At 48.4% G+C, this 130,309-nt stretch overlaps 1 protein-coding gene across 1 annotated transcript; it reads right to left on the bottom strand.

The window, feature by feature from the left end:
* Window positions 1–9,636: 9,636 nt before the first annotated feature.
* LOC141253118 (cystatin-A2-like) lies at window positions 9,637–110,375 on the bottom strand. The gene is made up of 3 exons (XM_073670873.1): window positions 110,123–110,375; window positions 106,370–106,471; window positions 9,637–9,841 (listed from the first exon to the last, which is right to left on the bottom strand). Exons 1-3 carry the CDS (start codon window positions 110,198–110,200, stop codon window positions 9,722–9,724), a joined length of 300 nt encoding a protein of 99 aa, XP_073526974.1. The 5' UTR covers window positions 110,201–110,375; the 3' UTR covers window positions 9,637–9,721.
* Window positions 110,376–130,309: the final 19,934 nt, after the last annotated feature.

The following is a 130,309-nucleotide window of genomic DNA, read 5'->3' as shown; positions in this document are numbered from 1 at the left end:
AACTCCCCATGGTCCTCCACGCAGTATAATGCTCTCCCCATGGTCCTGTATGCAGTATAATGCACTCGCCATGGTCCTCCACGCAGTATAATGCTCTCCCCATGGTCCTGTATGCAGTATAATGCACTCGCCATGGTCCTCCACACAGTATAATGCACTCGCCAAGGTCCTCCACACGGTATAAGACACTTGCCATGGTCCTCCACACGGTATAAGACACTCGTCATGGTCCTCCACTAAGTATAATGAACTCACCAAAGTCCTCCACTCAGTATAATGCACTCACCCTGGTCCTCCACTCAGTATAATGCACTCGCCATGGTCCTCCACACAGTATAATGCACTTGCCATGGTCCTCCCCACAGTATAAGACACTCGCCATGGTCCTCCACACAGTATAAGACACTTGTCATGGTCCTCAACACACTATAAGACACTCGCCATGGTCCTCCACACAGTATAATGCACTCGCCATGGTCCTCCACACAGTATAATGCACTCGTCATGGTCCTCCACACGGTATAAGACACTCGTCATGGTCCTCCACACGGTATAAGACACTTGTCATGGTCCTCCACACGGTATAAGACACTCGTCATGGTCCTCCACACGGTATAAGACACTCGTCATGGTCCTCAACACAGTATAATGCACCCCATGGTCCTGCACGCAGTATAATGCTCTCCCCATGGTCCTGTATGCAGTATAATGCACTCGCCATGGTCCTCCACACAGTATAATGCACTCGCCATGGTCCTCCACGCAGTATAATGCTCTCCCCATGGTCCTGTATGCAGTATAATGCACTCGCCATGGTCCTCCACACAGTATAATGCACTCGCCAAGGTCCTCCACACGGTATAAGACACTTGCCATGGTCCTCCACACGGTATAAGACACTCGTCATGGTCCTCCACTAAGTATAATGAACTCACCATAGTCCTCCACTCAGTATAATGCACTCACCCTGGTCCTCCACTCAGTATAATGCACTCGCCATGGTCCTCCACACAGTATAATGCACTTGCCATGGTCCTCCCCACAGTATAAGACACTCGCCATGGTCCTCCACACAGTATAAGACACTCGTCATGGTCCTCAACACACTATAAGACACTCGCCATGGTCCTCCACACAGTATAATGCACTCGCCATGGTCCTCCACACAGTATAATGCACTCGTCATGGTCCTCCACACGGTATAAGACACTCGTCATGGTCCTCCACACGGTATAAGACACTTGTCATGGTCCTCCACACGGTATAAGACACTCGTCATGGTCCTCCACACGGTATAATGCACCCCATGGTCCTGCACGCAGTATAATACAGCCCCCACTATAGGGTAAAATGCAGCCCCCAGTCCTCCAGTTTTATCAGTACTCACTGATTTATAAATAAATACATACTTACCGCTCCTCGTTCCCTGCTGCTTCAGTCTCTGCAGCGCGTCTCTGTCATCACCTCAGCAGCTGCCAGCTCCACTGTCTGACAGAGCGTGGAGCATCATCACGCCGCTGCGTCAGACGCAGAGGAGGAATGATGGGAGAGAGAGTGTCACATTGCTATCAACCAGGGCCGGCTCCAGGTTTTCGTGGGCCCCAAAAACTCAGTCTCAGTGGCCCCTTTAATACAAACCAACATTCATGATGCACAGATACAGCGGAGAAATATAGGTATACAACACAGGGCCCGGCTGCCCCCTCATACTTCACATATGCAGACATGCACACACACACAGTATGCAGACATGCACACATTACGCAGACACGCACACATTACACAGACACGCACACACACACGCACACATTACGCAGACACGCACACATTACGCAGACACGCACACACACACGCACACATTACGCAGACACGCACACATTACGCAGACACGCACACAGTACGCAGACACGCACACAGTACGCAGACACGCACACATTACAGACACGCACATACACAGTACGCAGACACGCACACATTACGCAGACACGCACACAGTACGCAGACACGCACACATTACAGACACGCACATACACAGTACGCAGACACGCACACATTACGCAGACACGCACACACACGCACATTACACAGACACACACACAGTACACAGACACAGTATACAGACACGCACACACACAGTACACAGACACAGATTACACAGACACGCACACACGGTACGCAGACACGCACGCACACGGTACGCAGACACGCACGCACACGGTACGCTGACACGCACGCACACGGTACGCAGATATGCACGTGACGCGCCCCCTGGGCCATATTCTTTAGGGGGGAATATCCGGAGCCGGATCAGATGGGAGTTGTAGTCTTCCGAGTGGCTGTGACCCGGTCCGTGCCCAGGGTGTCAAACTCAGTTGTATGTGGCAGTCCTACAGATGTTATTAAGTTCTTTATTGTCGACTACGCCACCCGTTGTATTGCGGTCACTATGGCCGCCGCTGCAGCAGGGTCCGCTGAGGCTGATGGTGTTGGTGCAGCTTTTTATGGTATAACCCCCAACGGGTGGGGTATAGCCTCAGGGGGTCAGGTGCAGAGGATGGGGGTTGTGGTGGTGCAGCATAGATGTTAATGAAGACAGAGTCGGGTTGTGCAGTTTAGGGTATTTACTCACTGCTGATGTTCCGGTCACTCCAGCTTCAAGTGACCTCCCGAGCCGTGCTGCATCCACCAGGTCCTGGATCCAGCCAACCCCCAAGCGAGTCCGGAGCGTGACCCTGAGCTCTCCTTCTGTCCTTTCTCTGGCCGTCCCCACTAGTGATCCACCCAGGTCCAGCTCCCTCGGGCCTTCTGTTGGGAGACCCTTGGCCTTGGGTTCCCTGACCCTCCACGTGGTATGCCTTCGGGGTGGATGTGGTGGGTGGCCGTGGCAGACGCTGCCCACGGCCTCCGGTCTCTGGCTGGGGTGTGTTTTTGCCCCCACCAGCTTGGGTTCCGGTACCCTGATGCCGACTCTTCACCCGTGGATTGGATTTGGGGTCTCAGAGTCCTCTCTTCTGTTTCCCCCTCTGGGTCTCTCTTGCTTTCTCCTCTCTCTCTCTCTCTGGGGCTGCTCTGCTCCTCTGCTTCTTACTCTGACAGACTGACAGATTGTGGCAGACTGACTCCTCTGCAAAGACTGACCCTGTTCTTTGATGGTGCCCACCTTATATACACCCTCTATGTGTGAGCTCAGGTGACCAGCACCCAATGAGCTCCTATCTTTACCCAGGCTGCTCCCCCTATCTGCCCCTACACTACTTGGGATGTACCACCCCCCTCCCACTCCAGCCAGGAACAGACTCGGTCGTACCTGCACATTTCTAAGTGGGAGTACCGTCGGCCTGCCCCTCGGAAATGGGATGTGTGTAGTGCATGCAGCCTACCGAGCTCAGTTCCACACTCCATCCTTACCCGGGAGTGGAATATCACACCTCTGGGTTGAGGTGCAATACCCCTGTAGCAGCCGAATCCTCAGGGTGCTACATTCCCCCCTGGTAAATCACAGCACGTCCTCGGGCTGTAAGACATAACACCAAAAACATACAAATTTTTTTGCATAAACATATAAAACATATAAAACATTAATTAGCAGCATCATAACACTCTTTATATAAAACTTTCTCGTCGCCTCTGGCTCCTCCTCCGGTCACTGTGCAACGTGTGACCGGGTAAAGTGCGACAGTCTTTCTAGAAAAATGGTTTTCCTATAAAACCGGTAGGGGGCGCTTTAGGACGCGCAACTATATACAAAAGGTAGTGGCCGCTCTCAGTCCTCGGCCAGGTATTAGGGAGGAATGACCGCTCTCAGTCCTCGGTCAGTGGGATTTTTAGGGATAAACGGGTAACAGTTCACACTTGCTGGTCCCAACGGGGACTATATTAGCAACAGCAACAGTTTCAGTTTCAGTTTCAGTTTCAGTTCACGGTTTCAGTTCACGGTGCCCCGACGGGCAACTATATACAGCTTCTGCTTCGCTGTCCTTAGCGACGGCGTCCTCCTGCTCTTGCCTTTTGGTTACCTTTGGCTCTAGTTTCAGACCCGTCCGGGTCCTCTTGTTCTTCCTCCTCACACCGCAGCTCTTCCTCCGTCAGGCGATGCACATGGAGGGCGTAGGGACCTTTGGCACACTTGTGCCGGGTGAAGGTGACCTCGTCCCCGATGTAAAGGTCACGACCTCTGTGTCCCTCCGGTAGGTGGGACTCAACGTCTCTCCTGGTTACGAAGACGTCGCCTAGGGTGTGGTGGTCTCGGATGAAGCCCCACCCATGCTGCAGGTTAAACTTTATCACAGTCCCGGTGGTACGGGGACTATGCGCTGCACGGGGGTCTCTCCTGGCCCGGCTCTTCTGCTCCGCGCTCCTTACTTGAGCTTGCTGTTCCCGGACCCGCCTCTCTCTCCGCTCCCTCTCGAAGTCCTCGAGCTGTTGGCGGCAGCACTCAGCACGCTCCGCTGCAGCTGCCCGAGTCTCTTGAGTGAACCCCATAAGATCTTCTCCGGTGGGGTCCCACTCAAACTGCGCTTCCGCTAGCGGGGGCGAGATCCTCTTCACGGGCTTTGGAGCCGGGATCAGGGGTTCATCCAGGGGTCTCTCTCTCCGGAGTCGGGGATGGTGGAACTCCGGTGGCCATATAAATGGCTGCCCATCCGGGCACGTTTGCTGGGCGTACAGGTCCTCTCCCAGATGCGGCACTCTTGGTCTTATGGGCGCGGTGGTGTTAGCGCCCGGGTTGCCCGGGCCTTGCGGCCAGGCCTGGGGTATCTGGAAGGTAAAGGGCACCGTAAGGACGGCGGCGCCCTGGGCTACTTGGCCCTGCGACCAGGCCGGGGGCTCCGCGGAGGTAGGGGGCGCTGTTGGTATTGCGGCGCCCGGGGGTACTAGGCCTTGCGACCAGGCTGGTGGTACTTCCTGCTTGGTCACGCTCGGGGTCGAGGCGTGTGACGTCACAGGGGTCGCGGCTCCCGTTTGAGGCCTAGTCTGCGGCGGTGACGTTGCAGCGACGGGCACAGCAGGATAGACTTCGGGCTCTGCGACGGGGAGCTGGGGCAGGTACGCGGTTTCCCGGTTTGGGGTATAGGCGTCCCCTTTACCTGCCTCCACTCGTTCGGCTCCCTTCTCGGTGCCGTCTCCGGCCTTCAGTCCTCCCGCGCCATCCTCAGAGGCGGTTTGTTTCCTCGTCTCGGGTGGCGTGCTCCGCTGACAGGTCTCGGTCTGCTGGGCCATCTCACGGCTCCACTCCGCCAACGTCTCTCGCTGCACCCGGGCCATCCTTCTTGCGAGGCCCTCCAGAGCGGTCTGTGCACACTCCCGGTCTCGGGGGAGCTGTGCTAGGACCTCCACTAGGCCTAGTGGGGTCGTTGTTTCCAGCAGGCTCCTGACCAACGGGTCGGTGCTGCTCTGCTCTCCTGCAGTCGTCTCCAGCAGGCTCCTGGCCAGCGGGCCGGTGCTGCTCTGCTCTCCCTCCTCTGTTTCTAGCAGGCTCCTGGTCAACGGGCCGGTGCTGCTCTGCTTTCTCGCCATCTCCGGGTAAGCTCCTCCGATACTCTTCTCCAGGCTTCTTGCCTCCGGGTGCGCTCGCTCTAGACTGCTCCAGGCGGCACCCATCTTTGTTCTCTCCTTTCGTCTCCTCCCACCTCGAGGGCGGTCCCGGGGCCACTTGGTGACTGTCAGCTCCAGGGGCAGTTCTTTCACGCTGACAGACACCTCTAGCATCACAGTCTCTGTTGGTGGGGGCGGTTTCCACTTTTGGCGCCATTTTCGGTCCTGGCCCATGATGGGAGGCGGCCTCTTGCCATCCTCTGGCACGCCCATAATGGCGTCCGCTCTTCCAAGGCGGGAAACCTTTGGAAATGGCGGGAATCGCTTCCCAGTGGCGGGAAACTCTGCAGATGGCGGGAAAACGCTGTTAATGGCGGACAACCGGCTGGAATCGACCTGTGATGGGGTCCGATGGCGGGGACCCTCCGGAACCGGCAGGAGACTTCTTTTTGAGGTAAACTCATTCTTTTCTTTAGGCACGCAGTACCCGGGTGTTGCGGGCACGTAATCCTGCCGACTACGCCAAAGTTGACGCGCCCCCTGGGCCATATTCTTTAGGGGGAATATCCGGAGCCGGATCAGATGGGAGTTGTAGTCTTCCGAGTGGCTGTGACCCGGTCCGTGCCCAGGGTGTCAAACTCAGTTGTATGTGGCAGTCCTACAGATGTTATTAAGTTCTTTATTGTCGACTACGCCACCCGTTGTATTGCGGTCACTATGGCCGCCGCTGCAGCAGGGTCCGCTGAGGCTGATGGTGTTGGTGCAGCTTTTTATGGTATAACCCCCAACGGGTGGGGTATAGCCTCAGGGGGTCAGGTGCAGAGGATGGGGGTTGTGGTGGTGCAGCATAGATGTTAATGAAGACAGAGTCGGGTTGTGCAGTTTAGGGTATTTACTCACTGCTGATGTTCCGGTCACTCCAGCTTCAAGTGACCTCCCGAGCCGTGCTGCATCCACCAGGTCCTGGATCCAGCCAACCCCCAAGCGAGTCCGGAGCGTGACCCTGAGCTCTCCTTCTGTCCTTTCTCTGGCCGTCCCCACTAGTGATCCACCCAGGTCCAGCTCCCTCGGGCCTTCTGTTGGGAGACCCTTGGCCTTGGGTTCCCTGACCCTCCACGTGGTATGCCTTCGGGGTGGATGTGGTGGGTGGCCGTGGCAGACGCTGCCCACGGCCTCCGGTCTCTGGCTGGGGTGTGTTTTTGCCCCCACCAGCTTGGGTTCCGGTACCCTGATGCCGACTCTTCACCCGTGGATTGGATTTGGGGTCTCAGAGTCCTCTCTTCTGTTTCCCCCTCTGGGTCTCTCTTGCTTTCTCCTCTCTCTCTCTCTCTGGGGCTGCTCTGCTCCTCTGCTTCTTACTCTGACAGACTGACAGATTGTGGCAGACTGACTCCTCTGCAAAGACTGACCCTGTTCTTTGATGGTGCCCACCTTATATACACCCTCTATGTGTGAGCTCAGGTGACCAGCACCCAATGAGCTCCTATCTTTACCCAGGCTGCTCCCCCTATCTGCCCCTACACTACTTGGGATGTTCCACCCCCCTCCCACTCCAGCCAGGAACAGACTCGGTCGTACCTGCACATTTCTAAGTGGGAGTACCGTCGGCCTGCCCCTCGGAAATGGGATGTGTGTAGTGTATGCAGCCTACCGAGCTCAGTTCCACACTCCATCCTTACCCGGGAGTGGAATATCACACCTCTGGGTTGAGGTGCAATACCCCTGTAGCAGCCGAATCCTCAGGGTGCTACACACGCACACTGTAAGCTGACATGCACGCACACGGTAAGCTGACATGCACGCACACGGTAAGCTGACATGCACGCACATGGTAAGCTGACATGCACGCACATGGTAAGCTGACATGCACGCACATGGTAAGCTGACATGCACGCACACGGTAAGCTGACATGCACGCACATGGTAAGCAGACATGCACGCACATGGTAAGCTGACATGCACGCACACGGTAAGCTGACATGCACGCACATGGTAAGCAGACATGCACGCACATGGTAAGCTGACATGCACGCACACGGTAAGCTGACATGCACGCACATGGTAAGCAGATATGCACATACACAAACAGATACACAGATAAGTACACATGCAGACATACGTACATATTTGAAAACATTCTTAAAAACACATAAAATAGACATAAATATATATATATACACAGTCATGCACACTGACATACACACAAGACACATTAGAAATATATTGGGGAATTGGGCGACAAGCCTCACTCACCTGCCCCTTGGCCTGTGTCCGGTCCAGCTGTGCAGGGCCGCCGGCTTGTCTGATGGCCATCTCAGGCCCTGGACCATCAGAGGCGCCCACTCGCTAGTGGGGCCCACACCGCTTCCCCAGCATCTCCGCAGGGAGGACCTCCGGCGGTGTTTGATTGCCGGCACTTCATCAGGGCCCCCCTCCTGCTCCACCGGCGCTGCTTAATTGACTGCACTTCATCAGTGCCCCCCTCGGGGCCTCCCTTCATCAGGACCCCTTCTTCATCGGGGCCCTCCTCCGCTGCTTGATTGCCGCCGCTGCCCCCCGACACTGTTTTCAGGCATGGCCGCGCGCAGTGTGCTGTGTGGCTGTGTCTGCTAGTAATGACGGCAGGGGCGACACAAGCACAATTAAAGGCGCAGTGTCGTCCCTGCCGTGTCATTACTACAATACACAGCCGCACAGCGCACTGCACGCGGCCATGCCTGAAGACAGTGCCGGTGGGTGGCAGCGGCAATCAAGCAGCTGAGCGGGGAGTGCAGGAGGGGAGTGACTGCTATGGGGTCCCCCCAGCTCACGGGCCCCATAGCAGTCGCGTGGCCTGCCGCCATTGGCGGTACGCCACTTTCACTGAATATATAGCCGGATTAGTCCTCAGAAGGACTGTTAGTTCAGATGGATATATATATATATATATATATATATATATACATACACACACACATATATATATATATATAAATAAAGCACCGAAACAACAGAACCTCCCCCCACAAGTGACCCCATTTTGAAAACTAAATCCTTCAAAGAATTAATCTTCGAGTGTATGCAAATTGAGAAAAAAAGGACTTGAACTCTATAGCGCCACCTATTGGAAGCAGCAATCTTGAGAGTGTAGTGACATTAGGATGAGAAAAGGAAAAACATTTTTAAAATGATCCTGATGTAAAGCAGAGATTTGGTAAATATGATTTCATTATTTTGTGAGGTATGACTATGACTATGGCTATGACTATGACTATGGCTATGACTATGGCTATGGCTATGACTATGACTATGACTATGACTATGACTATGGCTATGGCTATGGCTATGGCTATGGCTATGACTATGACTATGGCTATGGCTATGGCTATGGCTATGAGTATGGCTATGAGTATGGCCATGGGTATGGCTATGGCTATGGCTATGGCTATGACTATGACTATGGCTATGACTATGGCTATGGCTATGGCTATGACTATGGCTATGGCTATGACTATGGCTATGGCTATGGCTATGGCTATGGCTATGACTATGGCTATGGCTATGACTATGATGACTATGACTATGACTATGTTTTAAGGTCATAAAAATTCAAAGTTGAATTTCTTAATTTTTCAGCAACTTTCAGATATTTTGAAAATTTAAATGCAAATCACATCGACCTAAATTTCTTGCTTTCATAAAGTGCAATGTGTCACTAAAATCAGTCTCAGAACCACTGAGATACGTCGCAGCATTTCAGAGTTATGAATCATTAAAATTTGTTATCTTTTTGCTTTTTTTCTCTAAACATGTTTTTAATTAAAGAGTAAAAGATACGTTTTATCCTCTTCTCAGTAATGCTGGAGCCCAGTCCTTATGGACATTCCTTCTCATTTTTAAGTCGAGAGTTTTGTACGGCCCCCGAATGATGGTATAAAAATCCATATGGCCCTTAGTGGAAAAAGATTCCTCACCCGTGACATGAAGCGACGCGTCAGATTAGAAAATTAGGGCTCCGTCATTAACATCAAAATAGTCTGTGGTAGGAAGGGGTTAATGCAGCCTTATTTCCAGGCTGCTTCCATCTTTATCATTAGTTCACTAATCACAGACTCAGCCGAGAAAGGAGAAGATTTATTTATTATTCTGCACATCGGAGCAGGATCTATGGCCGATCTCCACATATATTCAGCATCACACACAGCTTCTAAAAAGAAGTGATGGCGTCGTTCTTAGTTTTCCCGCATTGCCAGCCCAGTAGCTCTGGATCTTTTCCACTATGAGGCGCAGATATTTTCAAATGACAGAAATCATCTCCAATATCGACCTGCGGAAAGACAGACGGACACGTTACACAGGGGGATCTCCACTCAGTATACTGACTTTTATATAAACTATCCTGACATCCCATAATGTGATCAGTAGTGTATGACTCCACGTGTCTGCATGTATCCTGACATCCCATAATGTGATCAGTGTATGACCCCACGTGTCTGTATGTATCCTGACATCCCATAATGTGATCAGTGTGACCCCACGTGTCGGTATATATCCTGACATCCCATAATGTGATCAGTGTATGACCCCACGTGTCTGTATGTATCCTGACATCCCATAATGTGATCAGTGTGACCCCACGTGTCTGTATGTGTCCTGACATCCCATAATGTGATCAGTGTGACCCCACGTGTCTGTATGTGTCCTGACATCCCATAATGTGATCAGTGTGACCCCACGTGTCTGTATGTATCCTGACATCCCATAATGTGATCATTAGTGTATGACCCACATGTCTGTATGTATCCTGACATCCCATAATGTGATCAGTAGTGTATGACCCCACGTGTCTGTATGTATCCTGACATCCCATAATGTGATCAGTGTGACCCGACGTGTCTGTATGTATCCTGACATCCCATAATGTGATCAGTAGTGTATGACCACACGTGTCTGTATGTATCCTGACATCCCATAATGTGATCAGTGTATGACCCCACGTGTCTGTATGTTTCCTGACATCCCATAATGTGATCAGTGTGACCCCACGTGTCGGTATGTATCCTGACATCCCATAATGTGATCAGTGTGTGATCCCACGTGTCTCTATGTATCCTGACATCCCATAATGTGATCAGTGTATGACCCCACGTGTCTGTATGTATCCTGACATCCCATAATGTGATCAGTGTATGACCCCACGTGTCTGTATGTATCCTGACATCCCATAATGTGATCAGTGTGACCCCACGTGTCTGTATGTATCCTGACATCCCATAATATGATCAGTGTGACCCCACGTGTCTGTATGTATCCTGACATCCGATCATGTGATCAGTGTATGACCCCACGTATCTGTATGTGTCCTGACATCCCATAATGTGATCAGTGTGACCCCACGTGTCTGTATGTGTCCTGACATCCCATAATGTGATCAGTGTGACCCCACGTGTCTGTATGTATCCTGACATCCGATTATGTGATCAGTGTATGACCCCACGTGTCTGTATGTGTCCTGACATCCCATAATGTGATCAGTGTGACCCCACGTGTCTGTATGTGTCCTGACATCCCATAATGTGATCAGTGTGACCCCACGTGTCTGTATGTATCCTGACATCCCATAATGTGATCAGTGTGACCCCACGTGTCGGTATGTATCCTGACATCCCATAATGTGATCAGTGTGACCCCACATGTCTGTATGTATCCTGACATCACATAATTTGATCTGTGTGACCCCACGTGACTGTGTGTGTCCTGACATCCCATAATGTGATCAGTGTATGACCCCACGTGTCTGTATGTATCCTGACATCCCATAATATGATCAGTGTGACCCCACGTGTCTGTATGTATCCTGACATCCCATAATGTGATCAGTGTGACCCCACGTGTCTGTAAGTATCCTGACATCCCATAATGTGATCAGTGTGACCCCACGTCTCTGTATGTATCCTGACATCCCATAATCTGATCAGTGTGTGACCCCAAGTGTCTGTATGTATCCTGACATCCCATAATGTGATCAATGTGACCCCACGTGTCTGTATGTATCCTGACATCCCATAATGTGATCAGTGTGACCCCACATGTCTGTATGTATCCTGACATCCCATAATGTGATCAGTGTGACCCCACGTGTCTGTATGTATCCTGACATCCCATAATGTGATCAGTGTGACCCCACGTGTCTGTATGTATCCTGACATCCCAGAATGTGATCAGTGTATGACCCCACGTGTCTGTATGTATCCTGACATCCCATAATGTGATCAGTGTGACCCCACGTGTCTGTATGTGTCCTGACATCCCATAATGTGATCAGTGTGACCCCACGTGTCTGTATGTGTCCTGACATCCCATAATGTGATCAGTGTGACCCCACGTGTCTGTATGTATCCTGACATCCCATAATGTGATCATTAGTGTATGACCCACGTGTCTGTATGTATCCTGACATCCCATAATGTGATCAGTGTGACCCCAAGTGTCTGTATGTATCCTGACATCCCATAATGTGATCAGTGTGACCCCACGTGTCTGTATGTATCCTGACATCCCATAATGTGATCAGTGTGACCCCACGTGTCTGTATCTATCCTGACATCCCATAATGTGATCAGTGTGACCCCACGTGTCTGTATGTATCCTGACATCCCATAATATGATCAGTGTGACCACACGTGTCTGTATGTATCCTGACATCCCATAATGTGATCAGTGTGACCCCACGTGTCTGTATGTATCCTGACATCCCATAATGTGATCAGTGTGACCCCACGTGTCTGTATGTGTCCTGACATCCCATAATGTGATCAGTGTGACCCCACGTGTCTGTATGTATCCTAACATCCCATAATGTGATCAATGTATGACCCCACGTGTCTGTATGTATCCTGACATCCCATAATATGATCAGTGTGATCCCACGTGTCTGTATGTATCCTGACATCCCATAATGTGATCAGTGTGACCCCACGTGTCTGTATGTGTCCTGACATCCCATAATGTGATCAGTGTGACCCCACGTGTCTGTATGTATCCTGACATCCCATAATGTGATCAGTGTGACCCCACGTGTCTGTATGTATCCTGACATCCCATAATGTGATCAGTGTGACCCCACGTGTCTGTATGTATCCTGACATCCCATAATGTGATCAGTGTGACCCCACGTGTCTGTATGTATCCTGACATCCCATAATGTGATCAGTGTGACCCCACGTGTCTGTATGTATCCTGACATCCCATAATGTGATCAGTGTGACCCCACGTGTCTGTATGTATCCTGACATCCCATAATGTGATCAGTGTGACCCCACGTGTCTGTATGTATCCTGACATCCCATAATGTGATCAATGTATGACCCCACGTGTCTGTATGTGTCCTGGCATCCCATAATGTGATCAGTGTGACCACACGTGTCTGTATGTATCCTGACATCCCATAATGTGATCAGTGTGACCCCACGTGTCTGTATGTATCCTGACATCCCATAATGTGATCAGTGTGACCCCACGTGTCTGTATGTATCCTGACATCCCATAATGTGATCAGTGTGACCCCACGTGTCTGTATGTATCCTGACATCCCATAATGTGATCAGTAGTGTATGCCCCCACGTGTCTGTATGTATCCTGACATCCCATAATGTGATCAGTGTATGACCCCACGTGTCTGTATGTATCCTGACATCCCATAATGTGATCAGTGTATGACCCCACGTGTCTGTATGTGTCCTGACATCCATTAATGTGATCAGTAGTGTATGACCCCACATGTCTGTATGTATCCTGACATCCCATAATGTGATCAGTGTATGACCCTATGTGTCTGTATGTATCCTGACATCCCATAATGTGATCAGTGTATGACCCCACGTGTCTGTATGTGTCCTGACATCCCATAATGTGATCAGTGTATGACCCCACGTGTCTGTATGTGTCCTGACATCCCATAATGTGATCAGTGTATGACCCCACGTGTCTGTATGTGTCCTGACATCCCATAATGTGATCAGTAGTGTATGACCCCACATGTCTGTATGTATCCTGACATCCCATAATGTGATCAGTAGTGTATGACCCCACATGTCTGTATGTATCCTGACATCCCATAATATGATCAGTGTATGACCCACGTGTCTGTATGTGTCCTGACATCCCATAATGTGATCAGTAGTGTATGACCCCACGTGTCTGTATGTATCCTGACATCCCATAATATGATCAGTGTATGACCCCACGTGTCTGTATGTATCCTGACATCCCATAATGTGATCAGTGTGACCCGACGTGTCTGTATGTATCCTGACATCCCATAATGTGATCAGTAGTGTATGACCACACGTGTCTGTATGTATCCTGACATCCCATAATGTGATCAGTGTATGACCCCACGTGTCTGTATGTATCCTGACATCCCATAATGTGATCAGTGTATGACCCCACGTGTCTGTATGTTTCCTGACATCCCATAATGTGATCAGTGTGACCCCACGTGTCGGTATGTATCCTGACATCCCATAATGTGATCAGTGTGTGATCCCACGTGTCTCTATGTATCCTGACATCCCATAATGTGATCAGTGTATTACCCCACGTGTCTGTATGTATCCTGACATCCCATAATGTGATCAGTGTATGACCCCACGTGTCTGTATGTATCCTGACATCCCATAATGTGATCAGTGTGACCCCACGTGTCTGTATGTATCCTGACATCCCATAATATGATCAGTGTGACCCCACGTGTCTGTATGTATCCTGACATCCCATAATGTGATCAGTGTATGACCTCACGTGTCTGTATGTATCCTGACATCCCATAATGTGATCAGTGTGACCCCACGTGTCTGTATGTATCCTGACATCCCATAATATGATCAGTGTGACCCCACGTGTCTGTATGTATCCTGACATCCGATCATGTGATCAGTGTATGACCCCACGTGTCTGTATGTGTCCTGACATCCCATAATGTGATCAGTGTGACCCCACGTGTCTGTATGTATCCTGACATCCGATCATGTGATCAGTGTATGACCCCACGTGTCTGTATGTGTCCTGACATCCCATAATGTGATCAGTGTGACCCCACGTGTCTGTATGTGTCCTGACATCCCATAATGTGATCAGTGTGACCCCACGTGTCTGTATGTATCCTGACATCCCATAATGTGATCAGTGTGACACCACGTGTCGGTATGTATCCTGACATCCCATAATGTGATCAGTGTGACCCCACATGTCTGTATGTATCCTGACATCCCATAATCTGATCTGTGTGACCCCACGTGTCTGTGTGTGTCCTGACATCCCATAATGTGATCAGTGTATGACCCCACGTGTCTGTATGTATCCTGACATCCCATAATATGATCAGTGTGACCCCACGTGTCTGTATGTATCCTGACATCCCATAATGTGATCAGTGTGACCCCACGTGTCTGTATGTATCCTGACATCCCATAATGTGATCAGTGTGACCCCACGTGTCTGTAAGTATCCTGACATCCCATAATGTGATCAGTGTGACCCCACGTCTCTGTATGTATCCTGACATCCCATAATCTGATCAGTGTATGACCCCACGTGTCTGTATGTATCCTGACATCCCATAATGTGATCAGTGTGTGACCCCACGTGTCTGTATGTATCCTGACATCCCATAATGTGATCAGTAGTGTATGACCCCACGTGTCTGTATGTATCCTGACATCCCATAATGTGATCAATGTGACCCCACGTGTCTGTATGTATCCTGACATCCCATAATGTGATCAGTGTATGACCCCACGTGTCGGTATGTATCCTGACATCCCATAATGTGATCAGTGTGACCCCACATGTCTGTATGTATCCTGACATCCCATAATGTGATCAGTGTGACCCCACATGTCTGTATGTATCCTGACATCCCATAATGTGATCAGTGTGACCCCACGTGTCTGTATGTATTCTGACATCCCATAATGTGATCACTGTATGACCCCACGTGTCTGTATGTATCCTGACATCCCATAATCTGATCAGTGTGACCCCACGTGTCTGTATGTATCCTGACATCCCATAATGTGATCAGTGTATGACCCCACGTGTCTGTATGTGTCCTGACATCCCATAATGTGATCAGTGTATGACCCCACGTGTCTGTATGTATCCTGACATCCCATAATCTGATCAGTGTGACCCCACGTGTCTGTATGTATCCTGACATCCCATAATGTGATCAGTGTGACCCCACGTGTCTGTATGTATCCTGACATCCCATAATGTGATCAGTAGTGTATGACCCCACGTGTCTGTATGTATCCTGACATCCCATAATGTGATCAGTGTGACCCCACGTGTCTGTATGTATCCTGACATCCCATAATGTGATCAGTGTGACCCCACGTGTCTGTATGTATCCTGACATCCCATAATGTGATCAGTGTGACCCCACGTGTCTGTATGTGTCCTGACATCCCATAATGTGATCAGTCTATAACCCCACGTGTCTGTATGAGTCCTGACATCCCATAATGTGATCAGTGTATGACCCCACGTGTCTGTATGTATCCTGACATCCCATAATGTGATCAGTAGTGTATGACCCCACGTGTCTGTTTGTGTACTGACATCCCATAATGTGATCAGTGTATGACCCCACGTGTCTGTATGTATCCTGACATCCCATAATGTGATCAGTGTGACCCCACGTGTCTGTATGTATCCTGACATCCCATAATGTGATCAGTGTGACCCCACGTGTCTATATGTATCCTGACATCCCATAATGTGATCAGTGTATGACCCCACGTGTCTGTATGTATCCTGACATCCCATAATGTGATCAGTGTATGACCCCACGTGTCTGTATGTATCCTGACATCCCATAATGTGATCAGTGTGACCCCACGTGTCTGTATGTATCCTGACATCCCATAATGTGATCAGTGTGACCCCACGTGTCTGTATGTGTGCTGACATCCCATAATGTGATCAGTGTGACCCCACGTGTCTGTATGTGTGCTGACATCCCATAATGTGATCAGTGTGACCCCACGTGTCTGTATGTATCCTGACATCCCATAATGTGATCAGTGTGTGACCCCACGTGTCTGTATGTATCCTGACATCCCATAATGTGATCAGTGTGACCCCACGTGTCTGTATGTGTCCTGACATCCCATAATGTGATCAGTGTGACCCCACGTGTCTGTATGTATCCCGACATCCCATAATGTGATCAGTGTGACCCCATGTGTCTGTATGTATCCTGACATCCCATAATGTGATCAGTGTGACCCCACGTGTCTGTATGTATCCTGACATCCCATAATATGATCAGTGTGACCCCACGTGTCTGTATGTATCCTGACATCCCATAATGTGATCAGTAGTGTATGACCCCACGTGTCTGTATGTATCCTGACATCCCATAATATGATCAGTGTGACCCCACGTGTCTGTATGTATCCTGACATCCCATAATGTGATCAGTAGTGTATGACCCCACGTGTCTGTATGTATCCTGACATCCCATAATGTGATCAGTGTGACCCCACGTGTCTGTTTGTGTCCTGACATCCCATAATGTGATCAGTGTATGACCCCACGTGTCTGTATGTATCCTGACATCCCATAATGTGATCAGTAGTGTATGACCCCACGTGTCTGTTTGTGTACTGACATCCCATAATGTGATCAGTGTATGACCCCACGTGTCTGTATGTATCCTGACATCCCATAATGTGATCAGTGTGACCCCACGTGTCTGTATGTATCCTGACATCCCATAATGTGATCAGTGTGACCCCACGTGTCTATATGTATCCTGACATCCCATAATGTGATCAGTGTATGACCCCACGTGTCTGTATGTATCCTGACATCCCATAATGTGATCAGTGTGACCCCACGTGTCTGTGTGTATCCTGACATCCCATAATGTCATCAGTGTGACCCCACGTGTCTGTATGTATCCTGACATCCCATAATGTGATCAGTGTATGACCCCACGTGTCTGTATGTATCATGACATCCCATAATGTGATCAGTGTATGACCCACGTGTCTGTATGTCTCCTGACATCCCATAATGTGATCAGTGTATGACCCCACGTGTCTGTATGTATCCCGACATCCCATAATGTGATCAGTGTATGTGTAGCACCCTGAGGATTCGGCTGCTACAGGGGTATTGCACCTCAACCCAGAGGTGTGATATTCCACTCCCGGGTAAGGAAGGAGTGTGGAACTGAGCTCAGATAGACTGCATGCACTACATACATCCCATTCCAGAGGAGCAGGCCGACGGTACTCCCACTTAGAAATGTGCAGGTACAACCGAGCCTGTTCCTGGCTGGAGTGGGAGGGGGGTGGTACATCCCATGTAGTGTAGGGGCAGATAGGGGGAGCAGTCTGGGTAGTGATAGGAGCTCATTGGGTGCTGGTCACCTGAGCTCACACATAGAGGGATATATAAGGAGGGCACCAACTTAGATCAGGGTCAGACGCTGAGAACAAGTCAGTTGGAGAGGAGAGAGGAGGAAACAGCAGCCCTGGAGAGAGAGAGAGTGGAGCAGAGAAAGACCCAGAGGGGGAAGACTGAAGGGGCCCAAGAACCCAAATTAGAGCACCGGGTGAGGAGTCAGCAAGAGGGTACCGGAACCCAAGCTGGTGGGGGCAAAGACATTCCCCAGCCAGAGACCGGAGACCGTGGGCAGTGTCTGTCACGGTCACCCACCACATTCACCCCGAAGGCACACCACATGAAGGGTCAGGGAACCCAGGGCCAAGGGTGTCCCAAAAGAAGGCCCGAGGGAGCTGGACCTAGGTGAATCACTGGTGGGGACGGCTGAAGAAAGGACAGAGGGAGAGCTCAGGGCCACGCTCCGGACTTGTTTGGGGGTTGGCTGGATCCAGGACCTGGTGGACGCAGCACGGCTCGGGTGGTCACTAGCAGCTGGAGTGACCAGTACAACATCAGCAGTAAGTAAACTCCCTTAACTGCACAACCCGAGTCTGTCTTCATTGCCGGCTGCACCGCACCACCACAACCCCCATCCTCTGCGCCTGTCCCCTCTGAGGCTATACCCCTCCCGTTGGGGGTTATCCCACCAAGCTGCGCATCCACCATCAGCCTCAGCGGACCCTGCTGCAGCGGCGGCCACAGTGACCGCATTACAACGGGTGGCGTAGTCGACACAAAAGAACTTTAGTAACATCTGTAAAGCTGCCACATAACACTGAGCTTGACGCCCTGGGCACGGGACCGGGTCACAGCCGCTCGGAGACTACAACCCCCCCATCTGATCCGGTGCCGGGTATTCCCCTCAAAAAGGAATATGTCCCAGGGGGCGCGTCAACTTTGGCGTAGTCGGCAGGATTACGTGCCCGCAACACCCGGGTACTGCGTGCCTGAAGAAAAGTGCAAGTTTACCTCAGAAAGAAGTCTCCCGCCGGTTCCGGAGGGTCCACGCCATCGGACTCCATCACCAGTCGTTTCCCGCCGATTGTCCGCCATTTCCAACTTGTTCCCGCCATCTGCAGAGTTTCCCGCCACTGGGCGACGCTTCCCGCCAAAACCGCAGATTTCCCGCCTTGGAAGAGCAGCGGACGCCATTATGGGCGTGCCAAAGGAGGGCAAGAGGCCACCTCCCATCGTGGGCCAGGACAGAAAATGGCGCCAAAAGTGGAAACCGCCCCCACCAACAGAGACTGTGATGCTGGAGGTGTCTGTCAGCGTGAAAGAACTCCCCCTGGAGCTGACAGTCACCGAGTTGCCCCGGGACCGCCCTCGAGGTGGGAGGAGACGAAAGAGAAGAGAAAAGATGGGTGTCGCTTGGAGCAGTCTAGAGCGAGCGCACCCGGAGACAAGAGGTCTAATGAGGAGTAGCGGAGGAACTCACCCGGAGATGGAGAGAAAGCAGAACAGCACCGGCCCGCTGGCCAGGAGTCTGCTAGAGACCGAGGAAGGAGGGCAGAGCAGCACCGGCCCGCTGGCCAGGAGCCTGCCGGAAGAAGAGCAGAGCAGCACCGACCCGATGGTCAGGAGCCTGCTAGAGTCCACAACCCCGCTAGGTCTAGCGGAGATCTTAGCGCAGCTCCCCCGAGACCGGGAGTGTGCACAGACTGCCCTGGAGGGCCTCGCACGGAGGATGGCCCGGGTACAGCGTGAGATACTGGCGGAGTGGAGCCGGGAGATGACCCAGCAAGCAGAGACCAGTCAACGGAGCACGCTACCCTGGAAGAGGAAGCAGACCGCCTCTGAGGATGGCGCGGGAGGACCCAAGGCCGGAGACGGCGCCGAGAAGGGAGCCGAACGCATGGAGGCAGGTAAAGGGGACGCCTATACCCCAAGCCGTGACACCGCTTACCTGCCCCAGCTCCCCGTCGCAGAGCCCGAAAGTCCCCCTGCTGTGCCCGTAGCCGCCATGTCACCGCCATGGACTAGGCCCCGACCGGAAGCCGCCGCAGCGACCCCTGTGACGTCACGCGCCTCGACCCGGAGCGTGACAAAGCAGGAAACACCACCAGCCTGGTCGCAAGGCCTAGTACCCCCGGGCGCCGCATCACCAACAGCGCCCCCTACCTCCGCGGAGCCTCCGGCCTGGCCGCAAGGCCAGGTAGCCCAGGGCGCCGCCGTCCTAACGGTGCCCTTCACCTTCCAGGTGCCCCAGGCCTGGCCGCAAGGCCTGGGCAACCCGGGCGCCACCACCACCGCGCCCGCGCCCGTAAAACCAAGGGTGCCACACCTGGGGGAGGACTTGTTCAGCCAGCTCACATGGCCGGACGGGTCTGAAGCAACACCATATCAAGAAAAAGCAGGAGGGAGCCGTCGTTGAGGACGGGAATAGAGACTGTATATAGTTGCCCGTCGGGGCACAGTGAACCGTTGCTGCTAAAATAGTCCCCGTTGGGACCAGTGAACTGTTTACCCGTTACCCCTTAATCCTACAGGCTGAGGACTGTGAGCAGCCATTCCCTTCCCTCTACCTGGCCGAGGACTGAGAGCGGCCAACTTCCCCTGTATATAGTTGCGCGTCCTAAAGCGCCCCCTACCGGTTTTATAGAAAACCAGTTTTTCTAAGAGACTGTCGCACTTTTTCCCGGACACACGTTGCACAGTGGCCGGAGGAGGAACCTGAAACAAGAGACGACGAGAATGTTTACATGAAAAGTTTTATATATATAATGTTTTATATGTTTTATTATGTTTATATGAAAAATTTTGTATGTTTTGGTGTTTTTGTCTTTACAGCCCGAGGACGTGCTGTGATTTACCAGGGGGGAATGTAGCACCCTGAGGATTCGGCTGCTACAGGGGTATTGCACCTCAACCCAGAGGTGTGATATTCCACTCCCGGGTAAGGAAGGAGTGTGGAACTGAGCTCAGATAGACTGCATGCACTACATACATCCCATTCCAGAGGAGCAGGCCGACGGTACTCCCACTTAGAAATGTGCAGGTACAACCGAGCCTGTTCCTGGCTGGAGTGGGAGGGGGGTGGTACATCCCATGTAGTGTAGGGGCAGATAGGGGGAGCAGTCTGGGTAGTGATAGGAGCTCATTGGGTGCTGGTCACCTGAGCTCACACATAGAGGGATATATAAGGAGGGCACCAACTTAGATCAGGGTCAGACGCTGAGAACAAGTCAGTTGGAGAGGAGAGAGGAGGAAACAGCAGCCCTGGAGAGAGAGAGAGTGGAGCAGAGAAAGACCCAGAGGGGGAAGACTGAAGGGGCCCAAGAACCCAAATTAGAGCACCGGGTGAGGAGTCAGCAAGAGGGTACCGGAACCCAAGCTGGTGGGGGCAAAGACATTCCCCAGCCAGAGACCGGAGACCGTGGGCAGTGTCTGTCACGGTCACCCACCACATTCACCCCGAAGGCACACCACATGAAGGGTCAGGGAACCCAGGGCCAAGGGTGTCCCAAAAGAAGGCCCGAGGGAGCTGGACCTAGGTGAATCACTGGTGGGGACGGCTGAAGAAAGGACAGAGGGAGAGCTCAGGGCCACGCTCCGGACTTGTTTGGGGGTTGGCTGGATCCAGGACCTGGTGGACGCAGCACGGCTCGGGTGGTCACTAGCAGCTGGAGTGACCAGTACAACATCAGCAGTAAGTAAACTCCCTTAACTGCACAACCCGAGTCTGTCTTCATTGCCGGCTGCACCGCACCACCACAACCCCCATCCTCTGCGCCTGTCCCCTCTGAGGCTATACCCCTCCCGTTGGGGGTTATCCCACCAAGCTGCGCATCCACCATCAGCCTCAGCGGACCCTGCTGCAGCGGCGGCCACAGTGACCGCATTACAACGGGTGGCGTAGTCGACACAAAAGAACTTTAGTAACATCTGTAAAGCTGCCACATAACACTGAGCTTGACGCCCTGGGCACGGGACCGGGTCACAGCCGCTCGGAGACTACAACCCCCCCATCTGATCCGGTGCCGGGTATTCCCCTCAAAAAGGAATATGTCCCAGGGGGCGCGTCATATGACCCACGTGTCTGTATGTGTCCTGACATCCCATAATGTGATCAGTGTATGACCCCACGTGTCTGTATGTATCCTGACATCCCATAATGTGATCAGTGTGACCCCACGTGTCTGTATGTATCCTGACATCCCATAATGTGATCAGTGTATGACCCCACGTGTCTGTATGTATCCTGACATCCCATAATGTGATCAGTGTATGACCCCACGTGTCTGTATGTATCGTGACATCCCATAATGTGATCAGTGTGACCCCACGTGTCTGTATGTATCCTGACATCCCATAATGTGATCAGTTGTGTATGACCCCACGTGTCTGTATGTATCCTGACATCCCATAATGTGATCAGTGTATGACCCCACGTGTCTGTATGTGTCCTGACATCCCATAATGTGATCAGTGTATGACCCCACGTGTCTGTATGTGTCCTGACATCCCATAATGTGATCAGTGTATGACCCCACGTGTCTGTATGTGTCCTGACATCCCATAATGTGATCAGTAGTGTATGACCCCACATGTCTGTATGTATCCTGACATCCCATAATATGATCAGTGTATGACCCACGTGTCAGTATGTGTCCTGACATCCCATAATGTGATCATTAGTGTATCACCCACGTGTCTGTATGTGTCCTGACATCCCATAATGTGATCAGTAGTGTATGACCCCACGTGTCTGTATGTATCCTGACATCCCATAATGTGATCAGTAGTGTATGACCCCACGTGTCTGTATGTATCCTGACATCCCATAATGTGATCAGTGTATGACCCCACGTGTCTGTATGTATCCTGACATCCCATAATGTGATCAGTGTGACCCGACGTGTCTGTATGTATCCTGATATCCCATAATGTGATCAGTAGTGTATGACCACACGTGTCTGTATGTATCCTGACATCCCATAATGTGATCAGTGTATGACCCACGTGTCTGTATGTATCCTGACATCCCATAATGTGATCAGTGTATGACCCCACGTGTCGGTATGTATCCTGACATCCCATAATGTGATCAGTGTGACCCCACGTGTCGGTATGTATCCTGACATCCCATAATGTGATCAGTGTGTGATCCCACGTGTCTCTATGTATCCTGACATCCCATAATGTGATCAGTGTATGACCCCACGTGTTTGTATGTATCCTGACATCCCATAATGTGATCAGTGTGACCCCACGTGTCTGTATGTATCCTGACATCCCATAATGTGATCAGTGTGACCCCACGTGTCTGTATGTATCCTGACATCCCATAATGTGATCAGTGTATGACCCCACGTGTCTGTATGTATCCTGACATCCGATCATGTGATCAGTGTATGACCCCACGTGTCTGTATGTGTCCTGACATCCCATAATGTGATCAGTGTGACCCCACGTGTCTGTATGTGTCCTGACATCCCATAATGTGATCAGTGTGACCCCACGTGTCTGTATGTATCCTGACATCCCATAATGTGATCAGTGTGACCCCACGTGTCGGTATGTATCCTGACATCGCATAATGTGATCAGTGTGACCACACGTGTCTGTATGTATCCTGACATCCCATAATGTGATCAGTGTGACCCCACATGTCTGTATGTATCCTGACATCCCATAATCTGATCTGTGTGACCCCACGTGTCTGTGTGTGTCCTGACATCCCATAATGTGATCAGTGTATGACCCCACGTGTCTGTATGTATCCTGACATCCCATAATATGATCAGTGTGACCCCACGTGTCTGTATGTATCCTGACATCCCATAATGTGATCAGTGTGACCCCACGTGTCTGTATGTATCCTGACATCCCATAATGTGATTAGTGTATGACCCCACGTGTCTGTATGTATCCTGACATCCCATAATGTGATCAGTGTGACCCCACGTGTCTGTATGTATCCTGACATCCCATAATGTGATCAGTGTGACCCCACGTGTCTGTAAGTATCCTGACATCCCATAATGTGATCAGTGTGACCCCACGTGTCTGTATGTATCCTGACATCCCATAATGTGATCAGTGTGACCCCACGTGTCTGTATGTGTCCTGACATCCCATAATGTGATCAGTCTATGACCCCACGTGTCTGTATGAGTCCTGACATCCCATAATGTGATCAGTGTATGACCCCACGTGTCTGTATGAATCCTGACATCCCATAATGTGATCAGTGTGACCCCACGTGTCTGTATGTATCCTGACATCCCATAATGTGATCAGTGTGACCCCACGTGTCTGTATGTGTCCTGACATCCCATAATGTGATCAGTCTATGACCCCACGTGTCTGTATGAGTCCTGACATCCCATAATGTTATCAGTGTATGACCCCACGTGTCTGTATGTATCCTGACATCCCATAATGTGATCAGTGTGACCCCACGTGTCTGTATGTGTCCTGACATCCCATAATGTGATCAGTGTATGACCCCACGTGTCTGTATGTATCCCGACATCCCATAATGTGATCAGTGTGACCCCATGTGTCTGTATGTGTCCTGACATCCCATAATGTGATCAGTGTGACCCCACGTGTCTGTATGTATCCTGACATCCCATAATATGATCAGTGTGACCCCACGTGTCTGTATGTATCCTGACATCCCATAATGTGATCAGTAGTGTATGACCCCACGTGTCTGTTTGTGTCCTGACATCCCATAATGTGATCAGTGTGACCCCATGTGTCTGTATGTGTCCTGACATCCCATAATGTGATCAGTGTGACCCCACGTGTCTGTATGTATCCTGACATCCCATAATGTGATCAGTGTGACCCCACGTGTCTGTTTGTGTCCTGACATCCCATAATGTGATCAGTGTATGACCCCACGTGTCTGTATGTATCCTGACATCCCATAATGTGATCAGTGTGTGACTCCACATGTCTGTATGTATCCTGACATCCCATAATGTGATCAGTGTGACCCCACGTGTCTGTATGTATCCTGACATCCCATAATATGATCAGTGTGTGACTCCACATGTCTGTATGTATCCTGACATCCCATAATGTGATCAGTGTGTGACTCCACATGTCTGTATGTATCCTGACATCCCATAATGTGATCAGTGTGACCCCACGTGTCTGTATGTATCCTGACATCCCATAATGTGATCAGTGTGTGACTCCACATGTCTGTATGTATCCTGACATCCCATAATGTGATCAGTGTGTGACTCCACATGTCTGTATGTATCCTGACATCCCATAATGTGATCAGTGTGACCCCACGTGTCTGTATGTATCCTGACATCCCATAATGTGATCAGTGTGTGACTCCACATGTCTGTATGTATCCTGACATCCCATAATGTGATCAGTGTGACCCCACGTGTCTGTATGTATCCTGACATCCCATAATGTGATCAGTGTGACCCCACGTGTCTGTATGTATCCTGACATCCCATAATGTGATCAGTGTGACCCCACGTGTCTGTATGTATCCTGACATCCCATAATGTGATCAGTGTATGACCCCTCGTGTCTGTATGTATCATGACATCCCATAATGTGATCAGTGTATGACCCACGTGTCTGTATGTCTCCTGACATCCCATAATGTGATCAGTGTATGACCCCACGTGTCTGTATGTATCCTGACATCCCATAATGTGATCAGTGTATGACCCACGTGTCTGTATGTGTCCTGACATCCCATAATGTGATCAGTGTATGACCCCACGTGTCTGTATGTATCCTGACATCCCATAATGTGATCAGTGTGACCCCACGTGTCTGTATGTATCCTGACATCCCATAATGTGATCAGTGTATGACCCCACGTGTCTGTATGTATCCTGACATCCCATAATGTGATCAGTGTATGACCCCACGTGTCTGTATGTATCCTGACATCCCATAATGTGATCAGTGTATGACCCCACGTGTCTGTATGTGTCCTGACATCCCATAATATGATCAGTGTGACCCCACGTGTCTGTATGTATCCTGACATCCCATAATGTGATCAGTGTATGACCCCACGTGTCTGTATGTGTCCTGACATCCCATAATATGATCAGTGTGACCCCACGTGTCTGTATGTATCCTGACATCCCATAATGTGATCAGTGTGACCCCACGTGTCTGTATGTATCCTGACATCCCATAATGTGATCAGTGTGACCTCACGTGTCTGTATGTGTCCTGACATACCATAATGTGACCAGTCTATGACCCCACGTGTCTGTATGTATCCTGACATCCCATAATGTGATCAGTGTATGACCCCACGTGTCTGTATGTATCCTGACATCCCATAATGTGATCAGTGTATGACCCCACGTGTCTGTATGTATCGTGACATCCCATAATGTGATCAGTGTGACCCCACGTGTCTGTATGTATCCTGACATCCCATAATGTGATCAGTTTGACCCCACGTGTCTGTATGTATCCTGACATCCCATAATGTGATCAGTGTGACCTCACCTGTCTGTATGTATCCTGACATCCCATAATGTGATCAGTGTGACCCCATGTGTCTGTATGTGTCCTGACATCCCATAATGTGATCAGTGTGACCCCACGTGTCTGTATGTATCCTGACATCCCATAATGTGATCAGTGTATGAACCCACGTGTCTGTATGTATCCCGACATCCCATAATGTGATCAGTGTGACCCCATGTGTCTGTATGTATCCTGACATCCCATAATGTGATCAGTGTGACCCCACGTGTCTGTATGTATCCTGACATCCCATAATATGATCAGTGTGACCCCACGTGTCTGTATGTATCCTGACATCCCATAATGTGATCAGTAGTGTATGACCCCACGTGTCTGTATGTATCCTGACATCCCATAATATGATCAGTGTGACCCCACGTGTCTGTATGTATCCTGACATCCCATAATGTGATCAGTGTGACCCCACGTGTCTGTTTGTGTCCTGACATCCCATAATGTGATCAGTGTATGACCCCACGTGTCTGTATGTATCCTGACATCCCATAATGTGATCAGTGTGTGACTCCACATGTCTGTATGTATCCTGACATCCCATAATGTGATCAGTGTGACCCCACATGTCTGTATGTATCCTGACATCCCATAATGTGATCAGTGTGACCACACGTGTCTGTATGTATCCTGACATCCCATAATGTGATCAGTGTGTGACTCCACATGTCTGTATGTATCCTGACATCCCATAATGTGATCAGTGTGTGACTCCACATGTCTGTATGTATCCTGACATCCCATAATGTGATCAGTGTGACACGTGTCTGTATGTATCCTGACATCCCATAATGTGATCAGTGTGTGACTCCACATGTCTGTATGTATCCTGACATCCCATAATGTGATCAGGGTGACCCCACCTGTCTGTATGTATCCTGACATCCCATAATGTGATCAGTGTGTGACTCCACATGTCTGTATGTATCCTGACATCCCATAATGTGATCAGTGTGACCCCACGTGTCTGTGTGTATCCTGACATCCCATAATGTCATCAGTGTGACCCCACGTGTCTGTATGTATCCTGACATCCCATAATGTGATCAGTGTGACCCCACGTGTCTGTATGTATCCTGACATCCCATAATGTGATCAGTGTGACCCCACGTGTCTGTATGTATCCTGACATCCCATAATGTGATCAGTGTATGACCCCACGTGTCTGTATGTATCATGACATCCCATAATGTGATCAGTGTATGACCCACGTGTCTGTATGTCTCCTGACATCCCATAATGTGATCAGTGTATGACCCCACGTGTCTGTATGTATCCTGACATCCCATAATGTGATCAGTGTGACCCCACGTGTCTGTATGTATCCTGACATCCCATAATGTGATCAGTGTATGACCCCACGTGTCTGTATGTATCCTGACATCCCATAATGTGATCAGTGTATGACCCCACGTGTCTGTATGTATCCTGACATCCCATAATGTGATCAGTGTATGACCCCACGTGTCTGTATGTGTCCTGACATCCCATAATATGATCAGTGTGACACCACGTGTCTGTATGTATCCTGACATCCCATAATGTGATCAGTGTATGACCCCACGTGTCTGTATGTATCCTGACATCCCATAATGTGATCAGTGTGACCTCACGTGTCTGTATGTGTCCTGACATCCCATAATGTGATCAGTCTATGACCCCACGTGTCTGTATGTATCCTGACATCCCATAATGTGATCAGTGTATGACCCCACGTGTCTGTATGTATCCTGACATCCCATAATGTGATCAGTGTATGACCCCACGTGTCTGTATGTATCGTGACATCCCATAATGTGATCAGTGTGACCCCACGTGTCTGTATGTATCCTGACATCCCATAATGTGATCAGTTTGACCCCACGTGTCTGTATGTATCCTGACATCCCATAATGTGATCAGTGTGACCTCACCTGTCTGTATGTATCCTGACATCCCATAATGTGATCAGTGTGACCCCACGTGTCTGTATGTATCCTGACATCCCATAATGTGATCAGTGTGACCCCACGTGTCTGTATGTATCCTGACATCCCATAATGTGATCAGTGTATGACCCCACATGTCTGTATGTATCATGACATCCCATAATGTGATCAGTGTATGACCCACGTGTCTGTATGTGTCCTGACATCCCATAATGTGATTAGTGTATGACCCCACGTGTCTGTATGTATCCTGACATCCCATAATGTGATCAGTGTGACCCCACGTGTCTGTATGTATCCTGACATCCCATAATGTGATCAGTGTATGACCCCACGTGTCTGTATGTATCCTGACATCCCATAATGTGATCAGTGTATGACCCCACGTGTCTGTATGTGTCCTGACATCCCATAATATGATCAGTGTGACCCCACGTGTATGTATCCTGACATCCCATAATGTGATCAGTGTGACCTCACGTGTCTGTATGTGTCCTGACATCCCATAATGTGATCAGTCTATGACCCCACGTGTCTGTATGTATCCTGACATCCCATAATGTGATCAGTGTATGACCCCACGTGTCTGTATGTATCCTGACATCCCATAATGTGATCAGTGTATGACCCCACGTGTCTGTATGTATCGTGACATCCCATAATGTGATCAGTGTGACCCCACGTGTCTGTATGTATCCTGACATCCCATAATGTGATCAGTTTGACCCCACGTGTCTGTATGTATCCTGACATCCCATAATGTGATCAGTTTGACCCCACGTGTCTGTATGTATCCTGACATCCCATAATGTGATCAGTGTGACCCCACCTGTCTGTATGTATCCTGACATCCCATAATGTGATCAGTGTGACCCCACGTGTCTGTATGTATCCTGACATCCCATAATGTGATCAGTGTGACCCCACGTGTCTGTATGTATCCTGACATCCCATAATGTGATCAGTTTGACCCCACGTGTCTGTATGTATCCTGACATCCCATAATGTGATCAGTGTATGATCCCACGTGTCTGTATGTATCCTGACATCCCATAATGTGATCAGTGTGACCCCACGTGTCTGTATGTATCCTGACATCCCATAATGTGATCAGTTTGACCCCACGTGTCTGTATGTATCCTGACATCCCATAATGTGATCAGTGTATGATCCCACGTGTCTGTATGTATCCTGACATCCCATAATGTGATCAGTGTGACCCCACCTGTCTGTATGTATCCTGACATCCCATAATGTGATCAGTAGTGTATGACCCCACGTGTCTGTATGTATCCTGACATCCCATAATGTGATCAGTGTGACCCCACGTGTCTGTATGTGTCCTGACATCCCATAATGTGATCAGTAGTGTATGACTCCACGTGTCTGTATGTGTCCTGACATCCCATAATAAGATCAGTGTGACCCCACGTGTCTGTATGTATCCTGACATCCCATAATGTCATCAGTGTGATCCCACGTGTCTGTATGTATCCTGACATCCCATAATATGATCAGTAGTGTATGACCCCACGTGTCTGTATGTATCCTGACATCCCATAATGTGATCAGTGTATGACCCCACGTGTCTGTATGTGTCCTGACATCCCATAATGTGATCAGTGTATGACCCCACGTGTCTGTATGTGTCCTGACATCCCATAATGTGATCAGTGTATGACCCCACGTGTCTGTATGTGTCCTGACATCCCATAATGTGATCAGTAGTGTATGACCCCACATGTCTGTATGTATCCTGACATCCCATAATATGATCAGTGTATGACCCACGTGTCTGTATGTGTCCTGACATCCCATAATGTGATCATTAGTGTATCACCCACGTGTCTGTATGTGTCCTGACATCCCATAATGTGATCAGTGTGACCCCACGTGTCTGTATGTATCCTGACATCCCATAATGTGATCAGTGTGACCTCACCTGTCTGTATGTATCCTGACATCCCATAATGTGATCAGTGTGACCCCACGTGTCTGTATGTGTCCTGACATCCCATAATGTGATCAGTGTGACCCCACGTGTCTGTATGTATCCTGACATCCCATAATGTGATCAGTGTATGAACCCACGTGTCTGTATGTATCCCGACATCCCATAATGTGATCAGTGTGACCCCATGTGTCTGTATGTATCCTGACATCCCATAATGTGATCAGTGTGACCCCACGTGTCTGTATGTATCCTGACATCCCATAATATGATCAGTGTGACCCCACGTGTCTGTATGTATCCTGACATCCCATAATGTGATCAGTAGTGTATGACCCCACGTGTCTGTATGTATCCTGACATCCCATAATATGATCAGTGTGACCCCACGTGTCTGTATGTATCCTGACATCCCATAATGTGATCAGTGTGACCCCACGTGTCTGTATGTATCCTGACATCCCATAATGTGATCAGTGTATGACCCCACGTGTCTGTATGTATCCTGACATCCCATAATGTGATCAGTGTGTGACTCCACATGTCTGTATGTATCCTGACATCCCATAATGTGATCAGTGTGACCCCACGTGTCTGTTTGTGTCCTGACATCCCATAATGTGATCAGTGTATGACCCCACGTGTCTGTATGTATCCTGACATCCCATAATGTGATCAGTGTGTGACTCCACATGTCTGTATGTATCCTGACATCCCATAATGTGATCAGTGTGACCCCACATGTCTGTATGTATCCTGACATCCCATAATGTGATCAGTGTGACCACACGTGTCTGTATGTATCCTGACATCCCATAATGTGATCAGTGTGACCCGTGTCTGTATGTATCCTGACATCCCATAATGTGATCAGTGTGTGACTCCACATGTCTGTATGTATCCTGACATCCCATAATGTGATCAGTGTGACCCGTGTCTGTATGTATCCTGACATCCCATAATGTGATCAGTGTGTGACTCCACATGTCTGTATGTATCCTGACATCCCATAATGTGATCAGGGTGACCCCACCTGTCTGTATGTATCCTGACATCCCATAATGTGATCAGTGTGTGACTCCACATGTCTGTATGTATCCTGACATCCCATAATGTGATCAGTGTGACCCCACGTGTCTGTGTGTATCCTGACATCCCATAATGTCATCAGTGTGACCCCACGTGTCTGTATGTATCCTGACATCCCATAATGTGATCAGTGTGACCCCACGTGTCTGTATGTATCCTGACATCCCATAATGTGATCAGTGTGACCCCACGTGTCTGTATGTATCCTGACATCCCATAATGTGATCAGTGTATGACCCCACGTGTCTGTATGTATCATGACATCCCATAATGTGATCAGTGTATGACCCACGTGTCTGTATGTCTCCTGACATCCCATAATGTGATCAGTGTATGACCCCACGTGTCTGTATGTATCCTGACATCCCATAATGTGATCAGTGTATGACCCACGTGTCTGTATGTGTCCTGACATCCCATAATGTGATCAGTGTATGACCCCACGTGTCTGTATGTATCCTGACATCCCATAATGTGATCAGTGTGACCCCACGTGTCTGTATGTATCCTGACATCCCATAATGTGATCAGTGTATGACCCCACGTGTCTGTATGTATCCTGACATCCCATAATGTGATCAGTGTATGACCCCACGTGTCTGTATGTATCCTGACATCCCATAATGTGATCAGTGTATGACCCCACGTGTCTGTATGTATCCTGACATCCCATAATGTGATCAGTGTGACCTCACGTGTGTGTATGTGTCCTGACATCCCATAATGTGATCAGTCTATGACCCCACGTGTCTGTATGTATCCTGACATCCCATAATGTGATCAGTTTATGACCCCACGTGTCTGTATGTATCCTGACATCCCATAATGTGATCAGTGTGACCCCACGTGTCTGTATGTATCCTGACATCCCATAATGTGATCAGTGTGACCTCACCTGTCTGTATGTATCCTGACATCCCATAATGTGATCAGTCTATGACCCCACGTGTCTGTATGTATCCTGACATCCCATAATGTGATCAGTGTATGACCCCACGTGTCTGTATGTATCCTGACATCCCATAATGTGATCAGTGTGACCCCACGTGTCTGTATGTATCCTGACATCCCATAATGTGATCAGTGTGACCTCACCTGTCTGTATGTATCCTGACATCCCATAATGTGATCAGTGTGACCCCACGTGTCTGTATGTATCGTGACATCCCATAATGTGATCAGTGTGACCCCACGTGTCTGTATGTATCCTGACATCCCATAATGTGATCAGTGTGACCTCACCTGTCTGTATGTATCCTGACATCCCATAATGTGATCAGTGTGACCCCACGTGTCTGTATGTATCCTGACATCCCATAATGTGATCAGTGTGACCCCACGTGTCTGTATGTATCCTGACATCCCATAATGTGATCAGTGTATGACCCCACGTGTCTGTATGTATCATGACATCCCATAATGTGATCAGTGTATGACCCACGTGTCTGTATGTGTCCTGATATCCCATAATGTGATCAGTGTATGACCCCACGTGTCTGTATGTATCCTGACATCCCATAATGTGATCAGTGTGACCCCACGTGTCTGTATGTATCCTGACATCCCATAATGTGATCAGTGTATGACCCCACGTGTCTGTATGTATCCTGACATCCCATAATGTGATCAGTGTATGACCCCACGTGTCTGTATGTGTCCTGACATCCCATAATATGATCAGTGTGACCCCACGTGTCTGTATGTGTCCTGACATCCCATAATGTGATCAGTAGTGTATGACCCCACGTGTCTGTATGTATCCTGACATCCCATAATGTGATCAGTAGTGTATGACCCCACGTGTCTGTATGTATCCTGACATCCCATAATGTGATCAGTGTATGACCCCACGTGTCTGTATGTATCCTGACATCCCATAATGTGATCAGTGTGACCCGACGTGTCTGTATGTATCCTGATATCCCATAATGTGATCAGTAGTGTATGACCCCACGTGTCTGTATGTATCCTGATATCCCATAATGTGATCAGTAGTGTATGACCACACGTGTCTGTATGTATCCTGACATCCCATAATGTGATCAGTGTATGACCCACGTGTCTGTATGTATCCTGACATCCCATAATGTGATCAGTGTATGACCCCACGTGTCGGTATGTATCCTGACATCCCATAATGTGATCAGTGTGACCCCACGTGTCGGTATGTATCCTGACATCCCATAATGTGATCAGTGTGTGATCCCACGTGTCTCTATGTATCCTGACATCCCATAATGTGATCAGTGTATGACCCCACGTGTCTGTATGTATCCTGACATCCCATAATGTGATCAGTGTATGACCCCACGTGTTTGTATGTATCCTGACATCCCATAATGTGATCAGTGTGACCCCACGTGTCTGTATGTATCCTGACATCCCATAATGTGATCAGTGTGACCCCACGTGTCTGTATGTATCCTGACATCCCATAATGTGATCAGTGTGACCCCACGTGTCTGTATGTATCCTGACATCCCATAATGTGATCAGTGTATGACCCCACGTGTCTGTATGTATCCTGACATCCCATAATGTGATCAGTGTGACCACACGTGTCTGTATGTATCCTGACATCCCATAATGTGATCAGTGTGACCACACGTGTCTGTATGTATCCTGACATCCGATCATGTGATCAGTGTATGACCCCACGTGTCTGTATGTATCCTGACATCCCATAATGTGATCAGTGTGACCACACGTGTCTGTATGTATCCTGACATCCCATAATGTGATCAGTGTGACCACACGTGTCTGTATGTATCCTGACATCCCATAATGTGATCAGTGTGACCACACGTGTCTGTATGTATCCTGACATCCCATAATGTGATCAGTGTGACCCCACGTGTCTGTATGTATCCTGACATCCGATCATGTGATCAGTGTATGACCCCACGTGTCTGTATGTGTCCTGACATCCCATAATGTGATCAGTGTGACCCCACGTGTCTGTATGTGTCCTGACATCCCATAATGTGATCAGTGTGACCCCACGTGTCTGTATGTATCCTGACATCCCATAATGTGATCAGTGTGACCCCACGTGTCGGTATGTATCCTGACATCGCATAATGTGATCAGTGTGACCCCACGTGTCTGTATGTATCCTGACATCCCATAAACTGATCTGTGTGACCCCACGTGTCTGTGTGTGTCCTGACATCCCATAATGTGATCAGTGTATGACCCCACGTGTCTGTATGTATCCTGACATCCCATAATATGATCAGTGTGACCCCACGTGTCTGTATGTATCCTGACATCCCATAATGTGATCAGTGTGACCCCACGTGTCTGTATGTATCCTGACATCCCATAATGTGATCAGTGTATGACCCCACGTGTCTGTATGTATCCTGACATCCCATAATGTGATCAGTGTGACCCCACGTGTCTGTATGTATCCTGACATCCCATAATGTGATCAGTGTGACCCCACGTGTCTGTATGTATCCTGACATCCCATAATGTGATCAGTGTATGACCCCACGTGTCTGTATGTATCCTGACATCCCATAATGTGATCAGTGTGACCCCACGTGTCTGTATGTATCCTGACATCCCATAATGTGATCAGTGTGACCCCACGTGTCTGTAAGTATCCTGACATCCCATAATGTGATCAGTGTGACCCCACGTGTCTGTATGTGTCCTGACATTCCATAATGTGATCAGTCTATGACCCCACGTGTCTGTATGAGTCCTGACATCCCATAATGTGATCAGTGTATGACCCCACGTGTCTGTATGTATCCTGACATCCCATAATGTGATCAGTGTGACCCCACGTGTCTGTATGTATCCTGACATCCCATAATGTGATCAGTGTGACCCCACGTGTCTGTATGTGTCCTGACATCCCATAATGTGATCAGTCTATGACCCCACGTGTCTGTATGAGTCCTGACATCCCATAATGTTATCAGTGTATGACCCCACGTGTCTGTATGTATCCTGACATCCCATAATGTGATCAGTGTGACCCCACGTGTCTGTATGTGTCCTGACATCCCATAATGTGATCAGTGTATGACCCCACGTGTCTGTATGTATCCCGACATCCCATAATGTGATCAATGTGACCCCATGTGTCTGTATGTGTCCTGACATCCCATAATGTGATCAGTGTGACCCCACGTGTCTGTATGTATCCTGACATCCCATAATATGATCAGTGTGACCCCACGTGTCTGTATGTATCCTGACATCCCATAATGTGATCAGTAGTGTATGACCCCACGTGTCTGTTTGTGTCCTGACATCCCATAATGTGATCAGTGTGACCCCATGTGTCTGTATGTGTCCTGACATCCCATAATGTGATCAATGTGACCCCACGTGTCTGTATGTATCCTGACATCCCATAATGTGATCAGTGTGACCCCACGTGTCTGTTTGTGTCCTGACATCCCATAATGTGATCAGTGTATGACCCCACGTGTCTGTATGTATCCTGACATCCCATAATGTGATCAGTGTGTGACTCCACATGTCTGTATGTATCCTGACATCCCATAATGTGATCAGTGTGACCCCACGTCTGTATGTATCCTGACATCCCATAATGTGATCAGTGTGACCCCACGTGTCTGTATGTATCCTGACATCCCATAATGTGATCAGTGTGTGACTCCACATGTCTGTATGTATCCTGACATCCCATAATGTGATCAGTGTGTGACTCCACATGTCTGTATGTATCCTGACATCCCATAATGTGATCAGTGTGACCCCACGTGTCTGTATGTATCCTGACATCCCATAATGTGATCAGTGTGTGACTCCACATGTCTGTATGTATCCTGACATCCCATAATGTGATCAGTGTGACCCCACGTGTCTGTATGTATCCTGACATCCCATAATGTGATCAGTGTGACCCCACGTGTCTGTATGTATCCTGACATCCCATAATGTGATCAGTGTATGACCCCACGTGTCTGTATGTATCATGACATCCCATAATGTGATCAGTGTATGACCCACGTGTCTGTATGTCTCCTGACATCCCATAATGTGATCAGTGTATGACCCCACGTGTCTGTATGTATCCTGACATCCCATAATGTGATCAGTGTATGACCCACTTGTCTGTATGTGTCCTGACATCCCATAATGTGATCAGTGTATGACCCCACGTGTCTGTATGTATCCTGACATCCCATAATGTGATCAGTGTGACCCCACGTGTCTGTATGTATCCTGACATCCCATAATGTGATCAGTGTGACCCCACGTGTCTGTATGTATCCTGACATCCCATAATGTGATCAGTGTATGACCCCACGTGTCTGTATGTATCATGACATCCCATAATGTGATCAGTGTATGACCCACGTGTCTGTATGTGTCCTGACATCCCATAATGTGATCAGTGTATGACCCCACGTGTCTGTATGTATCCTGACATCCCATAATGTGATCAGTGTGACCCCACGTGTCTGTATGTATCCTGACATCCCATAATGTGATCAGTGTGACCCCACGTGTCTGTATGTATCATGACATCCCATAATGTGATCAGTGTATGACCCACGTGTCTGTATGTATCCTGACATCCCATAATGTGATCAGTGTATGACCCCACGTGTCTGTATGTGTCCTGACATCCCATAATATGATCAGTGTGACCCCACGTGTATGTATCCTGACATCCCATAATGTGATCAGTGTGACCTCACGTGTCTGTATGTGTCCTGACATCCCATAATGTGATCAGTCTATGACCCCACGTGTCTGTATGTATCCTGACATCCCATAATGTGATCAATGTATGACCCCACGTGTCTGTATGTATCCTGACATCCCATAATGTGATCAGTGTATGACCCCACGTGTCTGTATGTATCGTGACATCCCATAATGTGATCATTGTGACCCCACGTGTCTGTATGTATCCTGACATCCCATAATGTGATCAGTTTGACCCCACGTGTCTGTATGTATCCTGACATCCCATATTGTGATCAGTGTGACCCCACCTGTCTGTATGTATCCTGACATCCCATAATGTGATCAGTGTGACCCCACGTGTCTGTATGTATCCTGACATCCCATAATGTGATCAGTGTGACCCCACGTGTCTGTATGTATCCTGACATCCCATAATGTGATCAGTTTGACCCCACGTGTCTGTATGTATCCTGACATCCCATAATGTGATCAGTGTATGATCCCACGTGTCTGTATGTATCCTGACATCCCATAATGTGATCAGTGTGACCCCACGTGTCTGTATGTATCCTGACATCCCATAATGTGATCAGTTTGACCCCACATATCTGTATGTATCCTGACATCCCATAATGTGATCAGTGTATGACCCCACGTGTCTGTATGTATCCTGACATCCCATAATGTGATCAGTAGTGTATGACCCCACGTGTCTGTATGTATCCTGACATCCCATAATGTGATCAGTGTGACCCCACGTGTCTGTATGTGTCCTGACATCCCATAATGTGATCAGTAGTGTATGACTCCACGTGTCTGTATGTGTCCTGACATCCCATAATAAGATCAGTGTGACCCCACGTGTCTGTATGTATCCTGACATCCCATAATGTCATCAGTGTGATCCCACGTGTCTGTATGTATCCTGACATCCCATAATATGATCAGTAGGGTATGACCCCACGTGTCTGTATGTATCCTGACATCCCATAATGTGATCAGTGTATGACCCCACGTGTCTGTATGTATCCTGACATCCCATAATGTGATCAGTGTGACCCCACGTGTCTGTATGTATCATGACATCCCATAATGTGATCAGTGTATGACCCACGTGTCTGTATGTATCCTGACATCCCATAATGTGATCAGTGTATGACCCCACGTGTCTGTATGTGTCCTGACATCCCATAATATGATCAGTGTGACCCCACGTGTATGTATCCTGACATCCCATAATGTGATCAGTGTGACCTCACGTGTCTGTATGTGTCCTGACATCCCATAATGTGATCAGTCTATGACCCCACGTGTCTGTATGTATCCTGACATCCCATAATGTGATCAATGTATGACCCCACGTGTCTGTATGTATCCTGACATCCCATAATGTGATCAGTGTATGACCCCACGTGTCTGTATGTATCGTGACATCCCATAATGTGATCATTGTGACCCCACGTGTCTGTATGTATCCTGACATCCCATAATGTGATCAGTTTGACCCCACGTGTCTGTATGTATCCTGACATCCCATATTGTGATCAGTGTGACCCCACCTGTCTGTATGTATCCTGACATCCCATAATGTGATCAGTGTGACCCCACGTGTCTGTATGTATCCTGACATCCCATAATGTGATCAGTGTGACCCCACGTGTCTGTATGTATCCTGACATCCCATAATGTGATCAGTTTGACCCCACGTGTCTGTATGTATCCTGACATCCCATAATGTGATCAGTGTATGATCCCACGTGTCTGTATGTATCCTGACATCCCATAATGTGATCAGTGTGACCCCACGTGTCTGTATGTATCCTGACATCCCATAATGTGATCAGTTTGACCCCACATATCTGTATGTATCCTGACATCCCATAATGTGATCAGTGTATGACCCCACGTGTCTGTATGTATCCTGACATCCCATAATGTGATCAGTAGTGTATGACCCCACGTGTCTGTATGTATCCTGACATCCCATAATGTGATCAGTGTGACCCCACGTGTCTGTATGTGTCCTGACATCCCATAATGTGATCAGTAGTGTATGACTCCACGTGTCTGTATGTGTCCTGACATCCCATAATAAGATCAGTGTGACCCCACGTGTCTGTATGTATCCTGACATCCCATAATGTCATCAGTGTGATCCCACGTGTCTGTATGTATCCTGACATCCCATAATATGATCAGTAGGGTATGACCCCACGTGTCTGTATGTATCCTGACATCCCATAATGTGATCAGTGTATGACCCCACGTGTCTGTATGTGTCCTGACATCCCATAATGTGATCAGTGTATGACCCCACGTGTCTGTATGTGTCCTGACATCCCATAATGTGATCAGTAGTGTATGACCCCACATGTCTGTATGTATCCTGACATCCCATAATATGATCAGTGTATGACCCCACGTGTCTGTATGTGTCCTGACATCCCATAATGTGATCATTAGTGTATCACCCACGTGTCTGTATGTGTCCTGACATCCCATAATGTGATCAGTAGTGTATGACCCCACGTGTCTGTATGTATCCTGACATCCCATAATGTGATCAGTGTATGACCCCACGTGTCTGTATGTATCCTGACATCCCATAATGTGATCAGTGTGACCCGACGTGTCTGTATGTATCCTGACATCCCATAATGTGATCAGTGTATGACCCCACGTGTCTGTATGTATCCTGACATCCCATAATGTGATCAGTGTGACCCACGTGTCTGTATGTATCCTGACATCCCATAATGTGATCAGTGTGACCTCACGTGTCGGTATGTAACCTGACATCCCATAATGTGATCAGTGTGTGATCCCACGTGTCTGTACGTATCCTGACATCCCATAATGTGATCAGTGTATGACCCCACGTGTTTGTATGTATCCTGACATCCCATAATGTGATCAGTGTGACCCCACGTGTCTGTATGTATCCTGACATCCCATAATGTGATCAGTGTGACCCCACGTGTCTGTATGTATCCTGACATCCCATAATGTGATCAGTGTATGACCCCACGTGTCTGTATGTATCCTGACATCCCATAATGTGATCAGTGTGACCCCACGTGTCTGTATGTGTCCTGACATCCCATAATGTGATCAGTGTGACCCCACGTGTCTGTATGTATCCTGACATCCCATAATGTGATCAGTGTGACCCCACGTGTCGGTATGTATCCTGACATCCCATAATGTGATCAGTGTGACCCCACGTGTCTGTATGTATCCTGACATCCCATAATGTGATCAGTGTGACCCCACGTGTCGGTATGTATCCTGACATCCCATAATGTGATCAGTGTGACCCCACGTGTCTGTATGTATCCTGACATCCCATAATCTGATCTGTGTGACCCCACGTGTCTGTGTGTGTCATGACATCCCATAATGTGATCAGTGTATGACCCCACGTGTCTGTATGTATCCTGACATCCCATAATATGATCAGTGTGACCCCACGTGTCTGTATGTATCCTGACATCCCATAATGTGATCAGTGTGACCCCACGTGTCTGTATATATCCTGACATCCCATAATGTGATCAGTGTATGACCCCACGTGTCTGTATGTATCCTGACATCCCATAATGTGATCAGTGTGACCCCACGTGTCTGTATGTATCCTGACATCCCATAATGTGATCAGTGTGACCCCACGTGTCTGTAAGTATCCTGACATCCCATAATGTGATCAGTGTGACCCCACGTGTCTGTATGTATCCTGACATCCCATAATGTGATCAGTGTGACCCCACGTGTCTGTATGTATCCTGACATCCCATAATGTGATCAGTGTGACCCCACGTGTCTGTATGAGTCCTGACATCCCATAATGTGATCAGTGTATGACCCCACGTGTCTGTATGTATCCTGACATCCCATAATGTGATCAGTGTGACCCCACGTGTCTGTATGTATCCTGACATCCCATAATGTGATCAGTGTGACCCCACGTGTCTGTATGTGTCCTGACATCCCATAATGTGATCAGTCTATGACCCCACGTGTCTGTATGAGTCCTGACATCCCATAATGTGATCAGTGTATGACCCCACGTGTCTGTATGTATCCCGACATCCCATAATGTGATCAGTGTGACCCCATGTGTCTGTATGTGTCCTGACATCCCATAATGTGATCAGTGTGACCCCACGTGTCTGTATGTATCCTGACATCCCATAATATGATCAGTGTGACCCCACGTGTCTGTATGTATCCTGACATCCCATAATGTGATCAGTAGTATATGACCCCACGTGTCTGTTTGTGTCCTGACATCCCATAATGTGATCAGTGTGACCCCATGTGTCTGTATGTGTCCTGACATCCCATAATGTGATCAGTGTGACCCCACGTGTCTGTATGTATCCTGACATCCCATAATGTGATCAGTGTGACCCCACGTGTCTGTATGTATCCTGACATCCCATAATGTGATCAGTGTGACACCACGTGTCTGTATGTATCCTGACATCCCATAATGTGATCAGTGTATGACCCCACGTGTCTGTATGTATCATGACATCCCATAATGTGATCAGTGTATGACCCCACGTGTCTGTATGTATCATGACATCCCATAATGTGATCAGTGTATGACCCACGTGTCTGTATGTATCCTGACATCCCATAATGTGATCAGTGTGACCCCACGTGTCTGTATGTATCCTGACATCCCATAATGTGATCAGTGTGACCCCACGTGTCTGTATGTATCCTGACATCCCATAATATGATCAGTGTGACCCCACGTGTCTGTATGTATCCTGACATCCCATAATGTGATCAGTGTGACCCCACGTGTCTGTATGTATCCTGACATCCCATAATGTGATCAGTGTATGACCCCACGTGTCTGTATGTATCCTGACATCCGATCATGTGATCAGTGTATGACCCCACGTGTCTGTATGTGTCCTGACATCCCATAATGTGATCAGTGTGACCCCACGTGTCTGTATGTGTCCTGACATCCCATAATGTGATCAGTGTGACCCCACGTGTCTGTATGTATCCTGACATCCCATAATGTGATCAGTGTGACCCCACGTGTCGGTATGTATCCTGACATCCCATAATGTGATCAGTGTGACCCCACGTGTCTGTATGTATCCTGACATCCCATAATGTGATCAGTGTGACCCCACGTGTCGGTATGTATCCTGACATCCCATAATGTGATCAGTGTGACCCCACGTGTCTGTATGTGTCCTGACATCGCATAATGTGATCAGTGTGACCCCACATGTCTGTATGTATCCTGACATCCCATAAACTGATCTGTGTGACCCCACGTGTCTGTGTGTGTCCTGACATCCCATAATGTGATCAGTGTATGACCCCACGTGTCTGTATGAGTCCTGACATCCCATAATGTGATCAGTGTATGACCCCACGTGTCTGTATGTATCCCGACATCCCATAATGTGATCAGTGTGACCCCATGTGTCTGTATGTGTCCTGACATCCCATAATGTGATCAGTGTGACCCCACGTGTCTGTATGTATCCTGACATCCCATAATATGATCAGTGTGACCCCACGTGTCTGTATGTATCCTGACATCCCATAATGTGATCAGTGTGACCCCACGTGTCTGTATGTATCCTGACATCCCATAATGTGATCAGTGTGACCCCACGTGTCTGTATGTATCCTGACATCCCATAATGTGATCAGTAGTATATGACCCCACGTGTCTGTTTGTGTCCTGACATCCCATAATGTGATCAGTGTGACCCCATGTGTCTGTATGTGTCCTGACATCCCATAATGTGATCAGTGTGACCCCACGTGTCTGTATGTATCCTGACATCCCATAATGTGATCAGTGTGACCCCATGTGTCTGTATGTGTCCTGACATCCCATAATGTGATCAGTGTGACCCCACGTGTCTGTATGTATCCTGACATCCCATAATGTGATCAGTGTGACCCCACGTGTCTGTATGTATCCTGACATCCCATAATGTGATCAGTGTGACCCCACGTGTCTGTATGTATCCTGACATCCCATAATGTGATCAGTTTATGACCCCACATGTCTGTATGTATCATGACATCCCATAATGTGATCAGTGTGACCCCATGTGTCTGTATGTATCCTGACATCCCATAATGTGATCAGTGTGACCCCACGTGTCTGTATGTATCCTGACATCCCATAAACTGATCTGTGTGACCCCACGTGTCTGTGTGTGTCCTGACATCCCATAATGTGATCAGTGTATGACCCCACGTGTCTGTATGTATCCTGACATCCCATAATATGATCAGTGTGACCCCACGTGTCTGTATGTATCCTGACATCCCATAATGTGATCAGTGTGACCCCACGTGTCTGTATGTATCCTGACATCCCATAATGTGATCAGTGTATGACCCCACGTGTCTGTATGTATCCTGACATCCCATAATGTGATCAGTGTGACCCCACGTGTCTGTATGTATCCTGACATCCCATAATGTGATCAGTGTGACCCAACGTGTCTGTAAGTATCCTGACATCCCATAATGTGATCAGTGTGACCCCACGTGTCTGTATGTATCCTGACATCCCATAATGTGATCAGTGTATGACCCCACGTGTCTGTATGTATCCTGACATCCCATAATGTGATCAGTGTGACCCCACGTGTCTGTATGTATCCTGACATCCCATAATGTGATCAGTGTGACCCCACGTGTCTGTAAGTATCCTGACATCCCATAATGTGATCAGTGTGACCCCACGTGTCTGTATGTATCCTGACATCCCATAATGTAATCAGTGTGACCCCACGTGTCTGTATGTGTCCTGACATCCCATAATGTGATCAGTCTATGACCCCACGTGTCTGTATGAGTCCTGACATCCCATAATGTGATCAGTGTATGACCCCACGTGTCTGTATGTATCCTGACATCCCATAATGTGATCAGTGTGACCCCACGTGTCTGTATGTATCCTGACATCCCATAATGTGATCAGTGTGACCCCACGTGTCTGTATGTGTCCTGACATCCCATAATGTGATCAGTCTATGACCCCACGTGTCTGTATGAGTCCTGACATCCCATAATGTTATCAGTGTATGACCCCACGTGTCTGTATGTATCCTGACATCCCATAATGTGATCAGTGTGACCCCACGTGTCTGTATGTGTCCTGACATCCCATAATGTGATCAGTGTATGACCCCACGTGTCTGTATGTATCCCGACATCCCATAATGTGATCAGTGTGACCCCATGTGTCTGTATGTGTCCTGACATCCCATAATGTGATCAGTGTGACCCCACGTGTCTGTATGTATCCTGACATCCCATAATATGATCAGTGTGACCCCACGTGTCTGTATGTATCCTGACATCCCATAATGTGATCAGTAGTGTATGACCCCACGTGTCTGTTTGTGTCCTGACATCCCATAATGTGATCAGTGTGACCCCATGTGTCTGTATGTGTCCTGACATCCCATAATGTGATCAGTGTGACCCCACGTGTCTGTATGTATCCTGACATCCCATAATGTGATCAGTGTGACCCCACGTGTCTGTTTGTGTCCTGACATCCCATAATGTGATCAGTGTATGACCCCACGTGTCTGTATGTATCCTGACATCCCATAATGTGATCAGTGTGACCCCACGTCTGTATGTATCCTGACATCCCATAATGTGATCAGTGTATGACTCCACATGTCTGTATGTATCCTGACATCCCATAATGTGATCAGTGTATGACCCCACGTGTCTGTATGTATCCCGACATCCCATAATGTGATCAGTGTGACCCCATGTGTCTGTATGTGTCCTGACATCCCATAATGTGATCAGTGTGACCCCACGTGTCTGTATGTATCCTGACATCCCATAATATGATCAGTGTGACCCCACGTGTCTGTATGTATCCTGACATCCCATAATGTGATCAGTAGTGTATGACCCCACGTGTCTGTTTGTGTCCTGACATCCCATAATGTGATCAGTGTGACCCAATGTGTCTGTATGTGTCCTGACATCCCATAATGTGATCAGTGTGACCCCACGTGTCTGTATGTATCCTGACATCCCATAATGTGATCAGTGTGACCCCACGTGTCTGTTTGTGTCCTGACATCCCATAATGTGATCAGTGTATGACCCCACGTGTCTGTATGTATCCTGACATCCCATAATGTGATCAGTGTGACTCCACATGTCTGTATGTATCCTGACATCCCATAATGTGATCAGTGTGTGACTCCACATGTCTGTATGTATCCTGACATCCCATAATGTGATCAGTGTGACCCCACGTGTCTGTATGTATCCTGACATCCCATAATGTGATCAGTGTGTGACTCCACATGTCTGTATGTATCCTGACATCCCATAATGTGATCAGTGTGTGACTCCACATGTCTGTATGTATCCTGACATCCCATAATGTGATCAGTGTGACCCCACGTGTCTGTATGTATCCTGACATCCCATAATGTGATCAGTGTGTGACTCCACATGTCTGTATGTATCCTGACATCCCATAATGTGATCAGTGTGTGACTCCACATGTCTGTATGTATCCTGACATCCCATAATGTGATCAGTGTGACCCCACGTGTCTGTATGTGTCCTGACATCCCATAATGTGATCAGTCTATGACCCCACGTGTCTGTATGAGTCCTGACATCCCATAATGTTATCAGTGTATGACCCCACGTGTCTGTATGTATCCTGACATCCCATAATGTGATCAGTGTGACCCCACGTGTCTGTATGTGTCCTGACATCCCATAATGTGATCAGTGTATGACCCCACGTGTCTGTATGTATCCCGACATCCCATAATGTGATCAGTGGGACCCCATGTGTCTGTATGTGTCCTGACATCCCATAATGTGATCAGTGTGACCCCACGTGTCTGTATGTATCCTGACATCCCATAATATGATCAGTGTGACCCCACGTGTCTGTATGTATCCTGACATCCCATAATGTGATCAGTAGTGTATGACCCCACGTGTCTGTTTGTGTCCTGACATCCCATAATGTGATCAGTGTGACCCCATGTGTCTGTATGTGTCCTGACATCCCATAATGTGATCAGTGTGACCCCACGTGTCTGTATGTATCCTGACATCCCATAATGTGATCAGTGTGACCCCACGTGTCTGTTTGTGTCCTGACATCCCATAATGTGATCAGTGTATGACCCCACGTGTCTGTATGTATCCTGACATCCCATAATGTGATCAGTGTGACCCCACGTGTCTGTATGTATCCTGACATCCCATAATGTGATCAGTGTATGACCCCACGTGTCTGTATGTATCCTGACATCCCATAATGTGATCAGTGGATGACCCCACGTGTCTGTATGTATCCTGACATCCCATAATGTGATCAGTGTATGACCCCACGTGTCTGTATGTATCCTGACATCCCATAATGTGATCAGTGTATGACCCCACGTGTCTGTATGTATCCTGACATCCCATAATGTGATCAGTGTATGACCCCACGTGTCTGTATGTGTCCTGACATCCCATAATATGATCAGTGTGACCCCACGTTTCTGTATGTATCCTGACATCCCATAATGTGATCAGTGTGACCCCACGTGTCTGTATGTATCCTGACATCCCATAATATGATCAGTGTGACCCCACGTGTCTGTATGTATCCTGACATACCATAATGTGACCAGTCTATGACGCCACGTGTCTGTATGTATCCTGACATCCCATAATGTGATCAGTGTGACCCCACGTGTCTGTATGTATCCTGACATCCCATAATGTGATCAGTGTATGACCCCACGTGTCTGTATGTATCCTGACATCCCATAATGTGATCAGTGTATGACCCCACGTGTCTGTATGTATCCTGACATCCCATAATGTGATCAGTGTGTGACTCCACATGTCTGTATGTATCCTGACATCCCATAATGTGATCAGTGTGTGACTCCACATGTCTGTTTGTGTCCTGACATCCCATAATGTGATCAGTGTATGACCCCACGTGTCTGTATGTATCCTGACATCCCATAATGTGATCAGTGTATGACCCACGTGTCTGTATGTGTCCTGACATCCCATAATGTGATCAGTGTATGACCCCACGTGTCTGTATGTATCCTGACATCCCATAATGTGATCAGTGTGACCCCACGTGTCTGTATGTATCCTGACATCCCATAATGTGATCAGTGTATGACCCCACGTGTCTGTATGTATCCTGACATCCCATAATGTGATCAGTGTATGACCCCACGTGTCTGTATGTATCCTGACATCCCATAATGTGATCAGTGTATGACCCCACGTGTCTGTATGTGTCCTGACATCCCATAATATGATCAGTGTGACCCCACGTTTCTGTATGTATCCTGACATCCCATAATGTGATCAGTGTGACCCCACGTGTCTGTATGTATCCTGACATCCCATAATATGATCAGTGTGACCCCACGTGTCTGTATGTATCCTGACATACCATAATGTGACCAGTCTATGACGCCACGTGTCTGTATGTATCCTGACATCCCATAATGTGATCAGTGTATGACCCCACGTGTCTGTATGTATCCTGACATCCCATAATGTGATCAGTGTATGACCCCACGTGTCTGTATGTATCGTGACATCCCATAATGTGATCAGTGTGACCCCACGTGTCTGTATGTATCCTGACATCCCATAATGTGATCAGTTTGACCCCACGTGTCTGTATGTATCCCGACATCCCATAATGTGATCAGTGTGACCCCATGTGTCTGTATGTATCCTGACATCCCATAATGTGATCAGTGTGACCCCACGTGTCTGTATGTATCCTGACATCCCATAATATGATCAGTGTGACCCCACGTGTCTGTATGTATCCTGACATCCCATAATGTGATCAGTAGTGTATGACCCCACATGTCTGTATGTATCCTGACATCCCATAATATGATCAGTGTGACCCCAAGTGTCTGTATGTATCCTGACATCCCATAATGTGATCAGTAGTGTATGACCCCATGTGTCTGTATGTATCCTGACATCCCATAATGTGATCAGTGTGACCCCACGTGTCTGTTTGTGTCCTGACATCCCATAATGTGATCAGTGTATGACCCCACGTGTCTGTATGTATCCTGACATCCCATAATGTGATCAGTGTATGACCCCACGTGTCTGTATGTATCATGACATCCCATAATGTGATCAGTCTATGACCCACGTGTCTGTATGTGTCCTGACATCCCATAATGTGATCAGTGTATGACCCCACGTGTCTGTATGTATCCTGACATCCCATAATGTGATCAGTGTGACCCCACGTGTCTGTATGTCTCCTGACATCCCATAATGTGATCAGTGTATGACCCCACGTGTCTGTATGTATCCTGACATCCCATAATGTGATCAGTGTATGACCCACGTGTCTGTATGTGTCCTGACATCCCATAATGTGATCAGTGTATGACCCCACGTGTCTGTATGTGTCCTGACATCCCATAATATGATCAGTGTGACCCCACGTGTCTGTATGTATCCTGACATCCCATAATGTGATCAGTGTATGACCCCACGTGTCTGTATGTATCCTGACATCCCATAATATGATCAGTGTGACCCCACGTGTCTGTATGTGTCCTGACATCCCATAATGTGATCAGTGTATGACCCCACGTGTCTGTATGTATCCTGACATCCCATAATGTGATCAGTGTGACCCCACGTGTCTGTATGTCTCCTGACATCCCATAATGTGATCAGTGTATGACCCCACGTGTCTGTATGTATCCTGACATCCCATAATGTGATCAGTGTATGACCCACGTGTCTGTATGTATCCTGACATCCCATAATGTGATCAGTGTATGACCCCACGTGTCTGTATGTGTCCTGACATCCCATAATATGATCAGTGTGACCCCACGTGTCTGTATGTATCCTGACATCCCATAATGTGATCAGTGTATGACCCCACGTGTCTGTATGTGTCCTGACATCCCATAATGTGATCAGTGTGACCCCACGTGTCTGTATGTGTCCTGACATCCCATAATGTGATCAGTGTATGACCCACGTGTCTGTATGTATCCTGACATCCCATAATGTGATCAGTGTATGACCCCACGTGTCTGTATGTATCCCGACATCCCATAATGTGATCAGTGTGACCCCATGTGTCTGTATGTGTCCTGACATCCCATAATGTGATCAGTGTGACCCCACGTGTCTGTATGTATCCTGACATCCCATAATATGATCAGTGTGACCCCACGTGTCTGTATGTATCCTGACATCCCATAATGTGATCAGTAGTGTATGACCCCACGTGTCTGTTTGTGTCCTGACATCCCATAATGTGATCAGTGTGACCCCACGTGTCTGTATGTATCCTGACATCCCATAATGTGATCAGTTTGACCCCACGTGTCTGTATGTATCCTGACATCCCATAATGTGATCAGTGTGACCTCACCTGTCTGTATGTATCCTGACATCCCATAATGTGATCAGTGTGACCCCACGTGTCTGTATGTGTCCTGACATCCCATAATGTGATCAATGTGACCCCACGTGTCTGTATGTATCCTGACATCCCATAATGTGATCAGTGTGACCCCACGTGTCTGTATGTATCCTGACATCCCATAATGTGATCAGTGTATGAACCCACGTGTCTGTATGTATCCCGACATCCCATAATGTGATCAGTGTGACCCCATGTGTCTGTATGTATCCTGACATCCCATAATGTGATCAGTGTGACCCCACGTGTCTGTATGTATCCTGACATCCCATAATATGATCAGTGTGACCCCACGTGTCTGTATGTATCCTGACATCCCATAATGTGATCAGTAGTGTATGACCCCACGTGTCTGTATGTATCCTGACATCCCATAATATGATCAGTGTGACCCCACGTGTCTGTATGTATCCTGACATCCCATAATGTGATCAGTAGTGTATGACCCCATGTGTCTGTATGTATCCTGACATCCCATAATGTGATCAGTGTGACCCCACGTGTCTGTTTGTGTCCTGACATCCCATAATGTGATCAGTGTATGACCCCACGTGTCTGTATGTATCCTGACATCCCATAATGTGATCAGTGTGACCCCACGTGTCTGTTTGTGTCCTGACATCCCATAATGTGATCAGTGTATGACCCCACGTGTCTGTATGTATCATGACATCCCATAATGTGATCAGTCTATGACCCACGTGTCTGTATGTCTCCTGACATCCCATAATGTGATCAGTGTATGACCCACGTGTCTGTATGTGTCCTGACATCCCATAATGTGATCAGTGTATGACCCCACGTGTCTGTATGTATCCTGACATCCCATAATGTGATCAGTGTATGACCCCACGTGTCTGTATGTGTCCTGACATCCCATAATATGATCAGTGTGACCCCACGTGTCTGTATGTATCCTGACATCCCATAATGTGATCAGTGTATGACCCCACGTGTCTGTATGTGTCCTGACATCCCATAATGTGATCAGTGTGACCCCACGTGTCTGTATGTATCCTGACATCCCATAATGTGATCAGTGTATGACCCCACGTGTCTGTATGTGTCCTGACATCCCATAATGTGATCAGTGTGACCCCACGTGTCTGTATGTATCCTGACATCCCATAATGTGATCAGTGTGACCCCACGTGTCTGTATGTGTCCTGACATCCCATAATGTGATCAGTGTGACCCCACGTGTCTGTATGTATCCCGACATCCCATAATGTGATCAGTGTGACCCCATGTGTCTGTATGTGTCCTGACATCCCATAATGTGATCAGTGTGACCCCACGTGTCTGTATGTATCCTGACATCCCATAATATGATCAGTGTGACCCCACGTGTCTGTATGTATCCTGACATCCCATAATGTGATCAGTAGTGTATGACCCCACGTGTCTGTTTGTGTCCTGACATCCCATAATGTGATCAGTGTGACCCCATGTGTCTGTATGTGTCCTGACATCCCATAATGTGATCAGTGTGACCCCACGTGTCTGTTTGTGTCCTGACATCCCATAATGTGATCAGTGTATGACCCCACGTGTCTGTATGTATCCTGACATCCCATAATGTGATCAGTGTGTGACTCCACATGTCTGTATGTATCCTGACATCCCATAATGTGATCAGTGTGACCCCACGTGTCTGTATGTATCCTGACATCCCATAATGTGATCAGTGTGACCCCACGTGTCTGTATGTGTCCTGACATCCCATAATGTGATCAGTGTGACCCCACGTGTCTGTATGTATCCTGACATCCCATAATGTGATCAGTGTGTGACTCCACATGTCTGTATGTATCCTGACATCCCATAATGTGATCAGTGTGTGACTCCACATGTCTGTATGTATCCTGACATCCCATAATGTGATCAGTGTGTGACTCCACATGTCTGTATGTATCCTGACATCCCATAATATGATCAGTGTGACCCCACGTGTCTGTATGTATCCTGACATCCCATAATGTGATCAGTGTGACCCCACGTGTCTGTATGTATCCTGACATCCCATAATGTCATCAGTGTGACCCCATGTGTCTGTATGTATCCTGACATCCCATAATGTGATCAGTGTATGACCCCACGTGTCTGTAAGTATCCTGACATCCCATAATGTGATCAGTGTATGACCCCACGTGTCTGTAAGTATCCTGACATCCCATAATGTGATCAGTGTATGACCCCACGTGTCTGTAAGTATCCTGACATCCCATAATATGATCAGTGTGACCCCACGTGTCTGTATGTATCCTGACATCCCATAATGTCATCAGTGTGACCCCATGTGTCTGTATGTATCCTGACATCCCATAATGTGATCAGTGTATGACCCCACGTGTCTGTAAGTATCCTGACATCCCATAATGTGATCAGTGTGACCCCACGTGTCTGTATGTATCCTGACATCCCATAATGTGATCAGTGTGTGACTCCACATGTCTGTATGTATCCTGACATCCCATAATGTGATCAGTGTGACCCCACGTGTCTGTATGTATCCTGACATCCCATAATGTGATCAGTGTGACCCCACGTGTCTGTATGTATCCTGACATCCCATAATGTGATCAGTGTGACCCCACGTGTCTGTATGTATCCTGACATCCCATAATGTGATCAGTGTATGACCCCACGTGTCTGTATGTATCATGACATCCCATAATGTGATCAGTGTATGACCCCACGTGTCTGTATGTCTCCTGACATCCCATAATGTGATCAGTGTATGACCCCACGTGTCTGTATGTATCCTGACATCCCATAATGTGATCAGTGTATGACCCACGTGTCTGTATGTGTCCTGACATCCCATAATGTGATCAGTGTATGACCCCACGTGTCTGTATGTATCCTGACATCCCATAATGTGATCAGTGTGACCCCACGTGTCTGTATGTATCCTGACATCCCATAATGTGATCAGTGTATGACCCCACGTGTCTGTATGTATCCTGACATCCCATAATGTGATCAGTGTATGACCCCACGTGTCTGTAAGTATCCTGACATCCCATAATGTGATCAGTGTATGACCCCACGTGTCTGTATGTGTCCTGACATCCCATAATATGATCAGTGTGACCCCACGTGTCTGTATGTATCCTGACATCCCATAATGTGATCAGTGTATGACCCCACGTGTCTGTATGTATCGTGACATCCCATAATGTGATCAGTGTGACCCCACGTGTCTGTATGTATCCTGACATCCCATAATGTGATCAGTTTGACCCCACGTGTCTGTATGTATCCTGACATCCCATAATGTGATCAGTGTGACCTCACCTGTCTGTATGTATCCTGACATCCCATAATGTGATCAGTGTGACCCCACGTGTCTGTATGTGTCCTGACATCCCATAATGTGATCAGTGTGACCCCACGTGTCTGTATGTATCCTGACATCCCATAATGTGATCAGTGTATGAACCCACGTGTCTGTATGTATCCCGACATCCCATAATGTGATCAGTGTGACCCCATGTGTCTGTATGTATCCTGACATCCCATAATGTGATCAGTGTGACCCCACGTGTCTGTATGTATCCTGACATCCCATAATGTGATCAGTGTGACCCCATGTGTCTGTATGTATCCTGACATCCCATAATGTGATCAGTGTATGACCCCACGTGTCTGTATGTATCGTGACATCCCATAATGTGATCAGTGTGACCCCACGTGTCTGTATGTATCCTGACATCCCATAATGTGATCAGTGTGACCCCACGTGTCTGTATGTATCCTGACATCCCATAATGTGATCAGTGTGACCCCACGTGTCTGTATGTGTCCTGACATCCCATAATGTGATCAGTCTATGACCCCACGTGTCTGTATGAGTCCTGACATCCCATAATGTTATCAGTGTATGACCCCACGTGTCTGTATGTATCCTGACATCCCATAATGTGATCAGTGTGACCCCACGTGTCTGTATGTGTCCTGACATCCCATAATGTGATCAGTGTATGACCCCACGTGTCTGTATGTATCCCGACATCCCATAATGTGATCAGTGTGACCCCATGTGTCTGTATGTGTCCTGACATCCCATAATGTGATCAGTGTGACCCCACGTGTCTGTATGTATCCTGACATCCCATAATATGATCAGTGTGACCCCACGTGTCTGTATGTATCCTGACATCCCATAATGTGATCAGTAGTGTATGACCCCACGTGTCTGTTTGTGTCCTGACATCCCATAATGTGATCAGTGTGACCCCATGTGTCTGTATGTGTCCTGACATCCCATAATGTGATCAGTGTGACCCCACGTGTCTGTATGTATCCTGACATCCCATAATGTGATCAGTGTGACCCCACGTGTCTGTTTGTGTCCTGACATCCCATAATGTGATCAGTGTATGACCCCACGTGTCTGTATGTATCCTGACATCCCATAATGTGATCAGTGTGACCCCACGTCTGTATGTATCCTGACATCCCATAATGTGATCAGTGTATGACTCCACATGTCTGTATGTATCCTGACATCCCATAATGTGATCAGTGTATGACCCCACGTGTCTGTATGTATCCCGACATCCCATAATGTGATCAGTGTGACCCCATGTGTCTGTATGTGTCCTGACATCCCATAATGTGATCAGTGTGACCCCACGTGTCTGTATGTATCCTGACATCCCATAATATGATCAGTGTGACCCCACGTGTCTGTATGTATCCTGACATCCCATAATGTGATCAGTAGTGTATGACCCCACGTGTCTGTTTGTGTCCTGACATCCCATAATGTGATCAGTGTGACCCAATGTGTCTGTATGTGTCCTGACATCCCATAATGTGATCAGTGTGACCCCACGTGTCTGTATGTATCCTGACATCCCATAATGTGATCAGTGTGACCCCACGTGTCTGTTTGTGTCCTGACATCCCATAATGTGATCAGTGTATGACCCCACGTGTCTGTATGTATCCTGACATCCCATAATGTGATCAGTGTGACTCCACATGTCTGTATGTATCCTGACATCCCATAATGTGATCAGTGTGTGACTCCACATGTCTGTATGTATCCTGACATCCCATAATGTGATCAGTGTGACCCCACGTGTCTGTATGTATCCTGACATCCCATAATGTGATCAGTGTGTGACTCCACATGTCTGTATGTATCCTGACATCCCATAATGTGATCAGTGTGTGACTCCACATGTCTGTATGTATCCTGACATCCCATAATGTGATCAGTGTGACCCCACGTGTCTGTATGTATCCTGACATCCCATAATGTGATCAGTGTGTGACTCCACATGTCTGTATGTATCCTGACATCCCATAATGTGATCAGTGTGTGACTCCACATGTCTGTATGTATCCTGACATCCCATAATGTGATCAGTGTGACCCCACGTGTCTGTATGTGTCCTGACATCCCATAATGTGATCAGTCTATGACCCCACGTGTCTGTATGAGTCCTGACATCCCATAATGTTATCAGTGTATGACCCCACGTGTCTGTATGTATCCTGACATCCCATAATGTGATCAGTGTGACCCCACGTGTCTGTATGTGTCCTGACATCCCATAATGTGATCAGTGTATGACCCCACGTGTCTGTATGTATCCCGACATCCCATAATGTGATCAGTGGGACCCCATGTGTCTGTATGTGTCCTGACATCCCATAATGTGATCAGTGTGACCCCACGTGTCTGTATGTATCCTGACATCCCATAATATGATCAGTGTGACCCCACGTGTCTGTATGTATCCTGACATCCCATAATGTGATCAGTAGTGTATGACCCCACGTGTCTGTTTGTGTCCTGACATCCCATAATGTGATCAGTGTGACCCCATGTGTCTGTATGTGTCCTGACATCCCATAATGTGATCAGTGTGACCCCACGTGTCTGTATGTATCCTGACATCCCATAATGTGATCAGTGTGACCCCACGTGTCTGTTTGTGTCCTGACATCCCATAATGTGATCAGTGTATGACCCCACGTGTCTGTATGTATCCTGACATCCCATAATGTGATCAGTGTGACCCCACGTGTCTGTATGTATCCTGACATCCCATAATGTGATCAGTGTATGACCCCACGTGTCTGTATGTATCCTGACATCCCATAATGTGATCAGTGGATGACCCCACGTGTCTGTATGTATCCTGACATCCCATAATGTGATCAGTGTATGACCCCACGTGTCTGTATGTATCCTGACATCCCATAATGTGATCAGTGTATGACCCCACGTGTCTGTATGTATCCTGACATCCCATAATGTGATCAGTGTATGACCCCACGTGTCTGTATGTGTCCTGACATCCCATAATATGATCAGTGTGACCCCACGTTTCTGTATGTATCCTGACATCCCATAATGTGATCAGTGTGACCCCACGTGTCTGTATGTATCCTGACATCCCATAATATGATCAGTGTGACCCCACGTGTCTGTATGTATCCTGACATACCATAATGTGACCAGTCTATGACGCCACGTGTCTGTATGTATCCTGACATCCCATAATGTGATCAGTGTGACCCCACGTGTCTGTATGTATCCTGACATCCCATAATGTGATCAGTGTATGACCCCACGTGTCTGTATGTATCCTGACATCCCATAATGTGATCAGTGTATGACCCCACGTGTCTGTATGTATCCTGACATCCCATAATGTGATCAGTGTGTGACTCCACATGTCTGTATGTATCCTGACATCCCATAATGTGATCAGTGTGTGACTCCACATGTCTGTTTGTGTCCTGACATCCCATAATGTGATCAGTGTATGACCCCACGTGTCTGTATGTATCCTGACATCCCATAATGTGATCAGTGTATGACCCACGTGTCTGTATGTGTCCTGACATCCCATAATGTGATCAGTGTATGACCCCACGTGTCTGTATGTATCCTGACATCCCATAATGTGATCAGTGTGACCCCACGTGTCTGTATGTATCCTGACATCCCATAATGTGATCAGTGTATGACCCCACGTGTCTGTATGTATCCTGACATCCCATAATGTGATCAGTGTATGACCCCACGTGTCTGTATGTATCCTGACATCCCATAATGTGATCAGTGTATGACCCCACGTGTCTGTATGTGTCCTGACATCCCATAATATGATCAGTGTGACCCCACGTTTCTGTATGTATCCTGACATCCCATAATGTGATCAGTGTGACCCCACGTGTCTGTATGTATCCTGACATCCCATAATATGATCAGTGTGACCCCACGTGTCTGTATGTATCCTGACATACCATAATGTGACCAGTCTATGACGCCACGTGTCTGTATGTATCCTGACATCCCATAATGTGATCAGTGTATGACCCCACGTGTCTGTATGTATCCTGACATCCCATAATGTGATCAGTGTATGACCCCACGTGTCTGTATGTATCGTGACATCCCATAATGTGATCAGTGTGACCCCACGTGTCTGTATGTATCCTGACATCCCATAATGTGATCAGTTTGACCCCACGTGTCTGTATGTATCCCGACATCCCATAATGTGATCAGTGTGACCCCATGTGTCTGTATGTATCCTGACATCCCATAATGTGATCAGTGTGACCCCACGTGTCTGTATGTATCCTGACATCCCATAATATGATCAGTGTGACCCCACGTGTCTGTATGTATCCTGACATCCCATAATGTGATCAGTAGTGTATGACCCCACATGTCTGTATGTATCCTGACATCCCATAATATGATCAGTGTGACCCCACGTGTCTGTATGTATCCTGACATCCCATAATGTGATCAGTAGTGTATGACCCCATGTGTCTGTATGTATCCTGACATCCCATAATGTGATCAGTGTGACCCCACGTGTCTGTTTGTGTCCTGACATCCCATAATGTGATCAGTGTATGACCCCACGTGTCTGTATGTATCCTGACATCCCATAATGTGATCAGTGTATGACCCCACGTGTCTGTATGTATCATGACATCCCATAATGTGATCAGTCTATGACCCACGTGTCTGTATGTGTCCTGACATCCCATAATGTGATCAGTGTATGACCCCACGTGTCTGTATGTATCCTGACATCCCATAATGTGATCAGTGTGACCCCACGTGTCTGTATGTCTCCTGACATCCCATAATGTGATCAGTGTATGACCCCACGTGTCTGTATGTATCCTGACATCCCATAATGTGATCAGTGTATGACCCACGTGTCTGTATGTGTCCTGACATCCCATAATGTGATCAGTGTATGACCCCACGTGTCTGTATGTGTCCTGACATCCCATAATATGATCAGTGTGACCCCACGTGTCTGTATGTATCCTGACATCCCATAATGTGATCAGTGTATGACCCCACGTGTCTGTATGTATCCTGACATCCCATAATATGATCAGTGTGACCCCACGTGTCTGTATGTGTCCTGACATCCCATAATGTGATCAGTGTATGACCCCACGTGTCTGTATGTATCCTGACATCCCATAATGTGATCAGTGTGACCCCACGTGTCTGTATGTCTCCTGACATCCCATAATGTGATCAGTGTATGACCCCACGTGTCTGTATGTATCCTGACATCCCATAATGTGATCAGTGTATGACCCACGTGTCTGTATGTATCCTGACATCCCATAATGTGATCAGTGTATGACCCCACGTGTCTGTATGTGTCCTGACATCCCATAATATGATCAGTGTGACCCCACGTGTCTGTATGTATCCTGACATCCCATAATGTGATCAGTGTATGACCCCACGTGTCTGTATGTGTCCTGACATCCCATAATGTGATCAGTGTGACCCCACGTGTCTGTATGTGTCCTGACATCCCATAATGTGATCAGTGTATGACCCACGTGTCTGTATGTATCCTGACATCCCATAATGTGATCAGTGTATGACCCCACGTGTCTGTATGTATCCCGACATCCCATAATGTGATCAGTGTGACCCCATGTGTCTGTATGTGTCCTGACATCCCATAATGTGATCAGTGTGACCCCACGTGTCTGTATGTATCCTGACATCCCATAATATGATCAGTGTGACCCCACGTGTCTGTATGTATCCTGACATCCCATAATGTGATCAGTAGTGTATGACCCCACGTGTCTGTTTGTGTCCTGACATCCCATAATGTGATCAGTGTGACCCCACGTGTCTGTATGTATCCTGACATCCCATAATGTGATCAGTTTGACCCCACGTGTCTGTATGTATCCTGACATCCCATAATGTGATCAGTGTGACCTCACCTGTCTGTATGTATCCTGACATCCCATAATGTGATCAGTGTGACCCCACGTGTCTGTATGTGTCCTGACATCCCATAATGTGATCAATGTGACCCCACGTGTCTGTATGTATCCTGACATCCCATAATGTGATCAGTGTGACCCCACGTGTCTGTATGTATCCTGACATCCCATAATGTGATCAGTGTATGAACCCACGTGTCTGTATGTATCCCGACATCCCATAATGTGATCAGTGTGACCCCATGTGTCTGTATGTATCCTGACATCCCATAATGTGATCAGTGTGACCCCACGTGTCTGTATGTATCCTGACATCCCATAATATGATCAGTGTGACCCCACGTGTCTGTATGTATCCTGACATCCCATAATGTGATCAGTAGTGTATGACCCCACGTGTCTGTATGTATCCTGACATCCCATAATATGATCAGTGTGACCCCACGTGTCTGTATGTATCCTGACATCCCATAATGTGATCAGTAGTGTATGACCCCATGTGTCTGTATGTATCCTGACATCCCATAATGTGATCAGTGTGACCCCACGTGTCTGTTTGTGTCCTGACATCCCATAATGTGATCAGTGTATGACCCCACGTGTCTGTATGTATCCTGACATCCCATAATGTGATCAGTGTGACCCCACGTGTCTGTTTGTGTCCTGACATCCCATAATGTGATCAGTGTATGACCCCACGTGTCTGTATGTATCATGACATCCCATAATGTGATCAGTCTATGACCCACGTGTCTGTATGTCTCCTGACATCCCATAATGTGATCAGTGTATGACCCACGTGTCTGTATGTGTCCTGACATCCCATAATGTGATCAGTGTATGACCCCACGTGTCTGTATGTATCCTGACATCCCATAATGTGATCAGTGTATGACCCCACGTGTCTGTATGTGTCCTGACATCCCATAATATGATCAGTGTGACCCCACGTGTCTGTATGTATCCTGACATCCCATAATGTGATCAGTGTATGACCCCACGTGTCTGTATGTGTCCTGACATCCCATAATGTGATCAGTGTGACCCCACGTGTCTGTATGTATCCTGACATCCCATAATGTGATCAGTGTATGACCCCACGTGTCTGTATGTGTCCTGACATCCCATAATGTGATCAGTGTGACCCCACGTGTCTGTATGTATCCTGACATCCCATAATGTGATCAGTGTGACCCCACGTGTCTGTATGTGTCCTGACATCCCATAATGTGATCAGTGTGACCCCACGTGTCTGTATGTATCCCGACATCCCATAATGTGATCAGTGTGACCCCATGTGTCTGTATGTGTCCTGACATCCCATAATGTGATCAGTGTGACCCCACGTGTCTGTATGTATCCTGACATCCCATAATATGATCAGTGTGACCCCACGTGTCTGTATGTATCCTGACATCCCATAATGTGATCAGTAGTGTATGACCCCACGTGTCTGTTTGTGTCCTGACATCCCATAATGTGATCAGTGTGACCCCATGTGTCTGTATGTGTCCTGACATCCCATAATGTGATCAGTGTGACCCCACGTGTCTGTTTGTGTCCTGACATCCCATAATGTGATCAGTGTATGACCCCACGTGTCTGTATGTATCCTGACATCCCATAATGTGATCAGTGTGTGACTCCACATGTCTGTATGTATCCTGACATCCCATAATGTGATCAGTGTGACCCCACGTGTCTGTATGTATCCTGACATCCCATAATGTGATCAGTGTGACCCCACGTGTCTGTATGTGTCCTGACATCCCATAATGTGATCAGTGTGACCCCACGTGTCTGTATGTATCCTGACATCCCATAATGTGATCAGTGTGTGACTCCACATGTCTGTATGTATCCTGACATCCCATAATGTGATCAGTGTGTGACTCCACATGTCTGTATGTATCCTGACATCCCATAATGTGATCAGTGTGTGACTCCACATGTCTGTATGTATCCTGACATCCCATAATATGATCAGTGTGACCCCACGTGTCTGTATGTATCCTGACATCCCATAATGTGATCAGTGTGACCCCACGTGTCTGTATGTATCCTGACATCCCATAATGTCATCAGTGTGACCCCATGTGTCTGTATGTATCCTGACATCCCATAATGTGATCAGTGTATGACCCCACGTGTCTGTAAGTATCCTGACATCCCATAATGTGATCAGTGTATGACCCCACGTGTCTGTAAGTATCCTGACATCCCATAATGTGATCAGTGTATGACCCCACGTGTCTGTAAGTATCCTGACATCCCATAATATGATCAGTGTGACCCCACGTGTCTGTATGTATCCTGACATCCCATAATGTCATCAGTGTGACCCCATGTGTCTGTATGTATCCTGACATCCCATAATGTGATCAGTGTATGACCCCACGTGTCTGTAAGTATCCTGACATCCCATAATGTGATCAGTGTGACCCCACGTGTCTGTATGTATCCTGACATCCCATAATGTGATCAGTGTGTGACTCCACATGTCTGTATGTATCCTGACATCCCATAATGTGATCAGTGTGACCCCACGTGTCTGTATGTATCCTGACATCCCATAATGTGATCAGTGTGACCCCACGTGTCTGTATGTATCCTGACATCCCATAATGTGATCAGTGTGACCCCACGTGTCTGTATGTATCCTGACATCCCATAATGTGATCAGTGTATGACCCCACGTGTCTGTATGTATCATGACATCCCATAATGTGATCAGTGTATGACCCCACGTGTCTGTATGTCTCCTGACATCCCATAATGTGATCAGTGTATGACCCCACGTGTCTGTATGTATCCTGACATCCCATAATGTGATCAGTGTATGACCCACGTGTCTGTATGTGTCCTGACATCCCATAATGTGATCAGTGTATGACCCCACGTGTCTGTATGTATCCTGACATCCCATAATGTGATCAGTGTGACCCCACGTGTCTGTATGTATCCTGACATCCCATAATGTGATCAGTGTATGACCCCACGTGTCTGTATGTATCCTGACATCCCATAATGTGATCAGTGTATGACCCCACGTGTCTGTAAGTATCCTGACATCCCATAATGTGATCAGTGTATGACCCCACGTGTCTGTATGTGTCCTGACATCCCATAATATGATCAGTGTGACCCCACGTGTCTGTATGTATCCTGACATCCCATAATGTGATCAGTGTATGACCCCACGTGTCTGTATGTATCGTGACATCCCATAATGTGATCAGTGTGACCCCACGTGTCTGTATGTATCCTGACATCCCATAATGTGATCAGTTTGACCCCACGTGTCTGTATGTATCCTGACATCCCATAATGTGATCAGTGTGACCTCACCTGTCTGTATGTATCCTGACATCCCATAATGTGATCAGTGTGACCCCACGTGTCTGTATGTGTCCTGACATCCCATAATGTGATCAGTGTGACCCCACGTGTCTGTATGTATCCTGACATCCCATAATGTGATCAGTGTATGAACCCACGTGTCTGTATGTATCCCGACATCCCATAATGTGATCAGTGTGACCCCATGTGTCTGTATGTATCCTGACATCCCATAATGTGATCAGTGTGACCCCACGTGTCTGTATGTATCCTGACATCCCATAATGTGATCAGTGTGACCCCATGTGTCTGTATGTATCCTGACATCCCATAATGTGATCAGTGTATGACCCCACGTGTCTGTATGTATCGTGACATCCCATAATGTGATCAGTGTGACCCCACGTGTCTGTATGTATCCTGACATCCCATAATGTGATCAGTGTGACCCCACGTGTCTATATGTATCCTGACATCCCATAATGTGATCAGTGTATGACCCCACGTGTCTGTATGTATCGTGACATCCCATAATGTGATCAGTGTGACCCCACGTGTCTGTATGTATCCTGACATCCCATAATGTGATCAGTGTGACCCCACGTGTCTGTATGTATCCTGACATCCCATAATGTGATCAGTGTGACCCCATGTGTCTGTATGTATCCTGACATCCCATAATGTGATCAGTGTGACCCCACGTGTCTGTATGTATCCTGACATCCCATAATGTGATCAGTGTGACCCCACGTGTCTGTATGTATCCTGACATCCCATAATGTGATCAGTGTGACCCCATGTGTCTGTATGTATCCTGACATCCCATAATATGATCAGTGTGACCCCACGTGTCTGTATGTATCCTGACATCCCATAATGTGATCAGTGTGACCCCACGTGTCTGTATGTATCCTGACATCCCATAATGTGATCAGTGTGACCCCATGTGTCTGTATGTATCCCGACATCCCATAATGTGATCAGTGTGACCCCATGTGTCTGTATGTATCCTGACATCCCATAATGTGATCAGTGTGACCCCACGTGTCTGTATGTATCCTGACATCCCATAATATGATCAGTGTGACCCCACGTGTCTGTATGTATCCTGACATCCCATAATGTGATCAGTAGTGTATGACCCCATGTGTCTGTATGTATCCTGACATCCCATAATGTGATCAGTAGTGTATGACCCCATGTGTCTGTATGTATCCTGACATCACATAATGTGATCAGTAGTATATGACCCCACGTGTCTGTATGTGTCCTGACATCCCATAATGTGATCAGTGTATGACCCCACGTGTCTGTATGTATCATGACATCCCATAATGTGATCAGTGTATGACCCACGTGTCTGTATGTCTCCTGACATCCCATAATGTGATCAGTGTATGACCCCACGTGTCTGTATGTATCCTGACATCCCATAATGTGATCAGTGTATGACCCACGTGTCTGTATGTGTCCTGACATCCCATAATGTGATCAGTGTATGACCCCACGTGTCTGTATGTGTCCTGACATCCCATAATGTGATCAGTGTGACCCCACGTGTCTGTATGTATCCTGACATCCCATAATGTGATCAGTGTGACCCCACGTGTCTGTATGTATCCTGACATCCCATAATGTGATCAGTGTGACCCCACGTGTCTGTATGTATCCTGACATCCCATAATGTGATCAGTGTGACCTCACGTGTCTGTATGTATCCTGACATCCCATAATGTGATCAGTGTGACCCCACGTGTCTGTATGTATCCTGACATCCCATAATGTGATCAGTGTGACCCCACGTGTCTGTATGTATCCTGACATCCCATAATGTGATCAGTTTGACCCCACGTGTCTGTATGTATCCTGACATCCCATAATGTGATCAGTGTGACCTCACGTGTCTGTATGTGTCCTGACATCCCATAATGTGATCAGTCTATGACCCCACGTGTCTGTATGTATCCTGACATCCCATAATGTGATCAGTGTATGACCCCACGTGTCTGTATGTATCCTGACATCCCATAATGTGATCAGTGTATGACCCCACGTGTCTGTATGTGTCCTGACATCCCATAATATGATCAGTGTGACCCCACGTGTCTGTATGTATCCTGACATCCCATAATGTGATCAGTGTATGACCCCACGTGTCTGTATGTGTCCTGACATCCCATAATGTGATCAGTGTGACCCCACGTGTCTGTATGTATCCTGACATCCCATAATGTGATCAGTGTATGACCCCACGTGTCTGTATGTATCCTGACATCCCATAATGTGATCAGTGTGACCTCACGTGTCTGTATGTGTCCTGACATCCCATAATGTGATCAGTCTATGACCCCACGTGTCTGTATGTATCCTGACATCCCATAATGTGATCAGTGTATGACCCCACGTGTCTGTATGTATCCTGACATCCCATAATGTGATCAGTGTATGACCCCACGTGTCTGTATGTATCGTGACATCCCATAATGTGATCAGTGTGACCCCACGTGTCTGTATGTATCCTGACATCCCATAATGTGATCAGTTTGACCCCACGTGTCTGTATGTATCTTGACATCCCATAATGTGATCAGTGTGACCCCACGTGTCTGTATGTATCCTGACATCCCATAATGTGATCAGTGTGACCCCACGTGTCTGTATGTATCCTGACATCCCATAATGTGATCAGTGTATGACCCCACGTGTCTGTATGTATCATGACATCCCATAATGTGATCAGTGTATGACCCACGTGTCTGTATGTGTCCTGACATCCCATAATGTGATCAGTGTATGACCCCACGTGTCTGTATGTATCCTGACATCCCATAATGTGATCAGTGTGACCCCACGTGTCTGTATGTATCCTGACATCCCATAATGTGATCAGTGTATGACCCCACGTGTCTGTATGTATCCTGACATCCCATAATGTGATCAGTGTATGACCCCACGTGTGTGTATGTATCGTGACATCCCATAATGTGATCAGTGTGACCCCACGTGTCTGTATGTATCCTGACATCCCATAATGTGATCAGTGTGACCCCACGTGTCTGTATGTATCCTGACATCCCATAATGTGATCAGTTTGACCCCACATGTCTGTATGTATCCTGACATCCCATAATGTGATCAGTGTGACCCCACCTGTCTGTATGTATCCTGACATCCCATAATGTGATCAGTGTGACCCCACGTGTCGGTATGTATCCTGACATCCCATAATGTGATCAGTGTGACCCCACGTGTCTGTATGTATCCTGACATCCCATAATGTGATCAGTGTGACCCCACGTGTCTGTATGTATCCTGACATCCCATAATGTGATCAGTTTGACCCCACGTGTCTGTATGTATCCTGACATCCCATAATGTGATCAGTGTGACCCCACGTGTCTGTATGTATCCTGACATCCCATAATGTGATCAGTGTATCACCCCACGTGTCTGTATGTATCCTGACATCCCATAATGTGATCAGTGTATGATCCCACGTGTCTGTATGTATCCTGACATCCCATAATGTGATCAGTGTGACCCCACGTGTCTGTATGTATCCTGACATCCCATAATGTGATCAGTTTGACCCCACATATCTGTATGTATCCTGACATCCCATAATGTGATCAGTGTATGACCCCACGTGTCTGTATGTGTCCTGACATCCCATAATGTGATCAGTAGTTTATGACTCCACGTGTCTGTATGTATCCTGACATCCCATAATAAGATCAGTGTGACCCCACGTGTCTGTATGTATCCTGACATCCCATAATGTCATCAGTGTGATCCCACGTGTCTGTATGTATCCTGACATCCCATAATGTGATCAGTGTATGACCCCACGTGTCTGTATGTGTCCTGACATCCCATAATGTGATCAGTAGTTTATGACTCCACGTGTCTGTATGTATCCTGACATCCCATAATAAGATCAGTGTGACCCCACGTGTCTGTATGTATCCTGACATCCCATAATATGATCAGTAGTGTATGACCCCACGTGTCTGTATGTATCCTGACATCCCATAATGTGATCAGTGTATGACCCCACGTGTCTGTATGTGTCCTGACATCCCATAATGTGATCAGTGTATGACCCCACGTGTCTGTATGTGTCCTGACATCCCATAATGTGATCAGTAGTGTATGACCCCACGTGTCTGTATGTATCCTGACATCCCATAATGTGATCAGTGTATGACCCCACGTGTCTGTATGTATCCTGACATCCCATAATGTGATCAGTGTATGACCCCACGTGTCGGTATGTATCCTGACATCCCATAATGTGATCAGTGTGTGATCCCACGTGTCTGTATGTATCCTGACATCCCATAATGTGATCAGTGTGACCCCACGTGTTTGTATGTATCCTGACATCCCATAATGTGATCAGTGTGACCCCACGTGTCTGTATGTATCCTGACATCCCATAATGTGATCAGTGTGACCCCACGTGTCTGTATGTATCCTGACATCCCATAATGTGATCAGTGTATGACCCCACGTGTCTGTATGTATCCTGACATCCCATAATGTGATCAGTGTGACCCCACGTGTCTGTATGTGTCCTGACATCCCATAATGTGATCAGTGTATGACCCCACGTGTCTGTATGTGTCCTGACATCCCATAATGTGATCAGTGTGACCCCACGTGTCTGTATGTGTCCTGACATCCCATAATGTGATCAGTGTATGACCCCACGTGTCTGTATGTATCCTGACATCCCATAATATGATCAGTGTGACCCCACGTGTCTGTATGTATCCTGACATCCCATAATGTGATCAGTGTGACCCCACGTGTCTGTATGTATCCTGACATCCCATAATGTGATCAGTGTGACCCCACGTGTCTGTATGTATCCTGACATCCCATAATGTGATCAGTGTGACCCCACGTGTCTGTATGTATCCTGACATCCCATAATGTGATCAGTGTGACCCCACGTGTCTGTATGTGTCCTGACATCCCATAATGTGATCAGTCTATGACCCCACGTGTCTGTATGAGTCCTGACATCCCATAATGTGATCAGTGTATGACCCCACGTGTCTGTATGTATCCTGACATCCCATAATGTGATCAGTGTGACCCCACGTGTCTGTATGTATCCTGACATCCCATAATGTGATCAGTGTGACCCCACGTGTCTGTATGTGTCCTGACATCCCATAATGTGATCAGTGTGACCCCACGTGTCTGTATGTATCCTGACATCCCATAATGTGATCAGTATGATCCCACGTGTCTGTATGTATCCTGACATCCCATAATGTGATCAGTGTGACCCCACGTGTCTGTATGTGTCCTGACATCCCATAATGTGATCAGTGTATGACCCCACGTGTCTGTATGTATCCTGACATCCCATAATGTGATCAGTGTATGACCCCACGTGTCTGTATGTATCCTGACATCCCATAATGTGATCAGTGTATGACCCCACGTGTCTGTATGTGTCCTGACATCCCATAATGTGATCAGTGTATGACCCCACGTGTCTGTATGTATCCTGACATCCCATAATGTGATCAGTGTATGACCCCACGTGTCTGTATGTATCCTGACATCCCATAATGTGATCAGTAGTGTATGACCCCACGTGTCTGTTTGTGTCCTGACATCCCATAATGTGATCAGTGTGACCCCACGTGTCTGTATGTATCCTGACATGCCATAATGTGATCAGTGTGACCCCACGTGTCTGTATGTATCCTGACATCCCATAATGTGATCAGTGTGACCCCACGTGTCTGTATGTGTCCTGACATGCCATAATGTGATCAGTGTGACCCCACGTGTCTGTATGTATCCTGACATCCCATAATGTGATCAGTGTGACCCCACGTGTCTGTATGTATCCTGACATCCCATAATGTGATCAGTGTGACCCCACGTGTCTGTATGTATCCTGACATCCCATAATGTGACCAGTGTATGACCCCACGTGTCTGTATGTATCATGACATCCCATAATGTGATCAGTGTATGACCCCACGTGTCTGTATGTATCCTGACATCCCATAATGTGATCAGTGTATGACCCACGTGTCTGTATGTGTCCTGACATCCCATAATGTGATCAGTGTATGACCCCACGTGTCTGTATGTATCCTGACATCCCATAATGTGATCAGTGTATGACCCCACGTGTCTGTATGTGTCCTGACATCCCATAATATGATCAGTGTGACCCCACGTGTCTGTATGTATCCTGACATCCCATAATGTGATCAGTGTGACCTCACGTGTCTGTATGTGTCCTGACATCCCATAATGTGATCAGTGTATGACCCCACGTGTCTGTATGTATCGTGACATCCCATAATGTGATCAGTGTGACCCCACGTGTCTGTATGTATCCTGACATCCCATAATGTGATCAGTTTGACCTCACGTGTCTGTATGTATCCTGACATCCCATAATGTGATCAGTGTGACCTCACCTGTCTGTATGTATCCTGACATCCCATAATGTGATCAGTGTGACCCCACGTGTCTGTATGTATCCTGACATCCCATAATGTGATCAGTGTGACCCCACGTGTCTGTATGTATCCTGACATCCCATAATGTGATCAGTGTGACCCCACGTGTCTGTATGTATCCTGACATCCCATAATGTGATCAGTGTATGACCCCACGTGTCTGTATGTATCCTGACATCCCATAATGTGATCAGTGTGACCCCACGTGTCTGTATGTATCCTGACATCCCATAATGTGATCAGTGTGAACCCACGTGTCTGTATGTATCCTGACATCCCATAATGTGATCAGTTTGACCCCACGTGTCTGTATGTATCCTGACATCCCATAATGTGATCAGTGTGACCCCACCTGTCTGTATGTATCCTGACATCCCATAATGTGATCAGTGTGACCCCACGTGTCTGTATGTATCCTGACATCCCATAATGTGATCAGTGTGACCCCACGTGTCTGTATGTATCCTGACATCCCATAATGTGATCAGTTTGACCCCACGTGTCTGTATGTATCCTGACATCCCATAATGTGATCAGTGTGACCCCACGTGTCTGTATGTATCCTGACATCCCATAATGTGATCAGTTTGACCCCACATATCTGTATGTATCCTGACATCCCATAATGTGATCAGTGTATGACCCCACGTGTCTGTATGTATCCTGACATCCCATAATGTGATCAGTGTATGACCTCACGTGTCTGTATGTATCCTGACATCCCATAATGTGATCAGTGTGACCCCACGTGTCTGTATGTATCCTGACATCCCATAATGTGATCAGTTTGACCCCACATATCTGTATGTATCCTGACATCCCATAATGTGATCAGTGTATGACCTCACGTGTCTGTATGTGTCCTGACATCCCATAATGTGATCAGTGTATGACCCCACGTGTCTGTATGTATCCTGACATCCCATAATGTGATCAGTGTGACCCCACGTGTCTGTATGTATCCTGACATCCCATAATGTGATCAGTTTGACCCCACATATCTGTATGTATCCTGACATCCCATAATGTGATCAGTGTATGACCTCACGTGTCTGTATGTGTCCTGACATCCCATAATGTGATCAGTGTATGACCCCACGTGTCTGTATGTATCCTGACATCCCATAATGTGATCAGTGTGACCCCACGTGTCTGTATGTATCCTGACATCCCATAATGTGATCAGTGTGACCCCACGTGTCTGTATGTATCCTGACATCCCATAATGTGATCAGTGTATGACCTCACATGTCTGTATGTATCCTGACATCCCATAATGTGATCAGTGTGACCCCACGTGTCTGTATGTATCCTGACATCCCATAATGTGATCAGGGTGACCCCACCTGTCTGTATGTATCCTGACATCCCATAATGTGATCAGTGTATGAACCCACGTGTCTGTATGTATCCTGACATCCCATAATGTGATCAGTGTATGACCCCACGTGTCTGTATGTATCCTGACATCCGATTATGTGATCAGTGTGACCCCACGTGTCTGTATGTATCCTGACATCCCATAATGTGATCAGTGTATGACCCCATGTGTCTGTATGTATCCTGATATCCCATAATGTGATCAGTGTATGACCCCACGTGTCTGTATGTGTCCTGACATCCCATAATGTGATCAGTGTGACCCCACGTGTCTGTATGTGTCCTGACATCCCATAATGTGATCAGTAGTGTATGACTCCACATGTCTGTATGTATCCTGACATCCCATAATGTGATCAGGGTGACCCCACCTGTCTGTATGTATCCTGACATCCCATAATGTGATCAGTGTATGAACCCACGTGTCTGTATGTATCCTGACATCCCATAATGTGATCAGTGTGACCCCACGTGTCTGTATGTGTCCTGACATCCCATAATGTGATCAGTGTATGACCCCACATGTCTGTATGTGTCCTGACATCCCATAATGTGATCAGTGTGACCCCACGTGTCTGTATGTGTCCTGACATCCCATAATGTGATCAGTGTGACCCCACGTGTCTGTATGTATCCTGACATCCCATAATGTGATCAGTGTGACCCCACGTGTCTGTATGTATCCTGACATCCCATAATGTGATCAGTGTGACCCCACGTGTCTGTATGTATCCTGACATCCCATAATGTGATCAGTGTGACCCCATGTGTATGTATGTGTCCTGACATCCCATAATGTGATCAGTGTGACCCCACGTGTCTGTATGTATCCTGACATCCCATAATGTGATCAGTGTGACCCCACGTGTCTGTATGTATCCTGACATCCCATAATGTGATCAGTATGATCCCACGTGTCTATATGTATCCTGACATCCCATAATGTGATCAGTGTATGACCCCACGTGTCTGTATGTATCCTGACATCCCATAATGTCATTAGTGTATGACCCCACGTGTCTGTATGTATCCTGACATCCCATAATGTGATCAGTGTGACCCCACATGTCTGTATGTATCCTGACATCCCATAATGTGATCAGGGTGACCCCACCTGTCTGTATGTTTCCTGACATCCCATAATGTGATCAGTGTATGAACCCACGTGTCTGTATGTATCCTGACATCCCATAATGTGATCAGTAGTGTATGACCCCACGTGTCTGTATGTATCCTGACATCCCATAATGTGATCAGTAGTGTATGACTCCACGTGTCTGTATGTATCCTGACATCCCATAATGTGATCAGTGTATGACCCCACGTGTCTGTATGTATCCTGATATCCCATAATGTGATCAGTGTATGACCCCATGTGTCTGTATGTATCCTGACATCCCATAATGTGATCAGTAGTGTATGACTCCACATGTCTGTATGTATCCTGACATCCCATAATGTGATCAGTGTGACCCCACGTGTCTGTATGTGTCCTGACATCCCATAATGTGATCAGTGTGACCCCACGTGTCTGTATGTGTCCTGACATCCCATAATGTGATCAGTGTGACCACACGTGTCTGTATGTATCCTGACATCCCATAATGTGATCAGTGTGACCCCACGTGTATGTATGTGTCCTGACATCCCATAATGTGATCAGTGTGACCCCACGTGTCTGTATGTATCCTGACATCCCATAATGTGATCAGTGTGACCCCACGTGTCTGTATGTGTCCTGACATCCCATAATGTGATCAGTGTGACCCCACGTGTCTGTATGTGTCCTGACATCCCATAATGTGATCAGTGTGACCCCACGTGTCTATATGTATCCTGACATCCCATAATGTGATCAGTGTGACCCCACGTGTCTGTATGTATCCTGACATCCCATAATGTGATCAGTGTGTGACCCCACGTGTCTGTATGTATCCTGACATCCCATAATGTGATCAGTGTGACCCCACGTGTCTGTATGTATCCTGACATCCCATAATGTGATCAGTGTGACCCCACGTGTCTGTATGTATCCTGACATCCCATAATGTGATCAGTGTGACCCCACATGTCTGTATGTATCCTGACATCCCATAATGTGATCAGTGTGACCCCACGTGTCTGTATGTGTCCTGACATCCCATAATGTGATCAGTGTGACCCCACGTGTCTGTATGTATCCTGACATCCCATAATGTGATCAGTGTGACCCCACATGTCTGTATGTATCCTGACATCCCATAATGTGATCAGTGTGACCCCACGTGTCTGTATGTGTCCTGACATCCCATAATGTGATCAGTGTGACCCCACGTGTCTGTATGTATCCTGACATCCCATAATGTGATCAGTGTGACCCCACATGTCTGTATGTATCCTGACATCCCATAATGTGATCAGTGTATGACCCCACGTGTCTGTATGTATCCTGACATCCCATAATGTGATCAGTGTGACCCCACCTGTCTGTTTGTATCCTGACATCCCATAATGTGATCAGTGTATGACTCCACGTGTCTGTATGTATCCTGACATCCCATAATGTGATCAGTAGTGTATGACCCACGTGTCTGTATGTATCCTGACATCCCATAATGTGATCAGTGTATGACCTCACGTGTCTGTATGTATCCTGACATCCCATAATGTGATCAGTGTGACCCCACGTGTCTGTATGTGTCCTGACATCCCATAATGTGATCAGTGTGACCCCACGTGTCTGTATGTGTCCTGACATCCCATAATGTGATCAGTCTATGACCCCACGTGTCTGTATGTATCCTGACATCCCATAATGTGATCAGTCTATGACTCCACGTGTCTGTATGTATCCTGACATCCCATAATGTGATCAGTGTGACCTCACGTGTCTGTATGTATCCTGACATCCCATAATGTGATCAGTCTATGACCCCATGTGTCTGTATGTATCCTGACATCCCATAATGTGATCAGTGTGACCCCACATGTCTGTATGTATCCTGACATCCCATAATGTGATCAGTGTGACCCCACGTGTCTGTATGTGTCCTGACATCCCATAATGTGATCAGTGTGACCCCACGTGTTTGTATGTATCCTGACATCCCATAATGTGATCAGTGTGACCCCACGTGTCTGTATGTATCCTGACATCCCATAATGTGATCAGTGTGACCCCACGTGTCTGTATGTGTCCTGACATCCCATAATGTGATCAGTGTGACCCCACGTGTCTGTATGTATCCTGACATCCCATAATGTGATCAGTCTATGACCCCACGTGTCTGTATGTATCCTGACATCCCATAATGTGATCATTAGTGTATGACCCCACGTGTCTGTATGTGTCCTGACATCCCATAATGTGATCAGTGTGACCCCACGTGTCTGTATGTATCCTGACATCCCATAATGTGATCAGTGTGACCCCACGTGTCTGTATGTGTCCTGACATCCCATAATGTGATCAGTGTGACCCCACGTGTCTGTATGTATCCTGACATCCCATAATGTGATCAGTGTGACCCCACGTGTCTGTATGTATCCTGACATCCCATAATGTGATCAGTGTGACCCCACGTGTCTGTATGTATCCTGACATCCCATAATGTGATCAGTGTGACCCCACGTGTCTGTATGTATCCTGACATCCCATAATGTGATCAGTGTGACCCCACGTGTCTGTATGTGTCCTGACATCCCATAATGTGATCAGTGTGACCCCACGTGTCTGTATGTATCCTGACATCCCATAATGTGATCAGTGTGACCCCACGTGTTTGTATGTATCCTGACATCCCATAATGTGATCAGTGTGACCCCACGTGTTTGTATGTATCCTGACATCCCATAATGTGATCAGTGTGACCCCACGTGTTTGTATGTATCCTGACTAGTGTTGAGCCATCCCCGTAGTGTTCGAGTTCGGTTCGGTTCGTCGAACACCTTCGAACACCGTTAAAACCAATGGCAGGCAAACAAAAACACATAGAAACACATAGAAAACACCTTCAAAGGTGTCCAAAAGCTGACAAACTGCTCAGAAGACACAACTAACACATGGAAAAGTGACAAGTACATATAGTCATGCGAAAAGAAAAGAGGTGGAGGAGTAAAAGGAGGGGGAGACACAGATATAGGCATGTCATGCCCTTCTAAAATCCAAAAAGTGAGAAGCCGACACGTTCAGTCCGCTCCTGCCCGTGCCACCTCTGCGTCGCCGGGTTTGTGCCAGAGCCGCGGTGAACCCTGACGGCCAGCCCCCCTCTCCCAATACTGGTGCCTGTCCGCTGGTGGGTCGAGAGAGCCCCCCTGTGGTGGAGGCAGCTCTAAGCTTTTTAATTTGAATTGTCTCTCTAATTTGAATGAATACACTTTAAATCCATTTACAAGGATCTATCGGAGGGCAAGTCTCATGCCAGTAGCCGCGTAATTCCAGCTCCAGTAGCGTCCACTAAAGCTGCTGCAGTTAAAAAGCTTTTATAAGGATCGAGCTCGGCTGTCCACCGCAAGGCATCCTACTGCCAGTCCCAGCCCCTATGCCTTGGGGTGCCTCCTGATGCTCTTCACTGAGTATCCCGTGGTCCCGAAGCATTTCCTTTGAAAAAATTAAGTGTCTAAACTACAGGTGGTGTAGCTTGCTTAACAGCCGGGATAATCCGCTGACTAGCAGACACTGCTACTAGGCACAAAGTATTTCCTGGGCTAGATGCAGTTAAAAATTTGTAATTAGATACTCTCGTTGGATGCTGAGAAAGCATTCCATAGAGTCTCCTGGCACGCCATATATGATTCTCTTAAAAAGCTTGGGGTAGGGGTCTAGGGGACCCTTTTATAGCCAAAATCACGGCCCTGTATCACAATACGTCACCTAGGCTGAAGATAAATGGAACTGTAGCACCCTGAGGGCTCAGTTGCTACAGACGTATTGCACCTCACCCAGAGGTGTGATATCTCACTCTCAGGTAAGGATGGAGTGTGGATCAGGACCCGACACCTGCATGCATTACACCACATTGCCGTGGGGCAGGGCGACCAATATGCCTCTGAGATGGGCACGACAGTCCCTGTCCCTGGCTGGAGTGGGGGGAGGGAACACTGAGGAAGGGGAACCCTGTAGTGCAGGAGCAGGGAGGAAGCAGTTCCTGGGTGCATTGAGAAGGGAGTATAAAAGGTGGGCACCATCTTAGTTCAGTGCAGAGAAGTCTGAGCAGAAGTGGCAGGGAGCAGGGGCTCTGCATGAGCTCTGCTCCGGAGGCGGGCCTAGTAACAGAGGCCCAGGCCTGCAAGAGGGAGAAGGAAGGAAGAGGAGCGGAGAAGGCTCCAGGAACGAGGAATGAAGGGATCCCAGGGGTGCGGACGGGCGAGTCGCCACCGCACGCCCGAATCCACCTGCGTGGAGGGGTCAGGCCAAAGGGGGAGACCGGTCCCCGAACTAGTGGAGGCAGGAAACGACCCTCAGCTAGAAACCGGAGGCTGTGACATTTTATGTGGCGCAGCCCCTCGCTACACCCGCTAGGAAGGCACCACATAGGGTCAGGGAAACTGGCGCCAAGTTTACCAAGAGGAGGCCCGAGGCAGCCGGACAGAAGGGTTGGTAAGAAAGGCCAGACAAAGGACACACAAAGGGGGTCCTGTGAAGCGCTCCAAAGTTATCTGGGAGTTGTGTGAGCCCCTCACCTGGTGAGCACAGTACGACGTGGGCAGCCGTTACCTGCAGACGTGGTCTGGATAATAAGAACTGTGAGTAAAGGCCCTGAACTGCATCACTGACTCCGTGTCGTTACTGCTGCTGCCCTGCACCATCACCCCCATCCTCCGCATACACTGCCCTGAGGCTATACTCCTCCCGTGGGGAGTTATGCTACGCTCTGCTGCACCCACAACACCAGCCTCAGCGGTCTGCCCTGTAGCGGCGGTTCACTCTGACCGCAATCCACGGGTGGCGTAGTCAGACATTTAAACATCAAAACCACATAAATAGTTCCGCCACTGGTTTGACCACCCTGAGCCACGGAACCGGGTCGCCGCCACGAAGACTACAACCACCAGCATCCACCAAAAAGGGTCCGGCTCCAGGTGTCCCAAGGCCCAGGGGGTGCGTCAGAACATTTTCATCACCTTTCACAATCACCAATGGGACAAGGCAGGGATGTCCTCTGTCCCCTCTCTTATACATCCTAGTGACGGAGCACCTGCTCTCATCAATTCGCCATAACCCCAATATTAGGTGGATTGAGGTGGGAGGCACCGAGTACAAGTGCTCTCTATTTGCTGATGATGTCCTAGTATATATCACTCAATCACATATATCCATCCCTGCTGTTATGGCTGAAATAGATCACTTTGTTACATGGTCAAATTTTAAAATCAATGCAGCGAAGTCTGAGGCCCTCGATGTCTCCCTCCCCAAATCCATATAGGATTCCATCCAGTCCAACTTTCCCTTTGCCTGGCCCTCACAGGGTATCAAATACTTAGGAATTCCTATTCATAGAGACCTCTCCCATCTATGTTATCTTAATTTTGGGCCCTTTATTGAACAACTCCATACAGACCACGGTTGGCAAGTTAGAACTGTAAGATTCATTACGTGAACCACTGGTGTTTTGTGGAAAAGCACATGTACACTGCGTTCCAAATTATTATGCAAAAAGTGTTTAGGAGTGATAAGGGAAGAATTTGTTTGTTTGTCAGTTAAACTCATTGATGGTGATGTGTGTCAGGGCTCTTTATATCACTGTAAGCAATTGCAGACACCTGTGCTAATTAGTTTGGCAGGTGTGTCCAATGAAAGGCAAGACTACTTAAGAAGGTTGTCTCACATTATTAAGCAGCCTACATTTTCTGCCAAAATGGGAAAGAAAAAGGATGTGTCGGCTGCTGAGAAGCAACAAATTGTGGAGTGTTTAGGTCAAGGCATGACTACAATCAACATTGTGCGATGATCAGGATGAAGTGTCTTGGCAATCAAGAAGTATGTAGCTGATTCACAGTACACACGTGTGCGTGCTGATAAGGGCAAATTGAGGACTCTTTCCTACAGGCAATTACGTCAGGTTGAAAGAGCAGCGGCAAAAAAGCCTTGTCATAGCAGCAGACAAGTTTTTGAAGCTGCTTGTGCCTCCAACGTCCCCCGAACAACAAGATGCAGGGTCCTTCAGAGGTTTGCAGCTGTGCATACGCCATCCTGTCGACCTCCTCTATCCACTGCACACAAGCAGAAACGGCTCCAGTGGGCCAAACATTACATGAAGACTGATTTCAAAACTGTTTTGTTCACGGATGAGTGCCGTGCAGCGCTCGATGGTCCAGATGGATGGAGTGGAGGATGGCTGGTTGATGGACACCCCACGCAAACACGGCTACAGCGCCAACAAGGAGGAGGTGGAGTAATGTTTTGGGCTGGAATCATGGGGAGAGAGATTGTCGGCCCCTTTAGGATCCCTGAAGGCGCTAAAGATGAACTCCATAATGTATGTGGATTTTCTCAAACAGCACTTCCTGTCATGGTTCAAGAAGAAGAACCGTGTATTTCACAGCAAGATCATTTTTCTGCATGATAATGCACCATCTCATGCTGCACATAAAACATCTGCATCTCTGGCTGATATGGGCATAAAAGGGGACAAACTTATGGTGTGACCCCCATGCTCCCCTGACCTGTACCCCATTCAGAACCTTTGGAGCATCATTAAAAGGAGTGTCTATGATGGCGGGAGGCAGTTCACATCTAAGCAACAGCTCTGGGAGAGTATTCTGTCCTCATGCAAAACAATTGAAGCAGAAACCATCCAAAATCTGACAAATTCAATGGACGAGAGAGTTCAGAAGCTCCTTTCGAACAAGGGGTCCTATGTGAAAATGTAACATCACCTAGAATAAAGTTTTGAGTTGAAAACTGTTTGATTTCAGTTTCTAACAACCTGCTAATGCTTATAATTTCAAATATGACCATTTTTTTGGTCTTTATTAAAATTAAAAGGTTGATCGAAAAGTTTGGGGGATCTAAGAGTGTGGCAACCCAGTAGTCATGATTACTTCGAATTCTGACAATATGAGGGTCATGCTGCAGGTAGTGCAGCAAGAAGGCACTTATGTGTCTTGCGCATCTCGGAGCCCCAAAATTATTTTCCGGGCTAGATGCAGCTAAAAATTATTATTAATTTTAAATCTGGTGAAGCTTTAGTATAGATGGCCTAATAGGATCAGTGCTGCACACTGCTACAAAGCCCAAATTATTTTCCAGTCAAGATACAGATAAACATGATTAGTAATTTTAAATCTGGTGGAGCTTATTATAGATGGCCTAATAGAATCAGTGCTGCACACTGCTACAAAGCCCAAATTATTTTCCAGCCAAGATACAGATAAACATGATTAGTAATTTGAAAGCTTAAAACGGTTGGTAGGGTGATTTTAACCAATCATCAAGCTTTTACTCTCCCCAGGATGACACAGGGGTAGAAAAGTCGTTTCGGATCCATGATTTGTTCATCTTTATGAACGTGAGTCTGTCTACATTATCAGTGGAGAGCCGTGTGCGCTTATCTGTCAGCACACCACCAGCAGCGCTGAACACACATTCAGACAGAACGCTGGCTGCGGGGCATGACAAGATCTCCAAGGCGTAAGTGGCTAGCTCCGGCCATTTATCCAGATTGGAAGCCCAAAAAGAGCAAGGGTCCAGTGACACAGTCGTGGCTTCAATGTTTACTTGGAGATACTCCTGTACCATCGTCTCTAGGCGTTGACTATGTGTCAGACTTCTTGTCTCCTGTGGCCTTGCAAAGGATGGACTAAAAAAGTGGTGAAATGATTCCGCAAAATTGATGTTACCAGCAGATACTGTGGTTCTGTTACGGTTTGAGTGCTGAACACTTGACGGTCCCACGGTTGGCAAGTTGGAACTGTGAGATTCACTACGTGCACCACTGGTATTTTGTGGAAAAGCACATGTAAGATTCTGCAACAGTCTCTGCTGATACTCCTGCATGCGTGCATCCCTTTCTATGGCAGGAATAATTTCTGCAAATTTACTTTTGTACCGGGGATCTAACAGTGTGGCAACCCAGTAGTCAGGATTATTTCTAATTCTCACAATTCGAGGGTCATGTTGCAGGTAGTGCAGCAAGAAGGCACTCATGTGTGTTGCGCATCCAGGAGCACCAAGTCCCTGTTGTGTTGGTGGCGAGGTAACAATCATGCTTCCTTCCTCTGTCCTCTCCCCCCAACCTCGCACAACAGAAATGTGATCAAGGTCTCCCTCATCTGATGAGTCTTCCATCAGTTCGTCCTCCACTTCTTCCTGGGCTCCTGCACCTTCCTCACTAGTTTGGCTGCTACCATGCGCCCTGGTAAAACCATCTCCCCCACCCTCACATGCCTGCCGCCTTGGTGCTGCCGACCGTCTGGACCTTGCAGATGTTAGCCCTTCCGCATACAACTCCTCCTCCTCTACTTCCTCCACCTCCTCTTGTGCCACCACCTGACTCCGAATTCTGTTTAACATGTGCTCCAGCATGTAAATCACCGGAATAGTCATGCTGATAATGGCATCGTTAGCACTAAACATCTTCGTCGCCATTTCAAAACTGTGCAGAAGGGTGCATAGGTCCCTGATCTGAGACCACTCCTCCAGCGTGATTTGCCCCACCTCTGAATCTCGTTGGCCCAGGCTATACGTCAGAACGTATTGCACCAGGGCTTGTCGGTGCTGCCACAGTCGCTGCAACATGTGCAGAGTTGAATTCCACCTGGTAGGCACATCGCATTTTAGCCGGTGAAGTGGCAGGCCCAACGACTTCTGTAGAGATGTAAGTCGCTGAGCTGCGGGATGCGAACGGCGGAAGTGAGCACACAGCGACCGTGCCCTCTGCAGAAGGCCATCTAGTCTGGGATAGTGGGCTAAAAATTGCTGGACAACCAGGTTCAACACGTGAGCCATACAAGGCACGTGTGTGACATTGCCCCGGCGAAGGGCCGCACCCAGGTTTGCAGCATTGTCGCACACGGCCTTCCCTGGTTTCAGGTCCAGTGGAGACAACCATTCATGAAATTGGTTCTCCAGAGCTGACCACAACTCCTCAGCTGTGTGACTCACATTTCCCAGACATTTCAATGTAAAAACCGCCTGATGACGTTGAGCCCTACTGCCAGCATAGTAAGGAGGTGTGCAGCATCCCTTCTGCGCAGTTAGAAAGCTTGTGGCATGACCAGACAGGCTTTGGGTGCAGGTGGAAGACCGAGAGGAGGTTGAGGAGGCAGAAGCAGTGGAGGAACTTTGACATAAAGAGGATTGACGCACAACTCGTGGGGACGGCAAGACTTGGACAGCAGCCCCTTGTCCTGCTGTCACCATAGTTACCCAGTGCCCAGTCAGCGACATGTAACGCCCCTGTCCATGCCTACTCGTCCAAGTGTCTGTGGTGAAATGCACCCTGTCACACACAGAGTTTCTCAAAGAAGCGGTGATGTTGTGTGCGACATGCTGGTGGAGCGCAGGCACACCTTTCTTTGAGAAGTAGTGCCGACTGGGCATCTGGTACTGGGGCACTGCGACGGACATAAGGTCTCGAAAATCCTCTGTGTCCACCAGGCGGAAAGGCAGCATTTCTGTAGCCAAGAGCTTGCAGATGGTGAAATTCAACCTCTTAGCTTTCTCATGGCTAGGAGGAAATGGTCTTTTACTTGTCCACATCTGAGGGACCGAGGGCTGGCTATTGTGCTTAGACGGGGTTGATAAGGGTGTCCCCGGCAAACTGCCGGTCTGTGAGGAAGATGCAGGCGGACATGTTAGGTTGCCTTGATCCAAAGGTGGTGCTATCGATGTCGGACAGCGCTCAACACCAGCTGGTGTTACCACCTCCAAAGAAAATGATGACCTGCTAATCACGCTGGCTGTTGCGGGTAAAGAGGTGGCAGGTCTGCGCCCCAAAACAGGTGTGACTGCTGTCCCCCCAGTCACAGAGGATGAAGAGGCCGCGGATGCACAAGATATGGCAGACGGTGGTTGGCCCGGCCGGCTAGGCCGCATTGTAGCACACTGAGCTTCCCACTGCAACTTATGCTTCATGTCCATGTGCCGGTTCATGCATGAAGTACTCAAACTATGTATTTTTGGGCCTCTACTTAGCTTTTGCTGACAAATGTTACAGATAACACGAGTTGGGTCATCTTTATCGATCTGAAAAAATGCCCAGGCTATGCAAGGCTTAGCACCCATGCGACCTGAAGAGCCACCACGACTTGTGGTGAGAGGCAGAGTTGTGTTTGAGGATGCAGTTGTTGACGTGCTTCCAGTATTACGTCTCTGTCCAGGAAGGCGCAACCTGACCTCGTCGTCACTAGCATCTTCCTCCACCTCCTCTGCTGACCTCATCGACTGGCTGACTGTGGGTTGACAGTAAGTGGGATCTCCAACCTCATCATCATCACCCTGTGCGTTATCACACCCGTCGTCCTCAGAGCCAACCTGTTCCTGCCCTGACAAAAAACTAAAGTTGTCGCTCCAATCAGGTATTTGAGTCTTATCATCGTCTTCCTCATTGTCTCCACCAACAGGAGTTACAGTTTGGGAATGAGGGTCTACATTATGGTCAGAACCTTCTGCGTCTGGTCCTGGATCCGACTCATAAAGATTCTGGGCATCAGTGCAGATCATTTCCTCGTCTGGATTCACAGAAGCGCTGGAGTCGACCTCTGATTCTCAGGCTATAGTATGAGTAAACAGCTCTGCAGACTCAACCATCTGTTCTACCTCATACTCAGACGGGCAGCTGGAGATTTGGGAGCTGTGAGGAAGCAAGTGCGATTTGGGTGACACCTTTGAGGACTGGAGTATTTGTGATGTTGAAGTTGATGTGGAGGAGAGCCCACTTAAAGGAGCACTTGATATCCGTTGAAGCACCTGCTGTTTTTGTGCCTCATCTGGAATTTGTAGCGATTGGCGTGGCCGTAAGAAAGGGATCTTATCACATTGTCCGCTAAAAGAAGTAGACATTTTAGTTTGGCTGGAAGATGGTCTTTCTTCTGCAGATGTTACTGTTGCTTTAACACCTACCCCACGGACACAACCTTTTTTCCCCTTCCCAACACGCCTATTCCCCTTTCCACCAGCAGCAGGCCTTTTTCCACTCATTTTGGTGGTTAACTAATTCACAACTCTGGAGTTGTTTGCACAAAAAAACAATGGATGGGAACCGAGCAGAGCTGAGTGGCCAAACTGTGGTATTAGGCCAAAACTATTGGCTGGGCTAGATGCAGAAAAAAATTATATTCAATTTGCAACCTGATGGAGGTCTGTATAGATGGATTAATAGAACAAGTCCCACACACAGCTAGAAGCCCAATATTTTTTCAGAGCTAGATGCAGATAAAAATATATTCAATTTGCAACCTGATGGAGGTCAGTATAGATGGACTAATAGAATGATGCTATGCCCAAAAGATTTTACTTCACTAGGTGCAGCAAAAAAATTGGTATTCTATACACAGGTGGTATATCTTGCAACACAGATAGGCTACTCCACTGACTAACACACTCTGCAATAGGCCAAAAAGGATTAGCTTTGCTAGATTCAGCCAAATGCTGTGAAAAAAACTTGCACAGCACTGGCACAGACCTGCCTGGCAAAAACTGATAGGAACTGATGTAACCTAGTCCTGAAAAGGACTGCAATTACAATTAGTCTTTACTCCCACAATCTATCTATTTAAGAGCACAGACCTGCCTGATAAAAGTCGTAGGAAATGCTGTAACCTAGTCCTTAAAAGGACTGCAATCACAACTATTCCCTACTTCCAAGCTATCTGTAGATTTGTGCGAAAATTGGCTTGAAATTAACAAGGTATAGCGCACACAGCAACAGCGGTGCCGTCTAACACGCAGCTGCAGCAGTGAGAAAATGGTGGCGACGGGGAAAATGGCTTGGTCTTATAGGGCAAGGACATGTGACATACACTGCCAATGACACATGCCCTTGCTTGTGTGAAAAAAAGCACTTCGCTCCGTGTGTGCGCTGCTGATAGGCTGACAGATTGCACCTCCCCACTGCAAATGCGGGAAAGAGAAAAAAAAATGGAGATCTTCATTGTTCCTGCAGAGATCCATCCCCTGCCCCTCCCCCCACCCCGCTGTGCACTCAAACTGCGGATTAACATTAATTTTCATCATTACTGAGAAAAAATCCAGTTATGATTTTGGTGCACGAACAGTTATCGAACATAACCTCGAACAGCCGAATTTTTCTCAAATTGTTCGTGTTCGCCGAACGGCTCGAACACCGCCCAAAACAGCTCGAATTTGAGATTGGCGAACAGTTCGAGTAGAACAACGCTCATCTCTAATCCTGACATCCCATAATGTGATCAGTGTGACCCCACGTGTCTGTATGTATCCTGACATCCCATAATGTGATCAGTGTGACCCCACGTGTCTGTATGTATCCTGACATCCCATAATGTGATCAGTGTGACCCCACGTGTCTGTATGTATCCTGACATCCCATAATGTGATCAGTATGATCCCACGTGTCTATATTTATCCTGACATCCCATAATGTGATCAGTGTGACCCCACGTGTCTGTATGTATCCTGACATCCCATAATGTGATCAGTGTGACCCCACGTGTCTGTATGTATCCTGACATCCCATAATGTCATCAGTGTGACCCCACGTGTCTGTATGTATCCTGACATCCCATAATGTGATCAGTGTGACCCCACGTGTCTGTATGTGACGCGCCCCCTGGGCCAGTGTTGTTTGGGGGATACCCGGAGCCGGATCAGATGGGGGTTGTAGTCTCCGAGTGGCGGTGACCCGGTCCGTGCCCAGGGTGTCAAACTCAGTGTGTGGCAGTCCTACAGATGTTATTAGAGTTCTTTGTGTCGACTACGCCACCCGTTGATTTGCGGTCAATACGGCCGCCGCTGCAGCAGCGTCCACTGAGGCTGGTGATGTGTGTGCAGCTTAGGTAGTATAACCCCCAACGGGAGGGGTATAGCCTCAGGGGGTCAGCCGTGGAGGATGGTGGTTGTGAAGGTGCAGCAAGGAGACTCAGAGGCATAAAATGCAGTTCCAGGGTTTTACTTACTGGTGTTGCTCAGGTCACTGTGTACAGCAGTGACCACCCAAGCCGTGCTGCGTCCACCAGGTCCTGGACTTGGTCAACTCCCAGGCAACTCCGGAGTGTGGTCCTGAGCTCCCTTTCTGACTTGTCCTCCTCTCCGGCCTTCCCCACCAGGGATCCACCTAAGTCCGGCTCCCTCGGGCCTCCTGTTGGTAAACCCTTGTCTCTGGGTTCCCTGACCCTATTCTTGGTCTGCCTTCCGGGTGGATTTAGTGGGTGGTCGTGGCAGATCCTGCCCACGACCTCCGGTTCCTGGCTAAGGTGTGCTGTAGCCTCTGCCAGCTTGGGATCCGGTACCCTTTTGCCGACCCTTCACCCTTTTGTCCTTATTTTGGGATCTTGGGGTCCCCTCTGCGCCTCTGGGTCTCTCTTCCTTCTCCTCTGCTCTGCTTCTCAGGCTCTCAGACAGACTGACTGACCGACAACTGACTGACGTCTCACAGACTGACCCTGATCTAAGATGGTGCCCACCTTATATACTCCCTCTATGTGTGAGCTCAGGTGACCAGCACCCAATGAGCTCCTAGCTTTACCCAGGCTGCTCCCCCTATCTGCCCCTACACTACTGGGATGTTCCACCCCCCTCCCACTCCAGCCAGGAACAGACTCTGTTGTACCTGCACATTTCTCTAGTGGGAGTACCATCGGTCTGTTCCCCGGAAATGGGATGTGTGTAGTGCATGCAGCTAACTGAGCTCAGTTCCACACTCCATCCTTACCCGGGAGTGGAATATCACACCTCTGGGTTGAGGTGCAATACCCCTGTAGCAGCCGAATCCTCAGGGTGCTACATTCCCCCCTGGTAAATCACAGCACGTCCTCGGGCTGTAAAATATAAACATCCAAAACATACAATTTTTTTCATAAACATAAACATAGAAAACATCATATATATATATCAGCAATAAACTTTTCATATAAAACTCCTCATTAGAAACATTCTTGTTCCTGGTTCCTCCGGTCACGGTGCAACTTGTGACCGGGTAAAGTGCGACAGTCTCTCTTGGAATAAAACAGTTCCCTATAAAACCGGTAGGGGGCGCTTTAGGAAGCGCAACTATATACAAAGGGGATATGGCCGCTCTCAGTCCTCGGCCAGGTAATGGGAATAGGGACACACGGGTTAACAGTTCACACTTTGTCCCAACGGGGAACATATTTTAAATAAGTAACAGTTCTTGGTACCCCGACGGGCAACTATGTACAGTCTCTCTCTACCGTACTTCAACGACGGCGTCCTCCTGCTCTTTCTTGTTGGTTGGTTTCAGTTTCAGACCCGTCCGGGTCCTCTTGCTCCTCCTCACATCGCAGCTCCTCCTCAGTCAGGCGATGCACATGGAGGGCGTAGGGTCCTTTGGCACACTTGTGCCGGGTGAAGGTGACCTCGTCCCCTACATACAGGTCACGACCTCTGTGTCCCTCCGGCAGATGGCTTTCTACGTTTCTGCGAGTTACAAAGACGTCGCCGGGGGTCTGATGGTCTCTGATAAAGCCCCATCCGTGCTGCATATTGAATTTTATCACAGTCCCGGTGGCACGGGGACCATGAGCTGCACGGGGTTTCCTCCTGGTCCGGCTCTTCTGCTCCGCGCTTCTTATCTGCATCTGCTGTTCCCGGACCCGCCTCTCTCTCCGCTCCCTCTCAAAGACTTCGAGCTGCTGGCGGCAGCACTCTGCACGCTCCGCTGCGGCTGCCCGAGTCTCCTGAGTGAACCCCATGAGGTCTTCTCCAGTGGGGTCCCACTCGAACTGTGCCTCATCCAGCGGGGGCGAGGTCCTCTTTACGGGCTTCGGAGCCGGAATCAGGGGCTCGCACATGGGCCTTGCTCTCTGGAGTTCCAGCTGAATGTACTCCTGGGGCCATATGAAGGGCTGCCCATCCGGGCACGTATGCTGGGCAAATAGATTTTCACCCAGGTGCGGCACTCTAGATGTTGAGGGCGCGTTGATGGTAGCGGCGCCCGGGTTAACCAGGCCTTGCGACCAGGCCTGGGGCACCTTAAAGGCAAAGGGCACCGTAAGAACGGCGGCGCCCTGGGTTATTCGGCCCTGCGACCAGGCCGGTGGCTCCGCGGAGGTAGGGGGCGCTGTTGAAATTGCGGCGCCCGGGGGTACTAGGCCTTGCGACCAGGCTGATGGTATTTCCGGCTTGGCCACGCTCGAGGTCGAGGCGTGTGACGTCACAGGGGTCGCGGCCGCGGTTTCCGGTTGAGGCCTAGTCGGCGGCGGTGACGATGCAGCGACGGGCACGGCAGGGGGAACTTCGGGCTCTGCGACGGGGAGCTGGGGCAGGCACGCGGTTTCCCGGCTCGGGGTAGAGACGTCCCCTTTACCTGCCTCCGTCCGTTCAGCTCCCTTCTCGGCGTCGTCTCCTGCCTTCATTCCTCCTGCGCCATCCTCAGAGGCGGTCTGTCTCCTCGTCTCGGGTGGCGTGCTCCGCTGACGGGTGCCGGTCTGCTGGGCCATCTCTCGGCTCCACTCCGCCAACGTCTCCCGCTGCACCCGGGCCATCCTCCGTGCGAGGCCCTCCAGCGCGGTCTGTGCACACTCCCGGTCTCGGGGGAGCTGTGCTAGGATCTCCAGCAGGCCTTCTGGAGTGGCGACCTGCAACAGGCTCCTGACCACTGGGTCGGTGCTGCCTGACTCTCCCTCCATCTCCGGGTAGGCTCTCTCTGGACTCTCTTCCAGACGTCTTGTCTCCGGGTGCGCTCTCTCCAGACTGCTCCAGGCGACACCCATCTTTGCTCTCTTGTTCTGTCTCCGCCCACATTTAGGGTGGTCCCGGGGCAACTTTGTGATTGTCAGTTCCAGGGGCAGTTCTCTTACGCTGATGGACACTTCCAGCATCACAGTCTCTGTTGGTGGGCGCGGTTTCCGCTTTTGGCGCCATTCTTCGACCTGGCCCACGATGGGAGGTGGCCTCTTGCCACCCTCTGGCACGCCCATAATGGCGTCCGCTCTTCCAAGGCGGGAAATCTTCGGAAATGGCGGGAATCGTCTCCCAGTGGCGGGAAACTCCATGGATGGCGGGAAAAAGCTGCAAATGGCGGACAACCGGCGGGAAACGACCTGTGATGGGGTCCGTTGGCGGGGACCCTCCGGAACCGGCGGGAGACTTCTTTTTGAGGTAACGGTGAACTTTTCTTCAGGCACGCAGTACCCGGATGTTGCGGGCACGTAATCCTGCCGACTACGCCAAAGTTGACGCGCCCCCTGGGCCAGTGTTGTTTGGGGGATACCCGGAGCCGGATCAGATGGGGGTTGTAGTCTCCGAGTGGCGGTGACCCGGTCCGTGCCCAGGGTGTCAAACTCAGTGTGTGGCAGTCCTACAGATGTTATTAGAGTTCTTTGTGTCGACTACGCCACCCGTTGATTTGCGGTCAATACGGCCGCCGCTGCAGCAGGGTCCACTGAGGCTGGTGATGTGTGTGCAGCTTAGGTAGTATAACCCCCAACGGGAGGGGTATAGCCTCAGGGGGTCAGCCGTGGAGGATGGTGGTTGTGAAGGTGCAGCAAGGAGACTCAGAGGCATAAAATGCAGTTCCAGGGTTTTACTTACTGGTGTTGCTCGGGTCACTGTGTACAGCAGTGACCACCCAAGCCGTGCTGCGTCCACCAGGTCCTGGACTCGGTCAACTCCCAGGCAACTCCGGAGTGTGGTCCTGAGCTCCCTTTCTGACTTGTCCTCCTCTCCGGCCTTCCCCACCAGGGATCCACCTAAGTCCGGCTCCCTCGGGCCTCCTGTTGGTAAACCCTTGTCTCTGGGTTCCCTGACCCTATTCTTGGTCTGCCTTCCGGGTGGATTTAGTGGGTGGTCGTGGCAGATCCTGCCCACGACCTCCGGTTCCTGGCTAAGGTGTGCTGTAGCCTCTGCCAGCTTGGGATCCGGTACCCTTTTGCCGACCCTTCACCCTTTTGTCCTTATTTTGGGATCTTGGGGTCCCCTCTGCGCCTCTGGGTCTCTCTTCCTTCTCCTCTGCTCTGCTTCTCAGGCTCTCAGACAGACTGACTGACCGACAACTGACTGACGTCTCACAGACTGACCCTGATCTAAGATGGTGCCCACCTTATATACTCCCTCTATGTGTGAGCTCAGGTGACCAGCACCCAATGAGCTCCTAGCTTTACCCAGGCTGCTCCCCCTATCTGCCCCTACACTACTGGGATGTTCCACCCCCCTCCCACTCCAGCCAGGAACAGACTCTGTTGTACCTGCACATTTCTCTAGTGGGAGTACCATCGGTCTGTTCCCCGGAAATGGGATGTGTGTAGTGCATGCAGCTATCTGAGCTCAGTTCCACACTCCATCCTTACCCGGGAGTGGAATATCACACCTCTGGGTTGAGGTGCAATACCCCTGTAGCAGCCGAATCCTCAGGGTGCTACATATGTATCCTGACATCCCATAATGTGATCAGTGTGACCCCACGTGTCTGTATGTATCCTGACATCCCATAATGTGATCAGTGTATGATCCCACGTGTCTGTATGTATCCTGACATCCCATAATGTGATCAGTGTGTGACCCCACGTGTCTGTATGTATCCTGACATCCCATAATGTGATCAGTGTGACCCCACGTGTCTGTATGTGTCTTGACATCCCATAATGTGATCAGTGTGACTCCACGTGTCTGTATGTATCCTGACATCCCATAATGTGATTAGTGTGACCCCACGTGTCTGTATGTGTCCTGACATCCCATAATGTGATCAGTGTGACCCCACGTGTCTGTATGTGTCCTGACATCCCATAATGTGATCAGTGCGACCCCACGTGTCTGTATGTATCCTGACATCCCATAATGTGATCAGTGTATGAGCCCACGTGTCTGTATGTATCCTGACATCCCATAATGTGATCAGTGTATGACCCGACGTGTCTGTATGTATCCTGACATCCCATAATGTGATCAGTGTATGACCGGACGTGTCTGTATGTATCCTGACATCCCATAATGTGATCAGTGTATGACCCCACGTGTCTGTATGTGTCCTGACATCCCATAATGTGATCAGTGTATGAGCCCACGTGTCTGTATGTATCCTGACATCCCATAATGTCATCAGTGTGACCCCACGTGTCTGTATGTATCCTGACATCCCATAATGTGATCAGTGTGACCCCACGTGTCTGTATGTATCCTGACATCCCATAATGTGATCAGTGTGACCCCACGTGTCTGTATGTATCCTGACATCCCATAATGTGATCAGTGTGACCCCACGTGTCTGTATGTATCCTGACATCCCATAATGTGATCAGTGTGTGACCCCACGTGTCTGTATGTATCCTGACATCCCATAATGTGATCAGTGTGTGACCCCACGTGTCTGTATGTATCCTGACATCCCATAATGTGATCAGTGTGACCCCACGTGTCTGTATGTATCCTGACATCCCATAATGTGATCAGTGTGACCCCACGTGTCTGTATGTATCCTGACATCCCATAATGTGATCAGTGTGACCCCACGTGTCTGTATGTGTCCTGACATCCAATAATGTGATCAGTGTGACCCCACGTGTCTGTATGTATCCTGACATCCCATAATGTGATCAGTGTGACCCCACGTGTCTGTATGCATCCTGACATCCCATAATGTGATCAGTGTATGACCCCACGTGTCTGTATGTAGCCTGACATCCCATAATGTGATCAGTGTATGACCCCACGTGTCTGTATGTATCCTGACATCCCATAATGTGATCAGTGTATGACCCCACGTGTCTGTATGTAGCCTGACATCCCATAATGTGATCAGTGTATGACCCCACATGTCTGTATGTATCCTGACATCCCATAATGTGATCAGTGTGACCCCACGTGTCTGTATGTATTCTGACATCCCATAATGTGATCAGTGTGCCCCACATGTCTGTATGTGTCCTGACATCCCATAATGTGATCAGTGTGACCCCACGTGTCTGTATGTATCCTGACATCCCATAATGCGATCAGTGTATGACCCCACGTGTCTGTATGTATCCTGACATCCCATAATGTGATCAGTGTGACCCCCACATGTCTGTATGTGTCCTGACATCCCATAATGTGATCAGTGTGATCCCACGTGTCTATATGTATCCTGACATCCCATAATGTGATCAGTGTGACCCAACGTGTCTGTATGTGTCCTGACATCCCATAATGTGATCAGTGTGACCCCATGTGTCTGTATGTATCCTGACATCCCATAATGTGATCAGTGTATGACCCCACGTGTCTGTATGTATCCTGACATCCCATAATGTGATCAGTGTGACCCCACATGTCTGTATGTGTCCTGACATCCCATAATGTGATCAGTGTATGACCCCACGTGTCTGTATGTGTCCTGACATCCCATAATGTGATCAGTGTGACCCCACATGTCTGTATGTATCCTGACATCCCATAATGTGATCAGTGTGACCCCACATGTCTGTATGTGTCCTGACATCCCATAATGTGATCAGTGTATGACCCCACGTGTCTGTATGTGTCCTGACATCCCATAATGTGATCAGTGTGACCCCACATGTCTGTATGTATCCTGACATCCCATGTGATCAGTGTGACCCCACATGTCTGTATGTATCCTGACATCCCATAATGTGATCAGTAGTGTGTGACCTCACGTGTCTGTATGTATCCTGACATCCCATAATGTGATCAGTGTGACCCCACGTGTCTGTATGTATCCTGACATCCCATAATGTGATCAGTGTATGACCCCACGTGTCTGTATGTAGCCTGACATCCCATAATGTGATCAGTGTGACCCCACGTGTCTGTATGTATCCTGACATCCCATAATGTGATCAGTGTATGACCCCACGTGTCTGTATGTAGCCTGACATCCCATAATGTGATCAGTGTATGACCCCACATGTCTGTATGTATCCTGACATCCCATAATGTGATCAGTGTGACCCCACGTGTCTGTATGTATTCTGACATCCCATAATGTGATCAGTGTGACCCCAAATGTCTGTATGTGTCCTGACATCCCATAATGTGATCAGTGTGACCCCACGTGTCTGTATGTATCCTGACATCCCATAATGTGATCAGTGTATGACCCCACGTGTCTGTATGTATCCTGACATCCCATAATGTGATCAGTGTGACCCCACGTGTCTGTATGTGTCCTGACATCCCATAATGTGATCAGTGTGACCCCACGTGTCTGTATGTATCCTGACATCCCATAATGTGATCAGTCTATGACCCCACGTGTCTGTATGTGTCCTGACATCCCATAATGTGATCAGTGTATGACCCCACGTGTCTGTATGTATCCTGACATCCCATAATGTGATCAGTGTGACCCCACGTCTGTATGTGTCCTGACATCCCATAATGTGATCAGTGTGATCCCACGTGCCTATATGTATCCTGACATCCCATAATGTGATCAGTGTGACCCCACATGTCTGTATGTGTCCTGACATCCCATAATGTGATCAGTGTGACCCCACGTGTCTGTATGTATCCTGACATCCCATGATGTGATCAGTGTGACCCCACGTGTCTATATGTATCCTGACATCCCATAATGTGATCAGTGTGACCCCACGTGTCTGTATGTATCCTCACATCCCATAATGTGATCAGTGTATGACCCCACGTGTCTGTATGTATCCTGACATCCCATAATGTGATCAGTGTGACCCCACATGTCTGTATGTGTCCTGACATCCCATAATGTGATCAGTGTGACCCCACGTGTCTATATGTATCCTGACATCCCATAATGTGATCAGTGTGACCCCACGTGTCTGTATGTATCCTCACATCCCATAATGTGATCAGTGTGACCCCACGTGTCTGTATGTGTCCTGACATCCCATAATGTGATCAGTGTGACCCCACATGTCTGTATGTATCCTGACATCCCATAATGTGATCAGTGTGACCCCACGTGTCTGTATGTGTCCTGACATCCCATAATGTGATCAGTGTGATCCCACGTGTCTGTATGTGTCCTGACATCCCATAATGTGATCAGTATGATCCCACGTCTCTGTATGTATCCTGACATCCCATAATGTGATCAGTTTGACCCCACGTGTCTGTTTGTGTCCTGACATCCCATAATGTGATCAGTGTGACCCCACGTGTCTGTATGTGTCCTGACATCCCATAATGTGATCAGTGTGACCCCACATGTCTGTATGTATCCTGACATCCCATAATGTGATCAGTGTGACCCCACGTGTCTGTATGTGTCCTGACATCCCATAATGTGATCAGTGTGACCCCACGTGTCTGTTTGTATCCTGACATCCCATAATGTGATCAGTGTGACCCCACGTGTCTGTATGTGTCCTGACATCCCATAATGTGATCAGTGTGACCCCACATGTCTGTATGTATCCTGACATCCCATAATGTGATCAGTGTGACCCCACGTGTCTGTATGTGTCCTGACATCCCATAATGTGATCAGTGTGACCCCACGTGCCTGTATGTGTCCTGACATCCCATAATGTGATCAGTGTGACCCCACGTGTCTGTATGTGTCCTGACATCCCATAATGTGATCAGTGTGACCCCACATGTCTGTATGTATCCTGACATCCCATAATGTGATCAGTGTATGACCCCACGTGTCTGTATGTATCCTGACATCCCATAATGTGATCAGTGTGACCCCACGTGTCTGTATGTGTCCTGACATCCCATAATGTGATCAGTGAGACCCCACGTGTCTGTATGTGTCCTGATATCCCATAATGTGATCAGTGTGACCCCACGTGTCTGTATGTGTCCTGACATCCCATAATGTGATCAGTGTGACCCCACGTGTCTGTATGTATCCTGACATCCCATAATGTGATCAGTGTGACCCCACGTGTCTGTATGTATCCTGACATCCCATAATGTGATCAGTGTATGATCCCACGTGTCTGTATGTGTCCTGACATCCCATAATGTGATCAGTAGTGTATGACCCCACGTGTCTGTATGTATCCTGACATCCCATAATGTGATCAGTGTGACCCCACGTGTCTGTATGTATCCTGACATCCCATAATGTGATCAGTGTGACCCCACGTGTCTGTATGTATCCTGACATCCCATAATGTGATCAGTGTATGACCCCACGTGTCTGTATGTATCCTGACATCCCATAATGTGATCAGTGCGACCCCACGTGTCTGTATGTGTCCTGACATCCCATAATGTGATCAGTGTGATCCCACGTGTCTGTATGTGTCCTGACATCCCATAATGTGATCAGTGCGACCCCACGTGTCTGTATGTGTCCTGACATCCCATAATGTGATCAGTGTGACCCCACGTGTCTATATGTATCCTGACATCCCATAATGTGATCATTAGTGTATGACCCACGTGTCTGTATGTATCCTGACATCCCATAATGTGATCAGTGTGACCACACGTGTCTGTATGTATCCTGACATCCCATAATGTGATCAGTGTGACCACACGTGTCTGTATGTATCCTGACATCCCATAATATGATCAGTGTATGACCCCACGTGTCTGTATGTATCCTGACATCCCATAATATGATTAGTGTGATCCCACGTGTCTATATGTATCCTGACATCTCATAATGTGATCAGTGTGACCCCACGTGTCTGTATGTATCCTGACATCCCATAATGTGATCAGTGTATGACCCCACTTGTCTGTATGTGTCCTGACATCCCATAATGTGATCAGTGTTACCCCACTTGTCTGTATGTGTCCTGACATCCCATAATGTGATCAGTGTGACCCCACGTGTCTGTATGTATCCTGACATCCCATAATGTGATCAGTGTATGACCCCACGTGTCTGTATGTATCCTGACATCCCATAATGTGATCAGTGTGACCCCACGTGTCTGTATGTATCCTGACATCCCATAATGTCATCAGTGTGACCCCACGTGTCTGTATGTATCCTGACATCCCATAATGTGATCAGTGTTACCCCACGTGTCTGTATGTGTCCTGACATCCCATAATGTGATCAGTGTTACCCCACTTGTCTGTATGTATCCTGACATCCCATAATGTGATCAGTGTGACCTCACGTGTCTGTATGTATCCTGACATCCCATAATGTGATCAGTGTTACCCCACTTGTCTGTATGTATCCTGACATCCCATAATGTGATCAGTGTATGACCCCACGTGTCTGTATGTATCCTGACATCCCATAATGTGATCAGTATGACCCCACGTGTCTGTATGTATCCTGACATCCCATAATGTGATCAGTGTATGACCCCACTTGTCTGTATGTATCCTGACATCCCATAATGTGATCAGTGTGACCCCACATGTCTGTATGTATCCTGACATCCCATAATGTGATCAGTGTGACCCCATGTGTCTGTATGTGTCCTGACATCCCATAATGTGATCAGTGTGACCCCACGTGTCTGTATGTATCCTGACATCCCATAATGTGATCAGTGTGACCTCACGTGTCTGTATGTATCCTGACATCCCATAATGTGATCAGTTTGACCCCACGTGTCTGTATGTATCCTGACATCCCATAATGTGATCAGTGTGACCCCACGTGTCTGTATGTATCCTGACATCCCATAATATGATCAGTGTGACCCCACGTGTCTGTATGTATCCTGACATCCCATAATGTGATCAGTGTGACCCCACGTGTCTGTATGTATCCTCACATCCCATAATGTGATCAGTGTATGACCCCACGTGTCTGTATGTATCCTGACATCCCATAATGTGATCAGTGTGACCCCACATGTCTGTATGTGTCCTGACATCCCATAATGTGATCAGTGTGACCCCACGTGTCTATATGTATCCTGACATCCCATAATGTGATCAGTGTATGACCCCACGTGTCTGTATGTATCCTGACATCCCATAATGTGATCAGTGTATGACCCCACGTGTCTGTATGTATCCTGACATCCCATAATGTGATCAGTGTGACCCCACGTGTCTGTATGTATCCTCACATCCCATAATGTGATCAGTGTGACCCCACGTGTCTGTATGTGTCCTGACATCCCATAATGTGATCAGTGTGACCCCACATGTCTGTATGTATCCTGACATCCCATAATGTGATCAGTGTGACCCCACGTGTCTGTATGTGTCCTGACATCCCATAATGTGATCAGTGTGACCCACGTGTCTGTATGTGTCCTGACATCCCATAATGTGATCAGTGTGATCCCACGTGTCTGTATGTGTCCTGACATCCCATAATGTGATCAGTGTGACCCCACGTCTCTGTATGTATCCTAACATCCCATAATGTGATCAGTGTGACCCCACGTGTCTGTATGTGTCCTGACATCCCATAATGTGATCAGTGTGACCCCACATGTCTGTATGTATCCTGACATCCCATAATGTGATCAGTGTGACCCCACGTGTCTGTATGTGTCCTGACATCCCATAATGTGATCAGTGTGACCCCACGTGTCTGTATGTGTCCTGACATCCCATAATGTGATCAGTGTGACCCCACGTGTCTGTATGTGTCCTGACATCCCATAATGTGATCAGTGTGACCCCACGTGTCTGTATGTGTCCTGACATCCCATAATGTGATCAGTGTGACCCCACGTGTCTGTATGTGTCCTGACATCCCATAATGTGATCAGTGTGACCCCACGTGTCTGTATGTATCCTGATATCCCATAATGTGATCAGTCTATGACCCCACGTGTCTGTATGTATCCTGACATCCCATAATGTGATCAGTGTGACCCCACGTGTCTGTATGTATCCTGACATCCCATAATGTGATCAGTGTATGATCCCACGTGTCTGTATGTATCCTGACATCCCATAATGTGATCAGTGTGTGACCCCACTTGTCTGTATGTATCCTGACATCCCATAATGTGATCAGTGTGACCCCACGTGTCTGTATGTATCCTGACATCCCATAATGTGATCAGTGTGACCCCACGTGTCTGTATGTATCCTGACATCCCATAATGTGATCAGTGTATGACCCCACGTGTCTGTATGTGTCCTGACATCCCATAATGTGATCAGTGTGACCCCACGTGTCTATATGTATCCTGACATCCCATAATGTGATCATTAGTGTATGACCCACGTGTCTGTATGTATCCTGACATCCCATAATGTGATCAGTGTGACCCCACGTGTCTGTATGTATCCTGACATCCCATAATGTGATCAGTGTGACCACACGTGTCTGTATGTATCCTGACATCCCATAATGTGATCAGTGTGACCCCACGTGTCTGTATGTATCCTGACATCCCATAATGTGATCAGTGTGACCACACATGTCTGTGTGTATCCTGACATCCCATAATGTGATCAGTGTGACCACACGTGTCTGTATGTATCCTGACATCCCATAATGTGATCAGTGTGACCACACGTGTCTGTATGTATCCTGACATCCCATAATGTGATCAGTGTGACCCCACGTGTCTGTATGTGTCCTGACATCCCATAATGTGATCAGTGTATGGCCCCACGTGTCTGTATGTGTCCTGACATCCCATAATGTGATCAGTGTGACCACACATGTCTGTATGTGTCCTGACATCCCATAATGTGATCAGTGTGACCCCACGTGTCTGTATGTATCCTGACATCCCATAATGTGATCAGTGTGACCCCACATGTCTGTGTGTATCCTGACATCCCATAATGTGATCAGTGTATGACCCCACGTGTCTGTATGTATCCTGACATCCCATAATGTGATCAGTGTGATCCCACGTGTCTGTATGTGTCCTGACATCCCATAATGTGATCAGTGTGACCCCACGTCTCTGTATGTATCCTGACATCCCATAATGTGATCAGTGTGACCCCACGTGTCTGTATGTGTCCTGACATCCCATAATGTGATCAGTGTGACCCCACATGTCTGTATGTATCCTGACATCCCATAATGTGATCAGTGTGACCCCACGTGTCTGTATGTGTCCTGACATCCCATAATGTGATCAGTGTGACCCCACGTGTCTGTATGTGTCCTGACATCCCATAATGTGATCAGTGTGACCCCACGTGTCTGTATGTATCCTGACATCCCATAATGTGATCAGTCTATGACCCCACGTGTCTGTATGTATCCTGACATCCCATAATGTGATCAGTGTGACCCCACGTGTCTGTATGTATCCTGACATCCCATAATGTGATCAGTGTATGACCCCACGTGTCTGTATGTGTCCTGACATCCCATAATGTGATCAGTGTGACCCCACGTGTCTGTATGTGTCCTGACATCCCATAATGTGATCAGTGTGACCCCACGTGTCTGTATGTGTCCTGACATCCCATAATGTGATCAGTGTGACCCCACGTTTCTGTATGTATCCTGACATCCCATAATGTGATCAGTCTATGAATCCACGTGTCTGTATGTATCCTGACATCCCATAATGTGATCAGTGTGACCCCTCGTGTCTGTATGTATCCTGACATCCCATAATGTGATCAGTAGTGTATGACCCCACGTGTCTGTATGTATCCTGACATCCCATAATGTGATCAGTAGTGTATGACCCCACGTGTCTGTATGTATCCTGACATCCCATAATGTGATCAGTGCGACCCCACGTGTCTGTATGTGTCCTGACATCCCATAATGTGATCAGTGTGACCCGACGTGTCTGTATGTGTCCTGACATCCCATAATGTGATCATTAGTGTATGACCCACGTGTCTGTATGTATCCTGACATCCCATAATGTGATCAGTGTGACCACACGTTTCTGTATGTATCCTGACATCCCATAATGTGATCAGTGTGACCCGACGTGTCTGTATGTGTCCTGACATCCCATAATGTGATCAATGTGACCCCACGTGTCTGTATGTGTCCTGACATCCCATAATGTGATCATTAGTGTATGACCCACGTGTCTGTATGTATCCTGACATCCCATAATGTGATCAGTGTGACCCCACGTGTCTGTATGTATCCTGACATCCCATAATGTGATCAGTGTGACCACACGTGTCTGTATGTATCCTGACATCCCATAATGTGATCAGTGTGACCACACATGTCTGTGTGTATCCTGACATCCCATAATATGATCAGTGTATGACCCCACGTGTCTGTATGTATCCTGACATCCCATAATGTGATCACTGCGACCCCACGTGTCTATATGTGTCCTGACATCCCATAATGTGATCAGTGTGACCCCACATGTCTGTGTGTATCCTGACATCCCATAATGTGATCAGTGTATGACCCCACGTGTCTGTATGTATCCTGACATCCCATAATGTGATCACTGTGACCCCACGTGTCTGTATGTATCCTGACATCCCATAATGTGATCAGTGTGACCCCACATGTCTGTGTGTATCCTGACATCCCATAATGTGATCAGTGTATGACCCCACGTGTCTGTATGTATCCTGACATCCCATAATGTGATCAGTGTGACCCCACGTGTCTGTATGTATCCTGACATCCCATAATGTGATCAGTGTGTGACCTCACGTGTCTGTATGTGTCCTGACATCCCATAATATGATTAGTGTGATCCCACGTGTCTATATGTATCCTGACATCCCATAATGTGATCAGTGTATGACCTCACGTGTCTGTATGTGTCCTGACATCCCATAATGTGATCAGTGTGACCCCACGTGTCTGTATGTATCCTGACATTCCATAATGTGATCAGTGTGACCTCACGTGTCTGTATGTATCCTGACATTCCATAATGTGATCAGTGTGACCCCACGTGTCTGTATGTATCCTGACATCCCATAATGTGATCATTGTGACCCCAAGTGTCTGTATGTGTCCTGACATCCCATAATGTGATCAGTGTGACCCCACGTGTCTGTATGTATCCTGACATCCCATAATGTGATCAGTGTGACCCCACGTGTCTGTATGTATCCTGACATCCCATAATGTGATCAGTGTGACCCCACATGTCTGTATGTGTCCTGACATCCCATAATGTGATCAGTGTGACCCCACGTGTCTGTATGTAGCCTGACATCCCATAATGTGATCAGTGTGACCCCACGTGTCTGTATGTGTCCTGACATCCCATAATGTGATCAGTGTGACCCCACGTGTCTGTATGTATCCTGACATCCCATAATGTGATCAGTGTGACCCCACGTGTCTGTATGTATCCTGACATCCCATAATGTCATCAGGATGACCCCACGTGTCTGTATGTATCCTGACATCCCATAATGTGATCAGTGTATGACCCCACGTGTCTGTATGTATCCTGACATCCCATAATGTGATCAGTGTGACCCCACGTGTCTGTATGTATCCTGACATCCCATAATGTGATCAGTGTGACCCCACGTGTCTGTATGTGTCCTGACATCCCATAATGTGATCAGTGTGACCCCACGTGTCTGTATGTATCCTGACATCCCATAATATGATCAGTGTGACCCCACGTGTCTGTATGTGTCCTGACATCCCATAATGTGATCAGTGTGACCCCACGTGTCTGTATGTATCCTGACATCCCATAATGTGATCAGTGTGACCCCACGTGTCTGTATGTGTCCTGACATCCCATAATGTGATCAGTGTGACCCCACGTGTCTGTATGTATCCTGACATCCCATAATATGATCAGTGTGACCCCACGTGTCTGTATGTGTCCTGACATCCCATAATGTGATCAGTGTGACCCCACGTGTCTGTATGTATCCTGACATCCCATAATGTGATCAGTGTGACCCCACGTGTCTGTGTGTGTCCTGACATCCCATAATGTGATCAGTGTGACCCCACGTGTCTGTATGTATCCTGACATCCCATAATGTGATCAGTGTGACCCCACGTGTCTGTATGTATCCTGACATCCCATAATATGATCAGTGTGACCCCACGTGTCTGTATGTGTCCTGACATCCCATAATGTGATCAGTGTGACCCCACGTGTCTGTATGTATCCTGACATCCCATAATATGATCAGTGTGACCCCACGTGTCTGTATGTATCCTGACATCCCATAATGTGATCAGTGTGACCCCACGTGTCTGTATGTGTCCTGACATCCCATAATGTGATCAGTGTGACCCCACGTGTCTGTGTGTGTCCTGACATCCCATAATGTGATCAGTGTGACCCCACGTGTCTGTGTGTGTCCTGACATCCCATAATGTGATCAGTGTATGACCCCACGTGTCTGTATGTGTCCTGACATCCCATAATGTGATCAGTGTGACCCCACGTGTCTGTATGTATCCTGACATCCCATAATGTGATCAGTGTGACCCCACGTGTCTGTATGTATCCTGACATCCCATAATGTGATCAGTGTGACCCCACGTGTCTGTATGTGTCCTGACATCCCATAATGTGATCAGTGTGACCCCACGTGTCTGTATGTGTCCTGACATCCCATAATGTGATCAGTGTGACCCCACGTGTCTGTATGTGTCCTGACATCCCATAATGTGATCAGTGTGACCCCACGTGTCTGTATGTGTCCTGACATCCCATAATGTGATCAGTGTGACCCCACGTGTCTGTATGTGTCCTGACATCCCATAATGTGATCAGTGTGACCCCACGTGTCTGTATGTGTCCTGACATCCCATAATGTGATCAGTGTATGACCCCACGTGTCTGTATGTATCCTGACATCCCATAATGTGATCAGTGTGACCCCACGTGTCTGTATGTAGCCTGACATCCCATAATGTGATCAGTGTGACCCCACGTGTCTGTATGTATCCTGACATCCCATAATGTGATCAGTGTGACCCCACGTGTCTGTATGTATCCTGACATCCCATAATGTGATCAGTGTGACCCCACGTGTCTGTATGTATCCTGACATCCCATAATATGATCAGTGTGACCCCACGTGTCTGTATGTGTCCTGACATCCCATAATGTGATCAGTGTGACCCCACGTGTCTGTATGTATCCTGACATCCCATAATATGATCAGTGTGACCCCACGTGTCTGTATGTATCCTGACATCCCATAATGTGATCAGTGTGACCCCACGTGTCTGTATGTGTCCTGACATCCCATAATGTGATCAGTGTGACCCCACGTGTCTGTATGTATCCTGACATCCCATAATGTGATCAGTGTGACCCCACGTGTCTGTATGTATCCTGGCATCCCATAATGTCATCAGGATGACCCCACGTGTCTGTATGTATCCTGACATCCCATAATGTGATCAGTGTATGACCCCACGTGTCTTTGTGTCCTGACATCCCATAATGTGATCAGTGTGACCCCACGTGTCTGTATGTATCCTGACATCCCATAATGTGATCAGTGTGACCCCACGTGTCTGTATGTGTCCTGACATCCCATAATGTGATCAGTGTATGACCCTATGTGTCTGTATGTATCCTGACATCCCATAATGTGATCAGTGTATGACCCCACGTGTCTGTATGTGTCCTGACATCCCATAATGTGATCAGTGTATGACCCCACGTGTCTGTGTGTGTCCTGACATCCCATAATGTGATCAGTGTGACCCCACGTGTCTGTATGTGTCCTGACATCCCATAATGTGATCAGTGTGACCCCACGTGTCTGTATGTATCCTGACATCCCATAATGTGATCAGTGTGACCCCACGTGTCTGTATGTATCCTGGCATCCCATAATGTCATCAGGATGACCCCACGTGTCTGTATGTATCCTGACATCCCATAATGTGATCAGTGTATGACCCCACGTGTCTTTGTGTCCTGACATCCCATAATGTGATCAGTGTGACCCCACGTGTCTGTATGTGTCCTGACATCCCATAATGTGATCAGTGTATGACCCTATGTGTCTGTATGTATCCTGACATCCCATAATGTGATCAGTGTATGACCCCACGTGTCTGTATGTGTCCTGACATCCCATAATGTGATCAGTGTGACCCCACGTGTCTGTATGTGTCCTGACATCCCATAATGTGATCAGTGTGACCCCACGTGTCTGTATGTGTCCTGACATCCCATAATGTGATCAGTGTGACCGCACGTGTCTGTATGTGTCCTGACATCCCATAATGTGATCAGTGTGACCCCACGTGTCTGTATGTGTCCTGACATCCCATAATGTGATCAGTGTATGACCCCACGTGTCTGTATGTATCCTGACATCCCATAATGTGATCAGTGTGACCCCACGTGTCTGTATGTAGCCTGACATCCCATAATGTGATCAGTGTGACCCCACGTGTCTGTATGTATCCTGACATCCCATAATGTGATCAGTGTGACCCCACGTGTCTGTATGTATCCTGACATCCCATAATGTGATCAGTGTGACCCCACGTGTCTGTATGTATCCTGACATCCCATAATATGATCAGTGTGACCCCACGTGTCTGTATGTGTCCTGACATCCCATAATGTGATCAGTGTGACCCCACGTGTCTGTATGTATCCTGACATCCCATAATGTGATCAGTGTGACCCCACGTGTCTGTATGTATCCTGACATCCCATAATGTGATCAGTGTGACCCCACGTGTCTGTATGTGTCCTGACATCCCATAATGTGATCAGTGTGACCCCACGTGTCTGTGTGTGTCCTGACATCCCATAATGTGATCAGTGTGACCCCACGTGTCTGTATGTGTCCTGACATCCCATAATGTGATCAGTGTGACCCCACGTGTCTGTATGTATCCTGACATCCCATAATGTGATCAGTGTGACCCCACGTGTCTGTATGTATCCTGACATCCCATAATGTGATCAGTGTGACCCCACGTGTCTGTATGTATCCTGACATCCCATAATGTGATCAGTGTGACCCCACGTGTCTGTATGTATCCTGACATCCCATAATGTGATCAGTGTGACCCCACGTGTCTGTATGTATCCTGGCATCCCATAATGTCATCAGGATGACCCCACGTGTCTGTATGTATCCTGACATCCCATAATGTGATCAGTGTATGACCCCACGTGTCTTTGTGTCCTGACATCCCATAATGTGATCAGTGTGACCCCACATGTCTGTATGTATCCCGACATCCCATAATGTGATCAGTGTGACCCCAGGTGTCTGTATGAGTCCTGACATCCCATAATGTGATCAGTGTATGACCCAACGTGTCTGTATGTGTCCTGACATCCCATAATGTGATCAGTGTGACCCCACGTGTCTGTATGTATCCTGACATCCCATAATATGATCAGTGTGACCCCACGTGTCTGTATGTATCCTGACATCCCATAATGTGATCAGTGTGACCCCACGTGTCTGTATGTGTCCTGACATCCCATAATGTGATCAGTGTGACCCCACGTGTCTGTATGTATCCTGACATCCCATAATGTGATCAGTGTGACCCCACGTGTCTGTATGTATCCTGGCATCCCATAATGTCATCAGGATGACCCCACGTGTCTGTATGTATCCTGACATCCCATAATGTGATCAGTGTATGACCCCACGTGTCTTTGTGTCCTGACATCCCATAATGTGATCAGTGTGACCCCACGTGTCTGTATGTATCCTGACATCCCATAATGTGATCAGTGTGACCCCACGTGTCTGTATGTGTCCTGACATCCCATAATGTGATCAGTGTATGACCCTATGTGTCTGTATGTATCCTGACATCCCATAATGTGATCAGTGTATGACCCCACGTGTCTGTATGTGTCCTGACATCCCATAATGTGATCAGTGTATGACCCCACGTGTCTGTGTGTGTCCTGACATCCCATAATGTGATCAGTGTGACCCCACGTGTCTGTATGTGTCCTGACATCCCATAATGTGATCAGTGTGACCCCACGTGTCTGTATGTATCCTGACATCCCATAATGTGATCAGTGTGACCCCACGTGTCTGTATGTATCCTGGCATCCCATAATGTCATCAGGATGACCCCACGTGTCTGTATGTATCCTGACATCCCATAATGTGATCAGTGTATGACCCCACGTGTCTTTGTGTCCTGACATCCCATAATGTGATCAGTGTGACCCCACGTGTCTGTATGTGTCCTGACATCCCATAATGTGATCAGTGTATGACCCTATGTGTCTGTATGTATCCTGACATCCCATAATGTGATCAGTGTATGACCCCACGTGTCTGTATGTGTCCTGACATCCCATAATGTGATCAGTGTGACCCCACGTGTCTGTATGTGTCCTGACATCCCATAATGTGATCAGTGTGACCCCACGTGTCTGTATGTGTCCTGACATCCCATAATGTGATCAGTGTGACCGCACGTGTCTGTATGTGTCCTGACATCCCATAATGTGATCAGTGTGACCCCACGTGTCTGTATGTGTCCTGACATCCCATAATGTGATCAGTGTATGACCCCACGTGTCTGTATGTATCCTGACATCCCATAATGTGATCAGTGTGACCCCACGTGTCTGTATGTAGCCTGACATCCCATAATGTGATCAGTGTGACCCCACGTGTCTGTATGTATCCTGACATCCCATAATGTGATCAGTGTGACCCCACGTGTCTGTATGTATCCTGACATCCCATAATGTGATCAGTGTGACCCCACGTGTCTGTATGTATCCTGACATCCCATAATATGATCAGTGTGACCCCACGTGTCTGTATGTGTCCTGACATCCCATAATGTGATCAGTGTGACCCCACGTGTCTGTATGTATCCTGACATCCCATAATGTGATCAGTGTGACCCCACGTGTCTGTATGTATCCTGACATCCCATAATGTGATCAGTGTGACCCCACGTGTCTGTATGTGTCCTGACATCCCATAATGTGATCAGTGTGACCCCACGTGTCTGTGTGTGTCCTGACATCCCATAATGTGATCAGTGTGACCCCACGTGTCTGTATGTGTCCTGACATCCCATAATGTGATCAGTGTGACCCCACGTGTCTGTATGTATCCTGACATCCCATAATGTGATCAGTGTGACCCCACGTGTCTGTATGTATCCTGACATCCCATAATGTGATCAGTGTGACCCCACGTGTCTGTATGTATCCTGACATCCCATAATGTGATCAGTGTGACCCCACGTGTCTGTATGTATCCTGACATCCCATAATGTGATCAGTGTGACCCCACGTGTCTGTATGTATCCTGGCATCCCATAATGTCATCAGGATGACCCCACGTGTCTGTATGTATCCTGACATCCCATAATGTGATCAGTGTATGACCCCACGTGTCTTTGTGTCCTGACATCCCATAATGTGATCAGTGTGACCCCACATGTCTGTATGTATCCCGACATCCCATAATGTGATCAGTGTGACCCCAGGTGTCTGTATGAGTCCTGACATCCCATAATGTGATCAGTGTATGACCCAACGTGTCTGTATGTGTCCTGACATCCCATAATGTGATCAGTGTGACCCCACGTGTCTGTATGTATCCTGACATCCCATAATATGATCAGTGTGACCCCACGTGTCTGTATGTATCCTGACATCCCATAATGTGATCAGTGTGACCCCATGTGTCTGTATGTATCCTGACATCCCATAATGTGATCAGTGTGACCCCATGTGTCTGTATGTATCCTGACATCCCATAATGTGATCAGTGTGACCCCACGTGTCTGTATGTATCCTGACATCCCATAATGTGATCAGTGTATGACCCAACGTGTCTGTATGTGTCCTGACATCCCATAATGTGATCAGTGTATGACCCAACGTGTCTGTATGTATCCTGACATCCCATAATGTGATCAGTGTATGACCCCACGTGTCTGTATGTGTCCTTACATCCCATAATGTGATGAGTGTGACCCCACGTGTCTTTATGTATCCTGACATCCCATAATGTGATCAGTGTGACCCCACGTGTCTTTATGTATCCTGACATCCCATAATGTGATCAGTGTATGACCCCACGTGTCTGTATGTATCCTGACATCCCATAATGTGATCAGTAGTGTATGACCCCACGTCTGTCCTGACATCCCATAATGTGATCAATGTGACCCCATGTGTCTGAATGCTGAGACATTATCTAATCTGATCTTTGATTTACCAGATTTCTCTATTATCACACAGCGCCCTCTGCTGGACACTTATTCCCCCCCCCCGGCCCCCCAGGATCACGCGGACTCTCTGGTTGTGGCCCCCCAGGATCACGCGGACTCTCTGGTTGTGGCCCCCCAGGATCACGCGGACTCTCTGGTTGTGGCCCCCAGGATCACGCGGACTCTCTGGTTGTGGCCCCCAGGACCCGGATTTTTAGGTCACTTACTTTCACAAAGTAGTTTTTTCCGGACACAACTTGAGTTTTATAAGACAAAAGTTGAAACGTGTCGGCATTTTTCCCGGATTGTTTTATAAACTGAGGTTTTACCTGAAAGAAAATTAACAGAAATTCTTGTTAGTGTCTATGTAACCACATCAGCAGTGTGAACGACGCCCGACACACGGATCCAGTACATGCAGTGTGAACGACGCCCGACACACGGATCCAGAGCATGCAGTGTGAACGACGCCCGACACACGGATCCAGAGCATGCAGTGTGAACGACGCCCGACACACGGATCCAGAGCATGCAGTGTGAACGACGCCCGACACACGGATCCAGTGCATGCAGTGTGAACGACGCCCGACACACGGATCCAGAGCATGCAGTGTGAACGATGCCCGACACACGGATCCAGAGCATGCAGTGTGAACGACGCCCGACACACGGATCCAGAGCATGCAGTGTGAACGACGCCCGACACACAGATCCAGAGCATGCAGTGTGAACGACGCCCGACACACGGATCCAGAGCATGCAGTGTGAACGACGCTTGACAAACAGATCCAGTGCATGCAGTGTGAACGACACCCGACACACGGATCCAGAACATGCAGTGTGAACGACGCCCGACACACGGATCCGTTGCATGCAGTGTGAACGACGCCCGACACACGGATCCAGTGCATGCAGTGTGAACGACGCCCGACACACGGATCCAGAGCATGCAGTGTGAACGACGCCCGACACACGGATCCAGTGCATGCAGTGTGAACGACGCCCAACACACGGATCCAGTGCATGCAGTGTGAACGACGCCCGACACACGGATCCAGAGCATGCAGTGTGAACGACGCCCGACACACGGATCCAGTGCATGCAGTGTGAACGACGCCCAACACACGGATCCAGTGCATGCAGTGTGAACGACGCCCGACACACGGATCCAGTGCATGCAGTGTGAACGACGCCCGACACACGGATCCAGAGCATGCAGTGTGAACGACGCCCGACACACGGATCCAGAGCATGCAGTGTGAACGACGCCCGACACACGGATTCAGAGCATGCAGTGTGAACGACGCTTGACAAACAGATCCAGTGCATGCAGTGTGAACGACACCCGACACACGGATCCAGAACATGCAGTGTGAACGACGCCCGACACACGGATCCGTTGCATGCAGTGTGAACGACGCCCGACACACGGATCCAGTGCATGCAGTGTGAACGACGCCCGACACACGGATCCAGAGCATGCAGTGTGAACGACGCCCGACACACGGATCCAGTGCATGCAGTGTGAACGACGCCCAACACACGGATCCAGTGCATGCAGTGTGAACGACGCCCGACACACGGATCCAGAGCATGCAGTGTGAACGACGCCCGACACACGGATCCAGTGCATGCAGTGTGAACGACGCCCAACACACGGATCCAGTGCATGCAGTGTGAACGACGCCCGACACACGGATCCAGTGCATGCAGTGTGAACGACGCCCGACACACGGATCCAGAGCATGCAGTGTGAACGACGCCCGACACACGGATCCAGTGCATGCAGTGTGAACGACGCCCGACACACGGATCCAGTGCATGCAGTGTGAACGACTCCCGACACATGGATCCAGAGCATGCAGTGTGAACGACGCCCGACACACGGATCCAGAGCATGCAGTGTGAACGACGCCCAACACACGGATCCAGAACATACAGTGTGAACGACGCCCGACGCACGGATCCAGAGCATGCAGTGTGAACGACGCCCGACACATGGATCCAGAACATGCAGTGTGAACGACGCCCGACACACGGATCCAGAACATGCAATGTGAACGACGCCCGACGCACGGATCCAGAGCATTCAGTGTGAACGACACCCAACACACAGATCCAGAGCATTCAGTGTGAACGACACCCGACACACGGATCCAGAACATGCAGTGTGAACGACGCCCGACACACGGATCCAGAGCATGCAGTGTGAACGACGCCCGACACACGGATCCAGTGCATGCAGTGTGAACGACGCCCGACACATGGATCCAGAGCATGCAGTGTGAACGACGCCCGACACACGGATCCGGTGCATGCAGTGTGAACGACGCCCGACACACGGACTGGACTGGTGTGAACTATTCACAGGTCGCCGGATGTCTGATAGTAGACAGGAGCGGATCTGATAAATCTACAAGTCGGTAGATTTGCTCCAATTCACTTTATTTGTCACTAAACTTATTAGTTGCAAATCAAATATGATCTGATTGTGGAGAAACCAAAGACTGTTGGCGGAATGCGGGACAGCGGGACTAGAGATGAGCGGATGGATTCCCGGGTCTCTGGTCAGTGCTACCTGGCAGCTTGATGGGAGACCGTGAATCTCTCACCTTCCGGTGTCCCCGGCGGCTTTAGATTAGTCAGAGCTGGAGGGACGTCATCTGTGCGTCCGGCTCATCTCTAGTTGTGGATTATTTTTTGTTCCTCACTCATGGTCAGAGCCGCCAGAACTTTCTCATCATTATGTAACTTCACTATATGACATCTGACTTTTCAGTGTCTGTAAGGCCGTGTTCACACAGTGCAAAAATACTGTGTTTCTGTTTTCTGCAGGGTCCACACCAGGGTCCTGCACAATAACAATCTTCTCTGATTATTGCAATTTTGCTGCACAGTGTGACGACTGTGGAGCATCAGTACAAGACTCCATAGTCTGCACAGAGGATTCAGAAGACCTCGCTGGATTGGCTTGGACTACGTCAGATGCGGTACACTACGTTGGACCTGCGTGAAAACTTTTTTTTTTTAATAAAGTGGTTGGGAGTGTTTATTTAAATTAAGTATTTTTTTGAGTGTTTTTGTATTACTGGACTAGTAATGGGGGTGTCGGATAGTCACAGCTGACATCAACCCCAACTACCATTACCCCGTTTGCCACCGCACCAGGGCAGTTGGGAAGAGTGAACCACAAACTCCAGAATTGGTACATCTAATGTCATGCACCAATTCTTGGACGGCTGCAGGCCGGTATTTTTAGGCAGGGAAGGGCTCAATAACCAGGGACCTTCCCAGCCTGATAATATCAGCCCCCAGCTGTCTGCTTTACCTGGGCTGGTTATCAAAAATAGGGGGGACCCCACATAGTTTCTCATTTATTAGCTTAATACATATACAGTAAAATACAGATGCCACATGCAAGACACTAATTATATATCTCAAGGATATCTATCTATCTACCCCATATCTCTATCTTTACGCAGCTTAAATCTGTAATATCCATCCTGCATTTTATTCCAGTACGTGTCACACGGACAGCACATGTATGTATGTATGTATGTATGCATGTATTGTCATCTCTGCTGACGGCCGTGCGCGTGTAAGTGTCTCCGGTACGTATGAAGACGGACGCCACATGTGCCGGAAACACGGACGTGTGAATGGGGCCTAAGTCTGAGGTGCATTAACGGCTCCACAATCCTCCATCTCAACTTCAGTGATGGCTGGAGGGTCCGACCCGGAGCCGGATACAGGAGTCACTTAAGAGGGAGAAGATGTGGAGCCGAGAGAACTTTAGGGAGAGGAGACCACAAGAATAAAACATCATTAATGCAGCTGCTAAAATAGTATAGAAACCTTTATAGGTCTCCAATCCAGGGATGTCAGAAGTTGTGCAGGAGCCAACCTACTGACAGTCTCCCTTTATGGAGCTTCTACCCCAAATTTAGAAGAAGCTGATAATATGCCATGATGTTCCTCACCTTTTTACAGACATCTTGTACTTCTGCATCGGCCGGCTTTTCTGCTCCAATTCCACCAACCACATCTTCTGGATTCATCTTGAGTGCAAGCTCTGAAGACTGAACCTAAAAAGTGCAGGTACTTGCTTATATATCCTTGGGGAGGACCACTTATCCCCCACCCATTACTATATGAACACAGATCCCAGTGTAGTGATTTATGAAGCCGCCCCCCTCTCAGGACAATGGTTAGAGCCGGTTATACCTGTCAGGGGTGAGGGAGGTGGCTCCTACATGACTGACAGGAGGGGAGGAGATATCCGCAGTATTCATGTATCTTACAATTAATATTAACCTCTCGTTATCCGAGTCAGAGAAGGAAATGAGGATACCTGTACAGATGATACAGACATAATGAGCCCAGGTCCAAAAATGCAAATATAGAGGAACAAATTTGAAAAAGTTTCACTATATGTAGAAAAGCATCTGAAGGAGAGAAAGACGGGAGGGAGACAAAGTGCAAATAGGGTCTTATCTGGGTAACAATGGTGAAAGAATTGCACAAGTGTGCTCACCTGGTCCTGTGCACACAACCACTGACAATGCTGAAGGCTTCTGCAGACCCAGGAAGAGATGAAAGTCCAGATAATGGAGGAACAAATGGGTTAATTCTGCGCTGTTGTGTGAGAGGATAAGGATGCCAATCCGAGTAGAAGTGGTTTATTCGTCAACGCGTTTCGAAGTATATAAATTTCTTCTTCAGGACGACCACGATAGAAATACAATCAGCAGAAGCCGGTGATAATAGACACAACATTAGGAAAAAAATAGAAAAAAGGCGCGTAACAAAAAGGGGTGAGGAAGATAATATGAGCATGGAGTGACATCTCACCCGAGGTCAGAGGTTACAAATCACACGTCGCCACAAAAACATTTCAGAAATGATAACGGTGTAACACATGTTGTCTGGACCGTTTGTATCGATTGTTGTAACATAATATTAAATTTAAAAAAAAATGTCAGAATTGAAAGTGATGAAAATAAACTAAATAAAATGCAGAGATTCGAACTCTGTGTGTGGTGGGGAGAGTGCGCATTCATGAAAGATCAGATTTACATTAATTAATAAGACAAGTACGGAAAAATGAGAGACAGTCTAGAGAGACAATCTAGAGAGACAATCTAGAGAGACAGACTAGAGAGACAGACTAGAGAGACAATCTAGAGAGACAGACTAGAGAGACAATCTAGAGAGACAGACTAGAGAGACAATCTAGAGAGACAGACTAGAGAGACAGTCTAGAGAGACAGTCTAGAGAGACATGCCCAGTTAATGAATATAGAACACGAATTACATTGGAATGCGACAAAAACATGGAGACCCATGAGAGAAATTGACAGAAACCATATGGTGGTACGGAAGTGATCATACATCCCAGATACCTGTGTTTAATAAAAACATAAATGTTGCAAAATGATATAATGCGCCCATATTGAATATTGAATGAAGAAGTTATGAAAAAAGGGAGTTCAGAGCACTAAGTGCTGGTGAAAGCCGACGGACACTGCAGCGGGCGTTATACCTATGCGAAGAGAAAGATTAAAATTTGAGTGTCCTCCTTGGTTGATATGACGTGCCCCCTGGGCCGTGGGGCACCCGGGACAGTAGATGCTGGGAGTTGTAGTCACCGTGGCAGTGACCCGGTCCGTGACCCAGGGCGGTCAAACCAGGGTAGTCTATGTGTATAGATTATATAATGTCCGACTACGCCACCTGTGGGATGCGGTTATTGGTAACCGCCGCTGCGGAGCAGACAGCTGAAGCTGGTGGTGTGTGCAGCAAGGTGATGTAACTCCTCACAGGAGGAGCGTAGCTTCAGGGCAGCGTGAAAGGATGATGGTGGTGATAGTGCAGGGAATCAGTAATGACAACGCGGAGTCTTTGCAATGCAGTCTCAGGGTCTTTACTCACAGTTCTTTCACTCCAAGTTATTACTGCAGGTTTATAACTTCCAGCGTCGTCCTGTGTTTACTGAGTGAGGGGCTCAGTCGACTCCCAGGTAGCTCCAGAGTACTTATCTGGACCCCCTTCTGTGTGTCCTCTCTGGCCTCTCTCCTTGTACCTCACACCTAGTATCACCTCTATCCGGTACCCTCGAGCCTTGGCGGGCGACGTGTGTTCCGTCTCCTGGCTCTATGTGGCTATCTTCCTGGTGGCTGGTGTGGGCGGTCTGCTGTACGTGAAGTGCTGCAGCCTCCGGTTCCCAGTTGAGCCCTGTAGTCTCTGCTGGTTGGGGGACCCGGTTCCCCTTCTCTGGCCTGACCCCCCTACCTCCTAGTAGCGGCGGGCATACGGGTGGCTTGCTGCACGGCTCGTACCCCTGGGGTCCCTTCTCTCCTCGGTCCTGGAGCCTTTCTGCTCCCTCTCCTCTTCTCTCTTCTCTCCTTTCAGGCTCCGGCCTCTGTACTAGGCGTGCCTGTGGAGCAGAGCTCATTCAGAGCCTCTGCCCCCTGCCTGCACCTCAGTCTGAAGCCCCCGTCTCACATAGCGAGATCGCTAGCGAAATCGCTGCTGAGTCACAAGTTTTGTGACGCAATAGTGACCTCAGTAGCGATCTCGTTAAGTGTGACACGTAGCAGCGACCAGGCCCCTGCTGGGAGATCGCTGCTCGTGTCGGAAAGGTCTGGACCTTTTTTTGATCGTTGAAATCCCGCTGGTTAGCACACATCACTGTGTGTGACCAGCAGGACCAGCGATCAGGCTGGTAACCATGATAAACAGCGGGTTACTAGGGTACTAGGGGCACACGCGCACTTAGTAACCCGCTGTTTATCATCGTTACCACTCTGCTACAGTGAGCGGGAGGTTACTTCTCATCGTAGCAGAGTGGTAACCATGGTAAACAGCGGTTTACTAAGTGCGCGTGTGTCCCTAGTAATCCGCTGTTTATCATGGTTACCAGCCTGCTACGATGAGCGGAGACTCACCATAGCAGAGTGGTAACCATGGTAAACAGCGGGTTACTAAGCGCGCGTGTGCCCCTAGTAACCCGCTGTTTATCATGGTTACGAGCCTGCTACGATGAGCGGTAACCTCCCGCTCGCCGTAGCAGAGTGGTAACCATGATAAACAGCGGGTTACTAAGCGCGCGTGTGCCCCTAGTAACCCGCTGTTTATCATGGTTACCAGCCTGCTCCTGCTTCAGCAGGCTGCTAACCAGGAGCAGGACATCGTGGAACGATTCTTTCCACGATGTCGCTGCTCCCCTGATCGCTGGTGAGCCTGCCTCTTTGACAGCTCACCAGCGACCACATAGCGACGCAGCAACGATCCCTGACAGGTCGTATCATTGTCGGGATCGCTGTAGCGTCGCTAAGTGTGACGGGGCCTTGACTGACTGGAACTCCTCTCACTGTCTAAGATGGCTACTCTATTTTATATCTACCACTATGTGCTCCCCTTAACTACTTCCTCCTCCCACACCCACTACATGGTTCCCCCTCTCTAGGTGGTTCCTCCCATTCCAGCCAGGGATCAGGGAGAGTTGTGCTTCCACTCAGGAGCATTGTCGCCCTGTCCCCTGGAAATATAGTGTAGTGGATGTAGTGTCAGGGTCCTGAGCCATACTCCTTCCTTACCTGAGAGTGAGATACCACTCCTCTGGGTGAGATGCAATACCTCTGTGGTGACTGAACCCTCAGGGGCGCCACAGATACCTTTTAATGGCTAACTGAAAAGATGGTTACAAATTTCAACCTTTCGAAATTATCCAAGCATAGAATCCTATTCAGGCCTCTTCATCAGGCATAGAATCCTATCAGGCCTCTTCATCAGGCATAGAATCCTATCCAGACCTGTTCATCAGGCATAGAATCCTATCCAGGCCTGTTCATCAGGCATAGAATCCTATCCAGGTCTTTTCATCAGGCATAGAATCCTATCCAGGCCTCTTCATCAGGCATAGAATCCTATTCAGGTCTCTTCATCAGGCATAGAATCATATCCAGGTCTCTTCATCAGGCATAGAATCCTATGCAGGCCTTTTCATCAGGCATAGAATCCTATCCAGGCCTCTTCATCGGGCATAGAATCCTATGCAGGTCTTTTCATCAGGCACAGAATCCTATCCAGGCTTCTTCATCAGGCATAGAATCCTATCCAGGCCTCTTCATCAGGCATAGAATCCTATCCAGGCCTCTTCATCAGGCGTAGAATCCTATGCAGGCCTTTTCATCAGGCATAGAATCCTATCCAGGCCTTTTCATCAGGCATAGAATCCTATCCAGGTCTCTTCGTCAGGCATAGAATCATATCCAGGCCTCTTCATCAGGCATAGAATCCTATCCAGGTCTCTTCATCAGACATAGAATCTAGTGTTGAGCGAGCATGCTCGACACTGCTCGGTACTCGCCCGAGCATCACGCTACTTGGAATGTTCGGCGGGCACCGAGCATTTCAGGGTTACTCGGGCGGGAGCTCGGGTCTCCGCCCTGCACATTTGGCGCTCTTTACAGAGCCAATGAACATGCAGGGATTGCCAGCCAGTCACTGTAATGCCGCAGCCATGTTATTTGTGGGCATTACAGTGACTGGCTGCCAGATCAAACAAACAGTCCTTCTCAGGACTAATATCCATCCCAGATATCAGGCAGGCTGGCAGGCTGTATAGGAGACGCAGTGGTTATACCAGCAAACGCTGCATTATAGTCCTGTGTGCTCCTGTTGCTGAAATTGCTAGACTTAGCTGCAGGTCTCAGGGGCCAGTAAAAATCCCTTTTTTAATCTAAATCCTCTTTTTTTTTCCTCCTACACACTGTACAAATACCCGTCTTATTAGCCTATTGGTGTCCCCCCCCCCCCCCAAAAAAAAAAGTCTGTCTCTGATTTTTCAGACACAAATATATCTGTTGAAAAGAGTCTGGTATAGGCCACAGAAACAGAAGTGTGGTTTTGCAGTTCCACAGGTAAAATCTCTGTAGTACCCAGTTTCGGGCCTTTGGTATCTAAAAAAAACCAGTTTGGTTTGAGTGTGTCGCTCACTGTTCAGCCGCAAACCTATATTTTTTAAAAAAAAGTCTGGTATACACCAGTAAATTAAAACTGTGATTTTGCTGTTCCACGGTAAAAAATCTCTATTATCCTGCTTTTCGCATTTTTTGCAGTAAAATAAACCAGTAGTGTCTCCTGACTGTTCAGACACAAAAATATATCTGTTGAAAATAGTCTGGTGTACGCCTGACAAATCCCAGTGTGGTTTTGCAGTTCTATGGGTCAAATCTCTGTAGTATCCGGTTTCGGGCCTTTGGTATCTAAAAAAAAAAACAGTTTGAGTGTGTCGCTCACTGTTCAGCCGCAAATCTATATATTTTAAAAAGTCTGGTATACACCAGTAAACAATAACTGTGGTTTTGCCATTCCATGGTAAAAAATCTCTATTATTCAGGTTTTGGTATTTTTTCCGTAAGGAAAAACAGTAATAGTTTCTCCCTGATTGTTCTGATTGTTTAAAAGAGTCGGGTGTAGGCCAGAGAAATAGAACTGTGGTTTTCCTCTTCCACGGTTCTAATCTCCTTATTCTTACCCTTTTTCCATTGATAGTGCGAGTGTAAGCTATTTTACTTCCTTTACAATGGGCAAGGCACGTGGCAAGGGACGTGGAACTGGACGTTCTGGTGATGGTGCGTGCAGAGGACGGGGCCGTGGCCAAGGTGAAAATGTGCCACAACCAACAGCCACATCTTCTCGCTCCCACTTCTTGACCGAATTACTAGGGAAGCACAGATCAACACCAGTATTGCGAACTGATCAGTGTGAACAGGTTATTAATTGGATAGCAGATAATACTTCCAGTTACCTGGGCACCACCTCCTCCGGTCTGTCTTCCACACGGTCAACTCTTAGTAGCCGTGAGTCTCGACCGCATACTCCTCCTCACCCTGATGCTCCTTCCTCCCACCATGCCGAGTGTCGTCAGACAGCAACTGATCCCACACTTGGACACTCTGAAGAGCTGTTCACTGGTCCATTTCCATATTTGTGCCCCTCGCCTGCTCAGCTTGAAGTGGTGGAAGAGGAGATCCCATGTAGCGATGCCCAAATATTTGAACAGCCACGGCCACAGGAAGTCGACGCTGGCAATTTGTCACAAGAGGTGGACGATGACGAGACACAATTGCCAGGAAGTGAGGAGGAGCATCGTGGTGCGCAAGTGGAAGAGGAGGAGGTGGTGGATGATCTAGTAACTGACCCAACATGGCAGGAGGACATGCAGAGTGAGGCCAGCAGCACACAGGGTAAGGGAGGCAGAGTACCCCAACAGGCAGGAAGAAGCAGTGTGGTGGCCGCACACAGAAGGCGGGCAACAGTTCCCCGTAACACCAACACGAGGGACGTTGCCAGTACAACCGGTAGGTCTTCCAGAGTCTGGAATTTTTTTAAAGACTCTGCTGATAACCCCAAAAAGGCCATTTGTACCACCTGCCATGCCAGCATCAGCAGGGGTGACAACAAAACTACCAGCCTGACCACCATCAGCATTATCAGGCACATGGCAGCAAAGCACCCGACTTTGTGGGGCGAACCCCAGGGTCCACGACCAGTGTCAGCGGGTGTCACCACTGCTTCTTCCGCTGTTGTGCGTGTAAGAGAACCCCCTGTTGTGTGTGCAAGGCAATCCCCTGTCCATACTGCATGCAAAGATGCCCCCTCCTCTCAGTCTTCACTTGTTATGGCAGTTTCTCAAGAAACAGCATCAACGTCCACATCCACGTCCCACCGCAGCGTTCAATTGTCCATATCCCAGACCTTTCAACGAAAGCGGAAATTCGCAGCTAACGCCCCACAGGCCACAGTCCTAAATTCGCACATTTCATGACTGCTTGCGTTGGAAATGCTGCCTTTTAGGCTGGTGGAGACGGAATCCTTCCGCAACCTTATGGCGGAGGCCGTCCCTCGGTACTCCGTCCCCAGCCGACACTATTTTGCCCGATGTGCCATCCCCGCACTACACAAGCACGTGTCCCAAAACATCTGCCGTGCCCTCAGCAACGCAGTTACTGGTAGAGTCCACCTGACAACGGACACGTGGACAAGTGCTTGTGGCCAGGGACGGTACATCTCCCTGACGGCACACTGGGTAAACATAGTGGAAGCCGGGACCCAGTCGAACCTTGGGACGGAACACATCCTCCCCACACTGAGGATTGCGGGCCCTATGTCAGTCAGAGTTGCCTCCACAGTGTACAGCTCCTGCGCATCATCCTCCTCCTCCTCCTCATGTTCAGCATCCATCTCAGATATCACCATATCAGTCACAAGCTGGAAGCACTGCAGTACTGCCTCCGCCAAGCGGCAACAGGCTGTGCTGAAACTAATAAGCTTAGGTGATAAACCTCACACTGCTTGTGAGTTGTGGACAGCTGTGAAAGAGCAGACAGATCTGTGTCTGAGACCGCTGAACCTACATCCAGGCATGGTCGTGTGTGACATTGGCCGTAACCTGGTGGCGGCTCTGAGGTGAGGCGAGATCACACACGTACCATGCCTCGCTCATGTGCTTAACCTCGTGGTTCAGCGGTTTCTTAAATCGTACCCCGAGTTGCCAGATCTGCTCGTGAAAGTACGCCGCCTGTAAGTTCATTTTCGCAAGTCGGCTACAGCTTCCGCCGCCCTTGCTGTGTTGCAGCAGCGTTTGCAGCTTCCGTCACACCGACTGGTGTGTGATGTCCCCACACGTTGGAACTCTACCCTCCACATGTTGCAAAGGATTTGTAAGCAGAAAAGAGAAGTTGTGGAGTACCAGCTGCAACAAGGCCGTCGATATTCAGGTCAGACTCCACAAATAAGACCTCAGGAGTGGACCTGGATGTCTGACATATGTACCATCCTGACAAACTTTGAGGAGTCCACCAAGATGGTGAGTGGCGATGACGCCATCATTAGCGTCAGCATCCCACTTGTCTGTCTTTTGCAACGCTCTCTGCAGAGAATTAAAGAGGAGGTATTGCAGCCAGAGTATGATGAGATGGATCAAGAAGCCATAGCGAGCGATTACACACAGCCCAGCCTCATCTCATCCCAACGTGCATTGGGGGACAATGAGGGAGAGGAGGAGGAGGAAGAACAGGAGCTGGTATTATGCGCTGTAGACGGTAGTACCTGTACAAGTTTCATACCGTCGGTTCAGCGTGGGTAGCCTGAGGACACAGGGGAGGAGGAGGAGGAGAGCATGGTCAGTCGTCATCTTGGTGAGGACACGGAAATCTTGCCCGTTACCAGTATGTCACGCATGGCTGACTTTATGTTACGCTGCCTTAACCGTGACCCTCGCGTTGTCAAAATGTTGGGTGACAGTCATTACTGGTTGGTGACACTTGCAGACTCCCGCTACAAGGAGAACTTTCAATCTCTTATTCCTGAGGTGGAGAGGTCTACAAAAATGGGCCAGTACTAGAAGGCCCTTGCTACAGAACTGTTAAAAAAAATTCCCATATGAACACGCTAGCAGCAGAGGTCACAGTTCGTTGACCAACCAAAGCGTACAAGCGAGAGAGAGGCAACTCCAATCCAGCAGAGGCAGGGGAACACTGTAAACGTTCTGGGACAGTTTTCTGAAACCCGCCCAGCTTACAGGCCCTGAGGCGCGGGGTACTCTCACAATGAGTGGAAAGTTTCAAAAGATGGTGAGGGAGTACCTTGCCGACCGTACCAGCGTCCTCCGTGATTCCTCTGTGCCTTTTAATTATTGGGTATCCAAGCTGGACACTTGGAATGAACTCGCTCTGTACGCCTTGGAGGTCCTGGCCTGCCCTGCCTCTAGCGTGTTATCGGAGCGTGATTTTAGTGCCGCTGGGGGAATTATAACTGATAAGCGCACTCGCCTGTCAACTGACAATGCTGACAAGCTGACCCTTATCAAAATGAACAAGGGCTGGATTGGGCCAGACTTCGCATCACCACCAAATGACAGCAGAGTAACATAAAGTCAAATCCACTGTGTTATTTCGGGAGGTGTATTCACATGCACCGCTTCACACCCACACATGGGTATACGCTTCCTCATTTCGGCTGTTTTATGTTCTTCTCCTTATCCTCAACCTCCACCACCACTATACCACCAGGGTGACCGTGGTCCGTGTTGCCATTATTGAAAGTTCCTCCGTCCTTATTTTTGTCAGCTTTTGCTTGGAAGGCATAAGCAAAGACTGTGGGAGACGCACTTCCCAATAATGGGAATAATATTTTTAAGATGCTGTACTGTATGGCTCTTGTAAGGGGCATTAAAAGCATCTTGTTATACCACTCTGACCTCCACGTCTCTTCTGAGGGGCATTAAAACCGTCTTGTTATACCACTCTGACATCCACGTCTCTTGTAAGGGGCATTAAAACCGTCTTGTTATACCACTCTGACCTCCACGTCTCTTCTGAGGGGCATTAAAACCGTCTTGTTATACCACTCTGACATCCATGTCTCTTGTAAGGGGCATTAAAACCGTCTTGTTATACCACTCTGACCTCCACGAATCTTGTAATGGGCATTAAAAGCATCTTGTTATACCACTCTGACCTCCACGTCTCTGGTAAGGGGCATTAAAAGCATCTTATTATACCACTCTGACCTCCATGTCTCTTCTGAGGGGCATTAAATGCGTCTTGTTATACCACTCTGACCTCCATGTCCCTTCTGAGGGGCATTAAAACCGTCTTGTTATACCACTCTGACCTCCACGTCTCTTCTGAGGGGCATTAAAACCATCTTGTTATACCACTCTGACCTCCACGTCTCTTGTAAGGGGTATTAAAACCGTCTTGTTATACCACTCTGACCACTTGTTAAGCTACTGGGACCTCCACGAGTCTTCGAACCGGCATTGTGTGGCGCCTCTGAGGGTTCGGTCGCCACAGAGGTATTGCATCTCACCCAGAGGTGTGTATCTCACTCTCAGGTAAGGAAGGAGTATGGCTCAGGACCCTAGCACCGCATTCACTACACCACATTTCCGGGGTACAGGGCGACAATGCTCCTGTGAGGAAGCACAACTGTCCTTGATCCCTGGCTGGAGTGGGGGGAAACACCTAGTTAGGGGGAACCATGTCGTGGGTGTGGGTGGAGAACGTAGTTAAGGGGAGCACATAGTCAGAGGTATAAAAGAGAGTAACCATCTTAGATCAGGGCTTGTTCAGTTCCAGTCAGACAGACTGAGGTGCAGACAGGGAGCAGAGGCTCTGTATGGGCTCTGCTCCACAGGCAGGCATATCCAGGAGGCCTGAGCCTGGGAGAAGGAGAAGCAAGAGAGGAGAAGGAGCAGGAAGGCTCCCAGGAACGCAGAAGGGACCCCAGGGGTACGGGCCATGCAGAAGGCCACCCGTACGCCCGCCGCTACCAGGAGGTAGGGGGGTCAGGCCAAGATAGGGAACCGGATCCCTTAACTAGCGGAGGCAGAAACCACGCTCAGCTAGACACTGGAGGCTATGGCAATACATGTGCCATCGGCCACTCACATCCCATGTTAGGAAGGCCGCCACATAGGGCCCAGGGGACGGAACACACGTCGCCCGCCAAGGCCCGAGGAAGCCGGACACAAGCGTTGTAAGGTGTGAGGCACGAGAAGGCCAGAGAAAGGACACACGAAAGGGGTCCTGATAAGTACTCCAACGCAACCTGGGAGTCGACTGGGCCCCTCGCTTGGTGAACGCAGCGCGGTGTGGGAAGTTATGATCAGCTGAAGTAACGTGGATTAACAACTGTGAGTAAAGACCCTGGGACTGCAACACCGTGTCTCCGTGTTTCTTACCGCGCCAGCACTAACTGCATTGGGACACTCCTGCACCACCATCATCCATTTGCGCTGCCCTGAAGCTATACTTCTCCTGTGGGGAGTTACATCATCTAGCTGCACACACCATCAGCTTCAGCGGTCTGACTCGCAGCGGCGGTTCCTCATAACCGCAATCCACAGGTGGCGTAGTCGGACATTAACATTACAAACAACCTCACACAAATAGACTGTCACTGGTTTGACCACCCTGGGCACGGACCGGGTCATCGCCATGGTGACTACAACCCCCAGCCATACACAGGCCCGGCTCTGGGTATCCCCACGCCGCCCAGGGGGCGAGTCAATTGCATTTCCTCCTAATGTTTTGAAGCTTTTGCTTGGAAGGCATAAGCAAATACTATGGGAGACCCACTCCCCAATAATGGGAATAATGTTTGTAATATGCTGTACTGCATGGCTCTTGTAAGGGGCATTGCAAGTTCCTCCGTCCTAATTTTTGGCAGCTTTTGCTTGGAAGGCATAAGCAAATGCTATGGGAGACCCACTCCCCAATAATGGGAATAATGTTTGTAATATGCTGTACTGCATGGCTCTTGTAAGGGGCATTGCAAGTTCCTCCGTCCTAATTTTTGGTAGCTTTTGCTTGGAAGGCATAAGCAAATACTATGGGAGACCCACTCCCCAATAATGGGAATAATATTTTTAAGATGCTGTACTGTATGGCTCTTGTAAGGGGCATTAAAAGCATCTTGTTAAGCTACTAGGACCTCCACGTCTTTTCCGAGGGGCATTAAAACCGTCTTGTTAAGCTACTGCGACCTCCACCACTTTTCCGAGGAGCATTAAAACCATCTTGTTAAGCTACTGTGACCTCCACGTCTCTTCCAAGGGGCATTCAAACCGTCTTGTTAAGCTACTGGGACCTCCACGTCTCTTCAAAGGGGCATTAAAAGCGTCTTCTTAAGCCACTCTGAACTCCACAGCTCTTCCAAGGGGCAGTGAAATGTTGTTTTTAATTACCTCAAACCTCCACGACTCTTCCAATGGGCATTGCATTTCCTCCTAATTTTAGTCAGCTTTTGCTTTGCAATGCAAAGGCGAAAACTAAGGGAGACCCACTCACCAATAATGGGTAGAAGGTTTTTAGTATGCTGTAATCCACGTCTGTTTCAAGGGGCATTGCAGTTCCTCATAATTTTTGGAAAGCCTTCCATTCACTGCTTAGGCCAACAGTGTACAGGAGACCCAGTTGCTATAAATGGAAAAAACGGTTTAGTTAAGGCCCTCTGACCTCCATGTCACTTCCAAGGGGCATTGGAGTGCCTCAAAATTTTTGGTAGGCATTGCACTCACTGTATGCCCTATATCTGTGTAGCCGAACCGCTCCTTTTGTTACAGAAACATATCCTACAAGACATGTGTGGTTGACTGGCCTGATATTGATGTGAATGGCCCCTGTTCCTTCTGCTCTTTCTCCTTTGCCACCACCTCATCCATCATTTATCACCTGAAGCTTTGTTTTAACGGGAGTCATAGAACTGGAATAGTAGCAGGAAAACATCCATCAATCCTCAGAGGAGGTAGGATATGAGCCAAAACGCTGACCACCTCAGGCCTAGTCGCTACTACATACATGCGCTTGCATTCCAAGAAAACAAAGCAGATGCTAACTTGTATCATCATCATCATGGTCCTCAACTTGGCACTCTCAACTCCCCTGATGGAGAAGCCAGGGCCCACCGGAGGAGTCTGGTTCTCTGGTGGGCTCGTCCAATGTTGCCCTAAAGCAGGCCGGACTAAGAAAAGTGTGTGGGGGGATGTTCCAAGGAGAAATAGGGGCGGCTGGGGACCGTTTCTGGACACCCGGCTGCCCCCAGGTGGCTGGGGATCGTGTGTGGACACCCAGCCGCAGGGCGGCTGGGGACCGAGTGTGGACACCCGGCCGCCGGGCTGCTGGGGACTGAGTATGGATTCCAGGCCGCCAACACAGCCATGACGTGGTGGCCAGATTCCGCCTCCACATGCCTAAAAGGCCCAATTTCAAATGCAAGCAAGCAAGCAGTATGGTATTGCAGCCTGGGGGTGGGTGGGTGGCAGGCTGCACACTTACGCTTGCATTCCAAGAAAACAAAGCAGATGCTAACTTGTATCATCATCATCATGGTCCTCACCTTGGCACTCTCAACTCCCCTGATGGAGAAGCCAGGGCCCACCGGAGGAGTCTGGTTCTCTGGTGGGCTCGTCCAATGCTGCCCTAAAGCAGGCCGGACTAAGAAAAGTGTGTGGGGGGATGTTCCAAGGAGAAATAGGGGCGGCTGGGGACCGTTTATGGACACCCGGCTGCCCCCAGGCGGCTGGGAACGTGTGTGGACACCCGGCCGCGGGGCGCCTGGGGACCGAGTATGGACACCCGGCCACTCGCTGGCGGCTGGGGACCGAGTGTGGGCGGTTGGGGACTGAGTATGGATTCCAGGCCGCCAACGCAGCCATGACTTGGTGGCCAGATTCCGCCTCCACATGCCTAAAAGGCCCAATTTCAAGTGCAAGCAAGCAGTATGGTATTGCAGCCTGGGGGTGGGTGGGTGGCAGGCTGCATACTTGCGCTTTCATTCCAAGGAATGGGAGAGGTACAATTGAACACTGCCCTGGGACAAGGACTTGAACGGGGATAGTTGCAAATCTGCAACGACAGGTGCAGGGTGGGAGGCATCTTCGCATGTACCATGAACAGGGGTTTGGCATGCACACACTACAGCGTAATAGGCTGTCCTTCCCACTAAATGCACTGGGGAGGGCACAGGTAATGTTTTGGTATACGCGCATAATCTTATGTATAAGGCACACCGGGACAAATAGGGGCGGCTGGGGACTGAGTATGGATACCTCACTGCCGAAGCAGCCATGAGGTAGTGGCCAGCTTCGGCCTCCTCCAAACTAAAAGGCCCCATTTCAAGTGCAAGCTAGCAGTATGGCATTGCAGCCTGGGGGTGGGTGGGTGGCAGGCTGCACACTTATGCTTGCATTAAAGGAAAACAAAGCAGATGCTAACTTCTATCATCATCATCACGCTCCTCACGCTGCCATAAAGCAGGCCGTCCTAAGAAAAGTGTGTGGGGGGAAGTTGACAGGAGAAATAGGGGCGGCTGGGGACCGTTTATGGACACCCGGCTGCCCCCAGGCGGCTGGAGACCGTGTGTGGACACACGGCCGCGGGGCGGCTGGGGACCGAGTATGGACACCCAGCCGCCCCTGGCGGCTGGGGACCAAGTGTGGACACCCGGCCGCCGGGCGGCTGGGGACTGAGTATGGATTCCAGGCCGCCAACGCAGCCATGACGTGGTGGCCAGATTCCGCCTCCACATGCCTAAAAGGCCCAATTTCAAGTGCAAGCAAGCAGTATGGTATTGCAGCCTGGGGGTGGGTGGGTGGGTGGTTGGCTGCATATTTGCGCTTGCATTGCAAGGAATGGGGGAGGTACAATTGAACACTGCCCTGGGACAAGAACTTGCACGGGGATAGTTGCAAGTCTGCATCTTCTGATGCGGCAAGGGTGACTTCTGATGGGCACACTTTTAGGCAGTGACCTGGGTGTCAGAGATGCTTCCAGGGGTCTTCCCCATGCTGTTCCCATGTCTTTTCAGCACTGTATGCATATGTCACACAGCACATGGCCAGATAAGGTTGTAAAATGTTAAAATGACATTTCCCGGTGAATGCATTTGTCATGGTTGAAAGCAATACAAAAGTGCATAAAAAATGCTACTTTTGAACATAGCCCAAGGTGTGGAGGAGTATTTTTGTTTTTGGTTATTTATTTTACCTTATACACAAGTCTTTACCCTGGAAAGGAACTTCCTTAACATATTTAACAGGTAAGCAGTTTCAGTTTCTTTTTTGAACGTTTTATTGTGAGCCCTTAAAAGTGGCTTAATAACTCTGACCACGTTGTTGACAGCAGTGACCTGGGCGTCAGAAATGCTTCCTGGGGCGATCCCCATGCTGTCCCCATGTCATTTGAGCACTGTCACTATCGTTTGGGCACTTGTCGAGCACCCGAGTATCACGGCGAGCTCGGCCCGAGCTTCGAGCACCTGAGCATTTTAGTGCTCGATCAACACTAGCACCACAACAGGCAGGAAGAAGAAGCGCGATGGCCGCAGACACTAGGCGGGAAAGCGTTCCTCGTAACGCCAACACGACGGAAGTTGCCAGTACAACTGTTAGGTCTTCCCGAGTCTGGTTATTTTTTTAAGACTCTACAGATAACCCCAAAAAGGCCATTTGCACCACCTGCCAGGCCAGCATCAGCAGGGGTAGCAAAATTAGCAGCCTGACCACCACCAGCATGATCAGGCACATAGCAACAAAGCATCCGACTAAGTGGGCCGAAACCCAGGGTCCAGCAACAGTGTCTACAGATGACACCACTGCATGTTTCGCTGTTGTGCGTGCACGCTAATTCCCTGTCCATGGTGCATGCCAAGAAGCCTCCAGCCCTGCACCTGTCGTTGCACACTCTCAACTAGCACCATCAGCAAGCACATCCACGTCCTTGTCCCAGCGCAGCGTTCAGTTGTCCCTACCTCAGTCCTTGGAACACAAGTGCAAATATGCATCCAACGCCCCACAGGCCACACTACTAAATTCACACATTTCGTGAATGCTTGCGCTCGAAATGTTGCCTTTTAGGCTCGTGGAGACGGAAGCTTTCCGCAACCTGATGGCGGCGGCCGTTCTTTGGTACTCTTTCCCCAGCCGCCACTATTTCTTCCGGTGTGCTGTCCCCACATTACACGAGCACGTGTCCCACAACATTAGACATGCCCTCAACAACGCAGTTACAGGGAAAGTCCACCTAACCACTGACACGTGGACAAGTGCTTGTGGGCAGGGACGGTACATCTGGCTGACGGCACACTGGGTTAACATAGTGGAAGCCGGGACCCAGTCGGACCTTGGGACGGAACACGTCCTCCCGACGCCGAGGATTGCGGGGCCTGGGTAAATCAGGGTTGCCCCCACATTCTACAGATCCTGCACCTCCTCCTCTTCAGCCTCCATCTCCGAAATGACCACATCAGTCGCAAGCTGGAATCACTGCAGCACTGCCTCGGCCAAGTGGCAACAGGCTGTACTAAAGCTAATATGCTTAGGTGACAAACTGCACAACACTGAAGAGTTGTGGACAGCTCTGAAACAGCAGGCAGATCTGTGGCTGACACCGCTGAACCTACAGCCAAGCATGGTCTTTTGTGACAATGGCCAGAACCTGGTGGTGGCTCTGAGGCGAGGCGAGCTCACACACGTACCATGCCTAGCCCATGTGCTTAATCTCGTGGTCCAGCGGTTTCTCAAAACCTACCCGGATCTGTAGGATCTGCTTGTCAAAGTACGCCGCCTGTGTGCCCATTTTAGAAAGTCAGCTACAGCTTCCGCCGCCCTTGCTGTGTTTCAGCAGCATTTGCAGCTTCCAGCTCACCGACTGATCTGCGATATCCCCGGGCATTGGAAGTCTACATTGCTGATGTTGGGAAGGATTTGTGAGCAGAAGAGGGCAGTTGTTGACTACCAGCATCAACAAGGCAATCGGTATTCAGGTCAGACCTCAGGAGTGGACATGGATGTCAGACATATGTATCAAAGTTCTGGGACAGTTTTCTCAGACCCTCCAATCGCACAAGCCCTGATGCGCAGGGTACTCTCTAAAGGAGGGAAAAGTTGCGGAAGATGCTCAGGGAGTACCTTGCCGACCGTACCAACATCCTCCGTGATTCCTCTGTGCCTTATAATTATTGGGTATCCAAGCTGGACAAGTGGCATGAATTGACTCTCTATGCCTTGGAGGTCCTGGCCTGCCCTGCCACTAGTGTTTTGTCAGAGCGGGTTTTTAGTGCTGCCGGTGGAATTATAACCAATAGGCGCATCGGCCTGTCAACTGAAAATGCTGACATGCTGACTCTTATAAGAATGAACAAGGGCTGGATTGGGCCAGACTTCTCAACACCACCGAATGATAGCAGCGTAACATAAACTCAAATTCAGTGTCTTTTTTTTTGGGAGGTCTAACTCTATTCTCATGCACCTCTGTCTTCACACCCAGACATGGGTATACGCTTCCTGATTTTGTCTATTTGCTCTTGTCCTCCTCCTTCTCCGCATCCTCATCTTCCACCACCATATCACCACCATATGTACTATATCAACATATCTACGTCTCTTGCAAGGGGCATTGGAGTTCCTCCAAATTTTTGGCAGCCATTGCTTCACTGCATAGGGAAACAGTATGGGAGACACACTTCCTAATAATGGGAACATTGTTTTCAATAGGCTCTCCGACCTGTACGTCTCTTGCAAGGGGCATTGGAGTTCGTCCAAATTTTTGACAGCCGTTGCTTCACTGCATAGGCAAACAGTATGGGAAACACACTTCCTAATAATGGGAGTATTTTTTGCAGGAGGCCCTCTGACCTCAACGTCTCTTGCAAGGTGCATTGGAGTTCCTCCAAATTTTTGGCAGCCGTTGCTTCACTGCATAGGCAAACAGTATGGGAGACACACTTCCTAATAATGGGAGCATTTTTTGCAAGAGGGCCTCCAACCTCTATGTCTCTTGCAAGGGGCATTGGAGTTCCTACAAATTTTTGGCAGCTGTTGCTTCACTGCATAGGCAAACAGTATGGGAGACACACTTCCTAATAAACGGAACATTGTTTTCAGTAGGCCCTCCGAACTCTACGTCTCTTGCAAGGGGCATTGAAGTTCCTCCAAATTTTTGGGAGCCGTTGCTTCACTGCATAGGCAAACAGTATGGGAGACACAATTCCTAATAATGGTAACATTTTTTTCAGGAGTCCCTCCAACCTCTACATCTCTTGCAAGGGGCATTGGAGTTCCTCCAAATTTTTGGCAGCTGTTGCTTAACTGCTTCACTGCATAGGCAAACAGTATGGGAGACACACTTCCTAATAATGGGAACATTTTTTGCAGGAGGCCCTCCAACCTCTACATCTCTTGCAAGGGGCATTGAAGTTCTTACAAATTTTTGGCAGCTGTTGCAGTCACTGCATACGCAATAACAGTATAGGAGACCCACTCGTTAATAATGGGAACAACAAAGCATAGCCGACTGCTGGCCCTTTAAGAATAGTAAGGACCGCCTGATGGCCCTATAAAAATAGTCTTTGTGACTTTCAGAATCCCTCCATCATAAATGAAACAGGATGTGTCTGATGATGTGTCACACACACATGGCCAGATAAGGTAGTAAAATGTTAAAATGACATTTACCGGTGAATGCATTTGTCTTGGTTGAAAGCAATGCAAAAGTGCAAAAACACATCAAAAACGCTACGTGTGAACATAGCCCAAGGTGTGGAGGAGCATTTTTGTTTTTGGTTATTTATTTTGCCTTATATACAAGTCATTACCCTGGAAAGGATGTTCCTTAATATATTTCCCAGGAAAATCCATTTTGGTTTGGTTTTTGCATGTTTTATTGTGAGTCTGTAAAAGTGGTGTAATACCTCTCACAACATTGTTCGCAGCAGTGACCTTGGAGTCAGAAATGCTTCCAGGGGTCTTTCCCATGCTGTTCCCATGACATCTGAGCACTCGAGCATTCCAATTTGCTCGCCTCGAACAACGAGCACCCGAGCATTTTAGTGCTCGCTCATCACTACTGGCGTCCTATATTTTAAATGTAGAACCCAAGAATTGCAATGGAAACTAATAAAGCGTAACTATAATCAGGGCCTTTTGGTTTAAATTAAGGTGTCCAGCATTTGGCAGGTACCCTAATTAAAAATAAACAGATTCCATTATATATAAAGGGATACTTCTGATGATTTTGCGCCCATCATTCGACAAATACAGCTTCCACAAAACTGATGGTGGTTCTGGTGATGTATTCTGGTTCTCATGACATATTCATGTAATGATGATTGTTCAGCTGCTGTATTCTTGTAGTGATGATTATTCTGGTGATATAATCATCAACAAAACCCTCATCAGTACATGAATACAAAGCCAAAATTATCATCAGTGCATAATTCGAGTTCCACAGCTATCAATAGTACATGAATATGGCACCAGAAACATCATCCATCAATAAATACGTCATCAGAATCACCATCATCAGTACATGAATACATCACCAGAACCACCATTAGTACGTGAATATCTCACCAGAACTACCATTAGTACATGAATGCATCACTAGATTCACCATCAGTACATGAATACATCAAAAGACCCACTATCAGTATTTGACTACGTCACCAGAACCACCATCAGTAAATTAATAAGTCACCAAACCACCATAACTAAATAAATACATGACCAGAACCAGAAGTACTTGAATACAAGAACTACGAAAATTAGTACAACGATGAATTGGAATATCAAGTCAGCCCCATAAACAATAGTATCATATGAACCTGCAACCCTACAACTCACAGTATGTCCTTAACAGGGTCGGACTGGCCTGACGGGGTATCGAGGAAATCCCCGGTGCACCTTTACTACAGACGAGAGGGGGAAGAAGAATTTGAAAAAAAAAAGCCTGCGTTGTTTCAGGGCATGGACCCTTTAAAAGTGCAGATGGAGCATATGCAGGGACTTGCAGCGTTCATTACCTGAACCGCCACGTTGCATGTCTTGTTGAAGCTGATGCCGCCGGTGTATGACGTCACTGTCTTGTGCCAGCTGTGACGTGCACTCAAGTCAGCTGCCGGCCTCTGCTAGGTCGGCGGCCATTTTAAGAAGAGTACACCAGATCTAAGAAGAGGAGAACACCGCACGGCACAGGGAACGCAGGAAGGTAAATCTTTTTTTTTTTCTGTGTGTGTATGCAGAATGGGATGGGGGCCAGCATGCATATATGGGGGATGGCAAGCTGGACATATGGGAACCAGCATGAATATATGGGGGGAGCAGGCTGGACACATGGGGGCCAGCATGGATATATGGGGGGACCAGCATGGATACAGGATATATGGGGAGCATGGATATATGGGGAGCAGGCTGGACACATGGGGAGCCAGCATGGATTTATGGTGGGGCAGGCTGGACACATGTGGGCCAGCATGGATATATGGGGGGAAGGATGGACACAGATGGGGCCAGCCTGGATATATGGGGGGCAGGCTGGACACATGGAGGGCTAGCATGGATATATGGGGGGCAGGTTGGACACATGGGTGGCCAGCATTTATATATGGGGGGCTAGCATGGATGTATGGGGGGGGCAGGCTGAACACATGGGGGACTTGCATGGATATAAGGGGGATGGTAGGCTGGACAGATGGGGGCCAGGATGGATATATGGGGGGCAAGCTGGACACATGGAGGGCTAACATGGATATATGTGGGGGAAAGTTGAACACATGGGTCCAGCATGGATAGATGGGGGGCAGGCTGAACAGATGGG

This window comes from Phyllobates terribilis, unplaced genomic scaffold (genome assembly GCF_046119375.1).
Source record: "Phyllobates terribilis strain yellow unplaced genomic scaffold, ASM4611937v1 Scaffold_2__4_contigs__length_985480577, whole genome shotgun sequence".
Taxonomy (NCBI): domain Eukaryota; kingdom Metazoa; phylum Chordata; class Amphibia; order Anura; family Dendrobatidae; genus Phyllobates; species Phyllobates terribilis.
The sequence above is the reverse complement of the archived record's forward strand: the minus strand, read 5'-3'. Positions and strand labels throughout refer to the sequence as shown.

Bases quoted from the DNA above. Each gene is read 5' to 3' on its own strand.
- LOC141253118 (XM_073670873.1), bottom strand. From the start codon at position 110,200: ATGAATCCAGAAGATGTGGTTGGTGGAATTGGAGCAGAAAAGCCGGCC. The intron at 106,472-110,122 runs GTGAGGAACATC...ATTTTCTTTCAG, and splicing joins TACAAGATGTCTGTAAAAAG to GTAAAACCTCAGTTTATAAA. The intron at 9,842-106,369 runs GTAAGTGACCTA...GTCTTTCCGCAG, and splicing joins GAAAAAACTACTTTGTGAAA to GTCGATATTGGAGATGATTT.